The sequence below is a fragment of the Hemicordylus capensis genome, chromosome 10, assembly GCF_027244095.1.
Source record: "Hemicordylus capensis ecotype Gifberg chromosome 10, rHemCap1.1.pri, whole genome shotgun sequence".
Classification (NCBI taxonomy): domain Eukaryota; kingdom Metazoa; phylum Chordata; class Lepidosauria; order Squamata; family Cordylidae; genus Hemicordylus; species Hemicordylus capensis.
In genome coordinates this window covers 15,121,511-15,223,186 of record NC_069666.1, presented here as the reverse complement: position 1 = coordinate 15,223,186, position 101,676 = coordinate 15,121,511, and the positions used below count along the sequence as shown (strand labels likewise).

At 46.4% G+C, this 101,676-nt stretch overlaps 2 protein-coding genes across 4 annotated transcripts; both read right to left on the bottom strand.

Moving 5' to 3' along the window:
* Window positions 1–495: 495 nt before the first annotated feature.
* On the bottom strand, window positions 496–64,803 carry GRAMD2A (GRAM domain containing 2A). 2 transcript variants are annotated; one of them, XM_053272779.1, is made up of 12 exons: window positions 64,723–64,803; window positions 36,688–36,783; window positions 34,413–34,470; window positions 28,673–28,745; window positions 27,193–27,296; window positions 18,057–18,155; window positions 14,864–14,935; window positions 12,761–12,823; window positions 11,178–11,334; window positions 8,543–8,654; window positions 7,434–7,541; window positions 496–4,572 (listed from the first exon to the last, which is right to left on the bottom strand). In XM_053272779.1, the coding sequence occupies exons 1-12, from the start codon at window positions 64,764–64,766 to the stop codon at window positions 4,569–4,571; spliced, it is 990 nt and encodes a 329-aa protein (XP_053128754.1). In that variant the 5' UTR covers window positions 64,767–64,803; the 3' UTR covers window positions 496–4,568. The 2 variants fall into 2 exon arrangements, with proteins under 2 accessions (XP_053128754.1, XP_053128755.1); XM_053272780.1 differs by lacking the exon at window positions 64,723–64,803 and adding an exon at window positions 62,701–62,975.
* An 11,307-nt stretch (window positions 64,804–76,110) lies between these two features.
* PKM (pyruvate kinase M1/2) lies at window positions 76,111–100,816 on the bottom strand. 2 transcript variants are annotated; one of them, XM_053272138.1, is made up of 11 exons: window positions 100,659–100,816; window positions 93,196–93,368; window positions 91,534–91,625; window positions 88,720–88,851; window positions 87,557–87,743; window positions 86,771–87,041; window positions 85,967–86,117; window positions 85,496–85,648; window positions 82,218–82,384; window positions 77,637–77,818; window positions 76,111–77,255 (listed from the first exon to the last, which is right to left on the bottom strand). In XM_053272138.1, the coding sequence occupies exons 2-11, from the start codon at window positions 93,347–93,349 to the stop codon at window positions 77,149–77,151; spliced, it is 1,596 nt and encodes a 531-aa protein (XP_053128113.1). In that variant the 5' UTR covers window positions 93,350–93,368; window positions 100,659–100,816; the 3' UTR covers window positions 76,111–77,148. The 2 variants fall into 2 exon arrangements, with proteins under 2 accessions (XP_053128113.1, XP_053128112.1); XM_053272137.1 differs by lacking the exon at window positions 82,218–82,384 and adding an exon at window positions 81,637–81,803 and having other exon boundaries at window positions 100,659–100,815.
* Window positions 100,817–101,676: the final 860 nt, after the last annotated feature.

Genomic DNA, 101,676 nt, shown 5'->3' with positions numbered 1-101,676 from the left:
ATCTCCAGGTAGAAGATGATAATTTTTCTTTTTTCCCTTAAGTGCATCTGAAGGTTGGAGCAGCGATTCTAAGGGATCGCTGAAACAAAATGGATATTAAATATTACAAGGAGCAACTAACCTACGTTAGGTGTGAATCTGAGAACACAGCCTTGGAAGAAATGGACTCTTTAAGTGATGGGGGCAATTTGGAGGTGAAGCTGAACATAAAAGGATGCCTTTTATTTCTCGCTCGTCAGAAATTAGTAGACCTCCACCCTTAAAGCAACCTGTTTTGCAGAAATCCGTGCCTAAAAAGCATGTGCAGAGGATAAATGGGACTTGAAAGGTCCCTGTGCCTCTCCACTCGCCCTTCATCTCTCTCCCGCCACTATCATTAGCTCTCAGATGCAACAGAAGAAGAAAATAATGAGTGTGCAGAAGTGCCATGATCCTGAAGGGCCCGTGCTTAAAGAGAAAAACAAAAGAAACAAAATCATCACTTAGACAGGACACTAATGATAATACTTAGTATTTATAGAGCGCTTTCCCAAAGGGTTCAAAGCGCTTCAACATTTTCTCCATGTTCCTTACAACAACCCTGTAAGGTAGGTCAGTATTATCGCCATATAACAGATGGTGGGGAGCACACGGCTGAGAGAAAGCAGCTCCCCAAAGGCTTACCAATGAGTTTGTGGCTGGGCCGAGAGTTCAGCTGGGGACTTCTGGCTCGTAGCTCAGGTCCTGAGCTCAAACGTAAGGGAGTCATACAAGGTGCAGCAAAGGATGGCCTGGCACACAGCAGGTTCAATTGGCACTTCCTGGAATTGCTCACCTTCTCACTCCCCCCCCACCCCACAATTTGCTCAGAACCCCACCCTCGCAATGCCTGCTGCCAAGGACAGTCGAGACAACTTGTGGGTCTTAGCAGCTTGTGGGTCTTAGCAGCACTTTCCAGAAACAAATACACCTGCAAATATATACATCTACCTCCACCACATGGGAGGCCTGAAAGAGATGTGTAACACCTGAGACATTATTGCTAAGCAAGAAGCCGACTGGCCGGCCCGCAGCCCAGAGAGCCTCTAACATTGGGGTGGGGGGAGAGGAGAACTGAAAACGGCTCCAGGTGGCGTGGGAATGTCTGATTAATAATTAATCAATTAATTGAATTGATCAGTTCAGAATTAATAAGTTAATCAATTATTAATCAATCAGAATTGATTAAATAATCAGTGTATCGGTCAATAAGCCGATAATCTGGCCACAGTCTGGCTACCAGGACAGGTTGGTTCTTTCTCCAGCTGTTTCCCGCTGCTTAGAAAAATGAAGCATAAACTCCAAGGAGAAAAGTTAAAAGAGTTTATTAGACATTTCACCATTTTAAGTTGATCCTGCGGATCAAAACCCAGCCACACAGAAAAGCCGCTCAAATTGCGAACTCTCCAGTTCGTTATTTGGCCACCCAATACCAGGATTGCTTTTCTGCATTGCTGGACTTTAATCTGCCAACCACTTGGAATGGTGAGATGTCAAATAAATTCTTAACTTTTATGAAGTTTGTACTTCATTTTCTAAGACAATGATCTTCACTATTTTTCCAAGCAGGGGCCACTTTACCTTCAGTATGAGAGTCATTTCCCACCGGGCTGACCTCATAAGAACAGCCCTGCTGGATCAGGCCCAAGGCCCACCTGGTCCAGCATCCTGCTTCACACAGTGGCCCACCAGATGCCTCTGAGAAGCCCACAGCAAGAGATGAGGGCAGGCCCCCCCCCTCTGCTATTGCTCCCCTGAAGCTGGTATTGAGAGGCATCTTGCTTCTTAAGCTGGAGGAGCCCTATAGCCCTCAGACTAGTAGCCATTGATAGGCCTGACCTCCATGAATTTATCTAAGCCCTTCTTAAAGCCATCCAGGTTGTTGGCTATCACCACATCCTGGGCAGTGCTCTGCCGAGGACAGCCTCTGCACAGTACTGTACTTTCCTCAGTGCTTTAAGAGAGACAGGGCCCTCTCTAGGGAGGTCTACGGAGAGAGCGCTGGGAAGGGCAACAAGGCCCATCCATGTCTTCCAAGATGGTGCAGGGGCTCAAGGAGGCTCCCTTTCTTCCACCACTAAGCAAAGTGCAGCACTCCACGGTGAGGACGGTAGTCTCCGCATGGTGCCAGGGGGACTGTGTAGAGAATTCAGCTTTGGCCAGGGCTTCGCACAGGCCCAAAAAACCATCAGTTGGGGGCGACACAGGGTTGATGGGGGCTGCCACTGGCCCCCGAGCCTTACAACGAAGCAGTGGGCCATTCTAAGCAGTGGGCAACCGCTGAACAAAGAATGAACCCCGCCAGTAGCCAGATTTGGGCCACGTTAGGCTCAAAGGGAATTAACCAACAAACTGGCACTCATTCATCCTACCATGTACATTTGCAAAATGACACTTGCACGTCTGCTCTACACACCCGCCTAGCCCGAACCCTTCCTCCCAGCTACTTCAAGACTGGGTTCTCCCATCCAAAAGGTTTCAAATTGCATTTTGAGGAATCCCAAGACTCCTCAGAGGTTCCCTCAAGGGTTCCTCCAGGAGAAGACTGGAGGGGGCAGACAGGCCTCCCTGAAACACAACTTGGCTAGCGCCAGCGCTGTTTCCTTGTAAGGTGCAACCATGTTCCGGAATATACTCTCTATTCACAGCAGGGAGGCCCAGGAGGCCCGTCGCCGCCACTACAAGTTAACTAGCTGCCCACTTTGAAACACGTTCCGGAACATTCTGGGACATGCAAAGGGTTCTGTGGGCAGATGGTGGTGGTTGGAAGTAGGCTTCTTGGCCAGTGAGGAAAAGGTTCTCTGAAGGTAGGACATCTGAAAACCACTGCTCTGGTCCTAGGAGGAACCCAGATCATTTAAGCACCCCAGTTCCTCAGCCCTACTGCTGAGGCTCCTTTCTCCTGCAAAATGGCCAGCCCCATCCGGCATAGAAAAGAGCAGAGGGGACACAGCGGCGGCGTCTCTATCCTAGAGGGCCGTTCCTTCAAGCACCTTCGCCTCGCAGATACCCCCTTGCAAGCTTGGCTGTTTCTTGAGCACAGCCTCTCTCGTGCGGAGGATCCCTCGCCTCTTGCAGACACGTTTCTCTGTGGAAATCCTCCCTCAACAGCACAACAACTCTACCCACTTTCTAGTCTGTCTAGGGCAGTAGCACAGATGGAACCGCAGCAAAAACCAACCAACCATCCTGGCCATCGGGACAAGCTACCCAGGTAACTTCTCCGGCTGGAAGGGTGAAGAATAAGTCCCAGCCTGCATAACCAGCCCTCTCTCTTGTTAGGACTGAGTCCTGCTGTCATTCCACAAAGCGATGTATCGGACACCGAAGCCAGAGTCAAACTAGTCTCGCCTCCTTGTCTCCACCTCTGCCACCTCCCACTAGCGGAGCTGACACATCTTTGGGGATCGGGCACTTCCCAAGAACACTGCAGCCAGTTCGCCTCGCCTGTGTTTTCTCATATCACTGCCAAGCCCCAGGCTAACCAGGACAGAGCCACGTAAAGTGCTTTAAAGGGCGGGGCATGCTGATCGGGAAACAATTCTATTTCTTCTCCCCTCTTCCATGGGAAATAGGTAGGAAGGCCCTGCATGCCACGCTTCTACTATTCCTACTTCGGGAAGCTCATTCTCAGCTGGTCCCCGCTTGTGAGAGCGCAGGCCTGCCCAGCCGCTCACAGGATCCCTTCACTGAATTGACGACGACATCATTTTGCCAGCGCAGAGAATCACTCCGATGGCATTTCCCGGGCAACAGGAATCCCGTTAGTGCAAGAATAGTTGTCCGAATGGGGATTATTTCAGCACAGGGGGGGAAGAAAGGATAAGTCCAAGCTAGGAGCTCATCCTCGTGGATCTGTTCTTTGTCAAACAGCCTCTTTTGCTGGCGATTTTCACGGGAGCAGAATCCATTTCACTACTGAGGGAATGTGGGTGGTGAGAACTATTGGCCATCTGCATGGGAAGTCCTCCTAGAAGAGAACCTACCACCACACTTCCCTGGAATTTGCTAATATCCACTCGGATGTGCATGCAACGAGAACCTGCTCCCAGGCCTTGTCCAACCATGGTTGGATGCTGATAATCACATTTTCTCACTCGGCTCTTCTGGGGCGAGCCCTGGGAAGACACTGCAGTCCCACAATACAGAGCAACGACCTCAACAGAAACACTATAGAGCTCCGTCCCAATTGTCTTGGCGCTCTAGAGAGCAAATGTGTCAATGGCTGAAGAGACCTCAGAGGACACGGCTTGAGTCACCCACCATGGCCAACCTCTTCTTGGCAATGATCACGAGCACCAGTGTAGAAGAGGAAAGGGCTGCAGGGTTGACCTATTGTGTAGCAAGCAAAACTGAATAATGGGGTTGTTGGTGGTGAGGAAGCACTTCTAGATTTCACCACTGAAAATATAGGGCTTTGGTCCAGGAGTAATGCAGACTCAGAACGAGGGATCCATTCACCTCGTCTTCATGGCAACCACGCTGACAACTTGGACATGGCAAGGACCTGTATCCAAGGTGCTGTTTCATGGTTCTTCTAAGGGCCACAGTCACCTATAAATGCAGAAGAAGAGGTTATAGTTTGCAATATGTGAGCCAATCATATTGAAAACATGATTTCCCCACAGCTCTGTGTCTGGGACAGAACATAAGAATATAAGAACAGCCCTGCAGGATCAGGCCCAAGGAAGCCCATCTAGTCCAGCATCCTGTTTCGCACAGTGGCCCACCAGATGCTGCCGGAAGCCACAGGCAGGAGTTGAGGGCATGCCCTCTCTCCTGCTGTTACTCCCCTGCAACTGGTACTCAGAGGCATCCTGCCTTTGAGGCTGGAGGTGGCCCACAGCCCTCCGACTAGTAGCTGTTGATAGACCTCTCCTCCATGAAGTTGTCCAACCCTTCTTAAAGCCATCCAGGTTGTTGGCTGTCACCACATCTTGTGGCAGAGAATTCCATAAGTTGATTATGCGTTGTGTGAAAAAGTGCCTCCGTTTGCTGGTCCTAAATTTCCCGGCAATCAATTTCATGGGATGACCCCTGGTTCTAGTGTTATGTGAGAGGGAGAAGAATTTCTCTCTATCCACTTTCTCCACAGCATGCATGATTTTATAGACCTCTATCATATCTCCCCGCAGTCGTCTTTTTTTTCTAAACTAAAAAGCCCCAGGTGTTGTAGTCTTGTCTCATAAGAAAGGTGCTCTAGGCCCCTGATCATCTTGGTTGCCCTCTTCTGCACCTTCTCCAGTTCTATAATGTCCTTGTTTAGATGTGGTGACCAGAATTGTATGCAGTACTCCAAGTGTGGTCGCACCATAGTTTTGTATAAGGGCATTATAATATTAGCCGTTTTATTTCCAATCCCCTTCCTAATGATCCCTAGCATGGAATTGGCCTTCTTCATTGCTGCCGCACATTGAGTCGACACTTTCAACGAGCTATCCACCACGACCCCAAGATCCCTCTCCTGGTCCATCACCGACAGCTCAGATCCCATCAGCATAAACCTGAAGTTGGGGGTTTTCATCCCAGTGTGCATCACCGAAAATACCTCTCTGCATTTAAGGATCTTATATATGTGCCCTGTCCCCAGAGTTGAGGAATAAAGTAAAAAAACACTTAGGCAAGCAAAGTAGAGAGATTTAAAACAGGGTTAGGTAACCTTGGCTCTCCAGCTGTTGTTGAACTACAAACCCCATCATCCCTATCATCATGTTGAATTACAGTCCCCATCATCATGTTGTTGAACTACAATCCCCATCATCCTCAGCCACAATAAATTGTGGCTGGGGAAGATGAGGGCTGTAGTTCAACAGCAGCTGGAGAGGCAAAGCTGCCTGCCTCAGTTTAGAAAACAGAGAAGACGAGGGGGAAGGACCACCGTTAATCAAAAGGTGCTGCATCTTCACCCAGGGGGACTAGATCTTTGCTTATGCATTGAAAAACACATATATTTTATCAGGCTTTAAGTTTACGGTGTTCTAGTTTTATTGATGGTTATTCTAATTTGTTTTGTAGGATTTAAGGTTCCCATTGTGATTGGGTTTTAAATTATAAACCGCAGCATATAAATACGACCAATAATCTGTGTCCCCATTCCTTTGCCATCAGTATTGTATGGACAGGTTCACACATAGTGGGGAAGCCCTGGTTCCCCCAGCCTGAGCTATGGAGGAAACTCGAAGTCAGCGCCAAAGACAGACACATAGCTTGGTTAGTTGGAAATAGCCAAGATGAACCAGAGGTACCCCCCTGGTGTACTGAGGCCCTGGATGCTATCCCAGCCTGCCTTGCATTGCCCTTGGACTGGCAAACCTTCTGTCGGAACATGGCGGGCGAGGGGCGGGAAACCGGGGGAATATTCATCCCGACTCAGAGGAGAGCCCAGTCAACACACCACAGCCTTGCCTCACCCCTCCCTGGCAAATACAAACTCTGAGGCCTTTTGGCTCCAGGCCAGGCAGGCCTCTTCGCACCCCAATCAGCCCCAGGTGTGCGACACCTTCGCTACGTCAGCTGTTTTGCAGCCATTGGTTCCAATGGCAAAGGGGGCTGGCTTGCCTGGAATGAACCAGAGCACAAATCACAAACAACAAATATTTATATACCACTTTTCAACTAAAGTTTCCAAAGCGGGTTACAAAGAGAAATAATAAATAAATTAATTAAATAAAATAAGATGGATCCCTGTCCTCAAAGGGCTCCCAGTCTAAAAAGAAACATAAGATGGACACCAGCAACAGTCACTGGAGGTGCTGCGCTGGGTGTGGAGAGGGCCAGTTACTCTCCCCTGCCAAAATAAGTGAATTCACCACATTAAAAAGGTGCCTCTTTGCCCAGTTAGCAGGGGTAAGAGTGTGGCTGCCATCTGATGATGCCCCTCCCTTGATAAATATTCAACTCTGGGTTATACAGCTAGGTTTCCCACCCCAAGGGGACATCTAGTTCCTAAAACAAAGTGTGTTCACACAAACACAGGGAACTGGAGAACTGAAACTGCAAGCAGATTCCGCGTTATGTGTGAACCCAGTCTGTGTGACTAGTTTAAACCCCACCCACCCACCCCAATCCACAAAAAGGAAGACAAATTTAGATAAAAGAATTCTGGCCCCCTCCCACCTTGCAAATTAAGTTGATTAACTTGAAGTGTGCATGAAGTGTGCATGATTTATTCCAGTTGTGGAATAAATTTGGGGGCTGGAAGAAGATCCCAAAGGTGCAAGCTACAAGCCACGCCTTGCCCTTATTACAGCTCATGTCAGATGCAGACTTCTGATGCACCACTGCCATGAGACACCATTTTCAACTGATCTGGCCCTTGCCTAGGAGATGAAGAAGGGCCTCTGGTATCAGCGCAACAACTACAAGAGGTTCCCACCTGCTTAGAGAACAACACTGCGACTACAGAGCATCCCTACCTCCGGGGTACACGGGAGAGATAGTCCCGATTCAAAGAGCAGAGCTGCTGCTCCAGGCGGAAGATGCGGAATGCCAGGTATGAAGACGATACCACCAGTAGGCAGATTCTAAGGGAAAGCAGAATCGTACAGCTTCGTTTAGATGCGAGTCAGGAAGTCATTGTGGAAACAGAAAGCGGTACATTTCCCAATGCCGGAGAACATAATCCAGTACTACCTTATTTACCCAAATCCAAGACAAGATTCCCTCCCAGTTCTTTCCTGCTAAAAACGGGGTGTGTGTGTGTGTGTGTGTGTTTCCATCTTGAATTAGAGTCCTCTTTCTTTTGGGTTAATGAAGATCTACTACTTCTACTACAAATATTTATATACCGCTCTTCAACCAAAGTTCTCAAAGCAGTTTACATAGAAAAATAAATAATATATAGATAAGATGGGTCCCCTGTCCCCAAAGGGCTCACAATCTAAAGAGACACACAAGGCAGACACCAGCAACAGCCACTGGAGGGGTGCTGTGCTGGGGCTGGATAGGGCCAGTTGCTCTCCCCCTGCTAAATATGAGAGAATGACCACTTTAAAAGTTGTCTCTTTGCTCGGTTAATACATATAACCTGTATTTAACCTTTATCTTTTAAGGCATTATCTCAAATTCAGAATCGCCTTCTATTCAGGTAAAAACATTAGGAGAGAGTAGAGATACCTCCCTCTAACAACACAAGTTCTGCTTTAGAGAATGAATTAAGCCAGTTTGTGTTTATATTGCATGTGTGGTCTTAAACTAGAGTGTTGACCGGCATTAGGTACGTAACTACAATTGAACAGGTTGTGTGTGTGTGTGTGCCACTGATCGATGTGGCCAGTCTGCCCGATATCTGCTGCTGACCTGATGCAGCCAGAACTTACAGCACAATGTAGACTAAAATCGAGTTTGGTAAGCTATAGGATATATGTTTTGAATTATTATAGCAAGGGTTAATTGTATAGTTAGTGATTCGCGCTGATTGGTGAGTTGGAAGTCAATTTTTTGTTTAATGTTTGATGTAATGAGATTTTCAAGATATTGTTAAAATCAATAAAAATTTAAAGCAAAAAAACCCCAAAAAACTTACAGCACAATGAAGATTTTCAGCAGCTGATAGTCCGATGGTCTCAACTCTGCTTTGTAGCTCTGGTCCACCTCCACCTCTTCTATCTCCTCCTCCTCGCTGTTTATTGCACTTTCTAGAACAAAAGCAGATAACGCAGATGCTGAGGAGACGCTCAGACATGTCTGTATTGATGGTTTATTTATTGATTACATGTCAATACCACCCAATCGAAATGGTCCGTAGGTGGTTTACAACTAAATATAAGTGTTCTGTTTTACTTTAGAGCTAGATATAGTTGGAGGATCAATGGCACAAGAATGGCAAAGCACTCTCAATACTGCCGTTTTCTTTGAAAGCGATGTATCCTAAACACATTTTTAACCAGTTTGGAGAGCCTCCGTACACTTCCTTTTGCATGTTAGTCCAGCACAGAAATGGAAGAGTATGGAAGGGACATTCCTTGTCCCTAAATTCATAGGGCCAGGGAATGGAACATTTCAGCTGGGGGAGGAGGGTCGACCTTCCTGAAACCTTGCCTCGCTGTGCTATATAGCCGTAAAGGGCTAGTTTAAGCTAAATTAGACTATGCTCCAGAGTACTTTATTTCTTACATTGTTATACGACTACGAATACAATTAATATTTATTTTAATATTTATATACCACTTGTCAAACAAAATTTCCCAAAGCAGTTTACAATGATATAAATAAATAGGCTCCCTGTCCCCAAAGAGCTCACAACCTAAAAAAGAGACATAAGATAGACACTAGCAACCGCCACTGAAGGGATGCTGTGCTGGGGATGGATAGGGCCAGTTGCTCTCCCCCTGCTCAATAAAGAGAATCGCCACTTTTCAAAAGGTGCTTCTTTGCTCTGTCAGTAGAGGTCCAACTGTTCAGTTCCAAGAGCAAGTCTGAAAACTCAGCTAGGATGGGTAGTTCATATTTCAGGGATCCCAATAAGGACATCAAACAATTTACTACCCTTATTATAACTTTTTAATTTTTTTAGCACAATTCAGAGAAAAGCAAAGGCAATAACTCTTCATTAGGAGGAGATGCCTGCCTGCAATTGGACAGTTAAAAATAGCTTTAACAGATACATACTAAAGTTGCTCTCCCCTTGATAAATATTTACATTTATATTCTGCTCTTCTGCCAAGCAGCCCAGAGAAGTAGACGTGGTTACGTTTATCCTCACAACCCTGTGAGGTAGGCCAGGCTGAGAGATAAGCTACTAGCCCAGAATCACTCAGTGAGTTTCATGGCTGAATGGGGATCTGGGGTCTTGCCAGTCCTAATCTAACGCTCTAACCCAGGGATAGGGGAGCTTGTCTCCAGCAGTTGGTTTGCTCCCATCACCTCCAGCCAAAATTTATTCTGGCTGGGGCTGATGGGAGTTGTAGTTCAGCAACAGCTGGAGAGCCAAGGTTGCTTATCTCTTCTCAGCCACTGACTCTCAAAAGCCAGCCGCCACCCTCAAAGGATGCCTCTTTGCCGGGTCAGCCGGGTTTCCCCCAAATACTTTTTTTGTGGAGATGCATCAGATGCTGCAAAAGCTATGCAAAAACGGCAGTGCCAGTTGTAGACAGTCCCAGCCCAATAATGCTTTTCTTTGATTGCATTATATCCGATGGTTGAAACAATACATTTCCATCTATTAAAGCCACAGATTGCCCCTGCCTAGAGTGAGGCTAAATGTGGAAGGGCATGCCCCCAAAGTCCGAACGGAAACTATGACCATCTGTGCATATCGGACACGTGGGTGATTTTCAGGAGCTACGTGTATGGAGGCCAGCATTACGGAGATTATCGGCCTTGACAGGGATGCGATTGACGTCCCTGGAGTAGCCGAGCAATCTGCCCAGCTGCCAGAACAGCCGCTAAGCAGCCAGTGCAGAGGTTTCTGTACCCGAGGCTGCTGTCTGAAGCAGCCAGCCAGAGCAAGACGCAGGAGCACACACTGCGGGAATTCCTATTGCAGAACATCTGTGTCCAAGCAGGTCTAGGGGAGTGGAAGATTTGGTCTGTGTATTCTTTTCGCTGCAACTTCTACAAAAGTTGAAGCGATCTTTCAGAGGCGCTCTTATCCCTGGACTTCGGGGCCGAAGTCCAGGGCCTCCAACCATCGTCACCCCGCTAAATCCTCTTTAGTCTGTCTTGGGTGTTGTGGTTTGTGCCCTTAAAAACCTATGTGTTAAAAAATGATGCTTAATTTGCAGCGGGTGGAGTGGGGGGTGGGGGGGAGGACCCCAAAGGCCTTTAGGTCCAGGCTCCAAAATTACCTAGGTGCACCTCTGGCAATGTATTTATTCAGCCATTGCTTGAGGTTTATCCTGGCAGGTTTTGGGGAGATTCTATGCAATTTTTAAATTAGCTGACGTACCAGGCCCTACATTACAAGAAAAGTAGCCTGCTTTTTCATTTCTGCCATCAAAGTACACGGCAAGCGGATGCAATTGGGTTGTTCTGAGTTCTTTTGGGTTGATCTTTGCATTTGAGTGTCTCATTATTTTTTTTATGTTGTTGTTTTAACTACCCAATTCTTGACTCACACATTTTTGTGATGGCTCTGGCTAAAGAATAAACTGACTGACTGACTGACTGACTGAGTACACACCACCTCCCAACCACCCTTCTCTTCCTCTGCTCCATACCTGACACCAGAGGCTCCTCGGAGTTGCAGGAGCTCTCCTTGGTGCTGAGGCTGCTGATGGAAGCCCGGTGGAGACACTGGAAGCCTGCATCCGGGAGGGCCAGCGAGAGCGTTGCCGGGGACCCCTTCCTCCACTTCACTTCAGGGACGATCACCTCCTGCAGAAGGCATGAGATGTGAGGAACCAGCTGCAGAAAGGTGCAGTCGTCAACCTACAAGCAGAGCTGATGGCAGGATCCAAGAAAGCCTTCTGGGCACCCATTCCAAGATTCTTCCCTCCACCAAAGGCAGCACTGCTAGGGATGTGCAAACGTGTTCGACGTTGAAACACTTTGGGGTCGAACCAAACCATCCACTGGTTGGTCCGACCCCGGACCAAACACACACCCCCAACTGTTTGGGGGGTTCGCAGCCTTTTTTTCTTTATTTAAAAAAAATCTTCTTTTTTAACTTACCCCCTATGGGGGAGTTGTTGGAGGCAGCAGGGTATGTGTCCACGGAGGTTCCCCCTCCCCCCGCTGGCCTCCCTTACAGCCCACACCGGCCCATTTGGCCAGCTCTTCAGCCGTTCAGGCCTTCCCCCTCTGGTACGGTGGTCATTTTGGAGGCTGCTGCACCTGTGCAATTCACCTCTGCGTGGCTCTGTGAAATTGGTCCAAACGGGACGGTTTGGGCTGTAAGGGAGGCCGGCAATGGGAGGGGGAACCTCCATGGACACACACACACCCATCGCCTCCAACAACTCCCCCGAAGGGGGTAAGTTAAAAATATATTTTTTAAAAAGTTTGTGGACCCCCCTGGATTGGGGAGGGCAGGTTTCAAGGAGATGCCGCACCGAATTGGCCTGGTCCAGTTTGAGTCCGGTCCGGACTTGAACCAAACCGGGCCAGCCGGTTCCATGCACACCCCTACTCCCTTTGAGCCAGTGCCAACACTGGGAGTGAGAGGAGGCAGTTAGCTGAGGCTAGAGGGTTGGAACCCAGCTGAGGATAGAACACAGCAGGAGAGTAATGCCATTTGTCTCTTAACCATGGTTCCTGCCCCTCCTTTTCCTTTCTGATTTTAACCATGGTTCTGTGTTGTTCATGGTAGACACAAACCCAGTTCCTGCAAAACTAAGGGTTAGAAATCCCACTTCAAACCACATCTCGGCCCCTCATTTACAACAGAACCGTGGTTTACATTAATCATGCTTGCCGCCAGTTCAAAACAACGGTTAAGAGTTCAGCCGCATTACATCTGCATCATCTCAAGTGCTTGTTCTGCAGTATGTACAGAGCTGGCTAAGCTGGGGAGAGGAGAGAGAGGAAGATGCGATAATCTTTCTCCAAACATTTAAAAGGCTGCCATAGATAAAGCTGTAAAGCACCACGGAGGGTTAGCCCAAATGGGGTGACCACACAATGCAGGAAGGCAGATTAGTAACTTCAGAGAAGGGAACGGCAAACACACACTCCTCTTGGCCTCTCCTCAGTTCCAAAATTTTCCAGTCTGCCTCAGAAACCCACAGGTGACAAAAGGGTAACTGCGGGCCAACATAGTGTTTAGAGTATTTTAATTTTCATTCCGAAATCTAGGTCTTACCAGTGACACGGTATCTGGCTCTTCAGTCAGTTCCTTTAAACTCAAATGCTTTTTGCTTGAGACCTGCAGAGAACAAGGGCGCAGAGAGATTACCAGCTTAAGGAAGCTAATGCTCCAGGGACTTGCTTGACCAGAGACGGATCTTGCCTGCAAGACTGTGGTGTCATTCCACAGGCCTCAAAGAGATTTCTCCACAAACTGAGATTCTGAGTGTACAGCAAAACTGTAGTGATCAGCCACTGACCAGTCCCTCCTCTCCCCTAAAGAGTAAACCAGAACCAGCCCCTCCTCTTCCCTAAAGAGTAAACCCTGTCCTGACTGATAGGCTGGTGAACTCCAGAGATCAGCCAACCAGCACACCAGGTGGGTGGGACCTAGGAAGAAGCAGGCTGAAGGTGAGAGAAGCATGGGTGGAAAGGCTTAGTGAGGAGCAATGGAGTTTTACTCCTTCATGTTCAAAAGCTATCCTGGAGATTTCTCTCACGGAAGGACCTCTGCAGATCCTTGAGAGACAGGATTACAGAAAGCTTGATTCAAATCAGATGGTGGGTGAGTTTTCAAGGAAAAGGGGATGCAGCCTAGGGAACAGTTTGTTAGTGTTACAGGGCCTGCTGTAACACACCAACCTTTATCACAAGCAGAATTAGTTGAGTCGCGCAAAACTGACTTTTAAACACAGAGACCCAAAATTGGTTCTAGCGTCTGGCTGGCAAGGAGAGGGGGATGGAAACCACCCTTTTTTGCATAGATATGCACTCTTCTTTTATCAAAACAGCAACAGCACACTTCTTCTGCATTTCAGATGTAGGTCAAAGTGATGGTGTGCTACATTGCTAACATATTATAAATAAAAATAGTCTTGGCCCAGAAAGCAGGTGATTCTTCTCGGAGAGAGACAGAAGGGGAGGCAAAGAAGCTATTTTCATCTATCACTAACATAGCAAGCAGAATTGGGATTTTAAAAAAACAAAACCACAGATTTATCTTAGAGTTTAAGAGCCCTAATAAAGAAGCATTCTGAGTCCATTCCAGTTTATCAACGTCATTCTTAAAAAGATAGGCTCACTAGAGTTCATTTCACCAGCACAACAAGACTTTCGATATGATCGACCATAGTAAATTGTTTTAAGGTTTTAATTTCTGTTCTAATTTGATTATGTTACTGTAAGCTGCCCAGAGACAGAAGTTTGTGGAGGTGTACAAATATAATAAATATATTTATGTATTAATAAAACAGGCTTTGTGGCTGTAAATAGATTATTCAATTCGAGTGTTGGACTGAGGAGATCCAGGTTCAAATCCCCATTCAGCTATGAAACTCACTGGATGACTCTGGGCCAGTTACTTATTTTTCAGTCTAACCTACCTCACAGGGTTGTTGTGAGGATAAACATAACTTCTGGGTTCCTTTGAGGAAGAGCGGGATCTAAATGTAAATACACACATCCCTATGAACACTGCTTATGAGGTATGGAAATGGCACTGTAACAATTTCACAGACACTAAGAGACAAGCAAAAGCAAGAGAAAGAAGTAGATTCTGACCTCTTCTTTAAATCTTTGGGGTGTGTCTGTGTGAAATAAAGTCATACTTCCTGATGATGTACAGATACCAAATTTCGCATATACAATCTTGCCTCTTAAATGAGCAGACGGCACTATTTTTAACACCATAATATGCTGAGGGGAAGTTTAAATATTTTTATTTGTATTTTTTAGGAAAATGCTGAATATAAATCATAATTCAACTGCTATTGTTCTAAACAGATTTTTAACAAGAATCAGATCAAAAACCACATCATGCCCAAGAAAAGCAAAATATCGCTCAGATTCACATTTACTGTGATTCAAATTATCCAATAAAATGAATGAAGTTGAAATCCTATAAATTTCAAGCTGTTCTTTTACTTCCCTTTTGCAAGCACATTAATAAAAAAAATCTATTGCATATATTTAATTTCTTGAACTTTCTGGTAAGTGTAATCCATGCAAAATGACAATGCAAAATGACAGTCAATGACAGGCCTCACCTACTAGTTAAAAATAATCAGCCAGGAACCCACAAAGAACTCTTGGGTGGGAAGAGGTGAAAAAATAGTGGTACCTGCAAGTGGGTGCAGACCCTCCGTAGAACATCATACACACTGTCTCTCGAGATCAGGGACACAAAGATGTACTGGAAATAACACAAAACAATAGTGAGCAACCTTAGCCCAACATCAAAGTTTGAGTCAACATGTTTGAGAAGAGTCTAACCAGGCTTTTTGCCTGTCCACCCAATAATTGGCAATTGGTTTACCACTTCAGCATTTAAAGAAAGACACACTGGAAGGGGTCAGACTTTGCCTGGAACTATCGTTTATTTTGCGAACTATGGTTATTTTGCATGTCTGAACTCATGCCAGTCAACAAACCATAGTATATTTTGAGCAGTCAAGCCACAATCTGAATGAGCCAAGGTCTCTTCCAACTTGGCTTGCTTAACTCACGTGGTAGCTGAACCCACAATTCTGGTTTAATCTTGGATTTGTTGCGGTAAAGAGAAATCTTGATTTTCTGGACTGATTGCGGGGGGCAGAAGTCAGTCAGGATTAGGCAACTGTCCAGGAAGTCAAGGCAAAAAGCATGGGACCATAAAAATTGCTAAAAGTACAAAACGTGCAGCTTTGGGGACATGGAAAGTGTTGGACAACAACAAAAAATTGCTCACTGAACCACCATCTTTGCTAAGCAGGGTCTGCCCTGGTTTGCATTTGGATGGGTGACTCCATGTGAGCACTGTCTGATGTAAGATATTCCCCTTAGGGGTGGGTGGAGCCATAGCTCAATGGTAGAGCATCTGCTTGCATGTCGAAAGTCCTGGGTTCAATCCCTGGCAGCATCTCCAGATAGGGCTGGGAGAGACTCCTGCCTGAAACCTTGGCAAGCCACTGCCAGTCAGTGTATACTGTTCTGAGTTAGACAGAACATGGTCTGACTGTTATAAGACAGCTTCTTCTATTTCTATGTCAGCACTAATCCCAACCCCTGATCTGGACTAGAGAAGTAATGGGAGACTGTTCCTTTATGGCACTGGTTCCCAACCAGGGTTCCTCCAGATGTTGCTGAACTATAACTCCCAGCATCCTCAGCCTGTCGCTGGGGATGCTGGGAGTTGTAGTTCAGCAACATCTAGAGGAACCCTGGTTGGGAACCACTGCTTTATAGTGTCTTCTAGGAGAGGAGAGCTAGTCCTGTGGTAACAAGCATAATTTGTCCTCCCAGCTAAGCAGGGTCCGCCCTGGTTGCATATGAATGGGAGACTTGATGTGTGAGCACTGTAAGATATCCCCCTCAGGGGATGGAGCTGCTTCTGGGAAGAGCATCTAGGTTCCAAGTTCCCTCCCTGGCAGCATCTCCAAGAAAGGGCTGAGAGAGATTCCTGCCTGCAACCTTGGGGAAGCTGCTGCCAGTCTGTGTAGAGAATCCTGAGCTAGATGGACCAGTGGCCTCACTCAGTATATGGCAGCTTCCTATGTTCCTAACTATAATCTCTAAAGATGTCAGCAAGTGCCCGTCGAGATCTCCAGAAAGCACGAATTGAAAACAAGGAGCGCTGCCTATACTGACCTCGTGCAAGGTCAACAACAACCCACTTGCCAGCTCAATGCAAGTCAGGCTCTGCCCCAACAGGGCTGGGTTTCCCACAAGCCATGCCTATCCTCCCGTCTGTGTGGGTGGTTTGGAATGGAGGCCATGCATGCATCCAGAAAATTTAATGGGTTTCAGTTTCAGAGACCTGTGGACGGGAAATTCATAGGACAGGAGCCAAAAAGTCAAATTCACAAAAGCCACCGCGCCAACGCTCAGAGTTAAAAACCACATTCCATCCACCCCTGCACTTCTAGGGTTTCCACTGGGGCGTTGCCTTCATTTCTTGCTCACCCAGAGCTGCGCAGATTTCTTGCAAGTGCCTGCCAGTCTATTGAGATGCCTGCCTCTTGCCAGAGGAGCAGAACTGCAGTACCAGCCAAAAGGGGCAGGGGCAGTGTTGCGAGAGCCAGAGCAAAAAGTAACCTGATACTGCTCTGCAAATAATACAATTAAAGCAGTATATATTGTTTCATAACTACAACACCTTTCAATCTCGTAAAACATGCTTCAACATGTAAGATGATAAAATGATCGTGGGGATGGAACAACGCAACAGGTTGCGAAACAGCAACGAAACAGGGCATAACTGCAGCCCCATCATTTCCTGATCCTCTCCTCCATCCCAGATGCTATGACTACCCCTTCCTCAACCTGGGGAAGGATTGTAGCTAGGTGGGAGAGCGTCTGCTTGGCAGGCAGGAGATTCCAGGCATTTTCAGGCAGGGCTGGGAAGGAGCCCATCTGAAACCCCGGAGAAACGCAGAGACAGGACTGAGCCAGACGGACCAATGGTCTGACTTCAGTTTAAGGCAGATTCCCCTGCAGGGCCAGCCCTAGAGATTTTGGCACTTTGGGGGAAGAGATCCACCTAAACCCCTGCAGTGCAAATACCAAGGAAAACCACTGCCGTGGGACGACAGTAAATGCTAAGTGGATAAAAAGAGATTGTTTTGGTCCAGATAAACAGAGAGTGGAGAGCAAACACAGGCATCTTTTGGATGTTAGCTAAGGGGACGGCAGCATGCATGAATGCACGCACCCAGGTGCTAGGTGCCGCCCCCCCCGCCCCCGGTTTTACAGCAATTTCACTCTTAAGGCACATGGCTGGAGAAAGTACCTCCATCTGCAGTGAGAGGAGAGCTGGTCTTGCGGCAGCAAGCCTGAATTGCCCCCTTGCTAAGCAGGGCCCATCCCGGTGCACATTTGGATGGGTGACTGTGTTTTAATGTGAATGATTTTAATGGTTAAATGATTTTAAAGAGACTCCTCAATGGGCTTGCTCTTCCCCCACACGCTTGCTCTGCTAGAACTGTGGCGAACTAAGCTTCTCCCCTCCAACAGTTCTGAATGAGGTTCTCCACTTGGGGAACCCCTCTAACTAACCCCGCTAACGAAACTGGTCTGCCTAGAGCAGCCTGCGAGCCAGCTGAGTTGCAGTGTGCAGGCTGCTCCAGGAAGAGTCCAGATTCAGTCTCACACCACTTCTCAGCTGGTGCACGGGGCTGGATATTTAAACCCCATTTAACGTGAGCGGAACTCTCCTGCAACATGACCTCCATGGTATTCAAGGGTCTCCTGAAAAGCTTCCATAGGTCTAACCTGGCAGCAAAGCAGATCTGCGCAGTATGGCGATACTAGAGAGAGATCTGGCCTGTGTCCCTTACCTTTCTGCTGGCACTGGTGGTGATGGCCAATCCATTTGGCAACAACCGGGCTGTTTTGTGCTTTTTTATTAGCTGGACAGAGACAACGGGAATCACAACCTGAAATGCAGAAGAGAAGTGTTTGGCTGTAGGACATCCGTGAATGACAAAACAAGGGAAAAGGCACACCAGGGGCGTACCAAGGTTGGGCTGGCCCCAGAGACGGGACTTTAAAATGGGCCCCTCGCGGCCTTCCTCTCCTTCTCCTGGCCCGATGTCTCTGCTAACTAGCCCAACTAGTTACAATAACAGCAGAACCAACTAATACAACTAATCTGTCTTTCTCTCTCTCTGACACATGCAGTATTTTTAACATGTGGGTTCTTGAGGGCACAAACAGCAACTAAACACACAAGAAAGTAAGAATACAAAAACAAATATATTCATGCAAAAAACCCCAATTGAAGGTCAGCGCTCTAACCATTGTGTCACATGGCTTTTCCGATGGGGATCTCTTATCAGAGAACTCCTAAGACCCACACCAAATTCTAAGCCCCAGGTTTCCTTGCAAGGGAAGCAGAGCAGTTATTACAAAACTGGAACAAGGTCTTAGCATAGATTATTTATTCATTTCATTTCATTTCATTTCATTTATAAACCGCCCCATCCAGAGGCTCTGGGAAGTGTACAACAACTTTTAAAAAGACATAAACACACACAAATAAAAACAGTGCTAAAAGCACTATAAAAACAATTCAATTAAAAAACCATTTAAAATCAATTAAAATGCTTTTAAAAAACAACAACACTTTACAAGCCTCAGAAGGCCAGACCAAACAAATAAGCTTTTAGGGCTCTCTTAAAGGCCAACAGCGAGCCTAAACTGCGGATATCTGCCGGGAGTGCATTCCATAGACCAGGGATTCTCAACATGTGGGTCCCCAGATGTAATTGGACTTCAACTCCCATAATTCCCAACCAAAGGCCACTGGGACTGGGGATTATGGGAGTTGAAGTCCAATAACATCTGGGGACCCACACGTTGAGAAACCCTGCCATAGACCAGGAGCAGCTACAGAAAAGGCCCAGTTCCGAGTCGCCACCAGATGTACCGGTGGTAACTGGAGACGGACCTCAAGCCATACTCTTAACGTGTATTTGGGAATAAAGGACACGGTTGCTTTGAATACAGCTTTCTTCTCTGTTTTGGAGGACCCTTTTTGTTGCCTAGAGGGTGGGTGGGTGGGGCTGAGCGAGAGAAGGAACACACAACTGGAAGGGAAGAGAAGATCCTGTGGGGTCCACCCACCACGGCTTTCCAGCCCTCTGCTTGCCAAAGCTCCGAGGCAAGCAGCGGCTGCAGCCCCCAAACAGTGGGGCTGCTGTTGTGCCCTGGAGACGGGCGGGATGGGGGGCTCCTCTCCTCCTACCCAAGAAGATGGGCACGCCTGCCTTCCTCTGGCCAGTGCACACAGCAGCAGCTAAACAAGAGACAAGTCTCTCCTTCAGAAACACCAGACAACAACTCCTCTGCTAGATGAATTCGAAGAAGTGGGAATTCCCATTCAAGTCTCACGGCCGAACAAAAATGCTGACAGAGCAATCGCTTCACCAACACGGACTAGTACTGTACAGAACCGTTGTCCAATAGCAAAGGGGACAGGTCAGGGCGCACTCCTCCCTGAAGATACCATCATGTGCAAGGGGCAGTCATCTCTCTCCGTTCTCAGACATGGAAAATATCTACAAGGTATGAGGGTGAGGGTGGTTTGTGACTATTTTGCTTTTTAACAAACAAACAAAAGGGAGGGGGGAGCCCTATAATTCGCAGCCACAAAGGAACGCCCTCTGATAACAGAAACAGCTTAACAGACGCTCTGCCAGCGATGCACATATGAAAGTCTTCTTCAGGAAAGGAGGCAAGACATACTCACAAGAAAGGGAAAGTAAAGGTTTGCAGGGGAGGTCTGGGATGCAAATATAGCCACCCCACTTCCAGACCGCGACGACGGCCTCAGTTACCCCAACATTCCTCCCTCCCTTTCCTGTAACAAACTGGATACGATTCTCTCACCAAGTGGTTCACAGATAAAAAATATCCTACTTCCAAGGGTAGTTTCCCCTATCCTGACTTTGCTTTCTTGGCCAGTAAGTTATCACATAGAATTCCGAGGTGGTGTAAAGAGGATAAAGGTAAAGTGTGCCGTCGAGTTGGTGTCGACTCCTGGCGACCCCTGAGCCATGTGATTTTCTTTGGTAGAATACAGGAGGGGTTTACCATTGCCTCCTCCCATGCAGTATGAGATGATGCCTTTCAGCATCTTCCTATATTGCATCTGCCCGATATAGATGTTTCCCATAGTCTGGGAAACATACCAGCTGGAATTCGAACCAGTAACCCCTGGCTTGCTAGTCAAGTCATTTCCCCGCTGTGCCATTAGGTGGCTCTGTACAGAGGATACACAGACTCAAAGGAAGGACTGCAAAACAGTTGCCGCATAGGGAAGATAAACTCATCCCACCCTCCCCATTTTGCAGGTTCTTATAACACTTCAAGCTGTGCCCAAAATAGCTCCTGGCAAAACCACCAGCACTGCCGTAATAAATGTGTGCATGTTTGGTGTGACTGTGCATATGGTGGCCACCTACTGGTTAGCACCCATGCTGGGAAGCACTGCTTCACAATGCCCAGAACAGCTCCTGAACTCTTTTTGAAGGATTATTTGAAGTTTCTTTTGTAGGAAAAAAGTTGGTGCACACGCATACATACAGTCTCTCTCTCTCTTTTTTCAAGATCCTCTGCTCCTCAATCAGAAGGGGAGCTGGTCTTCCGGTAGCAAGCATTAAGTGCCCCCCGTGGCTAAGCAAGGCCTGCCCTGGTTTGCATTTGGATGGGTGACTACATGTGAGTGCTGTCTACTGTAAGATAGTGCCCTTAGGGCAGGGCTACTCAGCTGTTTTATTGACTAGAGGGCCCCGCATCCCCAGCTACAGTGGCCAATAGTCATGGATGATGGGAATTGTAGTCAAAATCTGCAGGAGGGCCAAAGTTGAGTTGCCTTGCCTTGAGGGATAGGGACGTCGTTCAGTGGTAGAGCATCTGCATGTATGCAGAAGGTCCCAGATTCACTCCCTGGAATCTCCAGGTAGGGCTAGGAAAGACGCCTGCCTGCAACCTTGGAGAGCCACTGCCAGTCAGTGTAGATGATACTGAGCTAGATGGACTAATAGTCTGTCTGGTTATAAGGCAGCTTCCTCGGCTCCTAAAAGAAACCACCACCCCCAACACACTGCAGAGCTTCCTTTCCCTCTCAACAATGCCATCATTCAAGAATACTTTTAAAAAAGTTTCTACACAAGTTAAATTAACTAGACCAGGATGTGCTTGCATTTGGGTTCAGTCAATTTCACTGTTGTATTATCTTGCATAAAACTAGGAGAACTAGACAAGAGGGAGACCTGGCTCTTTCTCTCTTCTCAGTGTAGGGAGTTTCCCTTCTCCTCTACCATGTTTGTACACTTTTCAAGCCGTGGATGCCGAATCAGGACTGGTGCCACAACAGCAGTAGCAGTTGCAAGGAGGAGCTCAGTTCCATGGCTCTGCAGAACGAGTAGACCATACACAGTCTTAGAGTTGGCACCAGGGGCTGAGCAAGAACTTCAGGTAGTCTGTGAACCAGGTCCTCAAATCTTGCTCATTGGTACCATCTCAGGGGACAAAGGCTTATCGTTATTTTTGGCATCTGCCCCCCTAGAGATGGCAAACAGGTGATAGCATTGCTGCACTTTCAGCTTTCTGTGTATCATCATCTCTTCTTTATCCCTACCCCACAAACAATTATGGTAAAATTGCAGTCATTTTTGCAGAGAGGAAAGGGTTAGGGACAGGGTTAGTGTTAACAATGAACAAATGGTTGTACTCTCTCCATGGAGTAATCTTTGGAGAACACTCCTGCCAATTTTCATTTCCATTTCTGTGACAACACGGATACCATTTTACGGTGGATTTTTGTGTTTCTAAAACTTTTAAAAACTTTTTAAAAACAACTGCACACTTGTCCACTGCGGGCCCGATAGTCATCAGAACAGAACTGCCCTGCTGGATCAGGCCCAAGGCCCATCTAGTCCAGCATCCTGTTTCACACTGTGGCCCACCAGATGCCTCTGGGAAGCCCACAGGCAAGAGCTGAGGGCATGCCCTTTCTCCTGCTGTTGCCAACCTGCAACTGGTATGTAGAGGTGTTTTGCCTCTGAGGCTTGAGGTGGCCTATAACTGGGGTGAAGAAATGTTAGCTCAGTTTATCAGCCAGACAAAATATTTTACTCATCAAGCTATGTTGGTACATTGCTCATCAGGACTTTTTTCACTCGTCAGGCATCATTTTTCACTCGTCACAGACTAGTAGACCACTGGATTTCTGCAGCCCTGCCTATAGCCCTCAGACTAGTAGCCATTAGGCTGAGTGTTTTACCCTCTGCCTTGCTCCTTAGAAGGTTTTGCAAGGATTCCCCTGTTTCGGGGCTATGTTCTTGTGGAGAGGGCTGTTTAGAAACAGTTGCTCATGTGCTTTTGTACTGCCCTCTGTTCTGTGACTCAAGGGAAGAATTATTCACTCACACACACACACACACACCCCGTTTGATCAGTTCCCAGGCAGGCCTGACTCATTTTATCTTAATTTATGTCTTGCTGATGTTAATGTGGGTATTACTAAACTGGTTGCTAAACTTTTATATGGGGCTATGAAACTGACCTCTCGTCATGGGGTTTTATGAGGCTGATTGTGTATCTTTTAGTTATTTTATGCTGCATATTTATCTATGGTAACTGTCTAAAGTTTTAATTTTGTTTGGTTTACGGCCGTAAATAAAATGATTGATCATTGATTGATTAACTACTTTCATTGGCCAGTAGCCATTAATTAATAGACCTGTCCTCCATGGATTTATCTAAACCCCTCTTAAAGCCATCCAGGCTGTTGTCTGTCACCACATCTTGTGGCAGAGAATTCCACAGGTTGATTATGCATTATGTGAAAAAGTACTTCCTTTTGCCGGTCCTAAATTTTATTGTCAGGACACTAAAAGCACGACAACACACTGAAAGCTGAAAGTACCGCAATGCTGTCACCCATTTGCCACCTCTAGGGTGCAGACTTTATCAAAAATCGCAATGAGCATCCATCCTCCCAGATGATACCGACCACTCCAGTTGGCTCATGTTCTAAAGGTAGAAACGCCATTCCTTCAGTCAGTATCCAGAGCAGGGAGCAGTGGGACAGGGAAACAAGCATGCCACATCTTGTCCAGATTGTGGAGCTAAGGAAAAGCTCAGCCCAGCTAAAAGCAAGTCAGGATGCAATGACAGAAGAATCCATCCCACTTTGGGAGCCGGAGGAGCATTCTTCCTGCGTGATGTTTATTTTAATAGGTCGTGCTGCTGATATAAATAATTCAGCTGTTCGGCAGCGTTTTAAACAAGTCTGCTCTAAATACGGAAGAACGCTGCCCATCGACTGCAGAGTTTACCAGCTAATCTCAGAACCAGAGAAGAAGCAGAGATGCTGGACTGCATCAAATTTATTTATTTGATGCAGTCCAGCAATTCTCTTGCAAGACTTCAGCATGCCACAGAGTTGACAATCAGCTTTGAGGATTTTTTTTAAAAAAAAGAATGAATTGGGTTTTTTGGGGGGGATGTGGGAGAAAAGAGCCAGCTGCATTTGACTCCCATAAGATGGGCTTGCATCTTTACAAATCAAAATCTGTAGCTACAGGTGGCCACATACAGATACATCACTGTGCATGAAAATCCGTCTGCTTTTCACTAGGCTGGTTATTGGCCCAACCCCATAATCCCAGGGGTGACTCAAGAACAACTAGTTTGGGGGCACAAAGAGGTGGCAAAGGCTGTTATTAGGGGAGCAAGGATTTGCTATACATTAAATACTCACTTTATTAATGAAGGCTGCTGGACATTTTCAAACATTCAGAAAATAGGCCAGATTCCTCTTAGAAAATACAGACTTTTTGGAGATGACTTTGCATCCCCCCTGCACACATGGTCTCACCAGAAGCCCAGTTCCGGGCCAGGAAGGAAGGGAAGGGGTTGGCTGGGCTCCTGGGAGGCTGGAGGATTCTCCTATCTACCTGGCTGCACTGACTTCTGCTGCTTGTTCTGGGTTAGAGGAGTGAGTCAATGAGGCTTCTTTGAACACCAGAGGCCTTTGAAAACAACTAATTCAAGCCATAGGATCATAATATACCATGATTCTATTGTCTGACACTTTGCTATAAAGTTCCAGCCTGGTGGATGCAGGACTAGGAAATATTTTGGAAGGGGTGCCTGCTACCCCTTGGAGCCATCCCTTTGTTCTTACAGATAGGAAGCTGCCATATACTGAGTCAGACCATAGGTCCATCTCGCTCAGTATTGTCTACACAGACTGGCAGCGGCTTCTCCAAAGTTGCAGGCAGGAATCTCTCTCAGCCCTATCTTGGAAAAGATGCCAGAGAGGGAACTTGGAGCCTAGATGCTCTTCCCAGAGCAGCTCCATCCCCTGAGGGGAATATCTTCCAGTGCTCACACTTCTAGTCTCCCATTCATATGCAACCAGGGCAGACCCTGCTTAGCCAAGGGGACAAGTCATGCTTGCTACCTCAAGACCACTCTCCTCCTATGTTGGTCATAGGAGGGAAAATGCTGGCCAGATGCACCCTGACCAGCATTTTTCCATACATAGATCTGCTGAGGAAATCATGTGAAGAAGCTGGTAGAGTATACATCACTCACTGTGCCCTACTTTCTGTTCTTTTTTTAAAGACGCTAGCATTTGTACCTCTAAAGGAGAACGAGCTTTCAAGCAATTGCTCTAGGCAGAAACCTTATGCATCCCTCTTCCTGGCGATTCTCCTGCCTCTCCATCGTCACAGACTCTCTCTCTTCGTCTTCTCCTTCTTCGTCTTCTTCTTCTTCGTCTTCTGTGAATTTGTTGATTTTGTACCTAGACATCTTTGAAGACTCCAAGTTCCCTCCCTGGCAGCATCTCCAAGATAAGGCTGAGAGAGATTCCTTCCTGCAACCTTGGAGAAGCCGCTGCCAGTCTGGGTAAACAATACTGAGCTAGATGGACCTATGGCCTGACTCAGTATATGGCAGCTTCCTATGTTCATGTGCTTGCTAATGACTTGGCAAAAACAAAACCCAATTCCAGAATTCAGCTCTTTCACAAGGGTGCCTTAAGACCCACCCTCCCCTTTTTGACACATCACATTACATTTCTTAAGGCGTGTACAGGTCCAACAGTGTAATGCAGACATGTTTTAATTGTGTTTTTAATGTTTTATATTTCAATTGTAATATTTTAATCTTTTTATCTCGTTTTTCTTGTTTTTTTTCTTGTTGTAAACCGCCCAGAGACCTGCGTTTTGGGCAGTATACAAATGTGTTAAATAAAATAAACAAACAAATGAATAATAAATCCAAATTTACAAAGAAAAACAATTAAAAACCGAGCCCACAATTCCAGGAGGAGAAACATGAAGCCAATTGTGAATGCAGCTTTACACGAAGGCATATCTCCACAGCTGCAAGAAATATATTTTGGCCTCTGTTAAAGAAACCCGGTTGAGTAAGGAAATCCAGCCACTGTCCAAATGGCTCTTTCTGGTAATAGGCCACTGAGTCAGGCCCACAAATCTGGGCCATCGGAACCATCTTTGGGGACAAATTCTCATAGTGATTTTTGGCAACATCTACCCTTGTAGAGATGGAAAATGGGTGACAGGATCGTCGCAATTACCACTGTCTGTGTGTTGTCACCCCTTCTTTATTGCTACTCCCAAAGAATCACGATCATGGAAAAATTGCAGTCCTTTTTGTTCAGAGGAAAGGGTTAAGGTAAGGTTAGGGTAACAATGAACAAGTTGGTGTACTCTTCATGAAGTAATCTTTGGAGGACATTCCTGCCAGTTTTCATTTCCATTCCTCTGACAACATCGATAAAATTTTATAGTAGTTCTTGTGTTTCTAAAAGTTTGAAAAGCTTTTAAAACACCAATTGCAAATGTGGTCACTGCAGGCCTGATGGTCAACCGCAAGCATGCTAAAACAATGAAAACGGAAAGATTCCAATGCTATCACCTCTTTTCCATCTCCAATGGTAAAGTAAAGGTAAAGTTGCACTGTCAAATCGGTGTCGACTCCTGGCACCCACAGAGCCCTGTGGTTTTCTTTGGTAGAATACAGGAGGGGTTTATCATTGCCATCTCCTGCACAGTTTGAGATGATGCCTTTTCAGCACCTTCCTATATCGCTGCTGCCCGATATAGGTGTTTCCCATATTCTGGGAAACATACCAGCGGGGATTCAAACAAGCAACCTCTTGCTCACAAGGCAAGTCATTTCCCCACTGCACCATTAGCTGTAGACCTTGGCAAAAATCAAAATGAACATTCATCTTCCCAAATGGCGAACACCCCAGCTGGCTCGTTAATATTAAAGGTGATCTACCCAGTGTAGTGGCTCAACTCCAAGTTTCCAACTCCAGTTTTCAGATCCAAAGATTCAAGTTTCAGTTTTCAGCTCCAGGGCGCTTTGCAAGTTACACTCTACAACAGTGTCACTACTGTCCACTAAGTGTGCTTCTGCTCTGCCTGTGTTTCGTCATCACAGTCCCTGTGCTGTCAGCAAGGTGCCGTTCACATTTCCGATGCCTTCTATCAGATTTCATCCTTGCATTTTAGTCCTATAACATTGCATGTGTGTCGCAAAAAAATAGCTGTATTTTCCCGTTGCAGGAGGTTTGCGCAAGCTCTGTATGTTTTCAAAACTATCCTGCCAAGCCGAAACATTTTACTGCTGAACAGTGTGTAATCAGGAAAGCTACCCAATGCAGTGGCACAACTGCCAGGTTTTTCTGCAGGAAGCAGATTTTCGAGGTCCGTTTCCCCTGGGAGGCTTTTGTCTCGTGTATGGGATGAAGGCTTACTTTAATGACTGTGTGTGTTGGGTCTAGCATATCTGGCAGAGCTCTATCTCTTGTTCTCGGTTTCTGCTTCTCGGCCTCCAACAACGTTCTCCCTGCAGTACTTCCAAATTCATGTCCAGTTCCGAGACAATCCAAATACTTCAGCTACTGCACCAAAGCTGACTTACCTTGATATCCTTCCCAAAAAGGTTTGCATAGAAACAGAGCCAGTTTGGGGAGATGTAAAGGCGTCCTTGGATGAGGATATCTCTCTGAAGGGCACAGGAGCAGACTGCAGGAAATACAGATAATGTATCGGAGGTATCAATTAGGGCTCATATACAAAGCAATGCTCTGCGGACACAGAACGCACACAACCATCACCTCCTCCCATGGCTCCCTGGAGCTTTTTTTTTTTTTTTTTAAACACCCTTGTCAAGGAACCCTTGTCAACAACAACACTGTGGGTCGCTCCAGCATGGGTCATTCCAGGGAATGGGGACAGAGCTAATATTATGGGTCTCCCCTCCCATCATAGTTCATGAGCTAGGCCCACAAATTCCGGTCATCGGTACCATCTCTGTGGACAAATGCTCATTGAGATTCTTGGCACCATCTACCCCTCTCGAGATGGAAAAGGCATGATTTGTTTATCTGAATGACTTATCTATTTAGCATATTTTGATACTGCCCAATATATATGGGCGGTTTACACACTGAAACCAATTTAAAAACAGCAAAACATTAAAATGATTAAAACCATTTAAAATCTCCATATGTTCATATAACAGGAAGAACCAGAGCTAGAGAGAGATGTATGTTTTTTCAAAGAAACATATTTGTGCACACTTGTTCCACTTTTATTTCCCGTAAACAGATTTCACAATTTTTTTCACAATTCCCCCCCCCCCCCGAGTCTCCAAAACCTGTCTGGTCAGAGACAACAGTGGGATAACAGAAATTAGGATATACACCCCTGGAAGAGATAGATCCATTATACTGTCTTCAACCATCTGAAAGGCTAGTGCTGGTCATAAGGACACAGGAAACTGCCTTATACTGAGTCAGACCATTGGTCCATCTAGCTCAGTGTTGTCTACACTGACTGGCAGCAGCTCTCTAAGGTTTCAGGCAAGAGTCTTTCCCAGCCCTACCTGGAGATGCTGCCAAGGACCAAGCCTGGGATACTCTGCATACAAAGCAGATGCTCTACTCCAGGGATTCTCAACGTTGGGTACCCAGATGTTATTGGACTTCAACTCCCATAATCCCCAACTCAAGGCCACTGGGGCTGGGGATTATGGGAGTTGAAGTCCAATAACATCTGGGAACCAAACGTTGAGAATCCCTGCTCTACACTCAGCTAAGGTCCTATCCCCTAAAGGGACTATCTTACAGCAGACAGTGCTCAAATGTAGTTGCCCATCCATGTGCAAACCAGGGCAGACCCTGCTTAGCAAAGAGGACAATTCATGCCCGCTGCCACAAGATCAGCTCTCCTCCACCCAGCCCCGGAGTTGCTTTGTCTCCTGTTGTTAAAAGCATGTGCCTGCCTCTCCTCTCCAGCAGGGGGGACTTTCCAATTATCTCCCCTCCCACTTTGAGCAAATTCACACACACACACACACACACACACACACACACACACGCACGCACTTACGCACTCACCTTTCAGCACACTCTCCTCTGTGGGGATGTCCTTGAATAACTTGTGGTACTGCGAGTTGTATTTATTTGGAGCCTAGAGACAGAGATAAAACAAAGCACAAAAAGTCAGGATGTCAGAGGGGTCCCGTCCCCCCCGCCAGGGATGTTGCTGATGTACAGACATCAGTAGGAGGACACATTTAGTCTTCTTGCAGACATTACTCTTCTTTTGCATAGGACTCTCGGCAAAAAGAACACCCTGTTTGGATAGGAAAATTAGGCAAAGGAGTCTGGAACAAAGTTTGCCCCTGAAAGACTTTCCTTTGCCATCAATACAGGTAAAGCGGAAGCTGCTGTCTGCTGAGTCAGACTATTGGTCTATCTAGCTCAGTATTGTCTACTCTGACTGGGAGCAGCTCTCCAAGATTTCAGGCGTACATTTTTCTCAGCCCTACCAGGCCACCTAATGGCGCAGCGACAAAATGACTTGATTAGCGAGCCAGGGGTTGCCACCGGTTCAAATCCCAGCGGGTATGTTTCCCAGACTATGGGAAACACGCATTTCGGGCAGCAGCGATATAGGAAGATGCTGGAAGGCACCATCTCATACTGCACGGGAGGAGGCCATGGTCAACCCCTCCTGTATTCTACCAAAGACAACCACACAGCTCTGTGGGCGCCACGAATCGACACCAACTCGACGGCACACTTTATTTTACCTGGAGATGCCAGGGATTGAACCTGGGACCTTCTGCATGCAAAGCAGATACTCTACCACCAAGCTAAAGCCCCCTCATCAGTATGAAGGCTGGGGTGCAGTCTTTATTCAGCAGGACTCCCGGCTGTGCCCCCAGTTAGCTTCTGCCTCTGAGAGCTCTAAGGTGTGAGAGCCATTGATACCATCCGCTCAGAGCAGCAGAAATACCACAGCCGCCGCCCTTGGCAGCAATGAGTTCATCTTTTTTAAAACCAATTTTAACTGCGCTCGCCGCCCTTGAACCAGCTCTAATATGAGCTGAGCCTGGCCTCCCATTTGAGGGTGCAAAACCACACATGCTCGGTCCGAATCCAGTTCCGATTCAAACCAAACTGGCCAAACTGGTTTTGTGTGCACACCTAGACTCCTCATTGGTACGACCGACAGGATGCAGTATTCTGGAGCTCTAACTGAGAGGGCAGTAAGGCCCACTTGGCAATCTGATTTGATGGCTGCTTTGAGGACCATTGCGTTTTACACAGGTTGTAAAATCAAAGTAAACACAGGCGTGTTACGGAGCATCCTGCAGAGCAGAAATGCCCTTTAATCCCTCCTTACTGTGACAAAGGAGGAGGGAAGAGAAGGCTTGTTTTCTGCACCTCCAGAGAGTTGCTCAGACTTCACTCGGAGTACTGTGTCCAATTCTAGGTCCTACATTTTAAGGACGACGTTGATCATTAGGAGCCAGTTCAGAGGAGGGCAACAAAGATGGGGAGAGATCTGGAAGCCAAGTCCTAAGAGGAACGGCTGAAGGAGCTGGGTATTTTTATTTATTTATTTTTACATTTATATCCCGCTCTTCCTCCCAGGAGCCCAGAGCGGTTATGTTTATCCTCACAACAACCCTGTGAGGTAGGTTAGGCTGAGAGATCTACAACTGGCCCAGAGTCACCCTGTGAGCTTCACGGCTGAATGGGGATTTGAACTCGGGTCTTCCCGGTCCTAGCTCAACACTCTAACCACTGCACCACACTGGTTCTGGGACTCTGGCTTGGAGAAGAGGACACTAATGGGAGAGAGGAGAGCTGCCTTCCAATATCTGAAAGGCTGTCATGAGGAAGAGGAGGTGGTGGTCTTGTTCTACGTTGCTCCAGCAGCCAGGACTAGAACTAACGGCTTGGAACTGCCATTAGAGGTGCACCTAGGTAATTTTGGAGTCTGGACCTAAAGGCTTTTGGAGCGCGCGAGCACACACACACTCTGCCCACTGCAAGTCAAGCATCATTTTTTAACCTGTAGGTTTCTTGAGGGCACAAACCACACCACCCAGAGCAGACTAAAGACAATTTGGGGGCCCCCAGGGGTTTTTGAGGCCCTGGACTTTGGCCCCAAAGTCCAGGGGTAAGAGCGCCTCTGATTGCAATTACACCTTGTGCAAATAAGGTGGGAGAAAAATGACTAATATCCTCTCTTGCAAGAAGAGGAAATGCAAACATATCACACCTGCTGGGTACCCCCCACCTTCCCCTCTGCTGCAACCATCTGTTCCACAGCAGAGTGCACAGAGATCTGTGCAAGAAGCCCGCTATGCGTAAAGATCTGTGGGTTGGGGCTGCATGCTGGTATGAGAAAGGGGAATTGAACGACCTTGCCCTGACCTCTCCTAAAAACATGTGCCAAAAAATATCATCGGCGCAAAAAGCAGCAGCTCTTTCCTGAGCAGACAAGGATGATACATCAAGTTGGGGAACAGCCACCTCCACAAATCTAATGTAAGCTTCACCCTAATGTAAGTGTTCAGCTATCAGAAGCTTTCCCAGACAGCAGACTTCACCGCAGGTTTACTATGAGGCTTTATTTATTATTTATTATTATTTAAAATATTTATATCCCGTCCCAACTGCTCGGGATGGTGTACAACAATAAAACAGATACAAAACACAATAAAAGCAATAAAATTAACCAAACTGAACAGACAAGTTAAAAGTCAGGTTAACAACCACAATCAAATTATAAGTTATATTAAAAGCTAAAAACTAAAAATTAGAAAAAGCTAAAGAACCTACCAGATATAACCAAAAATGGAGCATTAAAAAGCCTCCTTAAAAAGGGGTGCTTTAACTTTACTGCGAGTTTGAAGTTGCCCCAAAAAATCGATGTGAAAAGTGGATTTTTTCCACCCCAGATATAAACCGGGCTACACTCTAACGAACAATGAAAAACCTGGATTGTGTGTGAAGTGCTTCTTAATAGCTCGCAGGGACTTTGGGGTAAACCTGGCTGATATGTGAATATATACACACCTCCATTCCGGAGGAGACGCAAGCTAAAAGCTGGGTGTGAAAAACTTCCAGCCCATGTTGACCTCTGAAGCGAAGCTTCCAAACAAAATCAATCCCATGCTTATCAAGCACTTATCCAAACCAAATATTTATTATAAGATTTACGGCCTTTGGCTAGATAAGATAGTAAAATCGGCAAGATAAAGTTAAGTCTCATCAAAGAAGACCATGGGCAAAGGCTTAAATTGCATAATTGGTTTTCAGAGAACCTGCCAGGCTTTGCATGGAAGGATGCTTGTCCTGCAGCATCCTTGCATCACAGACCTTGCAAGACCGAGTCGCTTTAGCCCTCCGGAGGAGCAGCCGGGGATAATAAACCTACAACCACTGCAATAAAGAGGTACACACACACCCCAAAAGCCACGAAAAAGATTCAAAACAGACATTGCTACTACTACGAATATTTATACACCGCTCTTCAACACAATTCTCAAAGCAGTTTACATAGAAAAAATACAGAAATAAGATGGTCCCCTGTTCCCAAAGGGCTCACAACCTAAAAGGAGAAGCATAAGATAAGTAACAGCCACTGGAGGGATGCTGTGCTGGGGTTGGATAGGGCCAGTTGCTCTCCCCCTGCTAAATAGAAGAGAGTCACCATTTGAAAAGGTGTCTCTTTGCTCAGTCAGCAGGGGTTAACTGCTAGACCAGAACCCGCTGAATATCAAGTCAAGAGCAGAAGGTGGATTTGCAGGACCCAGATAAACGAGCTGTGCTCTGTCCCTTGCAGGCCATCTGTCTTGCTGGGAAGGCATACGCAGTGCTTTGGACCCTCATCCAAAAGGGTCATCATCAAGAGCGGCAAGAGTGTCTAGGACAGGGGCCACCAACCTTTCAGAAGCGGTGGGCCAAGTCTTCATTTATGCACTCTAATTTAAGGTTTCACATGCCCGTAAGAATTTTATAATGGTTTTAAATTAAATTAAAAATTAGAATTAAATTAAATTTTAAATCGAATGGGGATCAAAGGTGCTGAATCAAAGGTGCTGAATCAAAGGTGCTGAGCAAAGAGGCTCCTTTTAAAAGTGGTGATTCTCTTATTTAGCAGGAGGAGAGCAACTGGCCCTATCCATCCCCAGCACAGCATCCCTCCAGTGCCTGTTGCTGGTGTCTATCTTAGGTTTCATTTTTTAGATTGCGAGCCTTTTGGGGACATGCAGCCTTTTATTTATTTATTATTCATTCATTCATTCAGTGTTGTTTTATTGCAAGCCACCCAGAGACATGGGTTTGGAGTGGTATACAAATATGCTAAATAAAGAGTATATAAATAAATAAAGTTTCGATTCTAACACTAACACACTCACACTCACCGCAGGGTCTTGCCCTTCTTTCCCCTACCCCCGATTTCCAGCATGTAGGCCCTGAAAACCACCCCATCAAACACTTTATTACAGACCAGTACAATATTAATACTTACAGAAGCCCAGCAAAGTAAACCACAAAGGTTATAATACAATAATTAAACATCAGAGAAGAACAACTAAATTGGATTCTTAATGAGCTCCTGGTGAATTTTATTGGCTATTAAGCAGAAGTTAGCCACATTATAAGATATTGAATCGTTCTGGTCGGCTAAGAGATAATCAAGATGAAAAGAATCTGCACAACCTGGATGACAACTGATAAAAGGAGTTATATATTTATGCCATATCTCTCGATAAAATTGGCAATAAAGGAGCACAAATGCCATCATTCCGATATCTCCCAAGTTGCAGTGACAAGAGTGTTCTTTATAAGGATTTTTTTTTAATATCTCCCTTGCAGAATTGCTATTTGTAGAGCTATATTGTGCCTGTGTCAAGGCTCCGTGGAATTTTGGCATGGTTATCGGGTTTAGCGGAGCCAGGATGGTGTAGTGGTTAGAGTGCTGGACTAGGACTAGGGAGACCTGAGTTCAAATCTCCATTCAGCCATGAAACTAGCTGGGTGACTCTGGGCCAGTCACTTCTCTCTCAGCCTAACCTATTTCACAGGGTTGTTGTGAAAGAGAAACTTAAGTATGTAGTACACCGCTCTGGGCTCCTTGGAGGAAGGGCAGGCTATAAATGTAAAAATAATAATAAAATAATAATAATAAAACTCAGGTCACTTTCTCGCTCCATATCATATGTTCTTTGCCTGAGGTTCTCTGACTCAGCTACAAGAGTGTTTTAGAGGGACTGTGTGCCGGAAATTGGGAGCAAGGGAACTCACCGCAAGGGATCGTGTGCTCCCCTCTGCACCCAGGTTTCAGCATGCACCTCCTCTAAAGCAGTGCAGTTACAGCCATCCTTCACCAACCACAGTTTTACCAATCACTGTTTTGTGTAACCGTGACTGGGAAATCGTGACAGGTCTCACCAACCATGATGAGAGTATCCATGGTTTGGCAAAATATATTTGTAATTTTGGGTGGGGTGGGTGGGGAGGGTCCCTCGTCACTCCTCTTGATGACCAATATTGATTTAAATAAATTCTGGGTGGGTTTTGGTGGTTTTTTCTGTATTTCTCTGTCTTTTCGCGACCACGATTCCCCTAACCCCCCGTATCCAAAGCTTTTTAATTGCTCGCCAACCGCAAATTGGCCAATCGCGAGGTTTTCCCGGAATGGAACCCTCGCGGTTGGGAAGGGATGACTGTCGTTGCAGAGCGAGTGCCACTCAACATCAGTTTGCGTGCCACTTTTGGCAGACACGTCGCAGGTTCCTAGGAGAAAAATGCTAGCCCCATCCCAACTCACCAGTTCTCGCTGATATTTCTTTAGCTCCTCTTCCTTTAAGGCATCACTCAGGTGCAGGCTGCAAGACAAACAGAGATCCCACGGTCACAGCGGCAAGCTGCTGTAGCATAATGGTTAAGAGGCCAAGCTACGGATCAGGACTTTCCTGGTTCAGGCCCTGCCTCCACTACAGATTTTCCAAGTGGCCTCAGGCGAGCCTCTCAGCCCCAGCCCCTCCTCTCTAATATGGGGATAATAATACTCACTTACTTTACAGGTCTTGTTGCAGAACTGCAGTAAGGTAATACATGTGAAGTGCTTTGAACACGAACACTCAAAAGTGCTATACAAATGCTAAAGATCATCATGACCACCATCACGGTTAATACAACCGATTCTCCTGCTTGAGAAAGGTTTGATGTGGCTTTCCCATCTCAGGGTTAAAATAAACTAAGGTTGGTCAGTCTGGACATCACAGCCAGTCTGTGTTCCTAGTCACAATCCAAAGTGGAATTCTTCTGAATCGTGCATAGGCAGGGATTGGGGAGCACACCCCTAAATGCTAGGAGATGTCACGCAGCACCAACATTTCACCATGGTTCCCCATGACGCCCAAACCACTCCTCCATCTTTTCTTCTGCTCGCTCATCTCTCTCCAACTGTCTTTCCAACTACTCTTCTTTCAAGTCCTCAGAATCCCTTTTCGCTTCGTTTCATGCCTGCATTTCCACTGATCAAGCAAGATGCCATTGTGGGAACTCAATGGAACTACTGTGCTTCCTAAAGTTTTAACACGAGTCAGAGCTCAGACCTGGAACACCTGAAGTAATAGTCAGGAAAGGGGTGTCTCTGAGCATGTGGAGAGGGCAGTCGCCTCATCAGTGAATATCACAGGGTCAGAGAGTAGATCTAGCAAGCTAACCTGCTTGTTTCATTCCCTCCAAACCTGAGCCAATCAAAAGCTTTCTGGATGCATCTCAAAACAGAATGAAGGCATAAAGATCGCCACATGAGAAAGGAAGAGGAAGGTTCTCCAGTACTGATGAACAATCGCAACTAACGATTAGCAAGATTTGTCTGGAAGGATATGTTTGCCTAACAGCAAATATGAATGGATATAGAACCTACACTATAAGCCAGGGGTTCTCGATCTTGTTGGATGACCAATCCCATCATCCCAGTCACAATGGCCTTTGGGGATGGGAGGTGTCATCCAGCAACATCTGGAAGCTCAAGGCTAGGAACCCATGCTATGCACAACTAGGCAGGTCTGGGAGGACGAAAGTGTAATCTCAGCCAACAACAGGCCCAACATTTCCTAGAAATGGCTGCATCACGCTCAAGAGTGTGGTAGTTACACTGGCTACCAATATGTTCCTGGGCTAAATACAAAGTGCTGGTTATAACGTATAAAACCCTAAACAGCTTAGGCCCAGGGTATTTAAGAGAACGCCTTCTTCGTTACAAGCCTCTCTGCCTATTAAGAATATCTAGGTAGGTCTTTCTACAGTTGCCACCAGCTCCTCTGGTGGCTACTCAGGAACAGACCTTCTCCATGGCCGTCCCAAGGCTTTGGAATTCACTCCCTGCTGAGGTAAGAGCTTCCCCATCTCTGACAGTTTTTAAAAAGACTCTTAAGATGCATTCATTCATCCAAGTCTTTGATTAGACCTATTTTTAAATTGTTTTAATACGTGTGGTTTTCTTGTATACCACCCAGACACACAAGTTTGGGGTGGAATATAAATATACTAAATAAATAAACAAATACATACATACATACATACATAAACATGAGACAAACACCACATTTCACATGCAGAGAAGCACCTCTCCATAGAAGTTAACCATGGAGTTTCATATATTCCATATTTTATTTCGAACTCAAGTTACAGTGGACGTTTCGAGGAAGTATTGGAGTCCTGTTTTGTCCGGATCCACATACAGCACATGTGTTGACAGGTATGTATAAAGTTGTACTATCCCCTGAACATCCGGCATGCCCATCCTAAGAGCACACAGGTTCCCAGGGCAGATCCTCTGAGAACAGGGGAAACTGCCAGGCTAGAAAATGTTAGCACTGAATGTGGGCTTACTGCAGTCAGAATGGGCTGCCAAAATTGTGGTCCTAAAATACATTTTTTATCAATCCGACCTTGCTTATGAATACCAGGAAGGCAGCTAGTAGATGTTATCCCAAGAGAAAACAGGAGGGGGGGGGAAAGAAGTTGAACTTTTATCCAGGAACTGCTCTTAAAAAAGAAAGCAAGAAACAATCTAGGCAAACAACACTCACCTGCCATTCGGGGAATCCAAGCTCTTTTCCTTGTGCAATGCCTCCAGTTTCTCCAGGCTGTGCATGGGCTCTGCTTTTTCATGCATTGGTTTAGTGCTGCAACGAAAATAAAAAGGAAGGGTGAGGAGGCATGTTAATCTTCTAGGGGAAAAGAGACGATTGGAGTGTCAGTTCAACAGGCAGATAGCCCAGACATTCAGGGAGGAAAGTTCTGAATCGCTGTTGCTGGAGGTCAAGCGGTTCAGTGGCATAGCTATGAGCCTCCTCTGCAGAAACATTTGGTTTCCAGGAAGTGGCAATGGACAGTGAAACATCTATAAAAGTGTCTGTAAAATCTCTCAGCCACAGTCTGCTGCAGCAAAATGTGGGGGTGGGGAAGTAACCAGCTGATACAAGCTGATATTGTAGCAATCTTCCCCCCACACCCCACAAATAACTGGAAGCCTGTTTTTCCTATAATGGCAGGCCACTTCCTATCCTGCAACCCCACTGAAAAATCCATATAAACATAGTGAGCAGGAAGAAATGATTCCGTTGGTTAGCTCGTCTGTGATGGGAGATAAACAAGGACGGGGCGCTCCGGTGCTGGAGGGGGAGAGTGCATGGCCTTCCAAGGGTGAAGGAGGGAATATTTTGCACGCGCCAAAATAAAACTAATCAGTTGTAGGGGAGCAACAGTGGGGGAAAGGGGGCATGCTTTCATCTCCGGCTGGTGGGCTTCTTCCGAAAGGCATCTGGGAAACAGAATGCTGGACTGGATCGGCCGCAGACTGGATCCAGCAGGGCTGTGCTTGCTTATTGTATGGCTACAAGGAAAAGGAAGAGTGTTCCTAGCCTTTCTTGAACCCAGAACGACAGGAAGGAGAACAGACAAAGTCAGCATCAGAGTAGACCAAAGGAGAAGGTTAGTTCATCACCTCAGCCTTCCTCCTGGCTTGCTGCATCCCACCAGTTCCCTCTCCAGGGAAGCTTCCAACTCCCATGCCCAAGAACAGCCCTCACCATCGGTTGCCTGGGTTTCAAATGCCCCATTACAAAGCTGGCAGGGCTTTTAAAGCTTACTCCAAGCTTACTCCCCCCTGATCTCACTTGCTGCTTCCTGTCACACCCAACAAGGCTGCCCCCACTGGAGCTGTTCCCAGGTCTCCCTGCCTCACCTGCTCAACCCCACCTGGGCCCAACCAACCAACCTGGAACCATCTTGCCCCCGTTCCCTTCGGGGGAAGACAGAAGCCCCAAAGGAGAGATGCCGCGCTTTCTGCTGGACCAGACAGCAGACACGCAGGCAATCAGGTAAGGCAGCATCCTGGGACTTACGAAGTGTGTAAATGTTGGTGCAGGGGGAAAGTCTTGTTTACATTAACAAGGGCTACTTGAGTTCCTGTGGGGTAAGAGCAGGAAGCTTTCACCCCCCAAAGAATTTTTTAAAAGCCTTATAAAGCAACGTCAAAAGTTATGTTGGCTTGGTAGTGGAAGAAATGTATCCCTTGGCATTGGGGATGTGACAAGCACTAACCACTCAACGTCTACAACAGCCAGTCAACGCGATTAATACACAGATATAAATAGGAACAGAACCACGATGGTGGTGTGATCTGAAGGAAAGACCTTTTAATATATAAAACGTAAGGAAAAGTATGCCATCAAGTCAATTTCGACTCCTTGCGCCCACAGAGTCCTGTGGTTGTCTTTGGTAGAATACAGGAAGAGTTGACCATTGCCTCCTCCCACACAGTATGAGGTGATGCCTTTCAGCACCTTCCTATAGCACTGCTGCACGATATAGTACCAGTGGGGATTTGAACCGGCAACCTTCTGCTTGTTAGTCACACATTTCCTCGCTGTGCCACTTAAGTTGATATAAAACGTATGCCTAGTAAAAAATGAATGGTCCACACAAGTCCGTGTGAGCTTCTCAGCTTAGCACACCTCTCTCTGTTACAGAGACAGCACTGATTTGATGCACTGATCTGAGCAGGGGCAATTTTTAAAGCACAGATAGCCGAGTCTGGTCCGACACCAGAAATTTGCTCTCCAGCCAGTCACATTGAGGGGATAGAGCAGCTAAGCAGCATTTAACAGAACATTAAAAAGATAAGAAAACTTACAGAGAACAACTCAGCCCTCCTACAACACAAAAACCTGCAGGACTTTAGAAACATAGGAGCATCCATCCTCTAAGGGGGATATCTTACAGTGCTCACATGTATAGTCTCCCATTCAAATGCAAACCAGGATGGACCTTGCTTAGCAAAGGGGAGAAATCATGCTTGCTAGCACAAGACCAGCTCTCCTCCCTTAGTCTTTAAGGTGCAGTACAACTGTTTGTTTTGCTACTCCTCTTTGTTTCCGAGTGCTACTGCCCTTGAACTGCGAACCTTTTATTTTAGCATTCCTGTTACTAAGACACTTTCATTTGTTGAATACAAACTGTATGCGTCTTATCTGCCTCAAAGCGCCAATGTACTAGCTGTAGTTCAGAGCAACCGATGTGTGGCTTCAAGTTCTAGTATTCTGTGTGGCGCTTCCCAACACGGGGTGCGATCTCGACCTTCCTGCTTATTTTCCTGGTTCCTTTTTCCAGTGGTATTGGAGCTTTTGTTGCAAATATGTCAGAAATTAGGTGCTCTACCCACTGTGTTACTTATTTTGATGGATGGATGTATTTCACCACGTGAGCCAGCATGGTGAGGTGGTTAGAGTGTTGGACTAGGCCTGGGGAGACCCGAGTTCAAATCCCCATTCAGCCATGATACTAGCTGGGTGACTCTGAGCCAGTCACTTCTCTCTCAGCCTAACCTACTTTACAGGATTGTCGTGAGGAGAAATTTAGTACACTACTCTGGACTCCTTAGAGGAAGAGTGGGAATATAAATGTAAATAAATAAATAAATAAATTTATATCCTGCTCTTTCCCCAAGAAGCCTGAACATGGTTATGTTTATCCCCACAAAGCCAATGAGGCAGGTTAGACAGAGAGAGAAGTGACTGGCCCAGAGTCATCCAGTGAGTTTCATGGCTGAACAGGGATTTGAACTCGGGTCTCCTCGGTCCTAGTCCAGCACTCTAACCACAACCCCATGATGGCTCTCGACACAAATTGTCAAGGGTCAAACAACCAAGTGAAGCCCAAACTATATCAAGTGTTCGAGATATTCATAACTGATGTTCAGTATATGATCATGTGCCTGAAGAGGGGGAAAGAATGCAATACATATCTGTTCAGGTTGCAAGTTCCCTCCCTGGCAGCATCTCCAAGATAGGGCTGAGAGAGATTCCTGCCTGCAACCTTGGAGAAGCCGCTGCCAGTTCGTGAAAACAATACTGAGCTAGATAGACCAATGGTCTGACTCAGTATATGGCAGCTTCCTATGTTCCTATGCCTGGCTTTATTTATTTGCTGCATAACCTCTTTCTGTGGTTTACAAATTTAACTGCTAAAAAAAACCCATCCCCAAAGAAATAAACTTCGTAGTATTTAAATGAAAAGGGATAACAGACAGGGGCTGGGTTCACACAAGGATCCTTATTAAAACGTTAATCAGGATGAGTGAGCCCTGATGGTGTGAACCCAGAATTTCATGGGTACCTTGGTCAAACCACTGTGATTAAATCCTGGTTATCTATCCTAGTTAAAGACTGGTTAATTGATGCCGTTTGGCCAGGATTGCTTTGAAATTCTGGGTGCCCACAATCAGCTCCACTGAGTGCACTCATCCTGATTAACTTTTCAACAAGGATCTTTATGACTGTGTGAACCCAGCCAGAGTGGTCACATCTCAGCCCACGCATGGCCTTCGCTGAGGTCCTCTGGCCTGGGCTCTCTTCTTCCTCCTCTCTCAGGGCACGCAGGTTTTAAGCAGCCCCATGGGAAGCGGGAGAGCACTCTCCTTTAGCAAGGCTGTGGCATCAAACTGTCTTCAATCTCCCCTACATGGAAAGCACATACAGCAAAATCGATACGTAGGGAATATTTCAGCCTGGGAACCACAATAGTCTCCCACTACAGGTATCAAATCAACATAGCCATGCTAGGAAGATTGCATTGCTGCCCATTACTGCTGCTGTGAAGGGTTACCACACTCATTTGTGCACATTTAAACTTTGCATGGAAACGGCACAGATCAGTATCTCTTGAATCTCAAGGCTTTGTGGTCCTATTTGTTTACAATCTTTTTCCTCTGCACCCATGCATCTGCTGCCTTCATATATTTGATGAAACTGGCTCTGGTCCACAAAAGCTTCTGCTGCAAAAAAACAAACAAACCCAAACTGTTTTCTTTTCAGTACCACAAGATTTGTTGTGTGCAGGCACAGTTGCCACATCTGATGGCTTCTACTGTGCAATCTGCATCATGTACAGGGCTGCACAACTTTGGCTGCCCAGCTGTTGCTGGACTACAACTCCCATCATCCCCAGCCACAGTGGCCAATAGTCAGGGATGATGGGCGCTGTAGTCCAACAGCGGCTGGAGGACCAAAGTTGTACAGCCCTGCTGTTGTGGGAAAGATGTGGCTGTTAAGAAGTAATCCTTAAGAGTTGATTCACACATTATATTTTCTTTTGGCATCCATCTAAGGTTTTTATTTTAAATGTGTATCTGAATTTAAAGTGCAAGGTTTCTCAAATGTGGGTGCCCAGATGTTGTTGGACTACAACTCAAAGGACAAGTTGGAGAGACCCTGATGGAATGTATGATTAAGACTAACCACTGGTTGACAAGGTGTATCTTTCAGGCATGCTCAGAGAGCCAGAATGGGCAGAGATTCTCTGTCAAGAATACAGTTTGTGCAGGGATGACCCCAAAGAGGTAATAAGGGGGTAGTGGGTGCTTCCCAAAAAATATTTCCCACTCCCCCATCCACCAGACTGGAATTTTACAGCAAAGTGTCGCATAGTATATTATGTGTTGCAAAACATAATACATAGTACAATACATATTGCATAGTACAATGCAATGCAGGCACAGTATATTATGGTCCTATAGCCTGAATGAGTCAAAAAGGCCTCCATTGTTTAAAGAAGCCTCATCCACCCACTCCCCCACCTACTCCAGAACAAGAAGTCCATGCAGCCAGATATGTGGGAGACTCCTCCAGCCTCCCAGGAGTCCGGCCAACCCCTTCGCTTCCTTCCTGGCCAGGAACTGCCATTTCCAGCTGGTCCGGTCCTGAGCTCTTCCTCCATCCCAGCCTTTCCTGCCACATGGTCTTAGACAGGAAGAAAAAACTAGCCTGGAACTGGCAGACGGGGAGGTTTGCCCTGATTCAAAGACAGTATTTTCCTAGAGCAATCTGGCCCATGTTCTGAATACGTTGGGAAATGTCACGCAAGCCGACGGCATTCATTCCCGTACCTCTATAGGCATAGTGTCGACTGAAATCCTCACTCCCCTAAACCACCTTTGCCATCCCTTTGCTGCCCCAAACTAGTTGCTGTACAAGCGTCGCCCTTGACTTTGTGGACAACCACATAAAGCTCCTAACAGTCTGAAATCCCACGGCACCAGTTGGGCCGTTTTGTGTCGGGGAAACCCAGGCCGGTGGTGCTTAAGGGACGGCAGTTCCTTGTGTTCCAGTCACTCCCATGGGGACAGAAGCAACTCCAAACAGAAAACAGCTCACTTCGGCCCCGCTCTGAGCTTTGCCAACAGTCCTGCCTGCACCTCCTGGCTGGGATTATCAGTTAACTGACTCGGCAGGGAGCTTTTGGAAACGCCAAAGAAAACCGTGCTTAGGCCAATAGGTTATCCCTCCCGAGAGATCAGGCCCTCCGCTGCAATGCAAGCCCTTGAGAGAGCAGGAAATGGCCCCAAATAGACAAGCCATTCAAGATAAGAGAGGTGAAGAAGCCCAGGAAGTCAAACAAGGCCCAGCCTTCAACAGAGGCAATAAGGCAGGATGCCAAGGCACTGGGGGTCACGTGTGCCAGCCGCTGGCAGGGCTCTTTACGACTTAGAAGAGGGATGGGGAGCAAAAAGGGACAGGAAGGAAGGATGTCCCTTCCTCCAGGGCTCTGTTCAGACATTATGTTGTACTTGTGTGCAGGATACTGCAGATGTGTATATGAATACGACAAATATTTATATACGGCTTTTCAACAAAAAGTTCCCAAAGCGGTTTACATAGATAACAATCAATTAAGATGGCTCCCTGTTGCCAGAGGGCTCACAATCTTAAAAAGATAGACGCCAGCAACAGCCACTGGAGGGATGCTGTGCTGGGGATGGATAGGGCCAGTTGCTCTCCCCCTGCTCAATAAAGAGAATCACCAAAAAGGTACCTCTCTGCTCAGTTTGCAGGGGCAACTGCTAACAGGTTAGCATTATTGCTGCTAAAGTTGTGCCGTCGAGTCACTGGCGACACCTGGCGACCACAGAGCCATGTGGTTTTTCTTGTGTAGAATACAGGAGGGGCTTACCATTGCCTCCTCCCACACAATGTGAAATGATGCCTTTCAGCATCCTCTCTAATAAAACGCTTGGTGTCTGTCCGTGGACGGGCACCAAGCGTGTGTTCGTGCCTCCCTGCCCTGTTCTGCGCCTGCGCGAAGCGCAGGCGCAGAACAGGGCAAGGGAGACATGAGGGCCGGCACCCGGTGGCCATCTTGGGCGGCCAGAAGCGGCCGCCCCGAAGAAGCCGGGAATGCGGGGAAGGAGGAGACTGGCCGAGGCGGCGGCAAAGCCGCCGCCTCGGCCAGAGGACGCAGCGCGGCCAAGGCGGCGGTGGAGCCGCGCCGCCGAAGCCGGGTGGGGGGAGGAGGTGATGGGGTAAGCCGGCCGAGGTGGCGGCAGAGCCGCCGCCGAGGCCTGGCACCGCCGCCGCAGCCAGGCGGCTGCAAGTCCTTGGGGCCCTTGCCCGTCCGGGGAGACCGGCCGGGAATGTGAGGCGGGGGCGGACCGGACCGGCAGCGCCGCCCCCAGAGTCTGCCCGGCCACCACCACCACCACCGCCCACTCTCCCGCCCTCCCAGCTGCCCACATACTCCTTCCCCGCTCCCCCCCCCGCAAATGATTAAGGGCCAAAACGGCCCAGAAGAATGCCTCCGCGGCCGCCGCCATGGCCGCCAACCGCCCTCCCAGCTGGCCGAGACCTCCTTACCCGAAGCAGCCCGCGACAGTCGGGCGAACTAAAAGCTGTTTTTGCGAAGAAGAGAGGAGCTCCCGAACAGAGCTCCTCTCTGTGCTAAGTCTCTCCCCGAAGTGGTGCTTTGGGCGCAAAGGACACCTATTGCGTCCTTTGCGTCCATAGCAGCAGTTTGGGCATTGGCTTAGCACAGAGAGGAGCTCTGTTCCGGAGCTCCTCTCTTCTTCGCAAAAAATGGATTTTTGATCGCCCGACTGTCGCGGGCTGCTTTGGGTAAGGAAGTCTCAGCCAGCTGGGAGGGCGTGAGGGGGGGAGGCCAGAGGAAGTGGGGCGGGGGGGGGAACTCTCCCCTACTAGCGCCCGTTATCACAACGGGCCTGAAACACTAGTCTTCCTATATTGCTGCTGCCCGATATAAGTGTTTCTCATAGTCTGGGAAACATACCAGCGAGGATTCGAACTGACAACCTCTGGCTTGCTAGTCAAGTCATTTCCCCACTGCACCATTAGGTGGTAACAACATGAATTGTCCCCTTTGCTAAGCAGGATCCACCCTGGTTTGCATTTCAATGGGAGACTACTTGTATATGCACTGTAAGATATTCCCCTCGGGAGATGGGGCCACTCTGGGAAGAGCACCTGCAGGCTTGCATGCAGAAGGTTCCAAGATCCCTCCCTGGCATCTCCAGATAGGGCTGGGAGAGACTCCTGCCTGTAACCTTGGAGAAGCCGCTGCCAGTCTGCGTAGACACTTCTGAGCCGGATGGACCAAGGGTCTGACTCAGTATATGGCAGCTTCCTATGCCCCACATAGATTTTTGAAATAAAAATGGGGGGGGCAGGTGGGTGTAGAACTACTTTTCCAAGGGGTGTTTGGTGCCCCCAGCTGCTTTTGGCAGGCGGGGAGGACTGAGAGAATGGAGATTGGGCGCTGATCACTCAGGGAAACAGCTCAAGAACAACCGAAGCCCTTACAATTGTACTTGAGAGGAGAATGGCCATAAATCAGGCAGAGCCTGTGGTGAGTGGGTGCTGGCCATTAATTTAAATTTCTCCTGTGACATTTTCTGAGTAGAGAGACGGGAGGAGGCAATGGCAAACCCCTCCTGTATTCTGCCAAAAAAGAACCACAGGGCTCTGTGGGCGCCAGCAGTCAACACCGATTCGACGGCACCCTTTACCTTTACTTTACCACAAGACCAGCTCTCTTCTCGCCTCCATAGCTCACCCACCTAGAAATGCACTTTGCCCACTTTAAAAAAAAAAAGCAAGCATGAGGTCATTGTGGAGTAGGATTACACACACACACACACACACACACACACACACACAGAGTATCCTTGCATACCAGTTCTCTTCAGAAGCACTGGCAACCGGGACATGGCTACCAGCCGCACAGGGGAGGCCATTTGAGGCTGCAGTCCGGTGCTTTGCAGAAGGGATAAAAATGTCAGAGGAAGCGGCCAGACGAATCCCTGTGATGATGGCACTGGAATGCCACCTGCTTGTTCCAAAAGAAGTTTCCGAAGTATACCAGGTATACCCCACATAAGAACAACCCTGCTGGATCCGGCCCAAGGTCTATCTAGTCCAGCATCCCGTTTCACACAGTGGCCCACCAGATGCTTCTGGGGAGCCCACAGGCAAGAGGTATGTGCATGCCCTCTCTCCTGCTGTTGCTCCCCTGCAACTGTTATTGCCTCTGAGGCTGGAAGCATCTTGCCTCCGAGGCTAGAGGTGACCCACAGCCACCAAACTAGTAGCCATTGATAGACCTGTCCTCTATGTGTACATACAACACCTCTACCTCAAAGATCACTGCTATGAGTGGGCCCCGGATCTTTTTAGCTAGCAATGCCCCAGCTAGCTACTTAAAAGATCTGGGGCCCGGCCACAGCTCCTCTTTTGATAACTATTATCCTGCTAACTGAGCAAAGAGGCACCTTTTTAAAAAAAGTGACGATTCCCTTCATTGAGCAGGGGGAGAGCCACTGGCCCTATCCATCCCCAGCACAGCATCCCTCCAGTGGCTGCGGCTGGTGTCTAGCTTATGTTTCTTTTTTAGACTGTGAGCCCCTTGGGGACAGGGAGCCCTTTTATTTCTATCTATCCATCCATCCTGCTTTGGGAACTTTTGTTGAAAAGCAGCATGTAAATATCCGTTGTATAATTAAGCTCGATCACAACACCAAGCCCCCAAGAATAAATCTCATATATTTTAAAGTCTCTAAATGATACAGCACCTTTGAAGGTGGAAGCAGCAGAGAGCCAGGGGAGGCCAGGGGCCCTCTCCCTGATCCGTGAAGGCGCCTCCATGGCTGCTCCTTCTTTCTGGTCATGAAGGTCATGGAGGATTGAGGTGGCTGATGAGCTCTGGAGCTCTGAGCAATCCCCTGGAGACCCCGTGCCCCATGGGTCACCCCCTAGAGGAGCACCTGGAGGCGAGCTGCATTTCATTGTCTGAAACGGCCCCTCCTGCCTTCTGAAACACATGTGTGGGCCCACTGGCCACAAGCATTTCCTCTTGCGTTAGGGACTGCCCCTGTGGAGCGTGGAAACCACCCCTGCGTGGGAGGTTAAAGCACAGTTACTTGACCCACACCATCGTTTCCAACAGGCAGCCCTGGGGAACCCACCCCACCAGTTTCCGACAAGGCGCGCATGCCTCATCAGCTGCCCAGCAGGCAGGAATGTAGCAGGTGCAGCATCTCCCTCCCCCTGCTCAATGGGCGAGGCTGCGCCTGTTGAGTTTGACAGACAGTTGTGAAACACACCACAAGGCCCTGCACAGAAACGGGTGGCAGCTGAACTAGGATGCAGCAAAGCCACCGAAACCCCCCACATACAGCTCCATAAATAGTGTCACTGCCGGGCACAGCCCGTACAACTCAGTCTTGTTAGCAAGCCTCAGGAAAGGGCCGTTGTCGTGCAAGTGAATAACTTCTGGGTCTCACTTTTCTGTGTTCTCGGATGCCCTATTTCACTCAGGCCAGGAGTCCTCAACTGTGGGTCCCCCGATACTGCTGGACTACAACTCCCACCATCCTCAGCCACCATAGCCAACAGATGATGGGAGCTGTGGTCCAACTGCATCTGGGGACTTAAGGCTAAGAACACCTGGCTGAAAGGTATTTATCTATTAGCTATTTTGAAGAGTTTGTTTGTGGGTGTGCTTGTGCAAAATAAAATCATACTTCCCTGATTACATACAGTTGCCAAATCCTGCATACACAATCCTGCCACTGAAATTAGCTGAATAAACTACTTTTTACACTAGAATATGCTGGGGGGGGAGGTATATATGAATGTATTGATTCATGGTAGCACGCAGCCTGAATAGAATCCTCAGATTTTAAATCTGATAGTTCTGAACAGATTTCTCACACTCAATCAGATGCCAGGAAGGGAACCTGGAACCTTTTGCATGCAAGTATGCAGATGCTCTTCCCAGAGCAGGCCCGTCTCTTAAGGGGAATATTTTACAGTGCTCTTATCTTATTCCTAAGGGGAATCTCTTATTCCTAAAAGGAGTATCTTACAGTGCTCACGCATGTCATCTCCCATTCAAATGCAAGCCAGGGTGGACCCTGCTTAGCAGAGGGGACAATTCATGCTGGCTACCACAAAGACCAGCTCTCCTCCCATGGGGGAGACCTGCAGACGCCCATGATGGGGCCTTTGATAACGGTCCCACGGGAGCGGAGGAATACACAGATAAATCTACAGCAAAGACTGCTGCATCTTCTCTATGTCACTCCTGGGTTTCGAGAAAAAATCTACACATGATGGCAACATCAAGTGGCAACTTGCACATGTGAACATGCTGACACAGTCTACCGCCACTGGCAGAGTTTCCGTATCACCTGGGAGCTCAGACATTCAGCCAAGCCTTCTCAAGTGTTGATGATTCATGCGTACGTGCATGTGTGAAGTTCATCGAGGTTTGATGTGTTTCTTGCTCCACCGTCACTTTTCACGCAGACCTAGCCCCTCTGCATTTTCTTCTCCTAAGGTTGCATGTTGATATTTGAACCAGGCTAGTTTACTTGCCTGTATATTCATGCCATATATAGACCTCTACCGTTACGCACCTTTTCACACATACTAGTAACTTTGGACATACGGAGAGCCGCCTTATACCGAGTCATGCAACTTCCAGTGCTGCCTACCCTGATCGGCAGCACCTCCCCAAGGTTTCAGATCAGGGTCGCTCTCACGACCTGCCCTCCGATCCTTTTAACTGGAGCTGCCAAGGATTGGACTGGGACCTTCTACAGGCCAGGGATGTTGACCTGAGCCATATCCACAGCATCGCAAACTTGCTGTGCTTGTGCAAGGGTCTCCCTCTTCAAATAAGCAGCAGAGGAGAGAATTGCAGAAAGGGAGGGTGGGGGAGAGAAAAAGAAAGGCTCCATCAGTGGAGAACAAGGAACAACCAGGGTTAAAGACACCGGAGACCACTGGTTCTGAAAAAGAAAATTACTATCACCAGTTGGTGCCTCAAAAGTAACAGGAAGAGCAATGCAAAACAGGACAGGAATATAGGCTGCCAGAGCTCTCGGGAGTATTTTCAGGTACAAATCGCGTGAGACAGCTGACCCAGTAGGTGCTATGCAAGCAACCATAAAAATAGATCGTAAACCTTGGGGGACTGAGGTTTATAGTCCTCGCTCATCTCTTTACTTCCAGCTGCTGTTCAGACTGTGGCACGGGTCTGGGGAGGGGCTGCGGCAACTGATGCCCATGGGGAGCTAGTGGTGGGACAGAGGACAGGGCAGCTGAAGGCAGATGGAGCCAAGGGTAACAACAGGCAGAGCCCCTTGGCGGGGAACCCAGAAAGGAAACAGAAGCTCCCCTTCCTCACTAACAGAGCACAAGCCGATGCATGTATACTCAGAAGTTAATTCCACTGAGTGTAAGGAGCCTGGCAGCCCTAGATCTCTTTTGCAGAAATATAGAATCTAGAAATACAGCCCTAGATCTCTTTTACAGACACTGATAACACAGAAAGACACCTAGAGACCCCACCCCATTCACAGACTGAGGCAGGGCATAGCCACCACCATCGCTTGGGGAAGGAAGAAGGCTCACAGGGTTATGAAAAAGATCCATCTCCACCCGACCCCATTAGAATGGAGAGAGAAATTGCCATGGGGTGTGTGTATATGGAATAGACAACTCCCCCCATCCAGTCTCTGCTAGCTCCTCTCCCCACCACACACACTGCACACCATCTCTACCAGGGATGACCCCAAGGGGTAGCAGGTACTCCTCCCAGAGGATTTCCTGCTCCCCCATTCACCAAACTGGAACTATACAGCAAATTGTCAGACAGTATAGTCATAGTTGATTATGGTCCTGTAGCTTGGATTAATTATTTTCAGAGACCTCTGTTGTTTAAAAGCCGCCTGATGGCACAGCAGGGAAGTAACCTGCCTAGAGAGCAGGAGGCTGTTGGTTTGAATCCCCACGGGTGTGTTTCACAGACTATGGGAAACACCTATATCGGGCAGCAGCAATATAGGAAGATGCTGAAAGGCATCATCTCATACTGCGTGGGAGGAGACAATGGCAAACCCCTCCTGTATTCTACCAAAGAAAACCACAGGGCTCTGTGGGAGCCAGGAGTGGACACACTTTACTTATTGTTGTTTTGAAAAGCCTCATTCACTCACGCCTCTCCCCAGAACAAGCAGCAGAAGACACAGGTCAGTGCAGAAATCCGGGTTGGTAGGAGACTCCTCCAGCCTCCCAGGAGCCAGGCCAGCCGCTTCCTTCCTCGCTAGGAACTAGGATGGGAAGTCCATTTCTGTGGGTTCATCTGCCCTGCAGTTTTCAGCTGGACTGGCACCGGCCTCTCTCCCCACCCGAGGCTTTCTGCCACATGGTCTTGGACAGGAAGAGAGAACTAGCCTAGAAACACAGACTGGAAGGTTTTGCCTATTCCAAAGAGACCATTTTTTTCAAGAGGAATCTGGCCCATTTTCTGAATAAGTTTGAAAATGTCAAGCAAGCTTCATTCATAAGATAAACAGACAGCATTAATTACCTTACCTCTACAGGAATGATATATTTATTACAATCATCAACCAGATAGAAATAGAACACAATAAGTAAAAGCCTACAGCAATGCCTTACCTCTAAGTATTTAAAGGTAAAGTGTGCCGTCGAGTCGGTGTCGACTCCTGGCGACCACAGAGCCCTGTGGTTGTCTTTGGTAGAATACAGGAGGGGTTGACCATTGCCACCTCCCTCACAGTATGAGATGATGCCTTTCAGCATCTTCCTATATCGCTGCTGCCCGATAGCAGTGTACCCAGTGTACCCATCACAGATTCACAGTAGCCCTACGCATTTTATCAGCCAACGTCTAGGTCTAGCATGGGGCCATTGTTTTGCTTACATACAAACAGGGGCAATGGGGGGGCAGTGTTCGCTCTAAGAGGGATTCCCAGATGTTGTTGACGACAACTCCCAGAATCCCCAAGCAAAAGCCATCACAGCTGGGGATTCTGGGAGTTGTCGTCAACAACATCTGGGAATCCCTCTTAGAGCGAACACTGAATGGGGGTCATTCAGAACTGAGGGGGTCAGAAAGAAGAGGAAGATGTATGGATAGGTGGCCTCAAAACACATGGGGCCGTACTACACAATCTTTAGGTTACTTCCAAACCAACAAATGCACAGTTCTGGAGAACGGTGTTCTGTCACAACAGCCGAGGTGATAGGTAGCATGGCCTACCTCCCACACAAGGGTGAGCCACAGTGGAAGGCCACATCTTCAGGGACCAGCCACTCTGGAAGCTGGCATCAATGAGCAAACCACCAACCATCTTGTTGCACTGCGAAACGCATACGAGAACAATCCACTTATTTGCATAAGCACAGCAGGGCCATATCTTACTGGTGCAGCAACAGCTAGCATCCGCCCCTCAGCCACCACCATCAATGCAGCTGAACCACTCACTGGCTGCCATCTTTCTGTCCTCCTCCACTACCAAGCACTCTCAAACCAAAGGCCATTGTGGTTGGGGATGGTGGGACTTGTAGTCCAACAACAATACCGGGGCACCTATGTTTGAGAATCCCTCCACTACCCCACCCATCATAATTGGGTCCCAGAGCATAGTCTAAGAGGACATAATACAACCACCTTGCTGAAGCTAAGAAGGTCTTGGCATGGTCAGTGCTTCAGGGAGAGGCCCATGTATGCCACCTTTGAGGATGGGGCCATAATTCAATGGCAGAGCATCTGCTTTGTATGCAAAAGGTCCCTGGCACCATCTCCCGATAAGGCTGGGAGAGACTACTGCCTGAAACCTTGCAGAAGCCACTACCAGGCAGTGTAGACCGGTATGCTCTCCTAACTGGGCACCTTTTAAAGAGGTGATTCTTTTATATTTAGTAGGGGGAGAGCAACTGCCCCTCTCCACCCCCAACACAGCATCCCTCCAGTGGCTGTTGCTAGTGTCTACCTTGTGTTTCTTTTTAGATTGTGTTCAAGGTGGTGTTCAGTTCAAGGTTGGGACAGGTTACACCTTATTTTATTTACTTTTTCTATGTAAACCGCTTTGAGAACTTCTGTTGAAAAGTGGTATATAAGTAGTAGTAGTAGTAGCAGCAGCAGCTTGACTCAGATTAAGGCAGTTTCCAATGTTCTGATGTTTTTCATGTGTCTGTTGCTCACAGGGACCACCAGCACCCACCCTGGTCACCATGCTTTCTTCCGGTGCATGTAGATAGTGGCGAGCACTAAGCAGGTTGTAGCCTGTGGGCCAGCAGGCCCATTCACCAATTATTTATCAAAGCAATTATGTTGCCCTACACCAGTGTTCTCTGCGGCAGGCATTCCCAGATGCAGTTGACTACAACCCCCATAAACCCCAAGGCCATTGCTGCTGGGGGTGCTGGGAGTTGTAGTGAGCAACAGCTGGGAATCGCCATTACAGGGAACACTGCCCTCCGCCCAGGCTATAAACAGAGGACTGCAAGCAAACGCCATCAGTTCAAGGCCAGGCTAAGTGGCTCCAGGACACTGGTCTAAAGAGGATGCAACCCACACAGTGGAAAGGGGCTTAAGAGAGAAGGTCGGACAGCTTTTGATCTCAAGCACGGAGCAGTTTTCTTGGAAAACTCAGGGCTATTTCTGGGGCAGCTTTGTTGCTGCTTTCAGCCACTCCCGGAGTCAAGGCTACAGGAGGGATGAGGCTCATCCTGGAAATGGAGAGATGGGACAGGAGTATCCTGACTTGGTCCTGCCTGTCCAGGAGCCTTCTCAGCCAGCCGGCTTTACTGTGGGTTTACTGCGAGGCTTTACTGCGAGAAAACCCAGAAGTTGCCCAGAAAACCCGCCACAAAACATGGATTTTTTAAAATCCCGGATATAAACCGGGCTATACACTCTAATGCGCAATGAAAAACCTGAATCATGTGTGAAGTGCTCCCCAATAGGTTGCAGGGACTTTGGGGCAAATCTGGCCGCTATGTGAACACACCCCCTGCATTCTGGAGGAGATGCTGTTGCTAAAAGCCGGGTGTGGAAAACTTCCAGGAAACAGCCCAAATCGAAGGATAGCACTTTGCAGACGAAGGTGGGAGGGGAGGGGAGAGAACCTCATGGGGCATTCTTGAGATTCCCAAGGACCATCATCCACATTCTTGGGCAGTCACAAAGACAATTTTAGGGGCCAGCAGTGTCCACAGAAGGTCCATAGACAGGGGAGGCTTTCTCACAGAGGAGAAAGGGGCAGAGGAGGAAGCCAAGATTAGGGGTGTTTTTGTGCACAAGACTTAAACCAACAAGGTTTGAACTGTCTCCAAACAGAGAATATAAAACCGAAATTCACTGCAGTAGCATATTCAGCTCCCAGTTCCCTCCTTGAGGCTCAATGGTGCTTTTTTCAGAGATACATAAAGCCAGTCTTATTTTCACAGACATTTTTCTGTTTTGCCACCAGACAGTAGATATCCAGAAAAAGCATTCACATCTCCATAATATAAAAGCAGCTCCTGGGGAAGACGAGACTGTGGATGATGGGGGTTGTAGGTTGCTTGAGTCATGCTTCTCCTCTGAGAAGGTCTCATCCAGGTTAGGGTCACTACAAGGGATTGAAAAGTGGGAGAAGCACAGCTGGAAATATTCTTACATTCTTGTGAGTTCAGCTGCTGTTTGTGCCCTCAAGAACCCACATGTTAAAAAGACTGTGTGTATTTTAGTGTGTGTCATGGTGTGTTGTGTGTGTAGGGGGATGATGTGTGTCATGGTGTGTTGTGTGTGTGTAGGGGGATGATGCTTAACCTGCATCATGTGGTGGGGAGGGTGGGGGGCTCCAAAGGCCTTTAAGCCCAGGCTCCAAAATTATCTAGGTGCAGCTCTGCCCCTATTATATTATAGATTCTGGATGTTTTCTTAGTTTGTGTGATCAGCAGCACCAGCCACAGATCAAGAGGCCCAGCAGCCCCACAAATCCTGCAGACAAAATCATTCCAAGGTGCCCAGAAATAGACACAAGACTTGGATTTTTAACAGTTCTAGGCCTTGCAGCTCCTCTGCTTCTGAGGATACTGAGTGCCTCCTCCACCAACCGAACCCCCGGCCCCAAAATGACTAGACTGTCCCATGCAGACAAGATGTTTTCCTCAGGCAAAGGCAGCCCCCGTCGTGGCCGCCTTCTTCTTCTGCACTGCTAGCAATTCAGCGTGGAGAGACGCAAGGCCTTAAGTGGATTTCCTGTCTGAATCAGACAAGGCAGAGATTTGCTTGGTTGCATTTTAAGCTGGGATTTCTCCAGAGCGGATCAAGAAAGATTTGCCCATCCAGCAGGCTGAGGCTGGATTCCACAGCTATCATGCAGGTTTCCGAATGGAAGTGGAACTACAGAGCCATTTCCCTGCTGCACCGTTAAGCGTATATTTCAGTTTCCAGTAGCTTCCCAGGCTGTACTAGCTGGGCAAAGAACACACAACATTTTCCCACCACGCCACTTAAGGTGACTGTTCTAGAGTAGCCCCTGTTAAAAACTGGAACAGGAGGAAACAAGCAGGTATAAAGGCAAAATCTGGGAATGAATGACAATGGGCAAGATCTCACCACACATTAGAGTCTCCAATATAAAGGTTACTTCCTGGAGCTCTAGCTTTCTTTCTCAATAGTTGTAGATAACGTTAAGACAACATATACCCCTACTGGAAAGACTGAAAACCAATTTCTTATGGTGACACAATTGCCATATTAGTATCTGAGACAGCTGCCACCTGCGACACACTAGAAATGTAATGCACTCTGCAAATCATGTACCGTAAACATTTTCTTGTACTGCATTTTTAATTATTTTGGTCTCGTATGGCCTGAGTATATTCCAGCTGTGCTTCTCCCACTTTTCAATCCCTGAAACCTTGCTGTTTCAAAAAGCTTTTAAAATGTTGTGTGTGTTTTTTAATCTAACCTGAAAAATCAGCACTTACTTCTTTGGGACCCTCCTCCAAACCGTCTTCGCTCCAACTGGATAAACTCTGATTCATGAAGTTGAGTCTTGGCTTGGAATTGGCTGTCCCAGCCAACCAGAAACTTCAGCACTCCCGAAACACAACCGCTACTACTCCCCATCCCAAACTTACCTCTTTTCTACAGACTGCACATTATTCTGACACAGAACACCCCACCCAGGGAAGGACTTCCTAGCAGTGTGCCTTACCTGCCCCATGCCGACATGCTCCATCTCCCTTCCTTCCTCACCGGGCTCAGCTACTGACGCTCCAGCTGACGAACTCAGTTCGTTATACAAGGAAGCTGGCAACTTACATATGGAGCATTCCTGGCAGATCAGCATTCAGACCTGTAACCCCAAAGGTGATCTCTTTAAGCTGCTCGCTAAGAGACACGTTCTGTCTTGACCTGTAGGAGGCACCGAAGAGCCTACAGTGTGCCTGTGTCTCCAGAATGCCCACAGCTGCAAGCAGCAAGCTGACTCCTAGAGACTGCAGAACATGCAAGAAACAGCTAGATCTTTATGCACTGCATATGATTCCAACTACTACTACACCTAATGGCGCAGCAGGGAAATGACTTGCCTAGCAAGCCAGAGGTTGCTGGTTCAAATCCCCACTGGTATGTTTCCCAAACTACGGGAAACACCTATAAGTAGGCAGCAGCGATATAGGAAGATGCTGAAAGGCATCATCTCATACTGTGGGGGAGATGGCAATAGTAAGCCCCTCCTGTATTCTACCAAAAAAAAAAAAAGATGGGTGTAGCCAACAAGCATCCACATAGTTTCCAGAAGTGTTAACACTACTGACTGCCACATTTTATATTGTAGCCAACGGTGCTGCAGGTTAAACAATCAGGAAAAACGAACACAAAACATAATACTTCCTTTCTGCTGCTCCGGAGTCTATAAATGGCACTGGATACTTTCCTAGATACTTGTCGTTTTGGAAAAAGCTAAACAAGAAGAAGATTATATGTACTTCTGATCATATTTAGGTACATTCCCAAGACACAAAAGGTTTATTCTCCTTGCCTAGGCATGAAGCCAGTGTGGAGCTGATTGCAGGAACCCTGGCAGTGTTCTCCAAGAATCCTCATTTACTCTCTCTTGAGTAGTTTAACTTGGCCAAAAGTGAAAATAACCCAACTCAAGGTCATTTTTAAAAATCCATATGACTTCAAGGAAACACACAGCAAGGCAGCAAGATAATTGTGGGCAGATGGTAGACATTTGAAGGGGGTGGTTTCCCCTTACTGGACACAATCTCAGTTCACAGTGACTTATCTAGTTGCCATATGTCATAAACAACATGCAGCCCCAATAGGCTGATCTAGTGCAGGGTTCTGCTGCAAGAGTCTTTTCACCTGTGCCACTACACCCCTTGCACTCTCTGTGTGCACACAGGGATTATTTTAATAACCTTTGGGAGGAACGCAGAGGTCCATTTTTCTATTCAATTCAGGGCAGGGCAGGATGACAGATTTGCAACTGCGTTTCCACATTCCATGTGTTTTGGAGTTTTTTGGAGACCCATTCACAGATCAAGATCTGCCTTATATTGGATTCAGAATAAACTGGGCTCCTCAATTTCAGTACTCCTGCAGATGTTGGCCGACAACTCCCACAATCCCTTGCTCTGGGCCCCTGTGACTGGGGATTATGGAAGTTGTAGTCCAAACACAGCTGGAGGGCCAGAGTTGAGCAGATCCGATTCAGATCATTGGTCTTGCTAGCTGTCTACTCTGTCTAGCGGCACTACCTACACTGACTGGCAGCAGCTTCTCCGGGTGTCAAGAGGGGTCATGCCCTGCCCTACTTGGAGATGCTGCCAGGGATTAAGTCTGGGACCTTCACACAGTTAGGGCCCATCCCCAGTTAAGGCATAGCCCCCAACTCCTGGACTACCTAAATCAGACCATTGTGGGAATCTTTAAAGCAAAAGAGGCCATGGTGTGTGATAAAATGACATGTGCATCAGGGTGGCAATTCCCAGAGGGTAATCAAAAGCATGTGCGGAAGCATCTTCTCAGTCCCTATCCTTGCTAACTTGGTAAAGAGGCACCTTTTAACATGGTGATTCTCTTTATTTAGCAGGGGGAGAGCAACTGGCCCGATCCACCCCCAGCACAGGACCTCCAGTGACTGTTGCTGGTGTCCATCTTATGTTTCTTTTGAGATTGTGAGCCCTTTGGGGAGAGGGAGCCATCTTATTTATTTATTTATTATTTCTCTGTATAAACCGCCATTTTTGGAAGGGCGGTATAGAAATCGAATGAATGAATGAATGAAGATGCTGAAAGGCATCATCTTCTACTGCGCAGGAGATGGCAGTGGTACCCCGCCCTCGTATTGTACCAAAGAATGACCACAGGGCTCTGTGGTCACCAGGAGTCCACCCTGGTTACATATGAATGGGAGACTACATGCGTGAGCAAGGTAAGATATTCCCGTTAGGGGATGGAGCCACTCTGGGAAAAGCACCTGGATGCAGAAGGTTCCAAGTTCCCTCCCTAGCATCTTCAAGACAGGGCTGAGAGAGACTCCTGCCTGCAGCCTTGGAGAAGCCGCTGCCGTTCTGGGTAGACATTACAATACTGAGCTAGATGGACCAATGGTCTGACTCAGCATATCCTGTGTTCCTACCTCCGCTTGCACATCCACAAAGGAGTGTGACTGTTGTCTCATTAAAGCCCATTTTTCTATGCCACCTCATAATCAGCAATATGTGCATGCACACCGACACATTTAGGGTTTTGCTTGCCTCACACCTTTACATCTGGATATTATCTCAGATCTGGATTTGTCGTCCTTCTGCAAACCACCAGATACGGAATCGGTCGAGCCTGAATACTTTGATGCATTCCACATGTCTCTTGACCCAAAATCCCCGCAGCGCGAAGCAAGATGGATTTTACAACCAGGAAAAGCCTTTCGCAAAACACACAACACACCTCAAACGTTAATTGTTCAATGCTTATCAGCCCCCAAATCTAACCCTTAACCAAGTGTGACATGTTTATATAATGCAGTAAGGGAGGCTTAGACTAAGGCAGAGATTTTTCCCTTTTTTAGAATGCAAGATCATCCCGATTAGGAGGCCAACAGCTGTTGACCTCCTACCGAGGAGGCCCGTTAGCATGCACCTTGAACAGTTTTCAGAAATATGCATTCAAATTGCAACCAAACCAAACCAACCCATACGAACCTGCCCACGTGTTAAGTTTGCCCTCTGTGGCCTTACATAGGAACATAGGAAGCTGCCATATACCGAGTCAGACCATTCGTCTATCTAGCTCAGTATTGTCTTCACAGACTGGCAGCAGCTTCTCCAAGGTTGTCTAGGCGCCCCCACCTAAATAGGTTAAGGGGGCCAGTTCTCAAGGAGAGAACATCCTTTGCGGTGGCACCCCATTTGTGGAACTTCCTCCCCACTTCCATCCAGCCCAGCATGTACCATACTAACATGTAGGCACCGGGTTAAAAGGGTTAGGAACATAGGAAGCTACCTTATACTGAATCCAGCCATCGGTCCACCTAACTCAGTACTGTCTACACTGACTGGCAGCAGCTCTCCAAGGTTTTAGGCAAGAGTCTCTCCCAACTCTATCCGGAGATGCCAGGGAGTGAACCTGGGACCTTCTGCATGCAAGCAGACACTCTACCACTGAGTCATGGCCCCATTCATAGGGGGAATTCTTACAGCAGCCAATGCTCATAAGAACATAAGAACAGCCCTTCTGGATGAGGCCCAGGGCCCATCTCGTCCAACACCCTGTTTCCCACAGGGGCCCACCAGATGCCTCTGAGGAGCCCACAGGCAGGAGCTGAGAGCATGCCCTCTCTCCGGCTGGCGCTCCCCTCACACGTAAACCCCCATCCAAATGAAAATCAGGACAGACCCTGCTTAGCAAAGGGGACAATCCATGCTCACTACCACAAGACCACCTCCCCCGCCCCGCCCCCACACACCCCTTTTTATTTGTTTTATTTATTTGTTTGTTTGTTTATCAAATTTGTACACTGCCCCAAACTTTCGTCTCTGAGCAGTTAACAATAACCCCTTTTACTCTGGCATTTAGTGATATTGGGATTACTGGAATTCTGCCGGTGTGCACATTCAAGTCGGATTGTGATTGGGTGGGGTGTTTTGTTTTGACATGGCCATTGTTTCACTGTTGGCCTCTACTGAGCCAATCTCGGGGGGGCGGGGGGGAGAGTGCCTGTGTGGAACAATTCACCGTTCGGGAACCCAACTTCATCCCTGACTTCTCTCCAGCCCACATCAGGGCAGCTCATACAAGACTTGCTGTGGATGGTCCCCATCAGACTCCAGCCTGCCTGTCCCGTCCCTGCATGTATGGCCAGCCGTCAAGCTCCCGGGGGGGGGGGGGGCTGCTAAAGGAGGCCCGGCAGCCGCCACCGAAAAGCAGCCTTTATTCAGCAATGACCTCATTTCCTCGCACTGGGCTGAGCACGGGCTCCTTTGCCCGGCCTGCATTCCATCCGAAACGATGATCCGTGCGGGTTCAGAGAAAGCAGCTCAACACGCCACGCTTCTTTGCAACACACACAGACCTGGAGGGGGCGATCCTTTGCGGGCTAAATAAGGGCTTCGAAGCCCCCAAAGGAGCCTTCCTAGTCACACTGCAAGAGGCACGGGCGCAGAGCAATATTCAAGGGAAAGAAGCAGCTGCATGCTGCCTCTCGAAGAATCCTAGTTAACGGGTAAAGCACCTGGGGCGTCATGAGTCAAAGGTGAAGAAAGTTCCTGGATCTAAGCATCAGAGATGGCGGGCAAAGAAACAAAGAAGAGGGGGGAGAGCTGGTCTTGCGGCAGCGAGCCTTAATGGCCCCCTTTGCTAAGCAGGGCTCAGCTTGGTTTGCATTTGGATGGGCGACAACATGTGAGCACTGTCTGCTGTAAGATATTCGCCTTAGGGCCAAGGGTGCTCAAATTTTCTTAACAAGTAAACCCCTTATGTTGCAAACCTTCAGTAGAGTGTATGCGAGTGTGTGTGTGTGCGTGTGTGCGTGCGTGCACGCGCGCGCATACAAACAAATTTAAGTGTTATAGTTAGGGAGACAGGCTACTCCCATCACTGGCTCACATCCATATTACATTACTCATAAGCAGTCTTATTATAATTAATGGGGCAAGTTTATTCGTCTCATTAATCTCAATGGGCATGCTGATTTTCTGAAGCCTGTCAGTCAGGCTGAGGGGAGGGGTGTGCTGAGCTTCAGCATGGAGCCAGCCAATCAGGAGCGGAGGAGGAGGGTCTTCACCCTCCTCGCTCCCCAGCCAGCCAATCAGGAGCGGAGGAGGAGGGTCTTCACCCTCCTCGCTCCCCTTCTTTAGCAGACACATCGCTGAGGACTCATTGTCTTCAAGCCAGCAAATCCTCTGATGGGGAACAAAGAGAACAGCTGTAGCATAGGGAAGTTAGGAAAGCTGGTCTTGTGGTAGCAAACATGAATTGCCCCTTTGCTAAGCAGGGTGCACCCTGGTTTGCATTTGAATGGGAGGTCACATGTGAGCACTGTAACCAATTCCCCTTAGGGGATGGGGCCACTCTGGGAAGACCACCTGCATGCTTGCATGCAGAAGGTTCCAAGTTCCCTCCCTGGCAGCATCTCCAGATAGGGCTGTGAGAGACTCCCGCCTGCAACCTTGGAGAAGCCACTGCCAGTCTGGGAAGACAATACTGAACGAGGTGGACCAGTGGTCTGACTCGGTATAAGGCCACTTCCTATGTGGGCTCTGAGTACCACCTGGGAGCCGTTCATGTACCCCTAGGGGTGGACTAGAAGACCTCCAAGGTCCTTCCAACTCTAAAGTGCTAGGATTCTATGACTCTACTTTTTTTTAAAAAAAAAAAGAGGGCTACACATGATGAGTATCTTTTCATTCACTTTTTCAAAAAGAAGAATTCAAAAAGTGCTCCAAGCATTAGGAATACAATGAGCTGGGAATGGAAGAGGGTGTTCATGTGGTAATAATTCCAAGAGGCATCCACAAGAGACACATCGAGATGTACGTGCCTGATGAAGATATGCCCAGCCATGATCTCAGGAGCTCACTTTGGCCGTTCCCCAAGGACAGTTCAAACCTGCAAAGCCAACTGGACTACAATGAAAAAAGAAAGCGACCTCCTATACATACCGCATAAGCCCCCATTTTCCCCTGACAGATGCAAGCAATTATTTCACAGTGGCCAAGGGGTAAACACTTGAAGAAAAGGCACAGTTGCAAAAAAGCCAGGGCCATCTAAGAAAAGGTGTCTCTCTGTATCAGTGTAGGACAATGTCCTCCCAGCCATTCCCTACCCTGGATTGAGAGAGACACCTGAAGTCTTAAACCAGAGAGGTTGCTTTGAAAGACAACAAACTGAGGGTCCAAGTTTAGCAAGAGGGTCTCCATTAGCAACATAGGAAGCTGTAATATACTGAGTCAGACCATTGGTCCATCAAGCTCAGCATTGCCTGCACAGACTGGCAGCGGCTTCTCTAAGGTTTCAGGCAGGAGCCTCTCTCTCAGCCCAATCTTGGAGATGCTGCCAGGGAGGGAACCTGGACCCTTCTGCATGCAAGCAGGCAGGCGCTCTTCCCAGAGCGGCCCCAACCCCTCAGGGGAATATCTTACAGGGCTTTCACATGTCGTCTCCCATCCAAATGCAAACCAGAGTGGACCCTGCTTAGCAATGGGGTCAATTCATGCTTGCTATCATAAGTCCAGCTCTCCTCCAGGGTGCGCGCTGCACAAACTCCAGAACCACATCCGCCTGGGCAGAGGGGGCCAAGGCCCATCTGAGGAAGGGGTGGGGAACGGGTGGTACCCATCTAGACCAGTGTTTCTCAAACTTTTTGGAGTCAAGGACCGCTAAATTCTTCGTGCAGAGTTTCAAGGACCGCTACATTCTTCATGCGCAGTTTCCCGGACCAGCAGTTAGTAAAGGGGTTTCAAGTCTGTCTATCTATCTCTCTATCAGACTTCTATACTGCCCCAAACATGCATCTCTGGGCAGTTTAGAATGAAAATAATATAAGCATTAAAATAATTAAATTTGGAATCTTTTGCAAACATGGAATATTAGGGGTTCTTAACCTTGGGTCTCTCAGTTAAACTCCCATAACCCCCAACAACAATGGCATTTGGCCATTATGGCTGGGGATTATGGGAGTAGAAGTCCACCAATGTCTGGGTACCCAAGGTTGAGAACCCCTGAATCTAAAAGCCTGGGTGAACAAATTTGTCTCCAGTATGTCTTCAGTATGTGCGGGGTGGGGGTGGAGGTGCTTCTGATTACTCAGTGGAGAGGGTATGTTGGGCCATTAGAAAAATTCAAAAGCTACATGGGGCCAATGAAAACAACATACAAGCAAGCCCCACTGATGCAAGAGGGAAACAGCGTTCCCTCTCAAGGCGCCTCGACCACAACAGGCAGCTGGGTTTCAATCAACCAACCTTTGGCTGCAAATAATGAGCAGGCAAGAACCAGCAGCCCTTCAAGTGGCGCCCACTGCCATACTTTTTCCTCCATGCCCCCGCACCGCATACAGTTTGAAGCTGTAAAGATAGGGAATAAGATAGCTGTAGGAAGATCTCAGCAGCACATGGAGACAAGGCACAAGAAGGGTTCCATGCCTCCGTGATACTCTTCCTCTTCCGTGCCATGTGCAAAATTGAGGAAGTGAGTGCCTTGATTTCAGTTGGGGGGGGTTGACTCCCAGTCAGGGACCGGCACTCAAGCCTTCGGGGACCGGCAGCGGTCCAGGGACCGGTGGTTGAGAAACACTGATCTAGACCACTCCCAACCTGTTAGCTGGCCTGGCCATCACAAAAGCGGCTTCTTGAGACGGCGACAGAGAAAGCGTTGCATTCCGTGGAAAGCTGAAAGGTGGCAATGTCCGGGGAAATGCAGCCTCTTTGAACAGCTGAACTTCGCTACCCAGCAGGGCAACAGAACTCCACGGTCATGTGGTGCCCGGATTTCTCATCCTCTTGCCCATGTCACAGCAAAGCTTTTCCACTCCAAAGACAGCACTCGGCCAGCAAGGGCAGGGGGGTGAGGGTGGGGATGGGGCCAGGAATTAACGGGCCCAAGTGTAGCAAAAGAAAAAAGAGGGGCAGTGCAGGAAAACAGACATTCTGTCCTAGCTGGCAGATAGAGACGTGAAATCGTGCCATGCTAACAATACAGGCCTGTTAGAGCAGAGACCAATAAGCCTCCCACATGCTCTGTGTCCAAGCCATCCCCCCTGTAGGGCCGAGTTTCCAAAATAAAGCAAGAGAACTTCATCAGAGGGCTGAGGGAAGCCCCAGGAAAGCAACCCCTACAACCAAGCACCGGAAGGAAAGGGGGCCACACAGGATCTCCCGAGTGCCCAGCTGAAGGGGCAAAACCGCACCCTTCCGAAAGAAAACGGTCTAACTCACCAGACACAGGGCTTAGCGAACCCCCTCCTGGGATTCCGTGGCATACACAAGTCTGAATGTGTCTGTTCGAAAACAGGACTTGCTCGTCTACTGCCGAGAGTCCCTCCAGGTTTGAAGAAACTAGAGCCCAAAGTCTAAGCAACAGACGGTTGGTTCCCTGTCACTTAGTTTTCCAACTCAGCAGCAGCCGGAGACAACGCCGAGATTGTGTGCGGAGAAACGACAACAAGCCACGGCTCCCAGATCTGCCACACAATCTCTCTCTGCCCTACATGGCTGTATGATGCAATTTTTAGCGATTGGGGCGCATGCATTTGGACAGCGTGCCACTTCTGCCAAGACTTTTTGGGGGTGCCGTGTCGAGGAGAATCAAGAGCAGTTTCGTTTCTTTCACCATGGAACAAAGAGATTAACTTTTGCAACAAGCCAGGTATCTAAACATCCAGTGTAATCCACATTTCTTTAGAAGTGCTCAGTGTTATCCGGCAGAAGCACAGGAACTGACACATCAGCTCCTCACCCCAAATAAACAAGCACCCACTCACTACACAGTCAGCAATGTTGGGAGAGCTTTGAGATTTAGTTCATTACACTACACTGCCTGTCTGCAGCGATGTGTGCACATCACTTCTCGACCTTAGTTCTCTCATAAGTACAAGAAGATGTTTAAAGTGTCCTACCTCACAAGGGTGTTGTACAGAGAGCCACAGTGTGCAAGATCACCACAATCCCACCATAACCTTGCAGAGGGGTCTCCTGTGGCACAACCCCAGGCCACCGGTGATGACAGTAATGTCCTCAACCCCAAACGATAGTTTCTTTAAAAGTCCTGCCACAACTGAAGCACCTTGTCAGAAACTCGGGCAAGCGAATTGTACAATAAACGTAGAGGGGACCCAAAAAGAAAGCATCTGTAGGCAAACTTAAAAGCAAGAAAGGAAAGAAAGGCAACAAACCCCTGCAACAAACACCACTATGCTGGGCTCTCTCACACTATAGGAAGAGGGACGAGGCAGCATTGAAGGTTCTGGGGGCTGACCTGGAGACACATTCCCAGGACGTTAAGGACGCTACTTCTACCTCCATATTTATATAATGCTTCTCAACAAATGTTCTCAAAGCAGTTTACATAGCAAAAACAACAACAAGATGGTTCCCTGACCCAAAAGGCCTCATAATCTTAAAAAAAATAAAATGATTAAGGTTGGCTTCAAAACAGCCACTGGAGGGATGCTGTGCTGGGGCTGGAGAGGGGCAGCTGCTCTCCCCCTGCTAAATATAAGAGAAGCATCACTTCATAAGGTGCCTCTTTGCTCAGTTAGCAGGGGAGTGCTTCTGCTACTATGGATATTTATACACTGCTTTCCAACAGTTCTCAAGGCAGTTGACACAGAAAAGCAAACAACAACATGGTTCCCTGTCCCAAAAAGGTTCACAGTCGAAATATAAGACAGAAGACACCAGCAACAGCCACTGGAGGAATGCTGTGCTGGGGGTGGGCGGGAACAGCTGCTTTCCCCCTGCTACATGCAAGAGAATCACCATTTTTCAAGGTGCTTCTTTCAAGGTGCTTCTCCTAGCTCGGACAGCCCCAGATCTGAGCCCTCATCCTTTGGTGGGTCAAAGCAGATGCTCTTGGCCCCAAAGGGTTCCCAATGGCAGGAGCGCAGCGCAGCCAGACACCAACGAAACTTCCCACTCTGCATAAGCTGGGGGTGGTGGTGGTGGTTTGGAGTCTGGAGGGAAATCGTTTGCCCTAATTAGGAACCAGAGCCCAGGGAGAATGCGCTCTTCCCCGCTGCCTCCGCATCCCCTTCCCAGGTACATGGAGATCACCAGCTGGTCCTGGCCCCCCGATTCCTAAGCCTCGGTGCAAAGGGAGGACAAGGACCCCTCCGACTGGCCTTCCCAAGGTGGCGCAGCGCCCCCCAAGGCACCCTTCCCCAGCCCCGAGCCACTGCCGCGCATTGCCACCCAGTTCCCACGTGCACCCGACACGGGGATGATGTAACCCGCGCATACCTGCCCGGCGTCCCTGCACGATCCCCCAGCCGCGGCGCCGTCATACCCCGCAGCTGGCGATCGCCCGGCACAAGCACCGCCCACTCGCCAGCCTATCAGCGGCGGGCCTCCCCTTCTCGAGCACACTATCCTCAGCCGCGCGCTCCCATTGGCTACTCCAGGGGACCATCCATCTGAAGGCTCACCCTCTGGTCTGGAGCAGGGAGGGAGGGCGGGGAAAGCGCCCGGCCCGCCTCTTAAAGGCGCAGCTGCTGGGGGAGCATCCTTGGCGCGGGTGGGGTTTCTGGTGAGCTGCCCCTTGCCCGTCTCCCTGCAAATATTCTCCGCTGCAGCCTGCGCTCCCCGCCAAGACTGGGAGATAACTTTGGAGCCTGGACCTAAAAGCCTCTGGAGCCCCCCCCCAACTTTGCTGGAGACACACCCCCTGCTGCCCCGGCCCCGCCCCCCGCCCAGGTGAAGCATCATCAGCACCACATGCCGAGATTTCCAGAGAGAGGTAAGACAATCTATTTGGCAGCAGAGCAACCACAGCCAAACCTTTGGAAACATCTGAAATTCACACACACACAAATCCGAGGTGGAGGGGGGAGAGCTGATCTTGCAATAGGGAGCAATACTTGTCCCCTTTGCTAAGTAGGGTCTGCCACGGTTTGCATTTGGATGGGTGACCACCAGTGTTGCCTGTAACAGGGAGTTTCCCATGATGTTTTTTTTTTAACTTTTTAAAAGTCTTTAAAAACACATGTATTGTATAAAAACACAAGCTTTTTAACTAGACCTGTGGTTTTAAATTGTTTTAAGGGTTTAATTTCTGTTTTAATTTGTTTATGTTGCTGTAAGCCACCCAGAGACAGAAATTTGGAGTGAGACGGGGCAGCAGCACTCAAACCTACCTGATCATGCCAAGCGGTCTTTGTCACAGGCCTTCGCCCTAATTTCCCACCCCTGTGCGAGTCTGATTGTGACCATTTGGGAGGCTTGCAGCTATCCCATCGGTGGGGTGAGGGTTTGCATCTGTGGGCGGGGGGGGGGGGGCTTCAGTGCTTCACACACTGCAGAGTTGACCCTGGCCATGAAAGCCGGTTCTGGGACCAACCACCAGTGTGCATTCTGGCAGGCACAAGCCCTATTCAGACATTATGTTGTACGAGTGTACAGAGGTTTGTATACTAACACATGCTATTGTTGTTTTGCATGAATGAATGTGTGTACATGACCCTTAGATGCGTGGTAAGATAGGAAGTGTACGGCTGTGTGCCTGTGTTCAACATATTGTGTGAATAACTGTCTTGGGTAGGGGTGTAGCTAGGGGAGAAGGGGCCCTTGTTCACCCCTCTTTAGTGGCCCCTCGGAGTGAGGGAGATAATTACGAAAACAGGGAAGGGTCGAGCTGGGGCCCTCGGCTTTTTTTAAGCCATCCGCTCAATTATAGTTACACCCCTGCACTATACACTCGCATGAGTGTTCAACATAATGTCTGAACAGGACTACAGTGTTGGTGTGTGCGCAGGGGTGGAGGGACGGTGGACTGCCCTCGGGGGAAGATTGGCTGATGGAAATTTTGGAGTGTGCAGAGATGGCGGGGCTTGCAGTATTGATGAGAGATCCGAATTTGGAGGGTTTTGGAGAGGATTGGAGATCATTCTTGCTGTACCTGAGGAACTATTTTCCTGATATCGATTTTTCAGCAGGGTTTGAAATTTAGTAATATTAGCAGGTTGAGTACACTAAAATCGAGTTTGGTAAGATATAGGATATATGTTTTGAATTATGGTAGCAAGGGTTAATTGTATATTTAGTGATTCGCGCTGATTGGTGAGCTGGAAGTCAATTTTTGTTTAATTAGATGTAATGAGATGTTTAAGACATTGTTAAAATCAATAAAAATTTAAAGCAAAAACAAAACAGGACTACAGTGTTCTGCAAATGGGGCGCGCAAACAAGAATTACACATACCTGACCACTGAAATGCATTGGAATTTCTGAATGGAACGCAGAGGTTCTCAGAGTTGTCCCCCAATATTGTTCTGCTACAGCTCCTATTATCCCCAGCCCCAATGACCTGAGTTTCGTCCGACAACCTCAGGAGACCCAAGTTCGAGAACCCCTGGAATAATACATTCATGGGTTGCTTCTTGATGTACATTACAGGGGGGTACATTATTAGCCTGTGAGGCATTCCAGTGGCCATTTGGCAATTCAGTCTGAACATTTGGAAGGAATCAATGTCACTCCTCCTTCCTTCATTCATGCTGATCCTTCTCTGCCAACAGAATATCCCATCAGCACCACCAGACCAATGAGTCCAGGGCAAAGCCATCTTCCAGTTTCTCACCGAAAAGTGCATCCTAGGAACACAGCAGACCAGCTGCCTTATATCAAGGCAGGCCATTGGTCCATCTAGCTCAGCATTGTCTACTTAAGACTGGCAGGGACTCTCCAAGCTTTAAACAGCCAGGTTGGTCTCTGGGCCATCTCGGAGAGACCACATTGCTCCTTTACTGATGGAACTACACTGGCTGCCAATAGGTTTCTGGACAGAATACAAAGTGCTAGTTATAACTTACAAAGCCCTAAACGGCTTAGGCCCTGGGTATTTAAGAGAGCGTCTTCTTCACTACGAGCCTCACCGTACATTGAGGTCATCTGAGGAGGTCCGTCCCCAGTTACCGCCAACTTGTTTGGTGGCTACACAGAGACGGGCCTTCTCGGTCGCTGCCCTGAGATTGTGGAATGCGCTCCCTGCTGAGATACGTTCCTCCCTGTCTCTGGCAATTTTCAAAAAACACCTGAAAACCCATCTTTTCACCCAAGCTTTCTCAGCTTCCTAAATTTTTTAGGTTTTAATCTCTGGTTTATTTTTAAATTGTTAAATTGTTTTAAGTTTTTGTAAATGTTTTATGCTATTGTTAACCACTCAGAGATGAAAGTTTGGGGTGGTGTACAAATTTGATAGATAGATAGATAGAAGCAGGAGTCTTTCCCAGCCCTACTTGGAGATGTTGCCAGGGATTCTGCATGCAAAACAGATGGCCTCATCCCTCCTGCCTAATCAAGCATTCCACAAAGGAACTGGAAGAAATTCTTTCTAAAGAAAGATAGGGACTCCTGTACACACAGAAATAATCACATGGGATCCTCTTCCTTTAAAAAAAATGGTATCTCCTCCACCCTGCAGCCCTGCAAGCAGTCTTCGACTTGCTCTTCTCTGATAATTTGGTATAGCATCTCCCACCACACCTACCCTGCTCTTGGGCCTCTGACAAGGGCACGACAGGAAGATATGCAATAAGTAAATTTTCCCTCCATGCTGGGGGAACGCACTGACTTTTGAACTTGGCTGCAGTCCATACTTACTGGGCAGCAAGTCCATTTGAATGGGGCTTACTATAGAGTCAATTTCTTGAGCATCAGGATAAAAGTGGATTCCCTCCACTCGCTTATATGTTTTTAACCCAGCTCTTCAGCTCCCTGGAGCACCTTCCCATGGGAGCTGTGTGCACCCACATCACAACATGCTACATTAATTCATTGCAGGTCCTACTCAAGAGAAAAAGAGGCTTTGCCAATGCTCTAGCTTGGCTTCAAGAGAGAGCCTGCAATTCTCCCTGGCATGCCCTTGGAGGAGTCCCCTCCCTTGGCTAATCATTCCCATCATCTGTGGGTAAGAGCAGATACCAGCTCTACACTCCCACAAGGCCAGCAGAGGGCGGAGAGACTTTCTCGGTCTTCCAACCTGTCATTATGCTATTTATTTCCTTTCCTTGAACAAGCACCCAGCCTGTGCTCTGGGCATCTGCCTGGAAGCCAACTTTCATAACCAAACCCTGCTGAGTCCACACTGGCACGAACTGGGCAAACACACCCAGGCTCTAAAATAACATCAGCACCATCAACAGCAGGCAGGATGGCAGGCAGGATGGGAAGTGAGGCTCCTGGCTGAGACGTCTTTCTTCCCACCTTACAATGTAAGACAGTGACCTTATTTTTCAAGCGGAAGCCACTCTGGGAAGAGCATCTGCATGCTTGGATGCAGAAGGTTCCAAGTTCCCTCCCTGGCAGCATCAGGGCTGAGGGAGATGCCTGCTTGCAATCTTGGAGAAGCCACTGCCAGTCTGGGTTCTCTCTTAAGAGCTCTAGGAGGAAAACACTGGGAAGAGTTATACTTCCCAGAACTCTGTGCATGTTTTCCAAGATGGTGCTGGGCCTCAAGAGGGCTGCATTTCCATTAAAGGACCCCCCCCCCAAAAAAACACCCCAGGGCACAGCATTGCACAGTGGGCAATCAATCCCTTCTGCATGGTGCCAGGGGGGACCATGCAGAGTATTCCACTTTGGCCAAAGCTTCACACAATCCCAATAAACAATTAGGATTGTAGGATTGAGGGAGGCTGCCATTTGCCTTGGTGCCTTACAGTGAAGAACATCGCCATAAGATAACTACAGGACCAAACCAAAAGCCCAAAGAGTCTACCATCCTGCTACATAGAGGCCAACCAGGTCCTTCTGGGAAGCCCACAAGCAGCAGCAAGAGGCATTCCTATACATATGAGAGAAAGGGGAATGCCTCTTCTACATAGGTGGCTACAGCTATATAAAAGGCAGTGGGCATGTGGTGATGGCAACACTAGGGAGTAAGTCTGGGCCAAAAATCCAAATAGATTTTAGTTGTGCTTATTTATCCCAAGGCAAACCTGGGTCTGGACAGCGGGAGCCTAGGCTCTGTGCTCAGATCCGGCTGTGTCTTGTGAAAATCGCTCTGAGAATCTGGGGTTTCTGCCAAGTCTCTCTCAGCTGATATTGCCAGCATGCTGCGAGTCCACAGAGGGTCTATTGTGGACACAACTTAAGAACAGGGTGTCTGCAGTGACCGTTACCTGGATCTAGCCAAATCCTCTGCCCCTCCACTCCACCACTGTGTGGATTTCATGTCTCAAGCTGTCCAATACAGCGAGTTCTCTTACTGCTGTGTCTTAGAGATTGTAAGCTTTCTGAGCAAGGATTGCCCAACACACTTCCCACATCATGTACAGAACCTGCTAAGTGCCACAAATAACATATCCTGTTAATGTAAGCTGTACTTTAGGCACATACATCTCTTTATCTGGCCTGACACCGAGACAAGCATGTCTCGCCGTTTGTTTTCTGTGCAGATTCCTCAGCCCCAGTGATATCTTTCTGTCCTTGCAGGACCAGCCTGCTGCATTGCCGGAAACTGTAAAGCAGGCACCTTCCTCATTAAGCGATCCCAAGGGAGCCTCTTGCAAGAGCAGGTGTTATCCCTACGGTCCCATCCAGTCTCTTGCACAGCTAATGATGTCCTAGGAGCCTCAGACTGCAGAGCCAGCCTGGAACCTCGCCAGAGCATCTTGTAAGACGTTTCTTTCTCCTTAAAATGTCCCTCCTTTAATACCATTTGAAGCAAGCAAAGATAGAATAGCAGGATATATCATTTGCTGATTAAAGAAGACTCTACCTTCGGGAGAATCATAAAACCTGGATATCTCATTTTCTACCACCCTTGACCGTTTTATTTTGCAGCATGGATTGGCAGAACTGTCCTCAAAATCACAGGAGAACAGATTACCCCTCCTTTCCTGAGGAAGATCTAAATAGATGTTCATAGGAAGGTGATTGCTAAAAATTTGCTCACCCATTTCAAAAAAAGATACATAGGGAAGAATAGATTTAGAAGCCATCGCATAATCCACAACACTATTTCCCCACGAGGAAAGAAATGTAAATTCCCCAGGAATATCCGGGGATATAGTACCGTTTAAAATGGTCAACTCATGTATCTTAGTTAAATAGAGCAGTCGGGCTCCTGATGGGTTGATGAATTTATCTTTAGAATAAGGGTTGGAAAGCGGGGCACCATCTAAACAATCACCCCATTTCCATAAGTGCGAGGCCATCAACATTTTATCATCGGAACCACATCTGGCGTTAAAATCCCCCATAAGAATTACAGAAGCTTGGGGGAAATTCAATAGTGCTTCAGTTATATACGTATCCAACTGTTCCCAAATAATAATAGTGGAATTAATTGATTGACCAGGAGGCAAATAAACATTGATCAATAACAAGTCTCCACTCCTAGCCTTGATAAAAATTGCCATGGCATAAGGGGGAAGGTCAGCTAGTCGGGTGGATTCTACCTTCAAGGCTAGCGATATACAACATACTAAGCCAGCCTTCAGCCTTCCCCTATTAGTGTCAAAGTGGGCTTTCAGTGAATCAATGGTATAGCCACTGATACTGATCTCGTCTTTTGTCCACATCTCCTGAAACACTAAAATGTCCCACTGTTGGATAAAAGCAATGAACTCTGCATCATTACTCTTCCCATTCCACCCAGCAATATTCCAGCCAAGAATTTTCCAAGTTGAATGTTCACCGCTCGGATAACAAGTCTTTGAGCAAGCAGGAAAGAGCTGTTTGGTCAAAGACTCCCAAGAGTGAGGAACCCACACCATTTCCTGCTGTGGGCTGTACCGCCAAGGGTTCCACCTCTAAAGAGTCTCCCACATTCCCCTCTAGCAGTACATCCCCAGATGTTGAGTTCAAATGCTTCAGTTTGGCCAAGACCAACTGGGACTGTCATTGCTGCAAGAGGGAATTGGCTACATTAATATAACTTCCTGAAATCTTTTCCAAAGGAAATAGAAAGTTTGTGATTTTAGTTTGTCTCAAATGATGTAGGTCAGCAGTAGCCAAGCTACTCGGTTTATCCTTCAAGTGGGAGGAATTGGACTTATCATTCTCCTGTCAATGAATAGATGGAATAATATTGCTTGCACTTTCCTCTGGAGGAATAGATGGAATAATATTGCTTGCACTTTACTCTGGAGGGATCTTCTTCCTTTGATTCCTATTTTCTAATAGTATAGCCTCAAGAGATGTTAGCTTGGAGACATTGGTCCATAAGCCATCCTTCAGGAGTGATCCCGCTATTAATCCAATCCCATCTACTTCATCCGACAATCCCCTTGAACTGATAGGGTTAGGAACTAACAGCGAATTCTTAGGGATAAAACCAGTCAGCGCTTCTGTGGAATGCAGACTATCGGAGTCCAGAGACTTCAGTTCTTGCAGATTAGAAACTAGACTAGACTGGGTATCCACCTGCATTGCCAAAGATAAATTAGATAAATTCCCATGTAATTCAACTGTATCACACTCCCCCCAAAGATAAGGAGGTTGCAATCCATCAGATAGTTCACCAACTTCTGAAATGGTAACAAACAAGAGATCGTTTGCTTCACTAGAACCTAAAAGATTTGAGCTGGGTACAGCGATAGTGTTCGAAATAGGGTCTGTACACCTAGTCTGAGTTTGTTGAACCTTCATAACTGTGGGAGGACTACATGGGAATTTTCTCTTCTGTAGATTACCAGAAGTCTGATTTGCTCGCGTAATCATGTGCTTCCTCATGGATCCCAAATATAATTCTGTTGCATCATCGGGAGAAAGCTCCCCAATAACCCTCCTGGGAAATGAAAGACAAAGTCTAATGGGAGGGACTGCTCCAGAAATTTTCATTGGGTAGAGTGGAGGAAGGTTCTGAGATGGCTTCCGCGCATGTTTGGAAGCCCATCAGTGTGAACAACATACAGACCATGTAGAAGATGCTTGCCTTGGAGCAATGTGTTCCAAAATTATTTACATCCATATGCATGGTTGACTCAGATATAAAACGTGGTCTCAGCAGTTGTGTAGACAAAAGCAGAGCTATACAAAATGTATTCCTCGAGTCTAACGGCACACACTTGGGAATGTCAAACGGGATAGACACTTAATGAGGTCTTCGTCATAGTGATGCACTGACAGCAGTTTATCCAGCTGTGGATAAAGATAGCTCTTTATAGCACTGTCTCTTTTTAAGTCCTCATTTGAGTCCATCTGAAGTCTGATGGGGCTGGCTGCAGAGAAGAGACAGGCATAGCCTGCTTTCCATCCTAGACCGAAATCGTTGGTCAATAACCAAAATAAAGATATCTGTCTGTCTATCTTAGACCGCACTAACTACTCTTGATCCTTTGGGCCTATCATGGTGGGTAAGTGTTCTTATCCTCCAGAAGTGGCAGTCCCTGAAAAGGAAAAACAACACTTTCGGAGAAGTGAACATCTTGCAGGAAGCAGGGGGTTATGGAGCAATTGTATCTCTTTCCGCCAGAGGTGGTCTTTTAACAGCCAACCTGTCCAACTCTCATCTAGTTGACATTTATCTCCTTTTTAAAGGGAAGATTCCTCCCATATCAGAGAATTAACAGAGAACAGTTCACTGATGAGCTCACCCATCCATTTGCTTCAGCGGCTTAGAGGCCTAGTGACTGAGTTCCACACATGTTCTTGTCTAGGGAACTCTAGGAACATGAGGCTACTGTTAAGTTGACCTAAACATACAACCTCTTCTTTGCTTCGCACATGGTACTGTACTAATTTCCCTATTTGTCTATCAGTAAAGTATCACATGAGAAAGAGCTCTCTGTACTTCCAGCATGAAGGTTTCCCATTGTCCCAAAACAGGTCAAGTTACTGGAAAGAATACTCTGGTTTCTTTAAATACCTTGCAGACTCTGAGACAGGGATCCTCAACGTTGCGACCCCAGATGTTCTTGGACTTCAACTCCCATAATCCCCAGCCAAAGGCCACTGGGCCTGGGGATTATGGGAGTTGAAGTCCAAGAACATCTGGGGGCCCAACTGAGGATCCCTGCTCTGAGACAAACAGGGGCAGAATGTTCATTGGTGGTGGTGGGGTCCTACCCCTTTCTTCTGTTTTGATTGACATACCTCACAACACTATGCTCATGGTGGAATGTACGTTGCACAAGAGCACGGTTGCATAATCCTAGGAGGAAAGCTGGTCTTGTGGGAGCAAGCATGAATTGTCCCCTTTGCTAAGCAGGGTCCACCCTGGTTGCATATGAATGGGAGACTAGAAGTGTGAGCACTGTAAGATAGTCCCCTCAGGGGATAAAGCTGCTCTGGGAAGAGCAGAAGGTTCCAAGTTCCCTCCCTGGCTTCTCCAAGATAGGCCTGAGAGATTCCTGCCTGCAACCTTGGGAGAAGCCACCATCTGTCTGTGCAGACAATACTGAGCTAGATGGACCAATGGTCTGATGGCAGCTTACTATGTTCCTAATTGCAGAGTAGTTATATATAATGGGTGTACTGTTGCACAATTCCATTCACACTTTTTGTACAACTGCTCAAACATTATGTTCCATCCTGTGTGTGTGTACTGTTGTTCAGTATGTCACACACTGCATCTTGAGTCAACATAGTAAGCCTAAGACAACCTATTTTTGTAACCTACTAAGTATTTGAGTGTATTTAAAACCTAAAAGCCTAAGATGGAAGCAGACTGTAGTAATTGAATAAAACTGATTTTTGTTCTTTTCACAAGCCTCTCAGAGTTTGTTTTTAATTCAAGAAAAGGGGACGACAGAAAGGGGATTTCTCTGGTGCAAAAGTATCCTCAAGCACTCAGCAGCTATAAGTTTTCTTATCCCATCCTACACACAGGTGTTTGTTTTTTTAATTTGCCCAATACCAAGTTAGAGAGGAACCTTGGATTGAAGCACCCAATCCACTGGTCCAGCTCTCTGCAAGCTTTAGGGTGCTTGATGGCAGCATTTTAAATCTACTAGAAATATAGAAAGGTTTTATGTGAAGCCCACCCAGGTAGCTCAGCAGGGATGACTCACATGAGTTAGCTCTGAGACAACCCTAACCCTGGAGTCAGACCATTGGTCCATCCAGCTCAGTATTGTCTACAGTCTGGCAGTGGCTTCCCCAAGGTTACAGGCAGGAGTGTCTTTCAGCCCTATCACAGATGCCAGGGAGGCAACTTGGAACCATCTGCATACAGATGCTCTTCCCACATCCCTCATCCCTTAAGGGGGAGAATATCTTACAGTGCTCACACATCTCCCATTCAAATGTAAACCAGAATGGATCCTGCTTAGCAACGGGGACAACTCATGCTTGCTACCACAAGACCCAGACATTTCCCTAGGCTGACCAATAGCTTTAACTAAGGCAGCTTTCTATGTTCATATGCCTGAATGTTCATATTTTGTAGTCTGTTAAAACTGAGCACAAGCAGCTTTTGGATAAGTGATCCTTGGCAGGGAGAGTTGTTTGAAGAATAAGTTGGGCATATAAGAATAAGGGTAAAGATGTTGCATTTGTATTCTACAGAAATGGCACCTCTTAAACATGTTCCCTGCCTCTCTTGTGCCGAGACCTCCTCACTGCCAAGTGTTGGATGGTTCCTACACTGTTCATAGTGTAGTTCATTGAACAGTTTGTTTTTCTTTACAAGGAATTACACAGTATTTTGAAGAAAGCTTGCCCTCTAATGGAGGCACTTGGAAGTGCACTGAGTGACATGCACGCCACCTTGGGGTCACTGGGGTGCACAGCATCAGTTCCTTGTTCATTTAAGCATATACTAGATATTCCTACAAATCCCTAGCGTAAGCCATCTGATGTATTACACTGCTCCATAACTAGTGGGAAGATAAGGGGGGGTGGAATAGGGAAAACCTCTTTCTTCCCCTCATCTCTCTATCAGTCATGGAACAGTGTTATACATTTAACAGCTGGGGAACAGAGGTGGTTTTCATCTGTGCTCATTTGTTTATCTGAGGATGGTATGTTATGTTTACCAACATTTAGTTTCTCTTTTTTGGACAATAAGAAATATTTTTGTTGAGTGTGATCTGTTGAGTTAGTGGGTAGCATCCAGAGTTCCACTGTGATTAATAGGACTGAAGTTATTCATAACTAGTCTGATTAAGCACCACTGAAATCAAGTCTTAACTAGTCTCATTACTACCCATTACCCCAAACATAAGAACAGCCCTGCGGGATCAGGCCCAAGGCCTATCTAGTCCAGCATCTTGTTTCACAGTGGCCCACCAGATGTTTCTGGGGAGCCCACAGGCAAGAGGTATGTGCATGTCCTCTCTCCTGCTGTTGCTTCCCTGAAACTGGTATTTAGAGGCATCTTGTCTCTGAGGCTAGAGGTGACCCACAGCCAGACTAGTAGCAATTGAAACCATCCAAGCTGGTGGCCATCACTGCATCCCATGGCAAAGCATTCCATAGATTAATTTCAACAGGTGAGGGCTTGATTCAGAGTCCTTTAATTTCACACACACCCCTTTTTAAGCAAGGATATGCTTAGCAGCCACCTCTGTTCCCATGTCATTTTGCAACCCAGACATTAACAGTATCATTCTCAGAAGTCAACATACCAACTGCAGTGATAACATGAGACACCTAAACGAGAAAGGCTGCGACTTGGCCTTCCAATGTCCAAGAAAGAATTATTAGTACAAAAAAAAAAAAAAAAAAAAACAGAACAGGCACTGATAGGTGTGTGAGCTCTGCTTTATTGATGTACAAAGTTGTACTCTACAACCTGATACCTGTTACAGTAGGTAACTTATCCAGATGTACAGAGGATAGTGCTCTCAGGAAACATGACTCAACTTCAACACAAAACACAACACTGCAACAGGTGCACAAGCAGCTCAAGTTATGGGAGTGCATTGCGTGGAACAATTTTGGCTGCACTGCTCAGCCCTTCGAGTACCATACATGCGATCTGCCTGCTTTCTTTCCAACATATCCAACTTAATGCAATCTGTGCCTGGAGTTAACTCCTGGTACAAAAGCACCCGGCAGATACTCAGGTTCAATCCCCTATTCCAGCACTTCTGTGAAAAGTACAGCAGCAGCTTTAAAAACCGGTTTTCCAGATCTTAAAAGGGTAAGCATGTGATGCCTTCTATCACCACCTATTGGAGTGTAGATTTGGGTATCAGTTATCTGTGTGGTACAATTTGGTTTATTGTGTAACCAAGAACCCCAGTGTACCCACAGGGACACAGCAAGACTACAGAGATGCTGCAAGAGCTAGACAGCTATGGCCTAGTATTGCTCCTAACTGGAGCGTTTCAGTGGAGACCCGACAGTACAGACCTACAGAAAGGAGCCTTTGGGGGAGTAAAGGGGGGTGGGGAGGGCAGGTATGACATCAAGCCACTGCAAGAGTGTCTTGCCAGACTGACTGGCTGACCTGGACTACCCCGGACTGCCCCACTTCTCTGCATCCTAAAAAGTTACAGAAGACAGCCCAACTTGTCAGGCTAGACACTCAAGAGTGGCTCCCAACACGTAAGGCAGGGTAGTCTCGGGAAGGGAAGATAGGGAAAGGCTCTGCTTTATCAGAACTATTTCAAGTATTTCTAGACTTCGTTTCTCTTCCCCTCAATTACTGCGCTTGGTGGTTTTTGGCAGCCTCTATCCACTCTACAAACAAGGACAATATTGCAAGCAGTTGCTGGTCTAATGCAGGAGGAAGGTGGTGAGACAGGAGGAGAGGGAGAAGGTTGCTAGGCTTGATGTCTATGGTACTGGCAGCACACGCATGGTGTTGGTGAAGCCAGAGCCAGGGCGCCATCCTGTCAGCACGATGATCAGATCACCAGTCTTGAAGAATCCACGAGCTTTGCCTGGAAACGAAGAGAAAGCAGTGAGAGGTTAAACTAAACTAAAAGCAATCACTAAGCTTGAAGACACATACTTCTTCAGACAGTAGTACCATCGTTCTGGGAGCAGGCTTTCCATACACAGTAGGGCCAATATGTGACCTAGCAATTCTGAAGCCTAGCTTCAACTAGTTTGAATTAGAACTCATTGCCACTGCAGCCCTAAGAGTTAGATGATGTTGTCTCATAAATCTAAATGCCCAAATATTGAAATGAAGCAACAGATGTTGCCAGTTGCTAGAAGAGAGATCTTGTCTAGTTTTGGGTAACCACCACATTGTGGGCCCTTGTAGCTTCCATGCTTGTTATCAAATGCGGAAACCAGAGCCAAGGATGACAGCTTACCAACATTTATGCCTAGGTTAACTCTGAGGTCAACATCTTCTGCCCAGGCATCGTGGGTAGGCTCTTTACACAGAACAGGGAAAATGCCACGGTAGAGATGGGCCTGGCGTGCTGTCTGATCATTGCGGGTCACAGCGATGATGGGAGCACGTGGGCGGTACCTTGACACCAGGTGAGCAGACCTAAAGAAGATAACATGCAGTGACTGAGCAAATCGCAGAAGCTTCAAGGGACAGTGTGGAGAATAGATCTGGTTCACCAAAGACTGGCCAAAGCAAAGCCACCATTTTCTCCAGGAGGCCCAAAAGCTTGGTTGTAAAACCTGGTTCTTTGAACCCAAAAGGCAAAGCGACTCAACAGCCACAGCTAGCTATCTGTGCTGTTGGTGGCTTGCCATCCACCCAGTTGAAGCAAGTTAATTCATGCAACTTAGTAACTTGAAAGTAAGTTACTCCTATTTTTCATCTTCTGTACTGAAAACAAGACTGGGAATGGCTGGAGTTTCTCCAACCACTTCACACATGCTTAATAGCAACCTAGAAATCAGGCTTCCAATGAAGAGAGGGTTCCATTTCTGATGGGAATTATTTCCTTTTGCTATTTTATTATAAGAGAAGGAAATGTGAAAGCCACTTTCATTCTCTTCTTGGAAAGGAAAGACTCAAAAGAACTATTCATTGTTATGCCAAATTAAAGTCTAGGATTTTTGCATGTCTGGTTTGGTTTCTGGCTAGGAACAAGGAGCAGCCGCCATTATTTTTTGCATTTTGGAATGGACCACCTTTTCCCAACTTCGTAACCACCTCCTGACCTAACTGCCAGCAGATCATGAAGTATGCCAAGTGTGCATTTTCCTCCTGAACCATGGCCTGAAAACTATTTAGTTTCACATATGTTTGTTCAGGCTTAAGGTGGCATCTAGTCAGCCTTAAAAGGTCGGTGGTGGAGGCAGTAGAAAAGTTTGATTTAAAGCATGGCTGGCATGGAGCTGAGACCTGGTATGCATACTGCATCCAAGCAGCAGCACAAAGCGCCCAGCCACGAGCTGCTGCAATTTCCACAGGCTGGATCAAGTATGCACAACAAATTCCAGGTAAAAAACAAGGTCCAAAGATAGATAAGGCAGCTTCTAAGTGGAGATGTAATATGCAAGTTGCTGATATTCTCCATCTGGTTTAGCCTCCAGATTCTATGATAGCAATTTTTTTTACTGACCAATGAACAGGCCATCATAATGCAGAGCGACTGAAATCCTGCCATGCTTTAGTTTGAGAGGGGCTGTATAAGGCATCCTATCCTTATGCAGGTGAGTAGCCCTGTCTACAGGAAATGCCTACTATCCGTTTAAGTTGGTATTACTTCCATTGCACTCCCCTTGAAATCTGGTTTTATAGCAGCACCTGGACAACATTAGGGCCAACAGTGGCCAGCATTGTAGGTTCCTACAATAAGAGTGGCCATTACAGGACAAGTTATCATAATAAAAGTGGAAATACTTCAGGTTGTTCACTATGCTAGTGACTAAGATTTCCAGCCATTTTGTGGCCAATTCTCCCTCTTCTGGGTGGCACAGAGGGGAATGAAGGCCTCAAGTTGAAAGTTGCCAGTTGGGAAATTTAGTCAAGTTTGTCTAAGGCAGAGATGCACTTGATGGATTTGGGCTAGCCAGTAACTTTGAAGACTCGTGATAAAAATAGCCAATTACTCAACAGCCTCAAGATGTCAAAGAGATCAGATTTCCATGTTTACTTCTGGTTGTTTGCCACCCTGAGTCTCCTATGAAAATACTCCCTAGCACATTTGCAAGGCTACCCAGACTATGACAATGCCTCAAGCAATCAACTTTTTATATGGTATGCAAGTGTGAAGATACTAAATAGTATTTACTAATAGTTCAATGCTACCTGCTAAGAAAATATTGTTTAATACTTTGACCAACACAGTAACCATGTGCTAAATATATGAACTGGCGGAAATGCAAACTTGCATGCTGCTCAGTAATGGAATAGGGAGAAACACCATTGTTTTTCCCTTCTCCGAAGGTTACCAGGAAGCTGTGTTCCAATATTAAGATGGACACACAATGGCTTCAGAAGGGCACAGTATTCACTTATAGGTCTGGCCCCAAGAATGGGGCAACATAGACTAACACAGAAGTCTGACAAAGAGAAAAGGCTGTGTTTTTCCTGCTTTATTCAAGCCCCGCCCCCCTTTAATATTTCCAAGTTATCAGAAACCATTGAGGAGCTCAAGGAGACCCACAGTTTAGATGAAATTGAATCCAAAGCTAAATTAGACTCCTAATATTCAGATTTCTTTAGAAAGGTCAGGCATAAGGCCAGCAGGAACCCTTTATAAACAAATGTTAGAAGTAAAAAGGAAGGAAACTCATGATATGTCTGCACTATAGCTTAAGCCCATTCTAATTTTACAATCTGTGCAGAGATTGTAAAATCTCTGCAGTGTGATCTCCAGTGGGCTGTTGGTAGTGTCCGCTTGTTCCCCCCGCTCACCCTCTATATTGCAATCATTTGTTCACAAGTTGAAATGTTTAAAAACTGCACAGCTAGTCATATGCCCCTTGAGCAATTCTTTGTTCCAGTTAGTACCTCTCTGGTATATTTCACATCAGAATTCTCCTCCAAATCTAGCTCCAAACAATACAGAGATTATCAGCTGATAAATGGCACATTCACAGTACACTCCAGACACACCAAATATAGCCCAAATGCACTGCCGTCCCCACTGAATGAGCGCTCAGTCGAAGGTAAAGCTCATTTATCATTCAGTTCAAGATACTTGCAATGTACTGCAGTTCGGAGACATTCTATCTACTTCACATGCATCTAAACTAAATTACAAACCAAGAACCCACACTCACACAGTTTAGCAGCCATTAGGCCTCTGGTTGATTGTAGAGGCCAGAGGGTGCTTCTTTGCTGCTGCCAACCCTGAGCAACTGGCAGTCGGAGCAGAAAGTCCTTTTCTGGTGGCGGAGGAATAGGGGAGAGGAAGGAGGCTCTCTGCAGCTGCCCTTTCCCTAGCTAATGACACTGGTTTCCCCTTGCCATGATGTTCTTCCTGAGAGGCAGGGAGTGCAACCCCCAAGTGGACATCAGCCTTCTGGCTGATCTAGATGTTTCCACCAGCCTTGGGTAGGTAATCAGGCTTTGAGGAGCCCAATTTTTCTAGGCAAAGCAGAAGTTCCTTTACTGGGGTCTTGATCTGGAAGCTCTAAATCACAGATTTAACAACGTTGTCAAATCCCAAGGTAGTGCACAACCCACATTAAACCATTTAGGTTTCATGCTAGAGTCCCAAAGGGTAGGCTCTGCAGTGCAGTTCTGCATACATGTGCCCATGTGTGCCCTCAACCTTTTCACCAAGAGGATGCTGGCCATACTCACTGGGCTCAGAATTAAGTGACAGCCTAGCAAATGCCACAGTGTGCTTCATCCAGGTTCATAACCCTGATTTCATGGGAAGTGACATCTGTGGCTGCTGGGAGCAGTGCTCTGGGGGTGTAGCTCCACAGTCATCCCAATGTTCCCAGGAGGACTTGGCATTTTCAAGCCTAAATTCCAAGCTTTTCAACTTTCGTTTTTAAACTGGGCTGATCTTAGCCCCTTTTTAAAGTTTTCCATCCTGGCCTTTTTATGCTAGCTTTTACAAAGCTTGGCTGTGTGCTCTTTTAACTACTCCCATAGTGGAATTAGTAGGGGTGCTCCTTTTAATTCTACCTTGATGTACTGAAATACACAGGTTTAATAGTTATTTTCATTGTTGTAACCCATCTTGACACTTGCTTTAGAAAGACAGTATGAAAAACCACCAAGACAACTTTGAAGGCAAGGAAAAGTAAAGGAGAGGCAACTCCGCCACCCAGAATTTAGAAGTAACAATCCTTCTGGCTAAGGCAGACATTCAGACGTTTGCTTTCTGTCCGTTATCCGTCCACATGAAGTCCACGCAACTGCTTCCAGATTCTGCCACCTCCTACCTTCCAGACTTGGTGAGTACGATTATGGCCCCACTGCAGCACTTGAAGGAAGCTTCTACAGCGCCAACAGCGGCAGCTTCAGTAGGATCCCGGTTCACGGGGGTCAGCCGGCGGAGTTCTTCAAACAATTGCCTGTGAAAGATGGCTGCCTCTGCTTCGCGAGCAATCTATAAGAGCAACACGCGTTCGGAAGACGACATTCACGTCAGTCATCACTAGCGGCCAGAGTGAATGTGGAGTGCTGAACTTGGCAGAAGGCAGTTGATTAAGCCAGACATTATCGATGGGGTGATTTTAGACCTTCTGGAAGTTAACATCTGCCAAGTCACTCCACTCCATTCTGCCTATCATATTTACACTCATCCATGCGCAACTGCCAGTCACTCTTGCTCTGCTTTTACCTACCTCCAATCTTGCTAGAAGGATGAAGAGTTATAGAAGAGTGCTGCATGAAAAATTGGTTTACCACATATAGGAGCCACTGGCTTGAAGTAGTCCTAGATTTTAGACAGCCTCTGATCACTCTGGGAATGAATTGCGAATTATCTTACAAAGTCTAGTTGCCTAACTCCGAGCCCTACCTGCCAGACTCTGTCAAAACTATCACAGCTGCAGCTAAGCACTTAAAAGAAGCCTCCACAGCGCCTACAGCCATGGCATCAGCAGGGTCCCTGATGTTAGCAGTGATGCGTAAAAGTTCTTCAGACAGCTGACGGTGAAAGATTGCGGCCTCAGCCTCACGAGCAATCTGTAGGCCAGAGTAAAGAGGGAGGGAAAAGGAGCAACATAGAAAGAAGGGAAGAGATACACCAGAGTATATGTGATAAGGTTAATTGTAAGGAGTATTAATTGCTTATTTGTCAGTCTTGCATGCAAAATTAAAAGAAGTAGGGTAGTGCAACTGCTTTGGTTACCAAACCAAGAAAGTCAGTGTCGTAGTTCTGACAGGGTCCCAATATAGTTTAAGATGCCCACTGGATTAGAGACCCTTACAAAAGAGACGCTTACATGTGCAAAGTCAAAGTTTAGAAATAAGCATGTTCTTCTAAATATAGAAAGAAGGATGGGCATCTCAGACTGGTAAGATTTGGGTTTGGAGATTCTGCTACTGCAGTTCTCAGCTATATCAGACTGCAGGAGCAGTATTACACCAACAAGTTAGTCAAAGTTTCTATAGCCTGCTTTTTGGTGGCCAAGAGCTCTTGCCAGACATTTCACTGGTTTGACCTTTAAGAGCAACTTTGAAATTGAGTTCTTCCACTTGCACCACCCTACCTTTAAGAAGTCAAGTCTCCATCATTTGGCTATACAAGTCATGTGTATATTTAATCTAGTAGCAGAAGCACTAGTCAAATGTGTAGGGATTTTGTTAGTGTCCAGTGGATGCAGAAGTATACTGATGTAAAGTAGACAACTGAACAGTATGACCCCACTGGGTTGAGCCTGAGGGTGCAATCCTAGGCATACTCACCTAGGATTAAGCACTACTGACCTCAATAGGAGGTAATAATACCTCAAAGTAAAATTACACAAGGATTAGGCAGTTACTCTTCAGAACTGAAACTGTAGACAGTTGAAACCATTTGCCATTAAAAATAATTGTTGTAGTGGTCAGATTAAGCTACTGTAAATTGACACATATTAACTCAAAAGAGTCTCATCCAGAACAAAGTGTGATAAACATGTCACAATTTTAAACTGAGCGACATGTGTTCTTGTTGGCCAAAGGAGAGAGAGTTGTATAGCATTTTTTAAAGCATGCAAAGAGGCATTCAAGAATTATTTCAGCCAGACAGTTCAGATAAGGTGTGTTATTTACAACATGACACATTAGGGATAATTTCATAGTACCTTCTGTGTAAGAAGTGCAATTTATTCCTGTTATTCAACCCCATGAGGGAAAATTAGGCTCATTTTAAAGAAGAGCAGGTGGAACAGGACAGTATAAAGCCAGAAAACCCACTGTTACCGAGATGATCAGAGCCAACTGAATGCTCAGCGTTGCACAGCTGCACAGCCGCTACTTGGGACCTTAAATGCATCAGACAAAGGTGACAAATGCATACAAGAATCTACTCAGGATAGCACATTAAATAAGGCCTCATTTCCACAAATGGAAGTGTATGGGACACCTTAACAGTTTTTAACTCCACAGGCTCAATTCAAGGTGCTGGTACTTTTAAAGCTTTAAATAGCTTTGGAAGCAGGTACCCTGAAAGACTGCCTGCTCCCATATAAACCTGCCCAGCTGTTAACATCTTACTTGAAGATCCTACATACAGTCCCTCCACCTTCTGGAAAGAGGCAGGTGATGGCTCATGAGAGGGACTTCTCAGTTGTCACGCACCAACTCTGCAGTGTGCTCTCCCAGCATCATGTTTGGTGGCCTTCTGGTACCAAATGAAGATTTTGTTCAGAGACAACTGCTAGTTTTTAAGTGTAATGAGGACAGGGTCTTAAGCATCATTTCTTATCTTTTCAGTGCTTCATTATTCACAATTTCTCCCCTAGTTTCTTCTTTGGGAAAATACAACTTGCAAAACTAAGCCAGTTTGGAATGTGCCACAGTGGTGGTAAGCTCTGTCCACAGAAGCAAGAGCATCCAAGCCACACAGAAAGGTAAGTTTATTGGCCTTGAAAAACTTTGAATCAAGGGTCTTATTTTCACATCGGACAATGATGAGCACCCCCCAGATCTCAGCTAGGCCTACTCATCCCAAGTTGATTAAAGGCAATTTTAAGATCTCAGCTATAGCAAGGTATTAGAGGCCAGAAGTCAAGCCTTTTGATACAATGAAAGAAGCTTTAGGTCATTAGTAACCAAACTGCATTACAACATGAACATGCTCATTTGCCACTGGCTCATAGAACTGGTTCACACATCCATTTGCTAGTGTGTGCCAGGTTACAAAAGGAACAGAGTCCAAATGAAGAAGTAGTGTTAAGTACACTTCCTTATTATGTGAGAATTGGATCAAGGTAGCTAACCTGAACTGCAGCTCTCAAACTAGTAGGTTATCAGGGCTGTAATTCACAGCAGGCAGCCAACACAATCAATACTTCAGTACTTTAATTCTGGTACTCAGTGTCAAGTTGTCAATGGGAAACTGGAGAACTCCAAAGCAGAGCAAAGTCTTCTGGCAGTTTAAACATGTAAAAAGGTCAGTCATGCACCAAACATTTTATAGGCACTATCCAAGGGCACAACTGTTTCCAAGTTAAAACAAAGCATGTTAGAACTGAGCAAATTGCAGTGGTCCAGCCCCACCACGAGATAACCCTAGGGCATGGTAAAACATTACTTTGCCTCCAGAATGAGACTAGTAATCAGCCACAGGCTCATGTACTCCCCTTGCCATACAAAAAAGACATGGGAGATCTAGTTCACTAGTTACTTTGTACACACAGAGATCAAAGTGCAGGAGGGGACAGGGAGGATAGTCCGAGCCCACTCCTGATCTTATCTCAGGAGTATGATTTTGAAAGGACTTAAGATAGTCTATTCTAAGTGAAGGCTATATGGAATTTGAAGAACACAGTAGGAAAATCCTACTTTGAGGCTTTCAAAGCCACTAATGAAGTTAGTGGTTCCACCTCTTTGGTAATGAACTATTCATAAAACAATGTTTGTGCCTCTTTGACCAGGACAGGTAGCTTATGGCAGACCAGACTTTTCATAGCCATGTATACAAGTCATAGTGGTGAAGAGCCAGACACTTACCACATGTAAATGGCTAAGCTAGCCACAAGACTTGGAAGGGGGGTTGATAACAAGGGCATTGGGGGGACTGATGAACTAGGGTGTTGAAGTCTAATATTTCCAAGATCTTCCATTTAAAACTAAATGGGGATCACTCACAAGGTGCTGCATGCGGACAGCCTCTAGAGGGTAGTCTCCTTTAGCAGTCTCTCCAGAGAGCATGATGCAGTCTGCTCCATCCAGGACAGCATTGGCTACATCACTCCCCTCTGCACGTGTTGGACGTGGTTTCTTAATCATGCTCTCCAACATCTGATGAGAAAAGCACAAGTTAACAGCTCCGGTGCCAGAGAAGCCACCTAATGTAAACAAACTTGTGATGCTTCAGCATATGCCATTCATCACCAGAGTTGAATCCTTCTCCACATCTGTTTGATATGGAAGCCATGCTAGTATCTACACAAGTGAAGGCAATTAACAATTTTAACTAGGAATCTTTTCTTGTTTTCTATTATGGTCTCCAAGCCAACCCATTAACATGAACGAGTATTTAGGTGCATGGCATACTTTTTTATTACCTAGACCCTGTGTGAAGGAATGACCAATTTAGAATCAACTGGTCTCAAATACCTGAGTGGCACAGATGATTGGCTTGCCAGCCCTGTTGCAACGACCAATCATCATTTTCTGGGCAAGGAAGACTTTTTCAGCAGGAATCTCGATACCAAGATCGCCACGAGCTACCATGATACCGTCACTAGCCTCCATGATTTCATCAAACCTGAAAATCAAAAAAGGAAAAGAATTGTATTCCATGGAAAACCATATTTTTAATTTAATTTTTATTTTTTTACATTTTATATCCCACTCTTCCTCCAAGGAGCCCAGAGTGGTGTACTACGTACTTAAGTTTCTCCTCACAACAACCCTGTGAAGTAGGTTAGGCTGAGAGAGAAATGACTGGCCCAGAGTCACCCAGCAAGTATCATGGCTGAATGGGGATTTGAACTTGGGTCTCCCCAGTCCTAGTCCAGCACTCTAACCACTACGCCACACTGGCTCTCTGATCTTGGAATCAGATGGCAATGCAGGACACATAAAACTGGTCATATGCTCCAGTTAAGAGGGCATATAGATACCAGTTACTTATCTGTATCTACAGGGATCTTGTTCAAAACAGCATGCAAGACCAATGCTTAGCACAAAGCTCTTGCTTCTGATGGACAAGACAAGGTCAGTGCTTAATTCCTTTTTGCATAGACTCTCTCTCAGAACTAGAGAGATTTGAGCAAGTTCAACTTGATATGCAGCTCAGTTTTTAGGTCATGTCTTCACTGGAGTCAATGCCATTTGAGAAATAGCGACAGAGCCAGAAGAAAGATTTCTTGATATAAACTAAGTGATCCTCGGCCTCAACTGTAAGAGCCAGATTACCTGCGTACTCCCTCATGGTTTTCAATCTTGCTAATTATCTTGATGTTCTTTCCCTTTTCTCCGAGCACATTCCTGACAGCATGAACATCAGCTGCCTTGCGGATGAAGGAGGCAAATACCATGTCTACATTCTGTTCTACACCAAATTTTAGATCCTGGATGTCCTTCTCAGAAACAGCAGGAAGGTCGACTGCAGCACCTGGGAGATTTACACCTTTTTTGCTTCCTAGCATCCCACCATTTTCAACTTCAGTGATTACATAGTCCGCACCTGTAAAGGATTTGAAACCATTAGTGTGCTAACTCAAAGTCTGTTTCCTGATGAACGGCATACTTCCACTACAATTTTTTGTCTACATCAACCCCATTTTCCTAGAACCAATTTACTGAGTAGTAAGCAAATCATGAACACAGCAGTTAACATGCTGAGAACTGTTGTGCTCTTGCAAGGTCTGTATTCAGGTTTGCATATAATGGTGTGGACAGCTCAGCTGGATATTTAAAGACTGGTTGGAAGGCTGTGATTGCAAGTAAAATCACCACATTCACCTATAAAGGTAAAGTGTGCTGTCAAGTCAATTTTGACTCCTGGAGCCCACAAAGCCCTGTGGTTTTCTTTTGGTAGAATACAGGAGGAGTTTACCATTGCCTCCTCCCACGCAGTATGAGACGATGCCTTTCTGCATCTTCCTATATCGCTGCTACCCGATATAGTACCAGCAGGGATTTGAACTGGTAGCCACACCTTAAATAGGAACACACTTCTCAAGTGCATTCTGAACGTACCTTTTTCCTTAACCTGAAGTGAAATAAGGCCATCATCCACATAAATTTTGCTGCCAATATCTACAACTTTGATGAGATTCTTGTAGTCCACCCACAGTACATTTTCATCGCATTTCTCCATAAAGGCATTGTCCAGAGTCACTTTAAGAGCGGCACCCTTCTTAAGCTCTACTTCTGCTGTGCCACTCTAAAGAATAAGCAACATAAAAAGCTTCAGTGGCATTATTCAAGGATAATCACATCTCACAGGTGAATTCTAGCAATTATCACAGCTCTCCTAATTCAGTAAGGTTCCCAGAAGATGCAGGAAGCCTCTAGCTCACAGTCCTACCCTGATGCTCTTTGTTTTCAATGTGGCTTGCTTCTTTAGGAAGGTGATAGCAACCGTAGTTCAGAAGTGCACAATAACCCTATTGAGTATGGCTCTGTTACCAGTGGAAGACTGGCAGTATTGCAATTACTCAATAATACTCAAACCAGGAGTTATTAATACCTGAAGGTGTGTGTGCACGTGCATAAAATTTCAGGGAAGAAAAGAACCAAGCCATGTGAAGTGTTCCTCTCCCACTGAGCTCTGGTAAAGTGAGGACCTTTGCCAACCTATACCAAATTTATGGAAATGACTGTACCTCATCACCCTAACTCAATCTAGGAAGAGCAGCTGCTTTGTGTTGGAGAGCTTACTCTTTCAGAATGCCAGTGTTCGGTTAGACTCCTAAATCATGAATTCTTGGCACATGGCAACAAGCTGAACACAAATGTGTAGGATAATTTGCTAACTGGGCGAAGAGGCACCTTTTTAAAGTGATGATTCTCTCTATTTAGCAGGGGGAGAGCAACTGGCCCTATCCAACCCCAGCACAGCATCCCTCCAGTGGCTGTTGCTGGTATCTGCCTTATGTTTCTTTTTAGATTGTGAGCCCTTTGGGAACAGGAATCCAACTTTATTATTTCTCTATGTAAGCCACTTTGGAAACCTTTGATGAAAAGCAGTATATATTTGTAGTAGTAGTAGTATATAAATATTTGTTGTAGTAGAATCTCTGCATGTTCAGCTTGGAATTCGTTATTGGTTCAGACACAACGGGGGTGCAAGATTAAGAAATTGGAAGAATGATCTCAATTTATACAATGGGAGCTGGGTCAGAGAACAAGACACTTACACCTTTGATGAGTCCAGTTCGAATTTCAGGTCCCTTGGTATCCAGTGCAACAGCAACAGGTCTGTAGGTAATAGGATCAGAAGCAAAGCTCTCAGTAGCTTCTCGTACATTCTTGATTGTTCCTTCGTGATACTAATAGGCAAGAAAACGCAACATTACAGAATGAAAAGAACCACTTTCATTAGCAAATGGTTTTGCTGACTTATCGATACCCAGCCCCAACCCAAATTTGGATTCATTAGTGTATTGCCAAGGCCACAGTGTCCAAGCAGCCAGTTAATTAACTTTTCCTACTAAGAAAGCCTTACCAAATATGAATTAATATATTCAATGGTGCTTAGTTCTAGGAAAATATGCATAGAAGTGTAGCCTTCCTGCATTGTATTCTGGAGACTGAGCACTGATTTGGTTAAGCCAGTGTCTGTTTTCATACAATAGTGCACTTAGTTGCAGTTTTGGGTACTCACACCCATGTTAAATGTGTAATTAAAACTCAGCTTCAGTGAACACCATCAATTCAGCTGAATACATACCCTGCATATAAACAGCCTTCAGTTCTAGTCAACCAAGATCAGGGTAGATCCTCGTTATCTGAGGACTTTCACTTCACAGATTATCCCTACAAGAACTGTTTGCTTATCTTGATCAAACAGAAGTATAGGGCAGACAAAGTTGGCAGACAAGGTTATGTAAACTTTATCCCCTACAGCTATTAAAGGCAGAAATAAGCGAGATGGTTTGTTTACAATGGAATTCCAATGAAAATGAAATACCAAGCTGCATCACCAAAAAGCAGTAAGCAGCAGGACAAGAAAATTATCTAGTGGGTTTTTAAAGAAGTGAGCCAACCCCTAGATGTAATTTGGGTCAGAGGCCAAGTTAGCTACCTCATGAGATATTTCTGTGGACCAGGACTGCTCAACTTTAGCCCTCCTGCAGATGTTGGCCTACAACTCCCAAAATCCCTGGCTACTGACCACTGTGGCTGGGGATTATGTGAGTTGTAGTCCAAGAATAGCTTTGGGGTGGGGGTTGTTGAGCGAGCCTGCTGTAGACACAGATGAGCAGCGCCAAAAGCTAGTTTGTATGATCATCAGTCAATAAAGTAGTTTAAGTAATTTGCATTAAGGCAGTATCTCTAGTAGTAACTTGTAGCGGAATTGTTGCTAGTTCATTATGACCAATAGGTTGGGGTGGGGGGTGAATGTACAAGAGCAATCTCACTTCTAATTTCCCTTCATCTTACACGTTTAGGACCGCTGCAGTATTTTTACACACACTTTAATAGGATTTTTTTTTAGGACTGAGGAGGCCACACCATTTTGTATACTAAGATGGAGCTCAGTAAGCTGCTGTCCAGGCAGCAGCTTGACCTTTTGAAAGCCAGAGCAGCCAGCCCAAAGACATTTAGGTGGCCTTTATGGAAAGCTGCCATTGAGGATGGGAGCCTTCCAGCCCAGAGGTAATAGTGAGACGCCTGTGATATTTATAGAAAGGGGCTTGCCCTCTACTACAATTTACTTGCATTTCTTCTGACCTTAACCTAAGACACGCTGAGATCATTCACACAAACACACACTGTTCTACCCGGGTTTGGGAGCTCCCAATTTTCACTTGTGTGGAAGCAAGCACTGTTCCCACACACACGCACAAGTTTTCTGACATCCATTCAGTTAATTTTAGACCCCGCTCAGGTTGAATTAGGAAGGCCCCATTCTGAATGCATGTGTGCGCACACAGTGTCTTGATATTGCTGCCCATAACAAAGCTTATTCCACAGATTTAAAAAAAATCAGAGGGACCACTAGAAGCAAGGTAGGAGGAAAACCCAAGTAGGTTTTCCTCCTACCTTGCTTCCACACAACCAAAAATTGGAAGCACATACAGCTCCCAAACCCAGGCAGAACACAGTTCGATTGTGTGAATGACCTCACTATTTTTATAGAGGCAGGGTCCTATCAGTTATTTGGCAATAATCTGTCTGCTTCAGCAATAACTACTAACATCTTTGCAGATCTCATGACTTTGCAAACGGGCAGTTAGTAACTTCTCTCAGTCATTGATAAGTAGTTTTCAACAGGAATTGTACCTGACCAGGCCCCATAAAATTGAGAATAGTGGCATTTAACCACTTTACAGAAGGAGATACTTGTAGCTACAAGGGTAAGCATGTTTAAAGAACATGTTTATAAGTCAGGCATGCCATCACCAGTATCTGGTAACAGAAGAGTGACCTTTAGCAGGTGAACTTTCAGTGAGTACTGAAATGGACACTCTGTACTCTTAACAAGCAGCAGATTTTTTGGGCTCTACCAGTCTTGACATTTGCTGCTGGATGTTCAAAGCCTGCATGGCAGATTAATGCTTAGAGCTTTGTATTCAAGGTGGTCAAGACCCTTGAGAGCACAGTAATTCCTAAAAGACCCAATTCTGCACTTCAGCAAGACAGTGCTGTATTTAGAACACCAAGCAGTTTGTTTAACCTCCACTTATTTGAAAGCAAAAGGAAAGCAACTCCAATATTAAGCAGCTCCACAGAAACACCACCTCATAGTTTAGTTTCAAGTGGTGGAATCAAGTTGTCAGACTCACTAAGAAAATTCAACATTACATTATTTGGTGATCCCCTTTACCAGCCTTAAGAATAGAATCAAGTAGAACTTTTAGTCATGTGTACTAGTACCTTACCAAATAATTTTAGTACCTATATTTGTTAGAATAAGCATGTGCATTGCCCAAAGCTAGAAGCTAAACCTCAACTAACAACCATTCTCACTAAGTTAATACAATTTTTGCCCTCCAATGCACTCTTACCTCATGTGTTCCATGAGAGAAGTTGAGACGGGCAACATTCATGCCAGATTTAATCATTTCTTTCAGTATTTCCACTGTCCGGGAAGCCGGGCCTAGAGATTTGAAGACAGAAACTCATTATCAAGTATCATTTTGATGAAAGGTAGGTTAACTATAAACAAGGCAGACATGAAGATAAATTATGTATATTGAGAAGGATGTACACCACTTATTTTATGGATTTCGTCGAACAAAGGCTTTTTTCACTGCAGAAAGTACATACTGGCTTCACATCCTGACATCGACACAGAATGATGACCTACAAAATGCATGCAATAATCTTTCATTTGATGCTACAGCTAGCCAAGGTCTCTCCTGAACAGCAAGCACTGAGAATACTTTAGTGACAGACTACAAACCCCTCACAGTAGTTTCAGGTTAGAAGCCATGTTGAATGCTATGAATGTGTGCACACTTCTGCATCTGAGTGGCAGTGCTTCCTGTAGGAACTTGCTTACAACACAAAGAAGCATTTCCAGCTAGATAATGTCCAAAGCTACTCTGGAAGTCTACACTATAATACTATAAAAGAACCAGGCAGAATCCATAAGGCTTTTAACTCCATTCAAAGTACAGTTCATATCACATAGTATTCTTGTTTTCAAAATCTTGTGAAAGCTTCCAAGAAAGGTTGCACACTTGCACTGTTTTGTCATGCAAAACAGGGAAACAAGTCCGTCCCTCTTATTTCGAGGTGCATTATACCTTGAAGAAAGGACAAAAATTAGCCTAGGAGAGGAGAACATAGCAACCAAATTCAGGAAAGCCTCTCAGTTACAAGGATTCTACTAGGAGTCATGTATTTGCTATATCCAATTTATCACTTTGACCATGGCATCAAGCGTTTTGCTGCCTACACAGGGCAAAGTAGAGGTTGCTCAGATGCAAGACCAATTAGATAACTGGTTCCATCTTCTACTTTAATAGCTACACATATTAGTTCTCAATTGTCTTGATTTTCTTATTAATTCTACAGTTACAAGAATGGACAGTTATATTATCTATGTGAAGGCTTTGCGGAGGAAAGAGTAACAATTTGTTCTAGTAAGAACTAATCTGCCTACTTGCCTTTCACTACTATCCCTATGACTGGACTAAATTTGGTCCAAATTGGTTAGCAAGTTCACAAGTTAGCCCAATTGCACCTCAAACGTTTGTGTCCACCATCTGAATTGGGTGGATATCATCACAAACTGCTGTAGAAGTGTCCCTACAACTGTATCCAGTTTGGTTCATATTGGTCCAGGCATTGCAAAGTTGATGGGGACACACAGAATGACAGGTAATCTCATAAGCCTACCAGAAAGTAGGCTGAAAATGTATACTTTGTGAATAATAGTGGCTCATACTGTGGTTCTACCAGACAAGCAATTCAGTTCACACTGCTTTATGTAACCGACCATGACTGGACATCTAAAAGGAGTTGGACAACATCCCATTCAAACCAGTCACAAGTTCCATTTAAAGATTTCACTGGACTCTTATTTCAAAAGAGCAAAACTTTACTTGAGGAATGCAGCTGGATTTCATTGCTATGTAAAGTGGGCCAGTCAAACTCATGAAAGAGCAGGAAACACAGACTATGCCTCATAACTTGGGTAACTATGATAACGCTCCACTTACCAATTGTGCAGATAATGCCAGTGTTTCTTGCAGTGATTGGTTCAGAGTCAATGTCCAGACGGCACATGTGTTCCAGGAATGTGTCTGCCATGGCAGCATGCAACTGCTGAGTCTGGATGAAAGCAGTTCCTGCATCACCGTGTTGCTTAGACATGGCTGCTGAGATTTGTTATCTAACAAAAAATAAGAATATTAAGGAACATGCAATAATATCCCCTCTAGACAAGAAACCCAGGATCCCCAGTTAATTGCACATTCACTTCAACTATCTTTAATCAATTTCTCTTTACTGGACTTCTGAACATTAGGAAAACAGTGGGATTACTCTAACTCAGGTAACACAATCACAATAGAGGGCCCTCCTCCTGAACAATGTCATGTCACATGATCAACAAGTACACTTCAGGATTATGGGTGATGACAACCGTCACCTGTGAAAACATGTTTCCCAGTTCATCCATTGCTGAGATTTAGCTGTGGAGCAGCAGCATGGCAGGCTGGAACCTTTAACTGCAAGCTAATCAGCTTCAGGTCAAGAATTACAGCCTGTCCCACAGATCTGCAGAGGAAGACTGAATTTTCCCTACTACCAGATATACTCTGAGCAATTCCTGTCTAGCTCTCTCTATGCACTCCTCGGCATATCTGCAGTTTATATAAAAATACACGCAATAAAGGAAGGACAAACTACAGAGCTTGTCCTTTATCGCAGGATGAGACAGCTTTAAAATCAAGCCATACTTTAAACTAGATGCAGAGGCAGTTTATTGCATAGCCTTATTAACCAGAGTTCAGATACTTTGCCTAAGTGCAAAACCTATATTGATTAATCTTATGGGAGTTTAAAACTAGCCCAGTAAGCCTGAATAGCTAAACAGGCTCTTGTTTAATGCTGTACTTTGGCAGGCAGCCTATATACCACTTTCCACACTTTATGTAACAGATACAAAACACACATACTGTTGCTAGAACAGCTATTCCCGGAGTTTAGGAAATCCACTTCCCCCCTAAACCTGAAGCCTCCAGTGTTTTTCTCTGTGCTGTATGATTCTATTGCAAGACTGGCAGATACACTCCAACGTATCATTGAGGTAGATTAAAGGGAACACAGAGCCCAGTCATTACTGACATGTATGTTCACATTTGAGGTGTGCAAAAATCATGCTAGTAAGAGAATCAAGAGATCATCATTCACCTGAAAAAAGAATGTTGGTTAAAACTATTTTATATTCTACCATGTATTCCAACATCAATTGTGTTAAAGTAGCATCTGATATTAGAGAACTTTCACTTCCTGTATCAGTAGTGCCCTAGCAATGTAGTAGCTAAATAGCCAACTTTTTCTAGTTTAACACTGCTGAATCCTGCCTGCAATTGCACACCTAATGCCTTACAATTAGATATTCACAATACCCAATGCAGCTTCTCGGTAATAGCATGGTGGTTTCCACTAGCTACTATTTTCTCAATATAAACTGTGTTCAACAAGTGGCAATGCAATTTCAGCTTCTGAATTCCATTTGTTACAATGAAGATTTGGAACAGTTTTGATTTCTCCTGCAGGTTTATTCCAAGCAGCTTTAGGCTTTGTGCAGCAGCTCTTTAACGCAGCTTCAGTCATCAAAAGAAGCTCCACCCTTTCTGGTCAGAACCTCTGCTGTACGTGCAGCTTCCCTCGCAGACAAGGCTTCAACTCATTCAGATCCTGATTAATGCATGAGCATCTCCCCTGTCCCCACCCCCTATTTTCCCTTCCAGTAGCTTGATTCCAGCCTCATTGAAGATGCTGACTCACCTTCAAATAAATTTAGACAAGCATCTCTGGAAACTATGATTCAGTAAATATTGGCTGCAGTAATGCAATGTTTCCCAGCACAGGAATATTTTAATGCAACCAGATGTGTCTCTACACAGACTTTGCAAAAAAAATGTATGCAGCATAAACACACAAATATCCTTGCCAAAAGGTGACCCAACTTATAACTACCTCCTTTTGAAGAAGGTTATCGTGAGCGTCACCCTCTATAATTATAAAGCTGTATGTATAACTCTAGAGAAGGACAACTGTGGTCCCCCCCCGCCCCCAATAGGATGCAGTTTTATGTGGGGCCACCTTTTGGCAAGTCATGTTTGTGCTGGATCAAAGCTGTGTTAAAGAACTGGTGCACAAAGTATGTATTGCACATTCTAGCTTGGGTTATTCACTATGCTGTGGTTAACTACAGATCAAAAAACAGCCAACATCCTCTACAAAACCACTATCATTTCATATTCACCATTCTCTTCTTACATTAAATGCTCATAATTTCCACTGCCACACTGGACCACAACATGGAGCAGGAGGGTGGCAGTGGTTAGGAGCTTCTGTACTAGAGCCTGAAGTTGGCTTCTCCTTTATGTTGCACTAAGCTCTTAAACAATTGGCTGGTGTTTTTTTTAAGCATTCAAACACTGCTCTTGGGCAGAATCTGGAGGACTGCCCTCCTCACAAATCAAATGCTTTAAGATGTATACATACACTAATGTTTCAGGCAGTACCTCAGAATAAAACAAAGACAAACAAAGGCCCAGAGCCCTTGGATGGATAGGGCAGTATAGAAGTGTAATAAATAAAATAATAATTCCTATTTCCTAGTTGTATATAATTCAGCATTATGAGATGCACTAGGAAAACTCAGACCAAACAACAGCAGCTCTCTATATATTAGCAATCAGATTATTCTGGACTGTGCCAAAAAGCGAGTTATATAATAAATTGGAGGAAACAAACTAAAGTCACAGTCACTTCTGTAAAAGCCAGTCAAACTGAAAATTGGTTGGACTTGCTTTAAATTCTAGTTTGTTCATTAAACTCAGACCTTAAAAGCAGCCACTTTGTAAGATGAGTGAGACGGACTGCCTGTCAAATCAGTAACACCAACACTATCATGATTTTATGACTGATGATGACTTTATGAAGTAAAGGGTTTCACAGTAATCTCCTTAATGCTCAAAGCTTTCTTTGCCAAGCAGGCAGGATACAGTTATTCAAAGCAAACTGAACTAATCAATGCATCTGATAAATTAGTTGGCAAGCTTGTCTTCTGCGTAAGAGAAATGTGCTTGTCTTCCATAAAAGTTTCTTTTTAGTATTGCCAGTCAATCCTGGCAATGCATATCAAACAAAGCCACATGAACATTTCATGTTAGCCCAAATATCACATTCTATATGCCCTGAACTAAATTGGTACCTGTAACCCAGAACACTTTAATGCTAGCTCGCAGAGTATAGATTAATCTATTATTACAGAGGGTCAGAATACAGAACCGATGAGCACTTTTCTTGAACAAGGGCAGATAAGCTGGCAAACCCACAAGTGATCCAATATAACTGGACCATCACAGAAGAGCTGCAATACATGATAAGCTTAAGGTCATACGTATCATGAGTTAGTGAGAAGATAACAGATAACATTGAGACTATCCCACTCAAGGACTGTAAATGCTATAAAATATGGCTATAAATATTTCAGTTCCAAGCTATGCATTCTGCTCAGGAAATCTACTGGTCTGTTTGTAACAAGTGAAAAATGATTCTCGGTGCGTGGAAAAAAAAATCTTGACCAACACTGCTTGATCCCAAGAGAATTTTTAAAACACTTAATCCTCTAAAACATGCCTTTACTAGATCTTCACTAATTTACTGCTTACTTAAATGTTTTTAAGATAGTGCTTTACTAGCATGTACAGCTTTAAACCCTCATCCATTTAACCATCCATGTGAAATAAATGAATGTGTTATACCAAGTAGAATGAGAACAAGCCCTCAGCTAAATTTAGAAACCCTGCCACCACTAGCTGCATCACTGGCCTGAAGCTTTTTTGCCGACGCACAGTAGTGGCCTAAAATTGCTATTACAATCCTATTTGACTCCTACGTGCCAATAGTCACAGCACACTGCAGTAACTCTGCTGCTTTTAGGAAAGCCTGGCCACACATCAGAAGGCATCTCTTGCCCCCAAGAGCACAAAATTGATGTCCTCACTAGATACCTCAAGTCTCAGTACACATCTAATATATTTCCTTCCCATTTATATACCATCACCACTATACTTTAGAAAGTGTAAGTAAAAATGTTAGGACCCCAGAGCAATTCAACAAATTAGTATAAGTTGCAGTTAGGCTTTGTTGCTCTTGCAGGTGTAGGGTTAAACTAAAGACTTTATGGAAGAGAGGATTTTTGAGAATGTCTTAATATGTTGATCATGCAAACTTTACTGCAGCATAATATGTTGCATATTATGCTTATGGGCTCATATGAAGCGACTGCCTCAAAAATTCCCATATAACAGAATTCCAAGTTAATTCTTGGATTCTATTACTCCACCATAGTAATTTATGCAATTTAGATGCTATACCCAGATATATCCATCTGTATAAAAGGAAATGTTTAACATGCTTTGCTCTTCGTGCTGCAAGCAAACTTCTAACAGTTACTGTACTTTGTTCTACAGAAAGCTTTGTGTCATTTTAGAGACAGGGTCTATTTGTTTAATTTCTAGCTTCTCTTAAAATGAGATTGTCCCTGCTTTTATGGTCAAAAACATGGCGCCATAGAGTATTTGGAAACATGTATTCATCTGCCATCCAGAGTTCTCTTCCTTGAAAAACCCAAGCCTGCAAATCAAAGCATCTATAGTTTTATCATCTCCTGCCAGCAGCCAGTTGAAAAGGTTTGCGCCAATCACAAAAGGTGTTCTATCTTAACAGATGCCTCTAGTTCCAAATCAAATAGGCATCCTGGTGCCTACAGGGTCATATTCAACTTGCCAAGACTTTTTATCTCAACAAAATTCAGCCCTGGAACAAGTTTTTACATGAGGGCAATGCAGGGTGGCAGCAGATGTCAGGGAAGCTTTAGCTGGTTAGACATTGTCCATGGACCTTGTGCTCTATAATAATAACATACTAAAGTGCAAGAATACAACTCTGCTCCATACAATGTACACTTACTATCTGGTCCCCAAGAAATTTTAACTAACTAGATTTCCAGCAAAGACAAAGCTGAAACAAGATGCAACAATCAAGAACCAGTTTCCTTAAAATTCCATTAAACGTGCATTTGCTTAGTCATTTCCTTCTTTCAGTAACTGGAAATTACATCACATCTGCAGGATGCCTACAGTTTGCTTGCCATTCTCTTCTCCAAACGAACAATACTTTAAGATCCTTGCAAATACAGGTTGTTATCACCTGATACACAAGTAGTATACAAGCGATACACCAAATGATCCCTTGCGGGGCCTACACATTTTGGTTGGACTTGAAAGCCATTATTAAGTGGACTTCCAAAGCTTGGTGTGAAGCAAGCCTCACCCTCCCTCAAGTTCTCTGCACCATGTGCTAGAGAGAAAGTAGAGGCAGTGTTCCTCTCTTCAACCTGGGATGGCAAGATGTCCCCCGCCCCCTCCAGTTATCTGTGGTATGCAGAGAATTTGGGAGCGAGATTGTGTTGGACATTCAATGGCAGGTGGTCACCAGAAATATATGGCTTGCTAGTTTCTATATTTAAGGTAGGTTTTTAATTCCTCCCCCTAACCTCCATGGATTGTTCTGCCCATGGCAACCTTAGCTAGGTGATACTTTTAGCTCTAAAGTGTAGGGCTGGCTCAGTTTTTCATTGCCCTAGGCAAGGGAGAGGTAGACTGGAGTATATGGAGTAAGCACTCCAGACTCTGGTAGTAAGGAAGATTCTGGAGCACACAGTTTGAACAGAGAAGCAGCCATGCTGAAAGCAGAATTAAAACCTTCTGGCATGACAAAAGAATTGTGCCTACAGGAAGGATGCCTAGTCTGTTATGGTTGAACCATGCTTGCCTGTGTGGAATGTTAGAGACAAACTCCAAGTTCACTGGACAGTGAACAACTGAAGGCATGCTTTCTTCCTACAGTATTTAATTCTTCTGATAGATTGTTTGCCATGACCTGTAGTTATTCAGTTTCAGCCAAAAGATATCAAGGTGAAATTTGCTTCCACTTCAAAAGTGATATACTATGCTTCATTGGTTATGAAGTTCATAACAATGTTCCAAAATAGATCTTTTAAAAGAGGTTGGAAAAACCCTACTGATTGAATCTCTTTGTTCCTACACTGGCAAGCATACAACGTTTGCGCCAGTTTCTGCAGCAGCATCCAAGGTCACCTCAGGGAGAGGCCTTATCATGGCTGGCTAGCATTCTTGGGAAGCAGTTTTAACTTCTCAGAAGGTCTCATCTTCTGAACAAGGATATCAGTGTTCATTCATAGATAGGGAGGGGGTGTGTGTGTGTTTGCTTTCTGAAAAACCTTTCCATCAGGACTTTGGGCCGGAAACACTCTCCTTGAACCAATCTGGCTGTAGTAAAGGCTATGTGCATGCTTCCTTACCAGTAAGCAATCTTCTCAACAGGGCTCACTCCCCTTTAAATTTTGCATGCATGGATGAGAGCTGCATATTAAGGCTTTGATTGCTTTCTCTGAGCAACCTGATAAGGCCTATAAGCCAACCCCACTCCCAGTTTCCTCGCACGAAGTTGAGACCTTCTCAGAGAGAAAGGGCAGAATGCAACACGATACCCCCAGCCTCGCCAAGGCCCTCGCCGAAAGGACAAAGAAAAGCAGCCGCTGCCCCGGGGGTGCCCTAGAGCAGCGCTGCCCAGCTTCGTCCCTCCAGCTGATGACCGACTACAACGCCCATCATCTCCAGTGGCAAGAAGAGCTAGGGAGGATGGAACTTGTAGTCCAACAACAGCTGAAGGGCCGAAGCTGGGCAGCGCTACACTTCGGGGAAGAGCGGGGTGCGGAAAAGAAGAGGCGAGGAAGAGAGGAAATAGGGGTGGGGCGCCAGGAGGATCCAGGAGACGCAGCCATGATGGGGGGGACGACACCCCAGGCCACGCGTTCCTCGCGTGCGCGAGCACACCTCCTTCCGCACCCCCGGGGCGCGCGCGCACCAGCACGTTCTCCTCGCCATCTCCAAGGAGACGGAGGCCGAAAGAGGAGAGGCTGCCCGTAGCGCGCCGGGAACTCACTCCAGACCCCCTCCCGGCCCCTTCCCCGGGGTTTGCCGACGACGGAAGGCCGCGCACCGGGCCCTGATGAGACATTCACCGGGCTTACATCCTGCTCTGTCAGCGCGGCTGCCCACGATGCTTTAGCCACCCGGTGGGCTCCTCTGAGGAAGCAGGCGAAGAAATACCCGCAGCGAGGCGTTTATTAAAATAATGATAATGATAATGATAATGATAATTATCAATTATTATTAACAATTATCGTAATATATAATTATTATTGTCAGCCGCACTGACTCAGCGAAAGAGGCGGTCAACGAAAAAGGAAAAGCGAAAAAAATAATTGCTATGGGGAGGGAAACGAGGCAGCGACGGGTTCCTCACGGAGGGCGGCGACGCCAGCCGCGCCCCGCCTGCCTCTCTCCATCCTTACCTGCCCGGCTCCCACACAACGTCAGTCCTCTCGGAGAGTCTCCACCTCTCTGAGCGGCTCCTCCGCCGGCACCGAGTCAAGGTGGCCAGCGGGCCGCGTCACACAGCGCAGCCTCGCAGATTCTTCCGCCACGCTCCCCTGCCGCCGCGCCCGCCCCCCCCCCCGCGCACATTCCGCCGGGTTCCTTAGCACGACTGGTAGGCGGGGACTCGGGACTCCTTTCTTCGGAGGAAGCATAACTTGCAGCGGGAGGGATGAGAATGTGAAGCGTCATCTTCGCCTAACGGTCCAATGAGGACAGGGCCAGCCGGCCGACATGCGGGCGCTGAATGACAACGGCAGCGGCGCTTAAAGGGGCCGCGGCACAGGCACGCTTACCCCGGAGTCAGCCCCGTTGCGCAAAGTGGGGCTTACTTCCAAGTAACACGCCGCCTGGATCGCGCCTTCTGTCTCCAGCCCCGGCGGCGGGGGCTGGGGGAAGGAGGCGAAGGGAGGAGCATGCTCCTTTGTGCAGTTATTTGGGTTTTTCTTTGAAAAAGCAACACAGTTTTTTAGCTAATATGGAAGCTGCATCCTTGGTTTTCTCTTCCTAATCCACTATGCAAGAGGCGATCGTGGTAACTTAGTGATAGGATGATAGGAGGCCCCGCCTGATGAACCCATAAAACTGTCTTAGGTAGTCGGGAGTCCAAAATATCTCCAAGAATAGAAGCTAATAGAAACTTTTTGGAGTCCCCAAAAAGACCAGAAGTAAACAACAAACTGGAACCTCAACCAAAAACCAGGATGGAGTCGGTGTTGTTGACTCCTGGCGACCACAGAGCCACGTGGTTGTCTTTGGTAGAATACACAGGAGGGGTTCACCATTGCCATCTCCTGTGCAGTGTTTCAGCATCTTCCTATATCGCTGCTGCCCGATATAGGAGTTTCCCATATCCTGGGAAACACACCAGTGGGGATTCGAACCAACAGCCTCCTGCTCTCTAGTTGCTTCCCCACTGTGCCATTAATGGTTCAA

Excerpts from the sequence above, each read along its gene's own strand:
- GRAMD2A (XM_053272779.1), bottom strand. The coding sequence starts at position 64,766 with ATGACGGCGCCGCGGCTGGGGGATCGTGCAGGGACGCCGGGCAG. Across the intron at positions 14,936-18,056 it reads CCACCAGTGCCAGCAGAAAG|TACATCTTTGTGTCCCTGAT; the intron begins GTAAGGGACACA and ends TGTTATTTCCAG. Across the intron at positions 11,335-12,760 it reads AGCCAGATACCGTGTCACTG|GAGGTGATCGTCCCTGAAGT; the intron begins GTAAGACCTAGA and ends TGCCTTCTGCAG.
- PKM (XM_053272138.1), bottom strand. The coding sequence starts at position 93,349 with ATGTCTAAGCAACACGGTGATGCAGGAACTGCTTTCATCCAGACTCAG. Across the intron at positions 88,852-91,533 it reads TCTCTCATGGAACACATGAG|TATCACGAAGGAACAATCAA; the intron begins GTAAGAGTGCAT and ends CTTGCCTATTAG. Across the intron at positions 82,385-85,495 it reads CTGTCCGCATGCAGCACCTT|ATTGCTCGTGAGGCTGAGGC; the intron begins GTGAGTGATCCC and ends TCTGGCCTACAG.